We start from the raw sequence: 136,496 nt of genomic DNA, 5'->3' as shown, positions 1-136,496 counted from the left end.
TATATAATATGTTTGTATATATCAATTAATTTACCTAGATTTTGTTGCAGATTTTGGTTCAGATTTCACCCATTGATAAACTATGCAACAAAGAGGGCATACTGTGGAATTGGGCAAACGTGGGAAAGTCAGGATGGCATAAGACAGTACTTGGCCGGTAAATCCCAGTGCCTTTCTAGCACCACCTCTCCGCTGTTCTGTTTACTTGGCCGCAGCAATGTCTTTGTGTTGTAGACATGTCGCCATTGTTGCAGCCAAGTAAAGTTAATAGATTTAGTTTCTGACCATGTTATACATATAAAATGCAAATAATTAATAGTTTATTGCACTGGATGATTACAACGATAATGCAGCTTTGAAAATATGAGCCACCTTTTTATTGCCGCCTGTTGAGTAGCTGTGTTGGATTGCGTGCAGGTTGCTAGAACAAGGCTGTATTTGAACTTTCATGGTTTAATAGCATTCTTTAAGTACATTTCCCTGCTCTTATCATGATACATAATCCGCCACAATTAACTGTTTGCCTATCTCCTCTTATCTCGTTTTAACTTGGGACTTTAAACCGGAGATTATGGTTTAACTAAGGTCCTCCAGCACACATTACACAGTGCATACTGTTTAGAGACTGTTCTTTTGATCTTGGCTTGGGGGCTTTCACCACGTGCGCTGTGTGATCCTTGAGTCCTGGGGATTTTTCTGGCTTATGTGCGAGAGCCGAGTGATGTGATTCTACTATTTAACATTTAGCTTTTCTCTCTGGTCGATTTCTCGCCATAAAACACCATGCTGTTAATAAGTACGCAGTGGCATGAATGTATATTATCATTTTATAATATGTTAGTGCTGCTAGACCTTGGGGTCCACCCTTCAAATTGTCAGGGTGCTTTAATGCACAAATCAAATATCAGGTTCACCTCATATAAGTAATGTATAGCCTGGTCCGTACTGACTTTTGTGGGTGACAATGGTGGATCTAGGACCCAAGTAAGTATAAGAAATACGTCCCAGGACTTCAGCGAATATGCCATATGATTATACCGAGAGTGGTGTGGTCGAAGAAAAACATCCAGCAAAAGGGGACCCTGTGGCCATAAACAACTTGTCACCAAAAGGGGTCCGAGGAGGAAATCAAGACCCGTTCTGATAAACAGGCATACACGATCAAGCAAAGTACAGCCAAGAACAATACCGATGTGCCAACTAACTTGTCAGAATGCATAACTTGGTGATATTAGATGGGGTCTCTTATAAAGTGTCCATTCATTGTATATCAGGTAGCCTCACATTATGTACTGTAAAAACAAAAGAGTAGGTGGAGGGTAATGGAGGAGCTCCGTTCTGCTGCCTGCAACCCTCTACCCATTTTTATTAGGCCATACCCCTTTTGATGATGTGACTTGTGCCATTGCCAAGCCTGTCCCCTTTAGTGATGTGTCCAGCTTTATCAGTGACATCATTAAGGGCAGTGGAAGGCTTGAATGCAGAAAAAGGTCCCAGAATGAGTCAATTGGAGCCGACTGTAAAGGGCCTGTGCAGTGGCCGTTGTACAGGTGAAGGTGGAGAATGATGCCTATGAGGGGGCCGTAGAAGACCACATTGGTCGACCCAGTATGAGGCAGCAGGGACAAGCAAACCCAAGTCCCTGGCTGCAGAAGAACAACCACTGATAACTGTAGGCAGCAAGGACCCTTTTGGCACCTAGCTGTCTACATGCACAGGATCTCCTTTTGATGGATGTCTTTCCTCAATCGCAATATTCTTGGTATACTCCCAACACCGTTGCATAAGAAAACCCATAAGGGTGATAGTTTTTGTAAATACTGGTCCTAGCTAGTCTAGCACTGCTGACTAGGTCTCCTTCAAAGTCGCTCACATTGTTTTATTTTTCCCATTTTCATGTGGATTCACACTGAGGGCACTTTAATGCCCCCTGTCCATGGCAGTGATTTCGCTGACGGTAAATCGCCGGCGAATCACGCCAGCTGAAGCTTTCCATAGTGTTGCTATGGAAAGCGCCTTCCCCGTGTCCACAAGCGGAGCTCGTGGCCGTCAATTTGCAGCATGCTGCAAATTGCCCCGATTCTCTGTCAGATCGGCTGACCTGCGGAGAACTGTCTGCTGGCTCCTGCTCCCGGGCGGCAGCTCCCACGGCTGAGATTCGCCGCGGGATACCGCAACGTCCGTGGACAGGCAGCCTAAGACAGCGTACGGCGCAATATCTCCTGCACTGGAGCACGTAGCATAACACAACGCATGAGGAAAAATCCCCATACACTATCTTAGCTTGTATGCGCATGTAATACGTGCACACTGCGATCTTTTCTGCATGCACATTTTGTGTGCTATGTGAGAGGCACGATTGAAAGTAATGTAAAGAATGGCAGACCCTCTGCACGTAATACGCAGTAAAATACACTGATGTGAGCGAGCCCTGAAACTAATCTATGGAAAACTTGCTTACTCAGTTTTATGCCGCACTCCGGGGTCTCTTATCTAATTTCCATACAGCGAAGGTCCAATCGTGCCTCTAATACAGTGGCCAGTCAGTGTAGCCAAGTGCAGATCAAGAGGAATACATAGTGTTTTTCATAGTATTATATTTTTTGGATTCTTCTGGAACTGGCACGAGACGAAAAGAAATCAGGGAGCGTTATGCTCCCTATAAAGTTTATTTACTGTGACTGAACTCTTCTCTGTTTCTCCCATGTAGACATAAGAACAAACATCCTCCTCAGCACATAGAATGCAATACTTTCCCCATGACTTGTAGGATTATTGCATGCCTCACACATCAAAGGTTTGGCCTCTTTCTTAGTATCAATTTCCCTTTCCCTTTGGTGAGTTGTAAAAAAAAAAAACAACAAAAGACCATAGAGAACAACTAAGTTTGCAATATGATAACATCATTCCCTGTAGCAAGCACAAATGTATTACCCTCATGGCCTCAGTCATTAAAAATGAGCAGGAGAATAATCCTCATTATCATGTGAACTGCAAAGGATATATGGATCATCACTAGAAGAAAACTTCAAAACGGCCCAGGAAAATAAAGAAGAAAGTAATATATTTTAGTTCTCAGTAAATTCTGTACATACAGAATATTAGTTCAGATTCTCTAAACTATAAAGTAATAAAAGGCTTCTTGATAAATCAGTCTGGAGACAAGAATACTTTCATGGAGCCAATCACCAAGAAGGCAGCTATAGTTTGAATATGCTAAGTTTTACTTCCAGGCAACAGTCATTGTTACGTCCGACCCAGATGTATTAGTTGTGTCCTAACAATGCAAATATATTCCCACTCAGTATAAATACAGATAACACAAAAATGGAAAAAGGAAGCACAAAATGGGGAAGACTGGGAATCTAACCCCTTAACAATCTGATACAAAAAGATCCCACCTATAAGCAGAGTGCTCTCCCTGCTAAGGGCGACCCCACGTTAGGAACCTGTGACAACCCTGATTTGCCATATATAGTGATAGGAAATTGTGGCACATGTTAGATGACGCTCAATGTATATTAAACCACTAAAGCACAGGGGAAAATATGTACAAATGCCCCAGATAATAAGTAGATCACCAGCAGACTTATCTTAAAGGGATTTTCCAGGCAGCACTGGGATTCACAGGGGTTGGAGTGTAGTTGGAGATACTTGTAATTGCCGGCACAGTTTCCTTTGATTTTAATGGGATCTGCACCTGCAATGACAAACACTGGCCACTACACAGGGTCAGAGCAGCAGCTTCTGCTCTGACCCATGTGAATCCCAGTGCTGACTGAAAAACCCCTTTAACTAAGACACAGGTAAAACCCAGAAGCCATCAACAAGAGCTGAAACATCTTTTAACAGAGTATTATCAGTACCTTTAAAAGAAACAATACTGGCTGAGCAGCCAATTAGTTCAGCCAGTCAATTAACCACTTAACAGCAAGGAGTAAACTTCCTGCTGAACAGTGCCGACACGAAGTATCAAGTAGGCCGATGCCGTGACACCACCCTGGATTCGCAACTGTCCGCTAGCCACGCCATAATAGTCATATTTTAGGTCTATGATACCTTTCCATGCAAGGTAACTCTTGACTATGTATACCCGTGAATGAAGTAGCTAGGTGATAGGAGCTTTAAAGACAATGTGGTGTAGTGCCAAGAGTAGGTGGCACTATTGTGGGGGGCACATGCTATGGATTTAAACTTAAAGGGGTTGTCCAAGACACAGCTTCTTTATATAAATGGGTCCGCTGTGTGGAAAACATAATAAAGAGCTCATACTCACCTCCCTCTGCTTGTCCCCGCCAATGACTCTAGGTCTCCCTGGTGGCATATTGTTTACAGGCTGCAGTCAGCTTTTGAAGTCCCATAAGCCTGCTTCAACCAATGACAGAGCCCAGTGGTGGGGAGCAGGAAGAGGTGAATTGCAGCTCTTTATTATGTTTTGCACATGGGGGAACACATTTTTATAAAGAAGCTGTATTTCGGACAAGCCCTTTAAAACTGGCATTAACTATCTTTATACAGCCGATTGGACACTGTGATACGGCTGTAAGTACCAGGGTCTAATAAGTGCTTTACCATCTTATAGAGTAATGTTATATCACTAGGATATAGCTTTATTTTATGATCAAAGAAGGTCGAACCCCTGGCATTCCTGTGATCCTGAGAATGAAGGTGGCTGTAACAGTAGTTTAGCGTTGTGCCCCCTTTTAAGTTTCCTCAGCACAGGAGTGCTCCCTGCCACCTGTTTGTGCAGGGAACTGCAGCACAGCTCCATTCATAGTGGGTGACAATGGTGTCGCTGCCATATGGGCTGATCATGACACATTTACCAGACTAGGTTGGTTCCTAAATGATTTTTTGGACAATTACTTGCCCCATTTTCCGTTATTACTGAGCGGTTGAAAAGTTGCCTTAAAAAGTTGTGTTTATACAAGGCCACTTTGATTTAGTAGCCTTTGGAACTTTGGCACTGCCACTGAAGACTTCTCATGTAACACACGTCTTGATATTTATTGTAGATCAAAAGTGGTGAGACCCTTAAAGGGGTTGTCCCGCGAAAGCAAGTGGGGTTATACACTTCTGTATGGCCATATTAATGCACTTTGTAATATACATCGTGCATTAATGTTGAGCCATACAGAAGTTATTCACTTACCTGTTCCGTTGCTAGCGTCCTCGTCTCCATGGAGCCGTCTAATTTCAGCGTCTAATCGCCCAATTAGACACGCTTGCGCAGTCCGGTCTTCTCCCTTCTGAATGGGGCCGCTCGTGCCGGAGAGCTGCTCCTCGTAGCTCCTCCCCGTCACGTGTGCCGATTCCAGCCAATCAGGAGGCTGGAATCGGCAGTGGAACGCACAGAGCCCACGGTGCACCATGGGAGAAGACCTGCGGTCCACCGTGGGTGAAGATCCCGGCGGCCATCTTCGCAAGGTAAGTAAGAAGTCACCGGAGCGCGGGGATTCGGGTAAGTACTATCCGTTTTTTTTTTTAAACCCCTGCATCGGGTTTGTGTCGCGCCAAACGGGGGGGCTATTGAAAAAAAAACAAAAAACGTTTCGGCGCGGGACAACCCCTTTAAGTTCAGCCAATTCATGAGCTTAGTTGATTTCTGCAGGAAGCAGACAACTCCATTCTCACTGCAGTGGCAAGGCTTGGTATTACAGACAAAGTTACCATTCATGCCTGGCCGCATGGAGTGGAGCGGTCTGCGTCCTGCAAAATCAGCTCAGTGCACAAGAACACCTGCCTAGCAAACAGCTGATTAGCGGAGGGGCCAAGTTGCAGGCTTTTGATGATCTATTATTATGGCTTATCTTAAAGATGGGCCATCAATGATTTACATAGTAACATAGTTTGCAAGGCTGAATGAAGACAATGTCCATCTAGTCCAGCCTATTTAGCCTCCTGTGTTGTTGATCCAGAGGAAGGCAAAAAACCCCAAGAGCAGAAGCCAATTAGCCCTTTTGGGGAAAAAATTCCTTCCCGACTCCCTAATGGCAATCAGACTGTTCCCTGGATCAACCCCTAATAGTTCCTACCTGCCTGTATACCCGGATTAACAAATAATCTTAGATTTATAGCTTATAATATCCTTCCTCTCCAGAAAGACATCAAGTCCCCTTTTAAACTCCTCTATGGATTTTGCCATCACCACATCCTCAGGCAGAGAGTTCCACAGTCTCACTGCTCTTACAGTAAAGAACCCTTTTCTATGTTGGTGATGAAACCTGCTTTCCTCTAAACGGAGCGGATGCCCTCTTGTTACAGACACATCCCTGGGTATAAACAGATAATGGGAGAGATCCTTGTATTGTCCCCTCATGTATTTATACATAGTTATTTGGTCGCCCCTTAGCAGGCTTTTTTCTAGAGTAAATAATCCCAATTTTGATAGCCTCTCTTGGTATTCCAGTCCCCTCATTCCATGTATTAGTTTAGTTGCTCTTCTTTGAACCCCCTCCAGCACTGTGACATCTTTCTTGAGCACCGGTGACCAGAACTGTGCGCAGTATTCCATGTGGGGCCTGGAATACTGCACACAGTTCTGGTCACCGGTGCTCAACTAAACAACCCCCTTAAGTTTAATTTTTGCAGGTTTAATACTCTATAAACATCCAAACTTAGGCCTCATGCAGACGGCCTAATCGGATCCCGCTGCGAGAATTCACCTTATACTCACCTGTCCGGTGTCTTCACAGCTGCACATGCACAGTGCAGAGCCGACGCGTTAGCCATGACGTTTCTCTGCGGTCCTCTGCAAGGCTCGCACAGAAATAGGACATGACGCGATTTGTTTACCGCGCAAGTTTTCACACGGTCAAATCGCGGCTATCTACATAGGATTACATTATCTGATGCAATCCTATGGCAGCGTGCTCAGGCAGAAATTCTGTGGGAAATCTCGTCGTGGAATTTCTGCCCCGTGTGCCTTTAGCCTTAATAATTGTGTTATCTTGTGCTCAACAACTATAACAATAGTTAATGTTGCTGTCTAGGGGAAGTATGGTTGGTGGAGAGCAACACACAACTGTGTTTGTTATGATAAATATCTCAACTCATTCTCTTAGGCAAGCCGTTTACTGAGTACTCAGGCAAAGTTCCTTAGAATGATACAGTCCTTCAACTGGATGCAAGTACCCGTAACCGACAATATGTCCAGTGTCCGTAATGTTAACACTCCACTGGCATGCTTGCTATGATTGCCCTTTAAAATGTGCACTTGTGTTGGCTTTTAATGAGGCCAGCCTCACTTACAACCAGATATTGATGAACTCCTAAACATCCTCTTCTGATTCTTGCCTGGTTCTGCAGTGCAATTCTGTTCTCTCTCCATCCTCTCAACAGTTCACTGCTTTGAATCACAGTGGTCTCTCAAATGGTAAAGCCAGCAGTGAAGTCTGGCTCTGCAGTCCTTATGCCTCCTTTAGATTCTTGCTCTCCCGCTCTGCAGATGGTCACGTTTCCCACACCTCACAGGCAACACCTCTGTAGGTAACTCAGTCGTTGCACTTTCCTGATGGTGCAGTAGAAAATTATCCTTTTATACCAAAAGTCTCAGCCCATCAGAACAGTCGTTCAGGTATGCTCAATTCTTTAGCGCATGTCTTCATTGTCATAGCAACCTTTTTAACCCTTCAGGACAGCCCTTTACACTAATGAAAATATAAGAACTTCCCACTGAAAATGTATTGCAATCAAACATTTGACCAATATCTATCTATCTTTATCTGTTAAAGGGGTTGTCCCGCGAAAGCAAGTGGGGTTATACACTTCTGTATGGCCATATTAATGCACTTTGTAATGTACATTGTGCATTAATTATGAGCCATACAGAAGTTATTCACTTACCTGTTCCGTTGCTAGCGTCCTCGTCTCCATGGTGCCGTCTAATTTCAGCGTCTAATCGCCCGATTAGACGCGTTTGCGCAGTCCGGTCTTCTCCCTGGTGAATGGGGCCGCTCGTGCCGGAGAGCTGGTCCTCGTAGCTCCGCCCCGTCACGTGTGCCAATTCCAGCCAATCAGGAGGCTGGAATCGGCAATGGACCGCACAGAGCCCACGGTGCACCATGGGAGAAGACCCGCGGTGCATCGTGGGTGAAGATCCCGGCGGCCATCTTGCTAAGGTAAGGAAGAAGTCGCCGCAGCGCGGGGATTCGGGTAAGTATTAAACGTTTGTTTTTTTTAACACATGCATTGGGTCTGTCTCGCGCCGAACGGGGGGCCTATTGAAAAAAAAAAAACCCGTTTCGGCACGGGACAACCCCTTTAAGTCGGAGGCCAACTCTCTATGACACTATATGGATTAGCCTTCTCTACGCAGTTGTTTTGTGCTGCTTCTTTAAGTTTGATCATATGCATGTTGGTGTCGGCTTTGATAGTAAGAAGTCAGCACGGTTTTTGGCAGCCAGGTCTTCTGTTGTCGTTGACCACTCCAAGCATTATCAATGTTTCTAATGAATTAGCTCACATTATGTGGCTGAGGTATGTGAGTCATTATGTCGTAATTTTGCCCTCCAATGAAAACTTGCGTTTGATGTGGTCTAGGACGGTTTTATTTATAATCTTTAAGGTGCAAGGAATTCATAGGAGTTTGCTCCAGCACCAAAGTTTGAAAAGGCATCAATCTTCCTCCAGTCTGTTTTCTTCAGGCAACCATAAGTTGTGATTGGGAAGATGACTCCGTTGACTATCCAGCATTTCATTGCAATGCTTATGTCTTTCTATTTCCAGATCTTATCCATACTTAACCCTTTCCAATCCACTGTCTGAAGTCTTCCAACATTCTGATTGAAGCCTGTACAACTCCGATGTAGGAAGACGTCCGGCAGGGTATTCTTACTGTATATTACTGGTCGCTCTGTTGTCGGGGGCCTCTCCGGCATATCACATACTACAGTACTGGCTCTAGCCAGCAGATGGCGCCATTGTAAAATGGTAGAAAGAGAAAGCCCCCTAGGAAACCCTGAATCCAAAATTGGATTGCAAAGGGTTAACATTGTGCTGCGACCTAATATATGACCAATATATGGTACCATAATCTGATATGGAGACTTTCTGTTGTACTAAAAAAAAATCGGATATAGGCTTGCAGTAAAGCAAACAAAGGTAGTGGCCTCCGGCTGCAGAGTTGTGGAGGCAGAAAACTGTAGGGAAATGATTTACTGAATAACTTACTTCATCTACCCTTCCTATTGACATTACCCCCTACGCTTCCCCCATTACTATTAAAAATCCAAGAAAACTATCTCATTCTCAAGATTTTAAAGACATGTATTTGTACCGGGGCCTGTAGCAGATATATAAGACTGGAAGTTGAATGTTAATCCCTATAAACTTTGTGTAGTTAGAGGTAATTGGCTTCATTAAAAATTAACAGGATTTCATTTAATTAAGACACTAGTTCCAGTGCAATTCAGTGACCACATGTTCTAGTGGGGGTGAGAGTCTCATGAAAGTTAACTCCGAAAATGAATATGTTTTGTCTATCCCAGTGCAAATTCATATTTTCACCAGCTCCTCGTTTATCTGCATGTGATAAGGGGTGTAGGCCGCCAAAGTAACTCTATCCACCTTTAAAGGTAACAGGTTTTTGGAAACGACTGTCAGAGATGAGATATCTACTAAGGAAATGTGAAATAGTTTCATTAAAAGAAATGATTGTGCCTGAAGCCATGTGCGTAGAAAAGTCCATGTGAGTAGTAATGAGTCACTGCAGAGTATGTATCTGGAAATCTGTATAGACAAGTGATAAGTGAAATCAGTGCATTTCCTGTGTGTCCCCATGAATACTGCTTGTGTGTGCCACAGGCAGAGATACCTAATTGTGAAGGAGATTTTTCAAATATAGCATGCGGTATAAAACAATAATGTGATCTAGCGCCCTCTGCTGGCAATGCTACTTGTATCACCTTGGACTTTTGAAAAGTGCAGGTTCTTCTGTGAATATTTCTATAATCAGAATGCACATAAGAACAAACAGAGCTTCATGATAATGATGGTTACTAAATCCACTGAGGTCTCCAAATACAAGAGAAAATATCATCCTGTACATCATAGATACAGAATACATGTTCTTAATCATAAAGTTTAGAGTTAGTCTGAGCATATAACATAGTGTATTTGTGTGCTGACGATGTCAATCCATGGACAGTACATGCCCCATTATAGCCTTTGAGGCCATAAACATTGATGTATTTTCACGTGGACCAAAAACTAATCAGGTGTCCTATTCCTGTCCATATTATTGACAGGACATGCAGATTGGTGTCTTAGTGCTGTCCAGTGCGATAGTATCCGAGGTCCTTGCATTCACAGGTGATGCCCGCCTGGCCTAAGGCATCATGTCCACGGGGAAAATCAGGCCTGCTATGGATTCTTCATGGGGAATCCGTAGCGGGTCCCTCCTGCCCCTCGGACATGAGGCATTAAAATAAGAATAAACTTACCTGCTGCGGACCGTGCAGGTCTTCCCTTCTTCGCGGCCAGATCTTCTTTCTTCGGCCCGGCAGATGTGCTCGGCATGCCGGCTGCGTGCCGCGCGCATGCGCCGGGCACATCTGACATCCGCTGGGCCGAAGAAAGAAGATCCTGCCGCAAAGGAAGGAAGAAAGATCTGCATCGCCCGGAGCAGGTGAGTTTAATTCAGGCGCCAGTCTCCTGCGGATCCGGACGGCTTCCATAGGCTTCAATAGAAGCCTGCGGGAGCCGTCCCCACGGGAGACCCACACGAAAATGTAGCATGTCCATTTATTTTCATGCTCCAGAAATTTTTTTATTCACTTTTATTGACCATCCGCGGGTATTTATCTACCCGCAAGTGGTCAATGCATCCCTATGGGACGCGGATCCGCTGCGGGTAATGCGCTGCGGATTTTAATTGTTCTTTTCCCCGTGGACATGAGGCCTAAGGGTGCTTTTAGATGAGCCGATTTATTGTTTCAATGAGCAAATGATGTCATCGCTGGCTCATTCGCTCGTGCAGCCTGTTTAGACAGGCAGATACATCGTTGACTCGTTCAAATGAGAAATCGTTCAGAATCGTACAGTCTTTCGCATTCACTGTATAAGTGTATGAGAGCGACGAAACGGGCATTGTTTAAACTGAATGATAAGGGAACGAGAAAAAAATGATGATTTTTATGCCTGCATAAAACAAACTACAAGCGAAAAGTGAACCATTATCATTCGCTGTTTGGTTGTTGGTTCGCATTTATACTGAACGATAAATGTTCCATCTAAAATCACCTTAAGGGCTCTTTCACACGAGCGTATATCGGCCGCCATTTTCACATCCGGCCGATATACGCTAATATTTGAGGCATAAAAACTCGTAAACGGGCGCACAAATCTAATGTTTGTGCACACATTCAGACAGCATGGGCCCCATTGCATATACGCCAAGGCCACCATGCTGTTGCCTCTTCCCCTCACCGGCTCACCTCCTCTCTGGCTGTTTGCAATGGGAGGAGGCAGGGCCGGAGCCAGGCTCTTGTCCGCAGGCAGCAATGGGAGAAGGCAGGACAGGGCGGCCCTTAGCTCCGCCCCTGTCCCTCTCATTGTCCACAGCCAACAATTGGAGGAGGCAGGACTTCAAGGCGCTTAGCTCTGCCCTCGTCCCACCCACTCCCATTGCAATCAGCTGGAGGGGAGGAGAGAAGAGGGAGGGAGTTTAGCAGTCACGCTGCTAAACTCCCTCCCACTTCCCTTCTCTGGCCGCTGTCATTGTCTCCCATAGGAGCCCATGCAGCGGCCAACGTATTCTGGCCCAAGAGATAGTTCCAGGACTATCTTTTGGGCGCAACGTAAAAACACCCAGCACTATATTGGCTGGCCAGGCGCTTTTACATTGCAGGAATACTGCCATGTGATCTGATACATTGAAATTCAATGCATCAGATCGTAGCATATATTGGCCGACCGTGAAAACAGCAGGCCGTTATACGCTCGTGGGAAAGAAACCTAAAGGGGTTTTCCAGGGAGAATACTACTGATAACATATCCTCAGGATTGGTCATCAATAGTTGACCGTCTGGGGTCCATCGCTTGGGGCCCTGACCGATCTGCTAAGCGGACGCATGTTGTTAGCACCGCAAATACACAGAGGTCGGAGCAGAAGCAGCGAAGCCTCCGCGTCAACCTGTGTGTAGTGGCCAGTGCTTGTAACTGCAGGCAGAACTCGCATTGATTACAATGGGAAATCCCTCATCACAGAAGAGTGATGTTTGTCCAACATTTTTTGGACAGTAGTTTAGCAGTGTATGACACAAGTAATATAGTGACAATACACTTATTGAAATTGTACCTATAGCTAAAAATTAAAACTTGTGATCCTCTATTTGACCTCCAAGAGCACTAATGGGTTGATATTTGCATCATAGACTGTGCACAGAAGACATGTAGGCTGTGACTTGTGTGGACTGGACTTCTGGGATCCTCCTGACTTATCCATATGGATACTTGTTCCTTCTTGGGTTTCCTGACTCAGTCACTTCCGAGGCTACATTCACACAGACGAGAATCTCACACCAGTTTTGTGCATTGCAAGACACTCAAAACTTGCACAAATATGAATTCCATTCTTTTAAATTGACTTATTCACATGAGCGATGTTTTTGCTGGCAGCATGTTCTACCCTTTGGTGTTCCCTCGGATGACTGGCCCATTATTTTATTGGGATCTTTAAAGACATCACATGGCACCTGCATGCCGTGAGATGTGCATGCATGTGCGATGTATGTTTCCCATTGAAATCAACGGGAAACACTCTTTGATCATTCATGACTCGTGTTGATTGCAATTTCACTGAAGCGGTGCCTTGAATATGCGTGAAAAACACACATTGGCAAGCATTGATATCGTGCTCGTCTGTGTTGATTCGGTCTAACACCGTACCGCCCTCCAGTCTCCTTACATCACTCCTGGCCTGTTTTTTTGTCTGCAACTGAACTTTTATTACTGGTGATTTCTATTGTGGACAGTAGTTTATCCCTTTTGACTTAATTTGTACAAATTACACTTATTCTGTGTACTCAAAACTACGTGCACCATATGTGCAAGGAAGTGGGGAGGGTTAAAAGGTTAATTCCTTCTTCGAAATTCTGTAATTTGTCATATAATACCAGATATGTCTGTAGGACATGATAAAATCGCTTTACTGTAGCTCATTAGATGATTGAGTGCCTAGTGGAGGAGAGCACTGTGGCTAGCCAAAGAGCATCACAGCTCCCATTATGTGGAGGTGCCTGACTGCAAAGCCTCATAGACAATAGACCCTTTCAAAATAGTTGGGATATAACAACAAAACTCAACATTTATGTCCAGTTTGCTTCCAGTCCTTAGGTCCCTATTGGCTCTTAGTGTAGTCAAAGGCTACATTTTGTAAGCTTGTAAAGTTTTCATGCAAATTAACCACACCAGCACCAAGTCCATCAACCATTGTCCAATCAATGAGGCTCATTGGATAATGAATGCTGTATGTATTTCTCTACCTATGGTTTGACATTTAATGTTGGGGTTGTTTGTGAATGATGATCCCTGAATCCTTGAGTTCCTATGTCAAATGGAAGGGTGTGGAGAGCCATGTTATAAGCATACCTGATAACAAGAGCAACGTATAAAGAGCTTTACTATTATCACTGGATAATAGTGGAAGAAGAGGACATATTATCAGAATCTCTAAGTAGTGCAGCCTCACGTTTTGGGCCTGTAACTTCAATTAATATTTCAGTTCATAAGTTAGATATTTAAACTGGCTTTAACGTTTAGGGCTTCTTCACATCTGCAGAGGCTCCATTTAGGGCCTTCAACAAAGACCTGTCCTAAAATCTTTGATAGAATAGCACAGCATGCTGTGCTATTTCATCTAGGGCAGGACAGAAGCCTCAGGGCGCCCACCCACTGGCGATTTTTTTTCCCTGCGAAATTCGCAGCATTTTTTTCTCTGCAGGGGTCTATGGGACTTGTAATGTTAAAATCGCGATCGCGCAAAATCGCAATTTACCGCGAAATCGCGATTTTGCGCGATCGCGATTTTAACATTACAAGTCCCATAGACCCCTGCAGAGAAAAAAATGCTGCGAATTTCGCAGGGAAAAAAAAATCGCCAGTGGGTGGGCGCCCTCAATGAGATCTATAATGCACCATTCCCCCCACAGAATGGATCCTGCTTTTTGTTTTTCCATTCCCATAATGGAACAGAAGAACGGCAAACTTAATAAGTGTGAACAAGCCCAAAGTTATAAATCTGAGGGTGTGTTCACACGAGCGCATAAACGGCGCATTTTTGTGCCCAATCGTATATACAAGACCATCTGAGGCGTTGGTTTCCAATGTATTCGTTCACACGGGCGATTTTACGGCGGGTAAAAACGGCAACCCGCAGAAAACCGAACATACGCGACCGAAATACATGCCGACGTATATTCGACGGCCGAAAAGATCGTTAGAAAAGTAGGAACAAACGATAATACGCTTTCTAGCTCTGGTCATGATCGCCGAAAAACGTTCTTTCCGGCGATTATACGCTGCGCACGTGCGAAAGTCAATACGCCTACGCTCGTGTGAACGCACCCTTACTGCAAGAATGTTCACAATTAGGAGGGAAAGTGTACATACTTCATACAGTGAAGATTAGGGTCAATGAGATGTTTGGGAATACATGTTGAAAGAGTCCCATAATGATTGTTAAGTTCTTGCGGTGCGCAACTCCGCTAATGTCTCTAACTCATCCAACCATGACCGGATAATTTCCATAATGGACCATCATAAACATATATAACATCACCAGCACAAGGAATATATCAAAAGACAAGAATGGGAATGTTATCCCTAGCCAATATTGGTTTGGAGGATCCTGCCTAATTGTTGACTGATTGCCGCGACAGGGACAGTCCCATGTCTCAAAACTAAGGAACCTAGCCTGTCTCTAAAAAGAGGATATACAGCTGATGAACAAGCCCACAGGGCAGGGAAAAAGAAACATAACAGGGAGGAGTCCACAAACATGCCAGACTAGTTGACTAGTTCAAATGAGGGTAGAAGGAGGACTCTCCTTTGGAAATAGAAGCACAAACAAAATGTGAGTTGTCCACAATAATCAGTGGGAAGGAAAACTTCACCCTACTCTTGTGCTTGGAGACCTAGGTGAGCAGGATACCTTGTAATCAAATAACCATCTTTTCTTTTCAGTTTTAACTATGGAGACCATGTACATTGCCCAAGGAAGAACAGACACCTTTACCACCCCACCCAGAGGCGTAACTTGAAGCTTCTGGGCCCCAATGCAAAACCTGTAACAGGGTCCCCAACTATAATGCTTTATTCATAGTGCTGGGTTCCCTATATGGAGAAGAGAGGCCTTATGGGCCCCCTAAGGCTCCTGAGCCCGGCTGAAACCGCTTCCCCTGCACCCCCTATAGTTACGCCAGTGACCCCACCCCATGTGTGAATAATTCACATGGCTTTCTAAAGCGCATAGCTAGCCCAACCACCTTGTCTTCTAACAATCAACAATCACTTGATGCCAGTATAAATACATGTTATCAGGAAATACGTTTTAAGGCTTGATGAAGCTGCATGGTGTAATGTGGCTGAATAACATGATTATGCTGCTGTTATATTGATTATAACCATGCAGGGTGGGAATAAAGATAGTATAATCATGGTCAGAATACACTGCTCACACAAGTCTAAGATGATAAGACTGAGAGTTAAAGGGAACCTGTCTTTAGCACTATAAACTAACTTAGGCCGGCTGTCCACGGGTAGGCTAATAGATAGGCTGACCGCGGAGAATCGGGGCAATTCGCAGCATGCTGCGAATTGCCCGGCGCGAGCGGAGAATCGCAATGATTCTCTGCTCGTGGACAGGTGCCGGCACTTTCCATAGCAATGCTATGGGAAGCGTCGGCCGGCGTGATTCGCCGGCGGTTTACCGACGGCGAAATCCCTGCCATGGACAGGGGGCCTTATTGTGCTATTAGTGGAGGTGACAGGGAGCCGGGTTAGGTATTTTTTTTCATACTCACCTGGCTCCCGCCACTGAAGTACGAACGCCAGACAAAAATTTGACCTTTTTTCAGAATTCTGTGCACATGCCCTGCAATACAAGTCTATGGGACAACATGCGCACTGGACTCTGAAAAAAGTCAAATTTTCGTCCGCACACATACTTCACAGATGGGCACCAGGTGAGTATGAAAATACCTCACTCGGCTCCCTGTTCCTGCCCTAACAGCACCGTAAGTTAGTTTATGGTGTTTTAGGCAGGTGACAGGTTCCCTTTAATTTAGAAGTTGAGAAGCCTTGGCTTCTGGCAAAATTCTGCCTTTACTAGGTCACTCTGTGCTAGTAGCATTTTTCTGCCACAGACATGGGTGGAACAAGACAATGTTTCATTCTTCCCACCTGCACTTACAAGAAGCAGCGTGACACCAGAGGCTGAGATAACTTCGCACTATTGCCTGCAGACTCAACTTTCATTTCTTTGAAGTTCCTTTATGAGAATGTTATTGACACGGGTATATGCATTTGCTCACATACTTACGTGGCATTGCAACAATGTTTGGTTATATATAGAGGCCCGTGTTTCAACATCAAGGACAGATCCTTCATATATGTTGCACTAAGCAGCATATATTTTGCAGGAGCCATAATCAGTGATTAAATTAGTACATGACAAAGATGATTATAAATGGCAGCAAGAAGAAAACACAAAGTAATTGTTTCATGCCCTGCAGTCTAACACCTAAACCAAGCTTTGACTGTATCAATAAACAGCAGCCGAAAAGCAAAGAAAAGTCATAATAAAATATAAAAATCATTAACACATAAAGGAATATCAATAAGATCGTTTTCACATCTGCATTGGAGCTACCGGACGGAGGTTCACTTGCAGATCTGGCACAAAATACTGGAAGAAAAAGCGCTGCATGCAGTGCTTTGTCTTCCGGCTAAAAGTGAGGCAGCTGAGCGTGGCCAATAGGGTCTGTTCTGCGCTGTTCAGTTTTGTCCTAAGACAGAGCTATTCGGCCACAGGGATTCCCCTTTCCTGCTCCTGAAATGGAGCAGGGAACTGGAAACGTCAACGCAGGTGTGAAACCACCCTGATCTTGCCAAGATCTTGCCATAGCATTGCAACATACCGCAATCTGACAGGCAATCTATCAAGCCACGCCATGGCTTGATAGGCACTCTGCAATGGAAGCCCTGTGGCCTTTCAGAAGGCCCCCTGGCTGCCATGACAACCAAACGGACAACCAAACGGTAATCAGTGATCTCATCGCAGGGGAGTCGTACGGGACCCCCAAACATCGATCGGGGCATTTAATTGCCGCTGTCAGAATTGACAGCGGCATTTAAAGGGTCAACAGCTTAGATGAGCAACGTGGCTTATCAGAGCTGTTGTGGGCAAGTGTCTGCTGTAAGAAACAGCCAGCACCAGTGTTGTATGGAGCATGATCGCCCCGTGATCCTCTTACATACATACCCCAAAGCTGGAGGACGTAACTGTATGTCCTGTAGCATTAAGAGGTTAAAGGTAGTGGCTGCTTATGACAGCACTGTCTTAATTGAAGGGTCTCCTAACAATAAGCTGATACCCTGCTGCTTGGACCCCCAGTGACCAATTATATTCTGCTGGGGAGTACAACAGAAAATGTTCAATTTCCCTGCAGCTGGGAAATAAAGCATTACATGTTGCCTATTCAGATAAACATCAGTACAATGGTTCAGGGTCAGAGATGTTGTAAGCCTCTCTACTTTATGGTTAATTGATTGGGGGATCCCTCTCTATTAAGGCCCCCTGTCCACGGCCGTTGCAGAATATCGCTAGCTATATTCCGCAGCGGGGGATGAGGGGGGCTGCTGTCAGTTCTCTGCAGTGAGCCTATCTGACAGGCTCACCGCGGAGAATCGCAGCATGCCGCGATTAGTATCCCGCGAGCTGAGAATCGCTATGATTCTCCGCTCGTGGACAGAGGGCTGCACTTTCCATAGCAACGCTATGGAAACCGTGTACTGCATTACCCGCGGACGGAATATCGCCGCGGATAACGCAATGCAAGTACGCCCGTGGACAGGCAGCCGAACTGAAAATGTCCCAGTAAGATATTTTAAATAATTTCTTTACTATTGTATACAGGGTGGTCAGGAGTGGGAAACAAGACCATCCTTCTAACAGACACCACATGAATGTAACTATCTTTTATGGACATATTAGATGATCCTGCTCATTGGAAAGGGAGAAACGATAATCTTGTTGACCCACATCTATAGGGCTTTTACTAGTCAAGCCAGAAACCTACTGCACACTGATGAGGGGCAATTACCCCGAAACAGCGCCCTGTGTATGATTATTTTGGCTTACAATTCCCAGTCATTTTTATAACGCTTGTTTAAAAAGTCTGACATTGACTTGCAGGAATGCTGCTTTCCAATAGATGGCACTGCAGAGTATTGTTCCATCTTCCCTATTTGCATATTTCCCTGAGGAGCGTGAACGGTCTTATAAGTCTCCTCACACACCTTCTAAGTGCTCTCCTTAAGGAGAATCGATACCCTTCCTGACCTTGGAGAAGATAATTGAGCCCAAGTGAGCTTAAAGAGAATGGACAGATTTTCCAGAATATCCCTAGGAAACTAAATCACCACATGCAGCAACATACAAGGTGACCGCCCTGAAAAGAGCATCTCCGCAGATACCCTTAAAAAATAGAAAACCCTATTAGAGTATAAAACCAGGGAATTCAAACAGGGAAATCTGCAGTTAATGGCAGAGGGTCCTAATGCATTTCATGTTACCCATGGAGTCATCAGGAGGATTAATAGGGGGGAAAAAAGCACAAAGAAGACAGTTTTTAAATTAAAAACTTTAAAAAATCCCTTTGAAATAACTGCAATATATCATAAATTGCACATAATCACTGCACAGCACATCACATAAAGTGACAATGCAGAAAAATGCAATCATGCAGCATCTGGTAGATACAAACCACAAATCTAATATGCAGCAACCAACACAGCAAAGCTGCATGTATGTTACAGTAGTAAGCACATTTCATATGGCATTAGTGCTACATAGAAAAGACACCATAATGCGGATGGTCAGCAAGCGCTGTATATGGCAGCAAGTAACCATATATAGTAGTAAAAATAGAAAATATCCCCTACATGCGACAAAGGGAGTATAATATTGTCTCTCCACTCCATAGCATGAAACCATTTAAAAAGGCGTGATCGCACGTCAGGCACATCACTTTCTGGTAACCAGGTGACGTAAGAGCTGGGAGAGGTGCATCTGTAGCAAACCGCATCTCCATGCAAAATAACAAGGGAATTATCGAAGTATCACCGAATGCAGCGATCGCATGATGAAACTACATATACACAATCAAGGATATACCTTGACTGGTTTACCCATCCGCTAGTCAGCTCACAGTAACAGCTAAGGTAAAATGAAATGGGGAAACCGCCAAATCTACTATCAGTGATTTTACAAAAAGCAACGCAAGTTCAATCTGTCATTTCACCCCTCAGGTTCCATGGTATGTAAGGTGTAAATCCAAAATGTCTCTGAGCGGTAATAGACAATCCCATTCACTTCCACATGTGCGAGGGGAGATCAAAACCGTGTCCATATATTTTAAGTAATTAGTTGTGCCTGTATGTTTAGCATTATTATGGTGAGCAATTGCAGTATTCCTATTATGTCATATATCATATATTAATATGTTCGCCGATTCTTCTCCAGAACTCCCTCACTATCTTACCCACATACTGCTTACCGCACTGACACAGACAACTAGACCACTTCCTAGACCTACAGTTAATGAAATATTAACATTGTACTGTTGGGCAGAATCCTCACTATGTTCCGTATGTATATATGAACACACCACACAGCCATTACAATGATAAGACTATATAACATATGATTGTAGCCCCGACATACTAGGACAATTAGCCAGAATGTAGCTGTGGACCAGTCTGTCTTGTAATGATCTGCCTCGCCGATACGTTATGGAAGAACAAGTGCCGACAGCTCCCATCGAGTCTGGCTCCATACACAGTATGCCCCAGTGTTGATTGATAACATCTCTTACATGTTGGGTAGCTCCATCAAAAGTAGTAATAAACCTGATGGTTCGTTCAGACTCTTTATTCCGATGAGAATCACAAAAAAGAGTAGTCTTGATGTAGGCTCTGTGATATGCTCTTCACAAAATTTGATCACGATAATCCCGATCGCGAAATCGCCGTCGCATTTCTACTGCCTTTTTAATTATATCCTTCCTGTCTGAGAATAATCTTCTTAATTGGCTGTATTGGCTTTATGGTATCCCTCTTTTCACAGGAGCAGTAAAAGAGGGAGTTAGTGGCTGTAGGTTTACGGTGAATGGTGGTACCAAGTTCACAGTTTGCTGATTTAGATATACAACATCCAAAAAAGGAAGCCTATCAACATAGATCTCACAAGTGAACCTGCGAATTGCATCATTTTGATTAGGTCTGTTGAGTAATTCCAAAGAGACACCCTTGTCCCCATACCAAACGACAAAATTATAGTTTATATAACAAAGCCATAGACTATTAGATTCAGTGCCCTCCATAACTGGATCACCAAAGACCAGTGTCTCCTCCCACCAGACCAGGAGCAAGTTAGGATATGATGGGGCACAAGAACTCCCCATCGCGGTGCCCCTGAGCTAGTGGAAGACACAATCATTAAAAAAAATATATTTCTGTTAAAGACAAATTCAATCAGTTGTAGTACAAACTAATTATAGGCCCAATACTAGCACCCCTTGGCTGTAAAAAAATAAGCCACTGCACATAGTCTAAGTTCATGGAGAAGAGAGGCATAAAGTGCTTCAATGTCAATGGAAGCTAACCAAATATATGAGTCAAAAGAAATGCCCTCAATGCACCTCAATAAATCGCTAGTATCTTTTACAAAAGACGGCAGAGTGGAGACAAATGGGGACAAAATACTATCAATATACATGCCCAAATTCTGACATAAACTCCCAACTTCAGAAACAATTAGATGACCTTTCAAGGGAGTCAACCCTTTGTGAATTTTAGGGAGGCTATAAAAAGTTGCCCAGACCAGAAGCAGGATATAAAAATTCATATTCAGCAGAACTAATTAGGTTATCACTCTTGGCTTGTGCCAATAAACCTCTTTAATTCAAGCTGGTAATGCAGAGTAGGATCTAATGATAAGATTTTATATTCAGTAGAATTACATAACAGATTTTCACACATTTTACAATAATCAGACGTGTCAATCACCATCACATGGCCCGCCTTGTCCGAGAGCTTCATGGTGGTGCACATGCCCTATTCAAAGGATCTGATGGCATTGACCTCTTCACTAGAGCTGTTCATCCAAAATTGCATATCGTCAGTTGCCTCTAAATCACTTATAACACGATTGACAAAGACATCTATAAATGAGACTTCACCCAAAAGGGGCATCTTTGTGCTCTTATTTCTTAATGATGTAAAAGGACTCTTTCCTTCCTCCATATCATTGCTTGCCATGAGATCAAAAAATACAAAGTACATCTGACAGAATATCAGTAGAAATATCTAGTTTGTGACTTCGTTTGTGATCCAAAATACAGTGATACTTTGGCCAAAGTAATTTGTGGGCACAAAAGTTGTATATTATTAATACAGTTGAACACATTCAATTTGGTTGTGGGAACTGCATTACTACAGCATGTGTCCACATGTGTCTGTGGTAAAATGAGAGGTCAGCTGTGACTTATAAAAACTGTCCTTGTTGCTCCTAGCAAGTTACTGTTCAGGAAGTTTGTACATTCGACATTCTAGTTGTAATGGAATAGATCTTGTTTCTATTACAGGTGTTAATATCACCACCGTCTGATGTGTCTCAAGGAAATATTTCTTACGATGCCAGAAGTCGTGGCATATTTGGGATGTTTAAATAGTCAGACCATGGTTGCCAAGTCCTGAGGAAACCCTCCATATGGTCATCCCTCATAGCAGGCAATTTTTCAGTGATTATCATTTTGGAAATTCTAGCTATGATGGGGTTTAGATCAAGGGAGGGCTTCAACCATCGGGATGCTATATAAATCCTGGCCGCCATGCAGATAAATTGGGAGAGTTTGCGTTGCTGTTTGTTAAACCAGGTCGGCTTGTCTGCTAACAGGCAAACCGAGGGGGTGAGAGGGCATGTCTTTCCCAGGACTCTTGACACGAGGCTGACTACTCGTATCCATAGAGCTCTCACCGATGGGCATGTCCACCATGTGTGCAAAACGGAACCCAATGCCTCGCAGCCTCTAAAACAGTTGGGGGAGGTGGTGGGAGAGAACCTGTAAATCATTGTGGGGACGTAGTGAGCCCTGTGCAATGTCTTATAAGATGTTTTAGCCAAAGTCACCTGGTGGCTTCCCTTGGCAATAAATGCACAGCAGTGGTGCCATCTCACAGTTGAAAGTGATATATTCAGGTCTTCCTCCCAGCGCTTCATAGGGAGTTTATCATTGTGTGATGGTTGATTTAGATTATTATAGAGGAGAGAAATCATCCCCAACTGAAGGAGTGACTTTATACACAGTCTCTCAAACTGCTTATTGGATATTTGGGTGTGCGGTTGGGAGATCATGGATTGTGGGAAGCTATGTATCTGGTGATCCTCCAGCCATGGGTGGCCCGGGACTGAGTATTTTTCTGTACTTTGCTGTGTAGTTATAAGTTTATTCAAGGTGGCAAAGTGATGTAGCAAAACCAGTCCCCTACTGCGCCACCATATAAAACTATCTGTTACATTGCAGGGGTCTGATGACATCACAGAGGGAGCACCCTACCTTTGTGAACCCTTTTCATGGCACACAGGGGGTAAACAGTGGGGTGTCGCTGTCCTCATGTTACCCCTGCTGTTGCAGCGGAAGGCCAGCTATCAGTTACTCACTTCTGATCCCACGCCATCCACAGGACAGAAGGTTACATCCAGTCACATTAAGTACCACACTACCATGACATAACCTTACGTCCTATAGCATTAATCAATATCTCTACAAGCAGCAGCAACACCTGTATAGTGATAAGGGCTTATTCACACAAGCGTATATCGTCTGCTGTTTTCACATTCGGCGTGACTGCTAAACTCCCTCCCCCTTCTCTCCTCCCCTCCGGCTCATTGCAATGGGAGGGTGCAAGCAGCCGGAGGGAAGAAGAGTCAGTGAGGGGGAGGCAACGGTATTGCGTCCTCAGCGTATATGCGCCGGACCCATGCCATCTGAACGGGGCGCACAAATGTTGGATTTGTGCGTCCGTTTACACATTTTTACAGTGCCGCTGGGCCCACTTAAAAATGCATACGTTCATGGGAAAGAGCCCTCTACTTTCTCAAAAATCCTAGAGATCCCTTGTGAATTGATAATGCTTCCTCTCTTTTAGGTAGAACTGGAATTTCTCCAGGATATTTTGTAATTGACTTTCTTTACTCAAAAAGTCTATTTCATGGCTAAATTTATGTGTGACTTCAATTTGTTCCTTCAATTTAACATTAAGTGCCTCATGATTTGATTTCTCCCCATCAAGTAACAGCTGTGTAAATGTAAGGGTACTTGCGGTGGCCTCACGTTCTCATTTATTCCGTCTTCACCTAGCTGTATAACAGTAGAGGCTGCTGCATACAGATGTGCCTGATGTACTGACACGGGCTCTCAGTGCAAAATGCTTAGAGTCACTTATTCTGTATATTAAAAAAACATGCATGTATTCTTTAACTGTTTCTTAACCCCTTTTAGAACTAGGCACAGTAAATATATGGCCCCTGGTCCTGGGCTTAAAGCCCCGCCATATGTAAAATTATGACGCGGCTTTAAGTCTCCTGGCTCTGTACTCAATAACCCGGAGGGGGAGGCAGGAGGGGTTTTAAACCCTTTCTTCCTTCTCCTTTCTCTAGTACACAGCGCTCAATGAGCGCTGTGTTCTAAAAGGTGAATGTAAAAGTGTAACTTTCACTATGGGAGCCCGGGGGGGGTCATGTGACCGCTGGGATTCCCTGCATAGCAGAGCTGCAGGGTCGTACTGGACCCTGGCCAGCTCTGCCAGTGACTAATGTCACTGCAGGGGTTGTTTTCCCCTGTAACTGGGACCCCTATGGATGCCCCAGCTACAGTGAAAACGTGAATATCCCCGAGAGGTCGTACATCTTGTCATGGGGGACATAGATAGTAAAAAACATAATTACATAAATAAGTAAAACAAAATTGCAGAATAAAACAACAATATATACATAAGAATGAAAATAACCCCAAATCGATGCCAACCAAAATCACTGTAAGCGCCCTGTAATCCAAAACCATACATATTATATATCACAACATCCGAAACAAAATGAGGAACCCATTCCCATACTTTATTTAGCAAATATATACTAATTTTGTTAAATTACAAAAGGAAATTAAAAAAAATAGGAACATTGCAATTGTCATCTATTTTTCCCATTTTCCCTACAGAAAACTTAAAAGATAAGGAAAATAATATTTGGACAACATATTAATGAACTGAAAAAATGTGTTTTCCTTAAAGTGGGGCATTCAAAAAGGTGAAACTTTGCTTTGGACATTCAGGAGGCGGGAATGAGGCTTTTTTTTCAGTGCTGGTTGTACTGTATCTTTACACCTAGCTTGACTATGCTCTGTGTACTCCATATGCTGCTCATTTGCTCATGGCAAATCTTGTGTCAATATATTTAGGCTAGTTTTCTATCCTTATACTGGGTTATATATAATATGAGTCATTTGTGCCTCCTTAGTCATAGCAGGCATACTGTTGTGGCGGTTTTGGGATTGCTGCTGGGCTGATAGACTGGGGCAGGTTTTACAGGTGGTTCTCCATCGTTTGGCCCTGATGGGTGTGGTATTAGGTGGGACATGCTTAAGCCACACCTGTGGGTAATTGTCACGGCTATTTAGTCTGGCTGATGCTGGACTGAATTGCCGTTGAATCTTCAGTCTAGCTTTGACTGTAGTCTCAGCCAGAGCTCACTTCTGGATCATTCTATTGCCTGCTACATCTAAGCTAGGTTTGTTTTTCTTCTCTATGGTGGTTCTTATGTTTCCCCTGTCTCACATAGGGTTACTAAGGGCCAAGGTACGAGGTCAGGTATGTCCTTGTCAGGGTGAATTGCCTGCGGGCAGGTCCCCATTCCTGAGTTTATTTAAATAGGAAAATGTGCAAGATCTATGGGTTACAGTCTCAGCACATCCTGGGTGGACGTAACACATACAAATGGTATACTAGATAGAACAAGCAACCAGGTTAAAATCACATGATTCAACTTCATGAACAATAAAACAAATATTCAGCAAAATGAACAAAATTAGGAAGGAAAAACTCCTTATACAGGTTACATCCAATAATAATGCAGGATTTAGATCATGACAGTGTTTTAACCCATTAGGTATACTTGTGTCAAGAAAGAAAATCTTGTAACTTTCCCTACTGAGGACTTTATGGTAATAATCCTATAACCCTATTGATAAATGTTTTCCAGTATGTCCGTTTAGCAAGTAACACAAATTCCATCAGAGCTTATTCTGCATAGCAGTTGATTACAATAGTCCAACAATAATCTATTATACCAACTGTATCTACATACAACATACCTTTCCCACAAATGTTTGTTTCTAAAATGTCTGTTTTCTTGATACTAAAAAGAGTTATAAAAAATATTCCCTTTTTATACAATAAGATTTCATATAATCAGTTCTAAACCATACAGCAACCATTTTAGGGCTTAGATTACAGTCCTGGGTGGTCTTCGAGCATTAAATAAACAGGCTCAGTAATGCATTGTCCCTTGAAGTGATTAAAGCATCTGTGATAATCCAGTTATCATATATAAACCTACCTCCCCTATAGAACCTTTATCTTCTTGTGAGACACCCAGTCTACAGTTGTGAGACATGTGTACAAGTTACTTAGGAAGCTCAGTTCAAATCATTACTATAAGCTAAAGTTCCAGAAAAAGTGCTTTTAAGTAAAGTAATGCAATATATCGCCATACAATACCAAATATTCCTCCCTAAACCTTCTATTGACTGAATTAAATATCCAGTGTCAGAATAATGCACATGACTCTATAAGTGCTTTTTAAGAAGGATCACAGACTGTACTGGTTGAACAAATAACTTTTTTTTAATTACAACAGTGGCACAAAAACGTGATGGTTACAAACAATGAGAGTGGTGCAATGACCTTGATAGTTGCTGGTCACACTAGGTGGAATGTTGCAAAACTTAACTTTGAGTCCAATTCTTAGGTTCAGGTGGTGCCAAAAGTGTCAACCAGGTTTCATGCATCCTATCGTGCTATTGTGAGTCACTGGAAAGCTACCCCATCTGGGTTTTTCTCGCGATGTTGCACCAACCTCTTCGTATAGATTTGCTCAATGCTTACGTGTGTTTTCAAGACTGCCAGGCCATTACCTTTCAATGAATCTGCTCCCAACCACCCTCGGTTTCCAATATACACACTGCCTGATTCTCTATACAACATGTTTACTGTCCCATCCACTGCATGGTCACATAGTCTCAGTTCCTGTTGTTAAAAGGGTACTGTTAACTTTTAACTTGTAGTAACAATACAAGGGACTCACACTAAAAGGTTATGGTTGCCATGGAGGTGAACTGGAAAATGCATCAAAAATTATCCTGGAATTTGCAGTGTGTGCCAAAATTTGAACCAAATTGTGGTGCAACAGAACAGAGAATGCTCACAAGGAAATTTCTGGGTGACTGATGGCCTGATATGAAAAAAGCACAAATTCCTACTGAATAATGAGTTGAGTAGGATCTAGACTGAAGCAGGAGAAGCTGCTCTCTGTGAAGGGAAGGCAGGCAGAGAGAACCATAGGAACTGATATGCTGCAGAGCTGAGGTGGTTAGGGGTGGAGTCAACAGGGATAGTGAGGAACAGTCACTCCATGGGCCAGAAGTGAGTGCAGTGCCCAAGCTGTGACCAGTACCAATAAGGAGCCTGCCAGAGGAGTGGAGAGGTGATGTTGCATCCGGGCTAGGGGTAATTCACACCACGCCAAGAATGAAAGCTAATAGAAGGGGAATGTACACAAACGGACACCGAAACAGACTGAACAGTAAATGTGACTTGCGAGTAGACATCCAAAAACGATTGCCAAACACCAAAAAACTTACGAAGAATACCCACAAGCATAAGCAGATGGAATAGCTAAATTACATACAACGTATTGGTTCATATTTTGGCCAAAACACTTAAGCTCATGATCCCACGACAAGGGTCCTCGTTATCTTGTGAGACCCTACCTTAACAAGACAACTCAAACACTAGGGAGTCCTGCCTGCAAGAAGGGACGGCCCCACACTGGAACCTAGAAGTCTGGTTTGTCATAGATGGTAAATGGCATACAAGCTTAACTGGACACTGTTCACACCAACAGATGAAGGAATCCCACCCAGAGCCTCATGCATGCAGCAATACCAAGCAAAACATGCATGACTCCAAACACCAGGGTTCTGAGAGGGAATGGGAAGAAGGATAAATGACTAGCTCCCTCTAGCAGACTGGTGGGGATTGAGTGAGTGGAGCAATACACACCCAGCCGATTCAATCATCCCACACCAGTGGAAGCATGCTCCTGGAAACCAATAGAACTACAGGTCCTAGGAGCAAAACATGACAGGAGAGCTCCTGACCCCCGAGTAACGCTATGGGATTTCTGGGGTCAGTAGAAAGTTGCGGCCCCACACAAAAAACTGTAAATGAGACCGTCCTCATCACAAACTTTAAGTGTGCACACTTATAGGGTCCAAATATATTTATTCAGCATACTTGCTAAAAGAGAAATAGCTTATACAGAGGGCATTGTGCTATTGCCAAGGGTCCAATGCTCTAGCCATAGGTATGGGCTGAGATATTTGCTTTGCAAGAAGGAAAGTAGAATGGCAGTGGGACTTAGAGCCATAAATAAAGAAACATTGCAAGTCTATCCTGTAATCTGCTTTTCCAATAGACTGTATTGACAGCAGTAGAATGTTAACCCTTAAAGAGAGATTTTGTATTATATTGCCTGATTTGCATTTCTCTGAGATGGCACCGAAATTTAACCTAGTGTTACTGATATTGTTTGCAAGTTATTGCTGTTACTACAAATTGCTCACAATACAATAGTGGTGAATTTTCGCCTATAGATTCTGCATTTATTTATAAAAATGTCCTAAAATTTACAGATGTTTTTGAAAAATTAGAAATTTTCAAACTTTGAATTTTCCTGCTTGTAAGACACCACAAAAAATAGCGAATAACATTTACCTTGTATGTGCTGTATGTTGATACCATTTTGAAAGAGTCCTTTTTCCTTATTCTGGATGTTGGAAATCGTGTAATTAAAATATCCAAAATCTATTTTATAAGAGACCAATTCAGTTCTGAAGTGACTTTGAGAGGCCTAGATATTAGAAACCCTCATAAATGATCAAATTTTAAAAGTGCTTCACAGTTATAGACACTTATAATAATCTTTATTGAGCAACTCGTTAAAAGTTAAAGGGCTACCATTGACAGACTAACACAAAACTACAAAGACACACAAAACTCTGACTCCACTGAGCTTTGATTGATTTGAACCACAGTTCAGGAGGAGAGGTGATGGTCTCTGGCTTGCTGAACCACAACTGATTATGAGAGAGCGGAAATTAGTGGGTTGAATTAACCCGCACCAGTCTAAGGCTGGATTCACACGAACGTATATCGGCTCGGTTTTCACGCCGAACCGATATACGGCGTCTCTCTCTGCAGGGGGGGAGGCCGGAAGAGCCAGGAGCAGTGCTCTGAGCTCCCGCCCCCTCTCTGCCTCTTCTCCACCCCTCTGCACTATTTGCAATGGGGAGAGGCGGGACAGGGTGGGGCTAATTATCGAAACTTAGCCCCGCCCCGCCCCACCTCCTTTCATTGCAAATAGTGCAGAGGGGCGGAGAGGGGGTGGAGAGGAGGCAGAGAGAGGCAGGAGCTCAGTTCCTGCTCCTGGCTCTTCCATCCTCCACCCCCCTGCAGATGAGGACAACGTATATCGGCTCGGCGTGAAAACCGAGCCGATATACGTTCGTGTGAATCCAGCCTAAAGCCTGCACAGGAGTAAATATTTGTGATTGGTGAGAATGCAGGAATTAAAGACTAGAGACATATATAAATTAACTCCTTCCGCTGTATGCCGGTATATACCAGCATCAGTTCAGTTTCTCTCAAAAGATCAGATGAAACAAGCCTGGTGCAGTAACTATATACGGTACTTCCTAATCTCAAATGCAAGTTCAAAAGCAAGTAATCTGTGGTTCTTGCTTGAATAAATCAAAAGGTCATACAAGGTTCTGAGATAACTTGTTTATGGGGTGATGTGAGGTTCAACGTGAACACGTTTCCATGTCGGATTATGGACATTTCATCAGGAACCTTTCGCATAGCATCCCTATTAGCAGTGTCACCACTAGATAGGGGATCTTGCATAGGTTAGTAAACTAAACTAGGTAGAAGGTAGCCAATTCTGATGCACAGAGAAGGGGGCCACAGTGTTGGTTGAGCTGGCTCGTTGATATTTATAGCCAATCAGCACCAAAGTTAACACTATGGTCTATAAATTGTATTGCCGGAACAGCAATCATTTCCCCTTAATTTGTTGCTAGTCACACCAGCAGACCTTGCTGCACCTTGGTTTGTTGCACCCAGCAGACCTTGGCTTGTTGCTAGTCGCACCAGCAGAGCTTGCCTGGAGGGCTGGTGCTATAGTGGTCGTGACCAGCGACTACCTAAAGTTCTATACTGTATATATATATTCTTATAGTGGGCACCTAGCTAGCAGTTTCAGATATCAGAGATGAACAGTATAAAACAAAAAAGAAGCAGAGCCTCCGGCCTTGGTGGTAGCCCAGAGGATATTTGGTTGTGTCTAAATGTGCCCATCTTTCACTGTACGGCCAAACAACAGTTTTCAGTTCTGGTTGAAAACCGTTGTTCAGCAGAACAGCTGATAAGCAGGACCCCATGCTGTATTCTGCCCCAGGAGAGCTGATAACAGATGATAACATTGTTAAAGCTGTTCTCATTTCTCAGCCCTACTTGCAGAACAGCTGGTAAGCAGGACCACATAGCATGTCTGCTGTCCATGGTGCTGAATTCTCCACAGGGAGCCGATGGCTGAACAATGGAGCTAATTACAGAGCTCAGACCTCCTTCTGAGTTCTGTAACAGCTCCCGGAAGGTCATTTGCATGCAAATGAAGCTAATAAAGTACTAATAGCAATTAGTGCCTATGAATACTTTATGCAAAACAATTTCTGATCTTTCAATCTTTTGAAAAATATCATGTGTGTAAATGGGCCTTAGGCTGCATTCCCACGAACGTATATCGGCTCGGTTTTCACGCCGAGCCGATATACGTCATCCTCATGTGCAGGGGGGGGGGGAGGATGGAAGAGCCAGGAGCAGGAACTGAGCTCCCACCCCCTCTCTGCCTCCTCTCCGCCCCTCTGCACTATTTGCAATGGGGAGAGGCAGAACAGGGGTGGGGCTAATTCACGGACCTTAGTCCCACCCCCGTCCCGCCTCCTTTCATTGCAAATAGTGCAGAGGGGCGGATAGGAGGCATAGAGGGGGCGGGAGCTCAGTTCCTGCTCCTTGCTCTTCCATACTCCCCCCCTGCACATGAAGACAACGTATATCGGCTCGGCGTGAAAACCGAGCCGATATACGTTCGTCTGAATGCAGCCTTGAGAGTTGAACTTAATTCATTAATTTGCAGATAATAGACTGCATTATATTCTTTGATAAGTTTACGGATTCTTTAAATAGAAAGATAAAGACTGAAACATTACTTAAGTTCATTGATAAAGTAATGTACTATATGTCCAGGGCAATAGCCATCAATGCAGTATTACCCTCCATCCAAGAGGAAAAAGCAAAGTGCATTTCAAATATAATGCAGGGAGTCTTAAATACCTATAAATAGTATAAGGCTCCCCAGAGTTGCCCCATAAAGTGGGGACTAGACCCCTGACGCACTTTTCTCACCAGCCTTCTTCAGATGGGTACTGATGACTATTGCCCTGGACATTATCAGAAAAAATAGAAGAAATGGCAGCATGCAAAAATGTCATAAAAAAGCTTGGATCTTTATTATTCCATGATCTTTCGTAAAAAGGGGTAGGCTATGTTTCGGCCCAAACTAGGCTTCTTTCAAGCTACCGGATACATACACAGACATCACTTAAACAACAAAACATGAGACAGTTTACAAAAATCACACACACAAGTATACACTACATCTGCTACGTCCATCCTGATCCCCAGACATCACACACACAGCTCCACTACATCCATCCTGATCCTCAGACATCACACACACAGTTCCGCTACATCCATCCTGATCCCCAGACATAAACACAGCTCCGCTACATCCATCCTGACCCCCAGACATCACACACACAGCTCTACTACATCCATCCTGATCCCCAGACATCAAACATACAGCTCTCCTACATGCATCCTGATCCCCAGACATCACACACACAGCTCCGCTACATCCTTCCTGATCCCCAGACATCCCACACACAGGTTTGCTACATTTATGCTGATCACCACACATCACACACACAGCTCCGCTATGTCCATCCTGATCCCCAGACATCACACACATAGCTCTGCTACATGTGTCCTGAACCCCCCACACATCACACACACAGCTCTACTACATTCATCCTGATCCCCAGACATCACACACAGCTCTGCTACATCCATCCTGATCTCCACACATCCCCCTTCAAAGCTCTGCTACATCCATCCTGCTCCCTAGACATTACACACACAAATTTATTACATTAATCCTGATCCCCACACATCACACATACAGTTTCGCTGCATCCATCCTGATCCCCACACACACAGCTCACTCCATACATCCTGACCACCACAGCTCACTCCATACATCCTGAGCCCCACAGCTCCACTCCATCCATCCATCCTGACCCCCACAGCTCCAGTCCATCCATCCATACTGACACCCCACAGCTCCACCTCATCCATCCTGACCCACACAGGTCCAACACACACACACACAGAACACAGCAGAGTGCTACATCTACTGATCTCCCCCATGGTCATGTGATCCCCGACACCTCCCACTCAGGGTATCACATGAGGTTGACATCATCACAGGTCCTGGAAGCTGTCTGGCGCTGCAGGTGGACAAGGGGGACAGTGCAAGCTCTGTGAGGGACTTCTGGCAGTCTGGGCTATACGGGGAAGCTCTTCTGCGGCCAGTCAGTCACATGTGGCCCCAGGTAGAGCACAGACAGGGTGTCGGCAGGCGCTGGTTCTTCAGTAGCAGATCCATAGTACGCAGCTCCTCCACCTGCCGCTGCTGCCAAGTTGTTTGTGCCGGGGCCACAGCTTACTGGTTGAGCTGTCACCCCCCTCACTGGTAGCACCCAGGGCCGCCCGCACCTGCTGCACCCACCTTGCTGTGCCACTGCAGTATTCTCCTCCAGCAACTGCTACTCTTGAGAACTCATGCACATGGGCAAGTGCCATGTAAGTCAGTGAAAATCTGATTGTTTTCCATGTGAATTTATGTGCAAGTTTCATGAATGTGTGAGGGGTTTTGCGATAAACACATGTTTTGCATCAGATTCGCATGTGATTTTCATGCACATTTTTCTGACGCATGAAGTTCTCATAATGGTGTGGAAGTTCTTCTGTCCTGGCTGACCCTCACCACACATGTAAGGAGGATCTCATTATTTACCCTTTTGGCGCCCACAAATTGCTTTTATGTTTTAAACACCAGCCGAACGGATGAAGGGGTTATCCCTGAAACACATCCTCATATGCTGAAGACGTATTTTATTAAAAAAAGAAGACGTTTTCCACACGTTTTGCTCGCTTCCTACCACTTCCAGTTTTTAGTCGTATTCTCTTGTTCTATTACATCCACCCAGGTGGTGCATTATCTGGTCAGGCAGCACCTCCACCATTGAAGATATCATTCTACTCTTTTCACCTTATATATAGATCCATCCTTCACAATTAACACGACCATACGGGTTTTGCTCCCCCCCCCCCCCTCTCTCTTTTTTCCTCCTTGTTCACAACTACAGAGACATCATCCTCTAATCTGGTTGTGTTACATTTTTTCTATTTTTTTTTAGTTAGTTAGGGGACCCGTTATCTCGATTGCGAGTTTATGTAAATTAGCTCAAAATATATTTTTTTCTTTTTATATATTTTGAAATTTAGTTTTTTTTTATAGAGGACATTTTCAGTCCATTTTATGTTTTGCCAAGTTTGGACAAAATATAATTAATAATTAATTCATTTATAATTTTAATAACATTAATACTAATGTGTGTATTTTCTGACTCCTGTTACTACTTGTTTGCAACTACAGACAGATGTTGTCCAGAAGTCCTCAGACCATCTCAGAGCCGCAGCTTCAGCAGTGAGCAGGAAAAGTGAGTATCTTTTTTTGTTTTACAGCTAAACCCCTTCACAACCACCCACATGGCTTTTCGTTGCTGACATTAAGTGGATTTGCCTTCTTATGGAAATGCATCCAAAACCTGGCATGGTTCTCCCAAGCCAGGGGGAGTGGGCGCTTGGCTGTCTAATACAGCTGGGCATCTGCTTTATTGGCACAGACTGGAAGAACATTGATGTTAGCCGTTTAAAGGGGTGTTCGCATATCGGCTTTTCATGGCCAAGATGGAAAAACCAAGCACTCTTTTCCAATAAGCTTTCAGAAAAAACCAAGCGCTTTAGGCAAGCGCTATTTATAAAGTTCTCATAAAAGTGAATGTGTTCTACGGTTACTGCGTAGCACTGTGTGCTTTTGGTTTCCAAAACTCCGTGACGCAGAGTAGCACCATTTGCTAGGCTTTTGTGGTAGCTCACATTGACTTCAATGAGAGCAACAGGAACAGAGCTCGGCTAAAGTGCTTGGATCTTTCTGTAGGCTGCCGCTTGGAGGCTGGGAGCCATAGCAAAAGAATGGCTGGAGGATGGCGATGATAGGATAGTAACATAGTATGTTAGGCTGAAGAGAGACAATGTCCATCTAGTTCAGCCTGTTTCCACCCCCCTTGTTGATCCAGAGGAAGGCAAAATAATTTTTTAAAATGGGCATTTAAAGTTTCAAGCAGGTGTTTTAGTAAACTGTAAGTCTTTTAAAATAAAAAAATTAAAGCAAAACACAAGCAATTCAAATGTTTTCTTAATGACATATTCCTGTACCAGGGTGGTGAGTTCTTATCTGTATTCAAAGGACCAGACGCTATGTCCTACAGAGATGCCATATGAGATTTGTGGAGGATAAGCAAGAGGAGTATGAGGATCCTGGCGGTCATAAAATCTTTCATGCTCATGGTAATAGGTACTCTAGCATTTTAGCATTGCTAAAATATGGCCTTGGAGGCGCTGGTTGTTGAGTTCGGGGTGGCTCATACCAGGGTGTTTGCCACATAACTGAAATCTGCCTACTGCTGCATACAGTATCTGGCATCCGGTGGACAGTCTCAAAAACAACAACATCTTTAAATGCTTTTCCATTTTTCATTCTTTAAGTGATTGTTAACAATTATGCTTTGAGAATGTCATTTTGCAATTTTCCCATGCTTCTTGTACATTTCTCTCCTTAGGTACATCCATCCAATCCCCCATGATCACAATGTCATACTGCTTTTAGAACTTGGCTATCTGATGTAGAAAGAGCTTATCCATGCTTGTCCAAGAGGCCTATAGTAAATGCCTACAATGGTGTCCTTTCTCTTGTTCTCTCCTTGTGGTTCTTACCTAAACAGTTTCAACAGAACTCCCATGCTCTGAAGCTTGAATCTCTGTGGAGATGATGCTTTCCTATCATACAACACAACACTTCCTCCCTTTTTATTAGGTCTGTTTCTTATAAATAAGTTGTATCCTTCAAGCCTTGTATTCTAATCATGTGTATCATCCCACAAAGTTTCTGTGATGTCTCTGACATATTTCTCTTCCTGTGTTACGAGCTCCAATTCTCTTTGTTTGTTTCCCATGCTCTGTGCATTAGAGTAGAAATATTTTAGTTTGTGATGGGTGTCTCTTGCTCCACTACTTTCCATCTGAATTTTTCGTCTTTGTTCTTTCTTTTAACTTCTAATAGCAAGGTTCTCAATTGTCTTCATTAGCTGTATATTTTTACCTGGCCTTTCACTTCCCTTATTATTCTAGTTTAAAGCTCTCCTGATGAGTGTAGCAAGGTGTCTGCCAAATATATGCCTACCTGTCTTTGTAAGGTGCAACCTGTCTCACATGATAAATATCACTGGCTACAATTATAAATGAGGTTCTTAGCGCACATTTTGAATAAATTGTGCGAGCCCATCTGCCCCGTCACGGCGACCTCATTCAGATGGGTCCCTACACTAAGACTATATTTGTCGTATTAACCCTACTATCTTCTACTTTATATAAACCACCTATGTAAAGCTAGATAGTTATTGGTGCTGTGAGTGACCATACAGGCAAAGTGCAAAATCATACTGCAAGTAATAAAGGGGTTTTCCAGGAATAGCTAGCTTCTAAATACGTAATCACTAAACTTCCTCTAAGCATCTGATATCCTCATCTATGTCCAAGCATTGTAACTTCTGACCACCAACTGCAGGAGACCCCGAAGTTCAGGGACTGCGGGCGTAATAGTGAGGATATCAGAAGCTTGGAGCTCATCTAGCAATCACTTCTATAACCACTATAAAAATGCTATTTCATTATTCCCAGAGAGTCCCTGTAAAGCCGACCAATTACACTGCAGATCTCCTGTTCTAAGTGTTAGTGTAGGGACCCATCTGAATAAAGATGCCATGGGAGGCCAGATGGGAAGAAGTACTAGAAAATGTGAGCTACCCTTATTTTATTGTGGGATGATCTGGAGTGTAATTGGAGGGCTTTATCCATTGCAGTATGTCCTGTATTCTGCTTCTGTTCTATATGGTCAGTCACATCAGTGTCAGACCTGCTTATTTAAAAATATAAATATTGATCCATTACATAATGAATAAAGAATAAGCATTTAAAATTAGACAATAAATGAAATAAATATATGACAGATACTACATATAAATCTACTACGTATAAGGAAAATATATGCATTAGGGGAAAAGACAAGCAAATACATACATCACATATATGCACAGTACATGCTACCTGCAACTACTTTAAATACTAAAAAATAAATATATCACATATACATACTTAAAATATACTACAGCATAGAAAAATATAACATATGGATATAGACAGTACACACCAATGAATATATTACAATACACAAATATATCATAAATATGGATTATGCATAATCATAAATATAAGTAACATCATAGAAATATATGCTATATATGAACAATACATATCTATAAACATAATCATTAAACATAAATATCTGATATGCGGACAATATGTGCTTATAAATACATTACATCATACAAATAAATTAATCAAATATAAAGAGAATACATACGAACTGTAAATGTATTACACACTACATATATCACATATACAATCATACCTAGAAATATTACACATATAGATATTATGCATTGTTTGCATATTTGATATATTGATTTATAAGTATATTAAAATATTTAAATAAATATACTAAATATAAGGAAAAAAGTATAAGGAAATAATGTATCAATATAGACTACACATAGCTAGAAAAATATAATACGTTATGCAAATAAACATATCACATATAAAATGCCATCTATAAATATATTATCGCATTCAAATAGAAATATCACATATATAGACTGCTCATACCTATAAATATATGACAAACTATAAACTAAAACTACTTAAACAGACAAAAATACCAATTACTATATTAAATTATACAGACAACATAAACTGCTCATAAATATATGATATTATCCCAATAATGTATCGCATATAAAGAAAATATATACCTAAAATATATGACGTTATTTAAAAAAAAAACCATCACATATAAAGACAATAGATGTTACCTATAAATACATTACATTATACAAATACATATACCACATATACAGACAATACATCAACTAAGAAAAGGAAAAAGATATCTGCTCTCCGCCAGTTGATTGTAGCTATCGGCCTGCAACGAATCCACGCAATTCACGATGAAGAGACCTGGACTTCTTTTCTTCAAGCTCTCAAACACAAATGACACAAGATGGCACGAGTTTACAGCTTTAGACATTCTATAGCAATTATGATGTCATGCCATGTCTGTGATGTCATATGCTCTGTGATGTCATCATAGCTGCCATTGTTGTTCTATGCTGCTTAGATCTTATAATGTAACATACAATTAGATTAGGATTAAATACTGGAATTCCTAAAAATAGGAACAAAAAAGCTGACAGCAGAGAATTGTAGCGTATAGATTCATGTCACAAAATGCTTTGCTTCATCCACATTATGGGCAAAACTATCTAATGGAGTTGCCCAAACTTGGCCACCCCTATATATACTGTACACTCTAGTAGAGTATATGGATGCAATAGAGGGGTCCCCACCTAGGACTTCCCTCTATACGCCACAGCAGAGACCTACTGCAGAGAAGCTTATGCTCTGGAAGGATCAGAATGATTATATATTATGTAGCTGAATAAACAAACAATAAGGCGCTCCATAGTGTAATACTGCACAGTGGGAGAATGGTACCTGGAGCATATATTAATGGAAATGTAGCAGAGTCCTCTCAGCAGCAACCTCTCCGGTGACCGGACAAACTCTGGTGTAGGCAATACAGAAGAAGATACATCGCAGGTCGATGTGCGCTCAGACAAAGGAAGGAGACTGGGAGAGTCAGTAGTGTCAGCGACAACACGTTTCACCACCGTAACCTGGATGGGCCAGATGATGGCGGCGGTATGGCGCTGGAACACGTTGCCGCTCACAGTGCTAACTCTTCCTGTCTCCGTCCTTTCTCTGAGCGCACCATCTACCCATGATTGTTCTTCTACTATAGTCACCCATCCATTTGGGAAGGGGTCATGTAATACCAGTGATCACAGCAGACTGCTGGGCGTTTGTGCTGGCAGACCAGAGACCATCAGCTAATCGCTGGCAAGTCCTCACCCATAGAAGAGGTTGTCCAGATGAGACTCGTCACAGTTTGTACTTTTTAGATGGGCAAAAATATAGGGGGAGATTTATAAAACTGTCTACAAGATAAACTGCCTCAGTTGCCCCTAGCAACCAATCACAGCGCAGCTTGTATTTTGTATTCTGTTCTGGTAAAATGAAAGCTGAGCTCTGATTGGTTGCTAGGGGCAACTAAGGCAGGTTATCTTTAAGACGGTTTCATAAATCTGCCCCGCAGCGCAGTGGCGTAGCAAGGTGAGGTGATATCCAATGCGGAAAATTTTTTTTTGTCAGACCTGAGCCCCTTCATTTTTAAAATTCATTAAAAAAAAGAAAATCAAGATACTTACAGTTACAAGCGTAATTTTCTGGTTTATTTACGTAACATTGTGAGCAGAAACACTAAAGGACTTTGTCTCCTAACTTTGTTCTCTGCAAATTTTAAATAGCTTCATCAAGATCAGTAGCGCTGCCTGTTTGGGTATAAATTAGCTCAAACACGCAGGCACCGCCGCAACATTCAGCAGAGATGCCAGCGTTTGCATTCGCGTCGGGTCACATGACCGATCTTGTGGGCTGTGACTGATAACCCAGGCAGTCATCAGTGACGCGCATAAGCAGCCACTGACCAGGTATATATGCCTTTTGATTGGTGGTGGGCGTGCGAGCTCATAATTTGCGCTGGCTCGCCCACTCAGAAGACCACACATCATGATCTATCTGTTTCCTCACCGTGATTACACAATGCTGTGAATGAGCCCATTGAAAGCAATTGGTTCTTTTGAATGTGTTTGGCACTCGGGGATTTTCCTAGGGCAAAACAGAGAAATCACACCTGTGTAAAAGAGACGGCTTCTCTCACATGGACGGTTTTTAGCTGCATTTTCTGCACATTTTAATCGTGCGCTGAAAACGCAATATTAGTTGGGCTATAAAAATTGAAATTTACAGGAGTCACTTTTTCCCGTGAATTTAATGGGCAGCCCTCTAGTAGTATATGTGATTTTTCTTTATTCAGTCGTTCATGGATATCTATTGCTCTTATTAAAAATTATATAAAACCTGCGTTTTACTATTTTTTATGCACCTCCATTGATTTCCATGGGCGATTTTAGCGCCAAAAACACAAGAAATGAGAAATAGAGCGTTCGATTTTTAACACATATAAAACGGACTGAAAAAATGCTGGTGTGAGAGGCCACATTGAAATACATGGGGGCTTTAGGCCAACTTTTATATGACCGTGTGCTGACAGCGTATCATCGGTGGGTAGATCCCGCGGGTGATAGCACTGTCACTAGCTCCCATAGCAATGCATTGCAGCACCCATATGAGCACTGCTGCATTGCATGCCTCAGAGCCACGAAATTCAGCACAGCATGTTGTATCACCGGCGCTGAATCTGCCAATCTGGATGAGATTTACTGTTGTTTTAATCTGTATGGGTGAAGCCTGACAATCCCAACACCGTATGTGGGGTGACAGATGGATTCTTTGGTTTTGAACATGCATGGCCCATTATTCTGCATGGAAATAAGTGTTTTTTATTCCATTCCTCCCACAGAGAAACACGTACATGGTCAGCTGACCAAGGTTTCTGGGAAGGTTGTGGTGCCAGCCATCCGCCATATGAGCCTTCATTGACACTGCCACAACACAGCTCAGCACCACTACAAGCACCAGGAATGAGGGTAGGTGGGCATAGCAGCCAGGCACTAGAACATTGACTTGATTTACTTGACTTGATTTACTCCATATGTAAGAAGTTATACCATCTGCTGCCAGGTTGTATAACCTTCACAGACATCAGTGCAGTAACCCTGAGGCTGATGCCACTCATCATGTGGGCATGCAGAGATGAATGATGTGAGACAGTGACTGACAAAGTGCTGGAGGGCGGATACGTGCCACCGAGCCGCCTGGGCTCGGTGGAGGAAGCCAGCATTTGTGTGTCAGTAACACTAAGTTACTGACACGGTGTAGTGTAATGCAGTGGCTCCAAGCCGCATAGTCCGGCTTTTCCTGGAGTGGTCAAAGCGAAGGGTGGGATGACCACTCCCACATACCAGGTGAGGCTGGTACCGGGCCTTATAAAAACCTGGGACTGCAGGTCTTGAGGGGGGTGGCTGAGAAGGCCAGAGGTTTACAGGGAGACGCCCCTAACCTCCACACCAAGGAGAGTGTGCTGAGACCTCTGCAGGTCTGAGGACCAGACTGGCTGTGCACAGCAAGCAGTGTTTTTTAAGTGAGTAGTCAGGGCCGGTCTATGTATAGTGAGTGCTCAGACGAGCAGGTGTTAATTTATGTTGGCCTGGAGTTAAGGCCTGTTTTGCTTTATTTGTGCTGAAATAAACCCAGGCGGAGCCTGGACTACGAACTTTATTCCGTGTGTCACTGTCTCTGGCTGTGGATGCCCAGGTTGCTACCTATCCTAACGCTAATCCCTCACAATGAGCTCTGTAAGAATGTCTATATGTAAAGTGATTGGTGCCCGCTGGCTGGCAGCATCCTCTTATCTCTATGACCAGCTTCTGCCTCATGACCAGCGCGGCGCACAGGTACCCGCTACTGCCCATAAACAGCTTGTCCGAGCCATATGAGTTTTCAGTGACACTACCACAATACAGCTCAGCACCACTACAAGCACCAGGAATAAGGGTAGGTGGGCACAGCAGCCGGGCACTAGAACATCTTCCTGATTTACTTTATATGTAAGACACAGAGGTTGTTGCGGCACACTAAAAATAGGAGTTATACTCACTAGAGCTCATCCAGGGCTGTGATGCCAAAGCTAGTTGTAGATGTGGACCCGTCATCGAAGGAAAATTGCCAACATAGATATCAATATACTAGCAGTATCAGGGGTGTGCATCAAGTAGAGGATTACAGCTTATTTGTTAAAACTCCAACTTTATTCCATCATGCATATAAAAAGCGACGTTTCGACCGGGAAATTCCAGTCTTTCTCAAGCCAATGAATAAAATGCTAAACACAAGTGTGTCCCTAATATATCAAAAATCAGCTCATCAGCACACCAATGACTAGTGATCTAAAATAAATATTTTAGATCACTAGTCATTGGTGTGCTGATGGGCTGATTTTTGATATATTAGGGACACACTTGTGTTTAGCATTTTATTCATTGGCTTGAGAAAGACTGGAATTTCCCGGTCGAAACGTCGCTTTTTATATGCATGATGGAATAAAGTTGGAGTTTTAACCAAGAAGCTGTAATCCTGGACTTAATGCACACCCCTGATGCTGCTAGTATATTGATATCTAGATGTAAGACAGTTACGGTGGGCACTGAACAGCAGACACTGGGAGACATAGTACAGCATGTATGACATCCCAGTCAACCGTCCTGTTCTCCCGTGTCGGCTCTGGCAGCCCCCTAGGATGTGCTCCACCATACTGAGGACCAACGGAGCCCCCGACTCCCTGGGCAGAGTTCTGGGGAGTAAAAGGCGTAGTTTTGAATTGTACAAGTGAAGAACTACAATCTTGGACTTGACTTGCTCAAAGGACCCAGGATGGCTCAGGTTTTGAACTTTGGATATTCCATATTAATTGTGATGTCATGTGTTGAGTCCATGGCGTCATATGCCCTGTGGCTTTTTGGGTGAAATTCTTCCATGAAGACCCCTTCTGGGCAGACTTCTCTGAGCAGTAGATGGTGTACCGGGGACCCTCTGGTTTCTGTCAGTTCTGAGATGATGTCACTGCTGGACATCTTATGATTTTGAAAGGCACTTAGAATGATCTCTTTCATCTGTTGCAATACGTTTCCTTGGGGCACCGGGGGTCAACTTATTTTAAGTAGGAAGGAACTGTAGTGGCCCAAAACACCTATTTCTGGCCCCTCCATAATTGTCATATATGTCATGTCTTCAATGTGGATGCACTGTGCCTAGTCTGCTGTTAATGTGTATTGCACAGCTGCAACATGTAAGAGGTTAATGTTTGAAAGTGGCTGGGATACGTCTGGAAAAGTATTAATATCGGTCTAGTCACGTGATGACCGCATGTCTAGCTGGCCATTGGTACGTTGTATATCTGTCACCGAATCTTTGATGGTTATAGGCACTCTCAGAGGCTTGCTGAAATATGACCTTGGAGGTGCTGATGGTTGGGTTGGTGGTGGCCTATACCTAGGTATTTGCCCCATAACTGAAGTATGCCTACTGCTGTATATGTGGCATCTGGTGGACAGCTTCAAAATCAACAATGGTGTCATTTAGTGGGGTGCAGAATTCAAATAAAGCCATTATTGTTATCTGGAGGGTGCTGTCACCACAGCTCGCTTTAGCTACTCTGTGAGCCCAATGAAAATGAGTGGTGTCTCAATGACGACCAGCATGAGTGATGTCATGATGTGAGGCTGAATTTGGTAGAGATCTCTTTATGCGTTGGCTTTCGTGCCCTTCCTATAATCTGTCTTTGTCCTGCTCCCCCTATATCTTACATCTCTGACTAAAACAAATTTCATCACATTAGTTTGTACTTCTAAATATAAAAGTTCTTCATGTCAAAGATATCTAATATTTAATTTGTGTCTTCTCCCTTTCAGTTTCATCCCATTGCTTCTATACTTTCCTTGTACAAATGAGAATAGGGCTGATCCCTCTGCACTGTGACTGCCCTTCAGACACTTGTAGACAGCTATTAAGTCTCCTCTCAACCTGCTCTTCTGCAAGATAAACATTCCCAGATCCTTTAACCGTTCTTCATTGGACACGATTTGCAGACCGCTCACCATCTTGGTAACTCTTCTCTGAACTTGCTCCAGTTTGTCAATGTCTTTTTCAAAATGGGGTGCCCAGAACTGGACACAGTATTCCAGATGAGGTTTGGCTAAGGAAGAGTAGAGGGGGATAATTACCTCACATGATCTAGACTCTATGCTTCTCTTAATACATCCCAGAATCGTGTTTGCCTTTTTGGCTGCTGCATCACATTGTTCACTCATGTTCATTTTATGATCTATTAGTATACCCAAGTCTTTTTCACATCTGCTGCTTAGCCCAATTCCTCCCATTCTGTATGTGCTTTCTTCATTTTTCTTGCCCAGATGTAGGGCTTTGCATTTCTCCTTGTTAAATACCATTCTGTTAGTCGATGCCCACTGTTCAAGCTTTTCTAGATCATTTTAAATACTCTCTCTCTCTCTTCCCTAGTGTTAACTATCCCTCCCAGGTTTGTGTCATCTGCAAATTTGATCAGTTTCCAACAATTCCCTCCTCCAGATCATTTATAAAAATGTTGAACAACACTGGGCCTAGGGCAGAGCCTTGTGGTACCCCCTGTGATACATTCTTCCACTTGGATGTGCAGCCAAATTTTGGGCACACAATCTGCACAGAATAGAACCCACTGATTTCATGGGTGCTCTAACGTTACGTATTTTTGTGCACGTTAAAAAAATGCTACATGCTATATATTTGTGCCTATTTGCGCACTAAAGGCCCCATAGGAGTGTATTGGGGGTTCGCAAGTGTGCACCCGATACCTACGTAATCGCGCATTACACTGTGCTATTTAATAGAGAAAGCAACACACCGGGATCTAATTAGGCTGCACAGCCTTTTTAATTACGGTATGAGTATGTCTCGCGCTGATGTGAAAGCTCTCCATCAGTGCGAAGAGTACAGTAAAACGTGTTAAACCCCACGCAAAAAACCCTCCTAAAGGAAGGTTTGAGTTAGGGCTCATGCCCATGGCTGTCGTGGCATATGCCCACGGTTTTACACCGCGGGAGTACTGGGATTGTAAACAAACCGCGCCCGCTGCTGATTGCACAATATAGCGTGTTTTTCTGCAGTCGTCATCAAGGCTATATTGATGGAGACCTCCCGCGAAATAAATCTGCAGGAAATAGAACACGCTGCTTTTTTTACTGCTCGCGTAAATCCATGGTAAAATAACGCATGTCAGCATTGGCTGGCAGAAAAGCTATTAAGTTCAATAGAACCTAATAGCTGCGTTATTCCACCAAGGATTTACGCCGGAGAACCGCGGTACAAATCCTTTGTGAGCATTAGCCCTTAAAGAGGCGCTTAATCTAGTTTAGTTAGCGGAGTGGAGGGCACTGACTGGGTGGTGGATTGAGATGAGGGAAGCAATGTAGGGTGGTGCTATGGAGAGCTTGATGGATGAAGATAGTGAGATTGAATTAGATTCTATATTTGACGGGCAGCCAGTGCAGTGACTGGCCTTTTTCAAGCTACCCAATATATACACAGACATCACTTAAATAACAAAACATGAGACAGTTTACACAAATCGCACACAAGTATACACCCACATTAACCAATACATAAAAGCAAACAGGTGCACACAAATAGCACATACCAAATATGGACAGGCAGTGCATCCGGAGCGGAACATGGAGCTTCCTCTGCTATGTCATGCGTCATTGCGTTCATAACGATTCACTGCACATGCGCGAGAAAAGGCCGGTATTGCGGCACTATCCTGCATTGGATAGGGGTATCAACTGCGCATGTATCATAACCATGGTAACAGCAACGCTGAGTGGACGTCAAAACAAACCCGTAGGTAGAGATGAGCGAGCATACTCGTTAAGGGCAGATACTCGAGCGAGTATTGTCCTTTTCGAGTACCTGCCTGTTCGTCAGAAAAGATTTGAGTGCCGGTGGGGGTGAGCGGTGGGTTGCGGGAGTGAGCAGGGGGGGAGCGGGGAGGGAGAGAGGAAAAGATCTCACCCCCCCCCCCTGGTTCCCCACCGCTCTCCCCTGATGGCACCCGAATCTTTTCTGACGAGCAGGCAGGTACTCGAAAAGGACGCTGCTCGCTTGAGTATCTGCCCTTAATGAGTATGCTCGGTCATCTCTACTCGTAGGTAATCACGTGGCAGAGCCATGTGATCCAAATGATCACATGACACGCAACACGGAAGAAACAAAATAGGGCATATATAATCAGGTAGTAAATATAAAACCCATCTTACCCTCAACAAGGCAATATACTCAATGACAAAAAAGTTCTAAAGGAATGTGGAAAAGCCCACAACTAAGCAATCCCCCCAAAAAAAACTAAAAAAGGGGAAGGGGGGAATATAATAAAGCATAATCAATGTATCAAAATTAAACCCAACCAAAGAAAAATAACAAAATAATATAAACAAAGTATAAAAAGAATAATATAGCAATATTTAAAAAAAAATAAAATCCTTTATTCCGCCAAAAAAGTCAATTTTTTGGTTCTTTTTTTCATGTCATATCATCATGTGGGGTTTTTTTTGCAATCCTACTAGAGTGATTGATCGAGGCTCTGCTGTGACAAGAATTCGCAGTGGCAAGCGGGCTCGGATTAGTTGTTCCTTAAAAAATCGGGTCCCCTCAGCTCTCCTCTACTCCCATCCGTTACAGTATAGGTTATATGAAATAGATATTATCTACCCCTGATATATGACTTATAATGCCCTGCGGCTTCTGGTAAATGGCCTATAGCAAATGCCTACAATGGTGTCTTTTGTGTTGTTCTCTCCTTGTATTCTTATGCAAACAGTTTCTACAGAACTCCCATGCACTGAAGTTTGAATCTCTGTGGAGATAAATGTTTTCCTAACATACAGCGCAACACCTCCTCCTCTTTTATTAGTTTCTTATAAATAAGTTGTATCCTTCAAGCCTTGTATTCTTATCATGTGTATCATCCCTCCATGTTTTGGTGATGCCTATGACATCATATTTCTCTTCCGGTGTTAGTAGCTCCAATTCTCCTTGTTTGTTTCCCATGCTCGGTGCCTTTGTGTAAAAACATTTTAGTTTGTAATCGGTGTCTCTTGCTCCTCTACTTTCCATCAGAATTTTTCATCTTTGGTCTTTCCATCCACTTCTAACAGCAAGGTTCTCAAATGTATTCATTAGATGTATATTTTTACCTGGCCTTTCACTTCCCTTCCCATATTATTCCAGTTTAAAGCTCTCCTGATAAGTGTGGCAAAGTGCCCACATAATATATGCCTACCTGTCTTTGTAAGGTGCAACCCATCTCACATGATAAATATTACTGGCTACAATTATGAGGTTCTTAGCGCACATTTTGAATAAAATGTGCGAGCCCATCTGCCCCGTCACGGCGACCTCATTCAGATGGGTCCCTACACTAAGACTATATTTGTTGTATTAACCCAACTATACTCTACTTTATATAAACCACCTATGTAAAGATAGATAGTTATTGGTGCTGTGAGTGACCATACAAGCAAAGTGCAAAATCATACTGCAAGTAATTAAGGGGTTTTCCTGGAATAACTAGCTTATATATTAGTAATCACTAAACTTCCTCTAAGCATCTGATATCCTCATCTATGTCCAAGCATTGTAACTTCTGACCTCCAACTGCAGGAAACCCCGAAGTTCAGGGACTGCGGGCGTAATAGTGAGGATATCAGAAGCTTGGAGCTCATCTAGCGATCACTTCTATAACCGCTATAAAAATGCTATTTCATTATTCCCAGAGAGTCCCTGTAAAGCCGACCAATTACACTGCAGATCTCCTGTTCTAAGTGTTAGTGTAGGGACCCATCTGAATAAAGATGCCATGGGAGGCCAGATGGGAAGAAGTACTAGAAAATGTGAGCTGCCCTTATTTTATTGTGGGATGATCTGGAGTGTAATTGGAGGGCTTTATCCATTGCAGTATGTCCTGTATTCTGCTTCTGTTCTATATGGTCAGTCACATCAGTGTCAGACCTGCTTATTTTTAAAATATATATTGATCCATTACATAATGAATAAAGAATAAGCATTTAAAATTAGACAATAAATGAAATAAATATATGACAGATACTACATATAAATCTACTACGTATAAGGAAAATATATGCATTAGGGGAAAAGACAAGCAAATACATACATCACATATATGCACAGTACATGCTACCTGCAACTACTTTAAATACTAAAAAATAAATATATCACATATACATACTTAAAATATACTAGAGCATAGAAAAAATATAACATGGATATAGACTGTACACACCAATGAATATATTACAATACACAAATATATCATAAATATGGATTATGCATAACCATAAATATAAGTAACATAGAAATATATGCTATATATGAACAATACATATCTATAAACATAATCATTAAACATAAATATCTGATATGCGGACAATATGTGCTTATAAATACATTGCATCATACAAATAAATTAATCAAATATAAAGAGAATACATACGAACTGTAAATGTATTACACACTACATATATCACATATACAATCATACCTAGAAATATTACACATATAGATATTATGCATTGTTTGCATATTTGATATATTGATTTATAAGTATATTAAAATATTTAAATAAATATACCAAATATAAGGAAAAAAGTATAAGGAAATAATGTATCAATATAGACTACATATAGCTAGAAATATAATACGTTATGCAAATAAACATATCACATATAAAATGCCATCTTTAAATATATTATCGCATTCAAATAGAAATATCACATATATACACTGCTCATACCTATAAATATATGACAAACTATAAACTAAAACTACATACACAGACACACATACTAAGTAATATATTATATTATACAGACAACATAAACTGCTCCTAAATATATGATATTATCCCAATAATGTATCGCATATAAAGAAAATATATACCTAAAATATATGACGTTATTTAAAAAACAAACCATCACATATAAAGACAATAGATGTTACCTATAAATACATTACATTATACAAATACATATACCACATATACAGACAATACATCAACTAAGAAAAGGAAAAAGATATCTGCTCTCCGCCTGTTGATTGTAGCAATCGGCCTGCAACGAATCCACGCAATTCACGATGAAGAGACCTGGACTTCTTTTCTTCAAGCTCTCAAACACAAATGACACAAGATGGCACGAGTTTACAGCTTTAGACATTCTATAGCAATTATGATGTCATGCCATGTCTGTGATGTCATATGCTCTGTGATGTCATCATAGCTGCCATTGTTGTTCTATGCTGCTCAGATCTTACAATGTAACATACAATTAGATTAGGATTACTTACTGGGATTCCTAAAAACAGGAACAAAAAAAGCTGACAGCAGAGAATTGAAGCATATAGATTTATGTCACAAAATGCTTTGCTTCATCCACATTATGGGCAAAACTACCTAATGGAGTTGTTCCAACTTGACCACCCCTATATATACTGTACACCCTAGTAGAGCATATGGAAACAATAGAGAGGTCCCCACCTAGGACTCCCCTCTATACACCAAGAAGCTTATGCTCTGGAAGGATCAGAATGATTATATATTATGTAGCTGAAGAAACAAATAATAAGGCGCTCCATAGTGTAATACTGCACAGTGGGAGAATGGTACCTGGAGCATATATTAATGGCAATGTAGCAGAGTCCTCTCAGCAACAACCACTCCGGTGACCGGACAAACTCTGGTGTAGACAATACAGAAGAAGATACATTGCAGGTCAATGTGCGCTCAGACAAAGGAAGGAGACTGGGAGAGTCAGTAGTGTCAGCAACAACACGTTTCACCACCGTAACCTGGATGGGTCAGATGATGGCGGTGGTATGGAGCTGGACACATTGCCGCTCACAGTGCTAACTCTTCCTGTCTCCTTCCTTTGTCTGAGCGCACCATCTACCCATGATTGTTCTTCCTCTATACATGTATTATATAGTCACCCATCCATTTGGGAAGGGGCCATGTAATACCAGTGATCACAGCAGACTGCTGGGCGTTTGTGCTGGCAGACCAGAGACCATCAGCTAATCGCTGGCAAGTCCTCATCCATAGAAGAGGTTGTCCAGATGAGACTCGGCATAGTTTGTACTTTTTAGATGGGCAAAAATATAGTGGGAGGTTTATAAAACTGTCTAAAAGATAAACTGCCTCAGTTGCCCCTAGCAACCAATCACAGCGCAGCTTGTATTTTGTATTCTGTTTTGGTAAAATGAAAGGTGAGCTCTGATTGGTTGCTAGGGGCAACTAAGGCAGGTTATCTTTAAGACGGTTTCATAAATCTGCTCCGCAGCGCAGTGGTCTAGCAAGGTCAGGTGATATCCAATGCGGAATTTTTTCTTGTCAGACCCCACCCCCTTCAATTTTAAAATTCATTAAAAAAAAGAAAATGAAGATACATGGACGGTTTTTAGCTGAATTTCTGCACATTTTAATCATGCGCTGAAAACGCAATATTAGTTGGGCTATAAAAATTGAAACTTACAGGAGTCACCTTTTCCCGTGAATTTAATGGGCAGCCCGCTAGCAGTATATATGATTTTTCTTTATTCAGTTGTTCATGGATATCTATTGCTTTTATTAAAAATTATATAAAACCTGTGTTTTACTTTTTTTTTTATGCTCCTCCATTGATTTCTATGGGCGATTTCAGCGCTAAAAACGCAAGAAATAAGACATACAGCATTTGATTTTCAGCACATAGAAAACGGACTGAAAAAATGCTGGTGTGAGAGGCCACATTGAAATACATGGGGGCTTTAGGCCAACTTTTACATGACCGTGTGCTGACAGCGTATCATGGGCGGGTAGATCCTGCGGGTGATAACACTGTCACTAGCTCCCATAGCAATGCAATGCAGCACCCATATGAGCTCTGTTGCATTGCATACCTCACCGCTACGAAGTTCGGTGCAGCATGTTCTATCACCGGCGCCGAATCTTTTAATCTAGATGAGATTAACTGTCGATTTAATGTGTATGGGTGAAGCCTGACAATCCCAACACCGTATGTGGGGTGACAGATGGATTCTTTGGTTTTGAACATGCACATGGGCAGGAGAAATGGATGTCAACAATATACACTAAGTGGGGTACTGCTAGGGAAAAGTTATATGGAAAAAGACCTGGGGATACTAGTGGATTGTAGACTTAACTGGAGCAACCAATGCCAGTCAGCTGCTGCAAAAGCTAATAAAGTCTTCGGGTGCATTAAAAGAGATATAGGGGTGAGGAATCGAGAACATTATTCTATCACTATATAAGGCACTTGTCAGGCCTCACATGGAATACTGCGTACAGTTCTGGACACTGGTGCTCAGGAAAGATGCTGCAGTGCTGGAGGGGGTTCAAAGAAGAGCAACTAAACTGATACATGGAATGAAAGGACTGGAATACCCAGAGAGGCTATCAATATTAGGATTATTTACCCTGGAAAAAAGACGGCTAAGAGGTGATCAAATAACTATGTATAAATACATGAGGGGACAATACAAGGATCTCTCCCGTGATCTGTTTATACCCAGGACTGTGACTGTAACAATAGGGCATCCGCTACGTCTAGAAGAAAGCAGGTCTCATCGCCAACACAGAAGGGGGTTCTTTACTGTAAGAGCAGTGAGACTGTGGAACTCTCTGCCTGAGGATGTGGTGATGGCAAAATCCATAGGGGAGTTTAAGGGGGGACTAGATGTCTTTCTAGAGGGGAAGAATATTACAGGATATAAATCTTTGGTTAATTGGTATACAGGCATGTAGGAACTATTAGGGGTTGATCCAGGGATTAGTCTGATTACCATTAGGGAGTTGGGAAGGAATTTTCCCCCAAAAGGGCTAATTGGCTCCTGCCTCTTGGTTTTTTTGCCTTCTTCTGGATCAACAGCATAGGAGGATAAACAGGCTGAACTAGATGGACATTGTCTTCATTCGGCCTTACATACTATGTTACTATGCATTGTCCATTATTCTTCACAGAGATAAGTTGCTGCCAGAGAAATAGTTTTTATTCCACTTCTCCCACAGAGATACACGTACATGGTTAGCCGACCAAGGTTTATGGAAAGGTCGCGGAGCCAGCCATCCGCCATATGAGCCTTCATTGACACTGCCACAACACAGCTCAGCACCACTACAAGCACCAGGAATGAGGGTAGGTGGGCATAGCAGCCAGGCACTAGAACATCGTCTTGATTTACTCTATATGTCGGACGTTATACCATCTGGTGCCAGGTTGTGTGACCTTCACAGACATCAGTGCCGTAACCCTGAGGCTGATGCCACTCATCATGTGGGCACGCAAAGATGAATGAGCTCTGGGGGCTGGGGAGAGATTTGGGTAGTAAATGGCGCAGTTTTGAATTGTGCGAATGAAGAACTCAGGTTTTGAACTTTGGATATTCCATATTAATTGGGATGTCATGTGTTGGGTCCATGACGTCATATGCCCTGTGGCTTTTTGGGTGAAATTCTTCCATGAAGACCACTTCTAGTCAGACTTCTCCGAGCAGTAGATGGTGTACCGGGGTCCCCCTGGTTTCTGCCAGTTCTGAGATGATGTCACTGCTGGACATCTTATGATTTTGAAAGGCACTTAGAATGATTTCTTTCATCTGTTGCAATAAGTATCCTTGGGGCACCGGGGTCAGCTTATTTTAGGTAGGGGGAACTGTAGTGGCCCAAAAAACCTATTTCTGGCCTCTCCATAATTGTCATATACGTCATGTCTTCAATGTGAACACACTGTGCCTAGTCTGCTGTTATGTGTATTGCACAGCTGCAACATGTAAGAGGTTAATGTTTGAAAGTGGCTGAGATACGTCTGGAAAAGTATCAATATCGGTCTATAGTGATGGCCGGATGTCGAGGTGGCCATTGGAACGTTGTACATCTGTCCCCGAATCTTTGATGCTCATGGTTATAGGCACTCTCAGAGGCTTGCTGAAACATGACCTTGGAGGTGTTGATTGTTGGGTTGGTGGTGGCCCATACCTGGGTGTTTGCCCCATAACTAAAGTATGCCTACTGCTGTATATGTGGCATCTGGTGGACAGCTTAAAAAAAACCCAATGGTGTCATTTAGTGGGGGTGCAGAATTCAAATAAAGCCATTATTGTTATCTGGAGGGTGCTGTCACCACAGCTCGCTTTAGCTACTCTGTGAGCCCAATAAAAATGAGTGGTGTGGGGCGTGGCTTGTACATGGCCGGGTGAGCAGCTTCCTTCAGTAGCTCCCCGCCACTACCAACAAAAATAAAGAAATTAGGCGCTCACCGGCAGCCGAAATAACCCTCAGCCAGCCATGACAGGGAGGAGAAAGCAGCAGGAGGGTCCAGGAGCAGCGGAGGGGAAAAAGACCGGGCAGATCGGCCACTTCTTCAGAGCTCCAGACGCCGCGCGGCAGGCACCTAAGATGGCGGCGACACGTGGGAGCTCCACACCTCGGCAGCCCACACAGGGAGATGAGCCCAGCGGAGCCGACAGTAACACAGCGGACGACATAGGAGAGCGCTGGGAGCGGGGTAGGATACCATCAGCCAGTGATAGCAGCAGGCAGTCCTCCCCCTGCAGCGCGGCAGAGACATATGGGGCTTGCACAACCCCACAGGGTGAAGCACAAGCAATGCTCTCAGCACATAATGAGAGGGGGAGGTCTTCCCCCTCCAGCCCCACAAACCCCAGCAACACAGAAGCCCTATATGTGGCAAATCACCCTCATTGATCCCTGCCCCTAGGACAAGGGAAAAAGCCTCCACATCCAGAGCTGCAGATCCCGCTGAGGCACAGAACTCCTCACAAAAGCTACCACCTGCAGCCATAGCAGCCCACAGGGCTAGAGATAAAGCCCCCTCCCCCAGTGCTGCAAATAAATATGGGACTTGTAGTACTGCACAGAACACAGCGCCGACAGTGCCCCCAACCCACAGTAGTGGGGGAGGGCTGCACACACCTAAGGCAGCAGGCACTTCTGGGACTTGCGGTCCTACACAGGAGGGAATATGTCCCAAACAAAGCATCCCCCCAGCACTGGGCGCAGAGTCAAGCGGGAAGGACACCACAGAACAGGAAGCGGACTGGGATTGGAAAAAGCACCTAAAAACCCTCCCTACCACAACTGGCAGCATACAGCTATTTCAGCAGTTCGAAGAGAAACAACTGCAAGCTATATCATCCCTCCAAACTGAGGTCCATCAACTAGGGCACAGAGTTAACGAGCTGGAGGAAACGCAAGAAGAAACTCACTCCACCCTGACCACACACGACCAAGCGATTAAAGCCCAAGCTGCACAAATCACAGACATCATATTACACCTAGAAGATCTGGAAAACAGACATCGTAGGAACAACCTGCGCATAAGGGGTCTACCCGAAGATATAGGGAACGACCAACTGGAAGCATGGGCGCAAAACTTTTTCTCCTCACTGCTACAAAGACCAGCAGACCAACAACTTGAAATTGACCGTATACACAGGGCCCTGGGTCCAAGATCAACAGATCCCAAAAGACCACGTGATATAATCTGCAGAATCCATTTCTTCAAAGAAAAAGAGGCAATCATCAGACAAGCATGCCTTTGCAAAGACCTAGCTCACGAAGGCTCCACGATCCTGATATTACCAGATTTAGCAAGACGCACGCTCCAACAACGCAAAGCTCTAAAGCCGGTGGTAGACGCTCTACGAGAACAAAATATCCCCTACCGCTGGGGATTCCCTTTTCAACTCACGGCCACAAGAGAGGGGAGATCAGCCTCGTTCAGAACCTTGAACGATCTGCCGAAATTTCTGGAAACCCTAAATCTGCCACCAACTACTCTGCTGGACTGGCTGGCACTGCTGTCGCTCCCCACCAGAACACCAAGAGAACAGTGGGAAAAGGCCCATCCAAGACCTCAAAGGAAAACAAGAGGCCGTAGAGACAACCAAAACTAGGATAAAGTCGACAGAAAGCCCAACAAGGTGATGCCTCAACGCAGGCCAACGGAGAAATTTGCTTACTCTTAAAACACCATACGAAACTACAAAATAAAGAACTGGACAATACAAGAGACTCCGCGGTTCCTCAGACAAAGTACCAACGCTACAGGGAGGAGTGAGACAACCTACCTCATGCATCATGTGGGAGGGGTATGGGCGGAGGGAGCGGGAGGGGAGTAGAGGGAAAATCAGGGAGAATTGGTTCCAATACGTTGTGCTTTGTTCTGCTCTGCCTTCTATCCGTCCTTTCCCCGGTCCGTACTCCCCAGTGTACACAACCCAACGGGAAAGCGTAGGACAGATAAAAGTAGGCCCGGACACACCACATTTTCATCCAGGAAAGTCCAGACCTAGCGCAAGTGGGCAACACACAAGATAGGTCACAGTAGTTAAAGTGAGACGGGACGGTTGCCTAGTTAATCTCAATGTTTGCCTATTGTTTAACAGGGTCCGGTTAGGACCCCAATCGCCAAGTCGGAGTGAGTGGGGAAACACCCCCGCCATGCACCTCTTCGCCCCCCAAGGGAAGGACGGCTATCCTCGTCGTCCCCGCACTAGTCACCGACTAGTAGCAACCCAAACAACTCTGGACTGGTTTCTGGAGAATCCTTTTCTTCCTAGACCCCTCTCTGGGGGTAGTAGTGTTCAACTTTCTCTTATCTCTCTTTTCTCTTTCTATATCTCCTTGCGCTTGGTGGGTGGGGACTCCTTCGCTACACCAATTACATGATGGAGTTGACATTTTGCACCTTCAACGTCAGGGGCCTTAACAAACCCGCCAAGAGAGGACAAATCCTCTCCCACCTGCACAGAAAGAGCATAATGATAGCGCTTCTACAAGAGACACATTTTGCAGTAGCCAGCACACCGAGATGCACTATACGCCACTACACCACATGGCACCATAGTGTCCATGGGGATAAAAAAACTGGAGGGGTCTCAATAGCAATTCACAAGCAGCTCCCTCATCGCGTGCTGGGATCCATGTCAGACCCCGAAAGGTCGATACTTATTCATCAAAATTTCAATTGGGCATCAAGTGTTAACAATCGCTAACGTGTACTTTCCCAACCAGGGGCAGGTCCATTTCGGCTTAAAGACTCTGGAAGTGCTGGCGCAGTTCGCAACGGGATCCAAAAGTAGTTCTGGGTGGAGACCTCAATGTGTGTTTGGACCCCCCATTAGATTCATTCACGGGTAAGTCTGGCGTTTCCTTTGCAGCACTGTGCAGATTGAAGAGGGCACTGACTTCCATGAAGTTAGTAGATCTCTGGAGAACCTTACACCCAGGATCCAGGGACTACAGTCACTACTCAGTAGCACATAATAGCTACGGTAGAATAGACTACCTGTTGGTATCACACACACTCCTAGACTCGTTCCCTACAAGTTCTATAGGTAACATGGTATGGTCTGACCACGCTCCGGTCTACGGATCACTGAGGGTGCTTGCGGGGGAGCGAGGGGGGAAAAATACATGGCGGTTAAATGACAATATTTTAAACGATGTAATATGCCTGAAAGAAATCCTGTCCACGATAGAAAACTTCAAGGAAGACCACAAACTAGACAGCACGGCAGCCCCGATAAAGCGGGAAGCCCGAAAATGTGTAGTTCGGGGAGTGTGCATATCACACGGAACAAGGCTTAAAAAGGAGCGCTCCCAGAACTAAAAAAAAAAAACTAGAGGAGTTGGGAGCCTTAGAAACTTCAAACAAAAAAACACCCTCAGACAAATTACGGGCAGACATATAAATCTGCGGGGTCAGGTCATGGACATTTTGGACCAGGCAACCCTTTGCCACAGGGACAAAATTAAGGGGGGCTATTATGAATATGGTGATAAATGTGGCAAATGGCTAGCAAGGGCTGTAAATCCCAAGACCGCTCAGTCCCATATATTTGCCATTAATTCCCCCAACAACAGACTGTTACACTCCACAGGAGAAATCCTTGATAGATTCCAGTCATACTACCAAGGACTGTATAATATTCAAAGCGACACGAACGCTAGCCAATCTAGAGGCGATACAATACTGCAAGCCTACTTAAACAAAAATGCCCCTCCCCCTATCCCGACAGAAGTAGCCCAGGAGTTAAAGACGGCTGTTACAGGACAGGAAGTGGCAGCGGTAATCAAGGACCTGAAAGTAGATAAGAGCCCGGGACCTGACGGGTTCACTCCACGATTTTATAAACTATGCAGGGACTTGCTGGGCCCTATCTTGGTAAAATCGTTCAATGCTCTATCAAATAATTATCCCTTCCCATCACAAGCCTTACAGGCAATCATCACGGTTCTGCCTAAGCCGGGGAAGGATCCGCTAGAGTGCAGTAATTACCGCCCCATCTCACTTCTCAACATAGATACAAAAATCTTTTCCAAAATAATAGCCACCCGACTGCAACCCCTAGTACCAACATTAATCCATAAAGAACAGGTTGGGTTCGTACTGAGCCGCGAAGCTAGGGATAATACCCTCAGAACCCTCTCCATCATCCTAATGGCACAGAAATCCAGGAACCCCCTTAGCCTATTGACAGTCGATGCTGAAAAAGCTTCTGACAGGGTCCACTGGGGCTTCCTGGAAGCAACGTTACAAAAGATATGCCTAGGAACAAGGGCTACAGAATGGATTATAGCCCTATACAAAAACCCATCGGCAAAAATAAGGGTCAATGGGGCCCTTTCACAGCCCTTGAAAATAGGAAACAGGACCAGAGAGGGATGCCCATTATCATCCACATTATACATACTTGTCATGGAATCCCTAGCAAATACTATAAGAAACAACCCCAACATTAAGGGCTACAGGACGGAGGCCTTGGCACAGAAATTGGCTCTGTTCGCTGACGATCTGCTAATCTTTATGACCAACCCCACAATCGCCCTCCCTAGTATCCTTAAAGAATTCGAACAATTCGGAAGATTGAGTAACTTCAAAGTGAATACACACAAATCTGAAATCCTTAAAGGGGTTGTCCCGCGGCAGCAAGTGGGATTTTACACTTCTGTATGGCCATATTAATGCACTTTGTAATATACATCGTGCATTAAATATGAGCCATACAGAAGTTATATACTCACCTTCCCTGCGCTGGCGTCCCCGTCTCCATGGTGCCGTCTAATTTCAGCGTCTAATCGCTCGATTAGACGCACTTGCGCAGAAGGGTCTTCTCCCTTTTGGTCGGTCCGGGCACGAGCGGCGTTCTGGCTCCGCCCCCTCCGCCCCATCACATGTGCCGATTCCAGCCTCCTGATTGGCTGAAATCGGCACACGTGATGGGGCGGAGCTACGCGATGACGCGTAGAAGGGGGTGGAGCCAGAACCCATCTTGTGTTTTTAACACAATTTGTGACCCTCTGGGGGACTTACAACACTGCCCTGATGATCGCTGTGATAAGGCATGGCAGGGCAACAGCGATCTCAGTAATTAGCAAAAAAGAACCACGGCACTCACTCGACCCCACCAGAAAAGAAAACTTGGGGGTGGGAGGGGACAGAGAGAAATTCAAAAGGTTTCCTTCTCTGTAGCGAAAATATTCATGCAAAGCCAGCAACGGGGCTATGGACCTAAGCCCCTTCCACGATTCCAATACAGCGATCTCAGGCACTAGCAACACAGGACGCCAGTCTCTGGTGTCCTGTTGCCATGGCATCAGGCCGGGCTCGCTGCGATTATATCACGAGAGCTCAGCAACTTCACAGAGGGAGCGCGCTCCCTTTGTGAACCCTTCCCATGAGGCGATCATAGATACATAGATCGCGGCAGGGAAGGGGTTAACAGTGGGAGGCGCTGCAGGTACTTGAAAAGGACGATACTCGCTCGAGTATCTGCCCTTAACAATTATGCTCGCACATCTCTACCCGAAGGTAATCACGTGGCAGAGCCATGTGATCCAAATGATCACATGACACGCAACACGGAAGAAACAAAATAGGGCATATATGATCAGGTACAAAATATAAAACCCATCTTACCCTCAACAAGGCAATATACTCAATGACAAACAAGTTCTAAAGGAATGTGGAAAAGCCCACAACTAAATAATCCCCCCCAAAAAACTAAAAAAGGGGAAGGGGAGAATATAATAAAGCATAATCAATGTATCAAAATAAAACCCAACCAAGGAAAAAAAGAACAAAATAATATAAACAAAGTATAAAAAGAATAATATAGCAATATTTTTAAAAAATCCTTTATTCAGCCATAAAAGGCAATTTTTTTGTTCTTTTTTCATTAGAGTGATTGATCGAGGCTCTGCTGTGACAAGCATTCGCAGTGGCAAGCGGGCTCGGATTAGTTGTTGCGTAAAAAATCGGTAAGAGAGGCAGGATCAATCAGACTCCCCTCAGCTCTCCTCTACTCCCATCCGTTATAGTATGGGTTATATGAAATAGATATTATCTCCCCCGGATATATGATTTATAATGCCTTGCGGCTTCTGGTAAATGACCTACAATAGTGTCTTTTGTGTTGTTCTCTCCTTGTATTCTTATGCAAACAGTTTCTACAGAACTCCCATGCTCTGAAGCTTGGATCTCTTTTCCTAACATACAACGCAACACCTCCTCCTCTTTTATTAGGTCTGTTTCTTATAAATAATTTGTATCCTTCAAGCCTTGTATTCCAATCATGTGTATCATCCCACCAAGTTTCTGTGATGTCTCTAACATCATACTTCTCTTCCGGTGTTAGGAGCTCCAATTCTCCTTGTTTGTTTCCCATGCTCGGTGCCTTTGTGTAAAAACATTTTAGTTTGTGATCGGTGTCTCTTGCTCCTCTACTTTCCATCTGAATTTTTCGTCTTCGGTCTTTCCATCCACTTCTAACAGCAAGGTTCTCAAATGTATTCATTAGATGTATATTTTTACCTGGCCTTTCACTTCCCTTCCCATATTATTCCAGTTTAAAGCTCTCCTGATAAGTGTGGCAAAGTGCCCACATAATATATGCCTACCTGTCTTTGTAAGGTGCAACCCATCTCACATGATAAATATTACTGGCTACAATTAGGAGGTTCTTAGCGCACATTTTGAATAAAATGTGCGAGCCCATCTGCCCCGTCACGGCGACCTCATTCAGATGGGTCCCTACACTAAGACTATATTTGTTGTATTAACCCAACTATATTCTACTTTATATAAACCCCCTATGTAAAGATAGATAGTTATTGGTGCTGTGAGTGACCATACAAGCAAAGTGCAAAATCATACTGCAAGTAATTAAGGGGTTTTCCTGGAATAACTAGCTTATATATTAGTAATCACTAAACTTCCTCTAACCATCTGATATCCTCATCTATGTCCAAGCATTGTAACTTCTGACCTCCAACTGCAGGAAACCCCGAAGTTCAGGGACTGCGGGCGTAATAGTGAGGATATCAGAAGCTTGGAGCTCATCTAGCGATCACTTCTATGACCATTATAAAAATGCTATTTCATTATTCCCAGAGAGTCCCTGTAAAGCCGACCAATTACACTGCAGATCTCCTGTTCTAAGTGTTAGTGTAGGGACCCATCTGAATAAAGATGCCATGGGAGGCCAGATGGGAAGAAGTACTAGAAAATGTGAGCTACCCTTATTTTATTGTGGGATGATCTGGAGTGTAATTGGAGGGCTTTATCCATCGCAGTATGTCCTGTATTCTGCTTCTGTTCTATATGGTCAGTCACATCAGTGTCAGACCGGCTTATTTTTAAAGTATATTGATCCATTACATAATGAATAAAGAATAAACATTTAAAATTAGACAATAAATGAAATAAATATATGACAGATACTACATATAAATCTACTACGTATAAGGAAAATATATGCATTAGGGGAAAAGACAAGCAAATACATACATCACATATATGCACAGTACATGCTACCTGCAACTACTTTAAATACTAAAAAATAAATATATCACATATACATACTTAAAATATACTAGAGCATAGAAAAAATATAACATGGATATAGACAGTACACACCAATGAATATATTACAATACACAAATATATCATAAATATGGATTATGCATAACCATAAATATAAGTAACATCATAGAAATATATACTATATATGAACAATACATATCTATAAACATAATCATTAAACATAAATATCTGATATGCGGACAATATATGCTTATAAATACATTACATCATACAAATAAATTAATCAAATATAAAGAGAATACATACGAACTGTAAATGTATTACACACTACATATATCACATATACAATCATACCTAGAAATATTACACATATAGATATTATGCATTGTTTGCATATTTGATATATTGATTTATAAGTATATTAAAATATTTAAATAAATATACCAAATATAAGGAAAAAAGTATAAGGAAATAATGTATCAATATAGACTACATATAGCTAGAAAAATATAATACATTATGCAAATAAACATATCACATATAAAATACCATCTTTAAATATATTATCGCATTCAAATAGAAATATCAGATATATAGACTGCTCATACCTATAAATATATGACAAACTATAAACTAAAACTACTTAAACAGACAAAAATACCAATTACTATATTATATTATACAGACAACATAAACTGCTCATAAATATATGATATTATCCCAATAATGTATCGCATATAAAGAAAATATATACCTAAAATATATGACGTTATTTAAAAAAAAAACCATCACATATAAAGACAATAGATGTTACCTATAAATACATTACATTACACAAATACATATACCACATATACAGACAATACATCAACTAAGAAAAGGAAAAAGATATCAGCTCTCCGCCTGTTGATTGTAGCAATCGGCCTGCAACGAATCCACGCAATTCACGATGAAGAGACCTGGGCTTCTTTTCTTCAAGCTCTCAAACACAAATGACACAAGATGGCTCGGGTTTACAGCTTTAGACATTCTATAGCAATTATGATGTCATGCCATGTCTGTGATGTCATATGCTCTGTGATGTCATCATAGCTGCCATTGTTGTTCTATGCTGCTCAGATCTTACAATGTAACATACAATTAGATTAGGATTACTTACTGGGATTCCTAAAAACAGGAACAAAAAAAGCTGACAGCAGAGAATTGAAGCATATAGATTTATGTCACAAAATGCTTTGCTTCATCCACATTATGGGCAAAACTACCTAATGGAGTTGTTCCAACTTGACCACCCCTATATATACTGTACACCCTAGTAGAGCATATGGAAACAATAGAGAGGTCCCCACCTAGGACTCCCCTCTATACACCAAGAAGCTTATGCTCTGGAAGGATCAGAATGATTATATATTATGTAGCTGAAGAAACAAATAATAAGGCGCTCCATAGTGTAATACTGCACAGTGGGAGAATGGTACGTGGAGCATATATTAATGGAAATGTAGCAGAGTCCTCTCAGCAACAACCACTGCGGTGACCGGACAAACTCTGGTGTAGACAATACAGAAGAAGATACATTGCAGGTCGATGTGCGCTCAGACAAAGGAAGGAGACTGGGAGAGTCAGTAGTGTCAGCAACAACACGTTTCACCACCGTAACCTGGATGGGTCAGATGATGGCGGCGGTATGGCGCTGGAACACGTTGCCGCTCACAGTGCTAACTCTTCCTGTCTCCTTCCTTTGTCCGAGCGCACCATCTACCCATGATTGTTCTTCCTCTATACATGTATTATATAGTCACCCATCCATTTGGGAAGGGGCCATGTAATACCAGTGATTACAGCAGACTGCTGGGCGTTTGTGCTGGCAGACCAGAGACCATCAGCTAATCGCTGGCAAGTCCTCCTCCATAGAAGAGGTTGTCCAGATGAGACTCGGCATAGTTTGTACTTTTTAGATGGGCAAAAATATAGAGGGAGATTTATAAAACTGTCTGAAAGATAAACTGCCTCAGTTGCCCCTAGCAACCAATCACAGCGCAGCTTGTATTTTGTATTCTGCTCTGGTAAAATGAAAGCTGAGCTCTGATTAGTTGCTAGGGGCAACTAAAGCAGGTTATCTTTAAGATGGTTTCATAAATCTGCCCCGCAGTGCAGTGGTGTAGCAAGGTCAGGTGGTACCCGATGCGGAAATTTTATTTGTCACACCCCACCCCTTTCAATTTTAAAATTCATTTAAAAAAATCAGTAGCGCGGCCTGTTTGTGTATAAATTAGCTCAGACACGCAGGCACCACCGCAACATTCAGCAGAGGTGCCTGCGTTTGCATTCACGTCGGGTCGGGTCACATGACCGATCTTGTGGGCTGTGACTAATGACCTGGGCAGTCCTGGGATCGCCGATGTCATCAGTGACGCGCACAAGCCACCAATGAACAGATATATACACCTTTTAATTGGTGGTGGTCGTGCTTGCGCATAATTTGCACTGGCTCGCCCATTCAGAAGACCATACATCACGGCGTACTTGCAAAAAATCACATCATGATCTATCTGTTGGCGCGCTGGGATTTCCTCACCATGATTACACCATGCTGTGAATGAGCCCATTGAATGAATTGGTTCTCTTGAATGTGTTTGGCACTCAGGGATTTTCCTAGGGCAAAACAGAGAAATCACGGCCGTGTAAGACAGCCATCTTCTCTCACATGGACGGTTTTTAGCTGCATTTTCTGTGCATTTTAAACCTGCGCTGAAAATGCAATATTAGTTGGGCTATAAAAATTGAAACTTACAGGAGTCACTTTTCCCCGTAAATTTAATGGGCAGCCCGCTAGCAGTATATATGATTTTTATTTATTCAGTCGTTCATGGATATCTATTGCTTTTATTAAAAATTATATAAAACCTGCGTTTTATTGTGTTTTTTATGCACCTCTATTGATTCCTATGGGCAATTTCAGCGCTAAAAACGCAAGAAAGAAGACATACAGCGTTCGATTTTCAGCAAAAAATAAATAAATAAATAAAAAACTGACTGAAAAAAACGGTGGTGTGAGAGACCACATTGAAATACGGGTGGGCTTTAGGCGTCTTTTACATGACCGAGTTCATTAAGTTCACTAGCTTCCATAGCAATGCATTGCAGCCACGAAGTTCGGCGCAGCATGTTCTACTACCGACGCTGAATCTGCCAATCTGGATGAGATTTACTGTCGATTTAATGTGTATGGGTGAAGCCTGACAAGCCCTGACACCGTATGTGGGGTGACAGATGGATTCTTTGCTTTTGAACATGCATGGTCCATTATTCTGCACGGAGATAAGTTGCTGCCAGAGAAGTGTTTTTTATTCCACTCCTCCCACAGAGATACACGTACATGGTCAGCCGAACTAGGTTTATGGAAAGGTTGCGGAGCCAGCCATCCGCCATATGAGCCTTCATTGACACTGCCACAACACAGCTCAGCACCACTACAAGCACCAGGAATGAGAGTAGGTGGGCACAGCAGCCAGGCACTAGAACATCGACTTGATTTACTCCATATGTAAGACGTTATACCATTTGCTGCCAGGTTGTGTAACCTTCACAGACATCAGTGCAGTAACCCTGAGGCTGATGCCACTCATTATGTGGGCATGCAGAGATGAATGAGCTCTGTAAGAATGTCTATATGTAAAGTGATTAGTACCCGCTGGCTTGCAGCATCCTCTTACCTCTATGACCAGCTTCTGCCTCATGACCAGCGCGGCGCACAGGTACCCGCTACTGCCCATAAACAGCTTGTCCAAGCCACACTCCAGGAAGTCGAGCGAGACGCAGATATCACCCAGCATCTGGAACTAGGTCAGCACCAGGTTCCGGGCGTTGTATATGAGAGCGGCCACAACGTAGACCCCGGCCATCCCCCCAGCAAGAAGGAGGCACTGATCTCCCGGTCCTGTTCCTGATCGTAGTGTAATATACAGACTGTGTCCCAGCCTTATGGCAATAGGAGTGCTGCTTCTGTGCATATACTTGTCCTAATATACAGCCCAATGATGTGCCAAGTTCCATTTGTTTAAACTGTGTTAAAGTTTAGTGTATATGTGTTTCTGTGATTCTGGTCCTTTAAGACAGCAGCCCCTGCAATGGGAATGTGATGCTGGAGGGACACACCCCTATGAGGTCAGCCTGCCTGTCTGCAGACAGAGTGTGAGAAGGAAGCAGGATGTGACGACACACAGAGAGCAGCAGCCATCTTTGCAGAGAGAGAACCAAGTGTCTGTGCTGCATTGAGAGTGTGTGGAGATCTTATAGGACTTTCCTGTGCAGCTAACCTGTGTGTAATTCAGTCCAGAGGCAGACAGAGTGTAAAGAGACAGTATGTTCAGTGGAGCCATGCTGAAAGGACTGTGCCCAGTGGCTAACCAGTAATACTGACATTGTGGCTGTGGACATTGCCACCAAAGTTATAGACTGGCAGTGCTGTTGAGTACCGGACGGTAACTGCACAACCCCTGGCTTATATCACACCGCGGTGTATGGATTCTGCAGGACTGTTAGTGTGCTGAGCTACTTGCTGTTGGATTTCATTGCCTCCATTTTGTTTTCCTGCCTGCTGAGAAGAATCTTATTGCCTCGGATGTTGTGATAACCGTGAGGAGAGGACGCTTCGCTATACAAGGAAAGAACGACATTGGGCCCCAACGCGCGCTTCTACACACTGTAAGCAGTCCACCCAGACCACTGGTAAGAGAGGTGCGCACCCAAATGTGAAGTTACCGGCCTTCTGTAACCCTGATCGGACTCTCCGTGACCAGTTTGTTCTGGGGATCCGCGACGGCAGTTTGACTGTTGCTATGCAGGACTTTATACGACGAGAGACTAATGCTAAATTTCATGACGTGCAGGTAGAGGCCATTTCACGTGCCAATAGTATTGTCCCAAAGCCCAGACTGCAGTTGGAGTCACTTTGTCGCAGGGGGCTAGCTCCAGCCTAGAAACAGTAGAAAGAGTGCCAGCTAAAGAAATTCTAACAGTAATGCAGAAATTGCAAGAGCAAATGGAACGCTTGCAAACCTGTTGTGATGAAAACTCTATGAGAATTGCAGACTTCCAGAGAACTAGAGATGAAGGAGTGGGCCGTCCACACCAAGAAGGTCAGAACCACCCACAACCCCGCTGCAGGGATGAGAACAGGACCTACCGAAGGGGTCCCAATAATTTAGTACAGCACTCAGGAGAAACCGAAGGGGCTTACCGAAGGGGCCCAAATCGATGTCCAGAACGACAGGAAATATGTTGCTGGGAGTGTGGATGGATGGGCCACGTTGCTGCCAGATGTCCAGACCAGCGACAAGCTTATGAGAGACTACCGTTAAACTAAGGTCCCCTGCTGCTGTAGGGCACGGAGTAGGGGAGACTGAGAAGGAGATTATGTGGGGAAAATGCCCTGATGATGACCTAATTGCTGCAAGTCCTGTCATCCAAATGGAATTAGAAGGTATTCCGGTTATCGGGATGATTGACACGGGTTCTCAAGTAACGACTCTGAGTAGAGATTGTTATGAACAGTACTTCCGACAACATGTGAAATATGATCCCCATACATTCGTACGAGTGGTCGCAGCCAACCAGTTACCAGTCCCGTAGTGGGAGTGACCTGGATGAATGTCCGGTTATGTGGTCAAGATCTAGGTAAGAAAGGCATTGTGGTGGTACAGGAGCCACATGAAGTAAAGGCCCCTGTCATTTTGGGGATGAATGTGCTAAAAGAATTGGATCAGATCCTCTTTGAAAAGAAAGGTCATGGTTATTGGAAACAAACTACCACCCATCGGCCTACTCGAGCAGCGTTCCAGCGGCTGATCCGGATATGTGGCTTACAGGAAAGCTCGGATGCACAGCGTCCTCTGGCACGAATTTCTGTCCCTATGCATACAAAAGTTATACTGCCACCCCGTCGGGAGATGATCGTGTCCATGCCTGTAGGCACCTGTCGGAAATTAGAAGGCATAGCTGTCTTGGTAGAACCACTGCCGGCAGCCGAAGGAGGTGTTGATCCGCTAGTAGCCCGTTTCTTGGCAATAGTTCGCAATGGGAGAGTACCACTCCGATGTGTAAACACCCAGGACCAGAGTGTAGATCTGACACCAGGAAGGATGCTGGCTAACATCTATGTAACTCCGGAAGAAGTAAAGAACGTAACACCGATGCATCTGAAGCCGGCTGAAAGAGATGAGTGGACCATAACCGTGTCTATGGGAGAAGATGAGGGTCCCTCCTCTGAATGGAATGGCTGTGCAATTCGAGAACAGATGAAGATGGAGACTTATTCGTGTTCTCCAAAACAGGTCCAGAAGATAGATGAGCTGTTGTGGGAAAACAGAGCCACTTTCACGCGTTACGCTGAAGATTTTGGATGTACAACTGGGGTCTGCCATGAGATTCCCACAGGAGACACCCCTCCAATTAGAGAGCGCTACCGACAAATTCCTCCACGGTTGTATCAGGAAGTGAAAGAACTGTTGACTAAGATGCTGCAAGGTGGGATCATCCGAGAAAGCCAAAGTCCCTGGGCAGCTCCAGTGGTGTTAGTAAAAAAAAAGGATGGGTCTCTTCGGTTTTGTGTAGACTATCGGAAGTTAAATGCCTGCACCGTGAGAGATTCCTACCCCTTACCCCGGATTGAGGAGTCCCTCTCGGCGCTAGGGAGAGCTTGGTACTTCTCCTCACTAGATCTAGCTAGTGGGTATTGGCAGGTGCCGATGGCTGAGAAAGACAAGGAGGAAGACAGCTTTCATCTTGCCCATGGGACTATATGAATTTAACCGGATGCCCTTCGGGCTGACAAATGCACCCGGAACGTTCCAGAGATTGATGGAGAAATGTCTCGGTGACTTCAACTTTGAGTTCACTCTCATCTACTTGGATGACATTATTGTGTATTCTGCAACCTTTGAAGACCATCTCTACCAACTGCGTCAAGTATTTCGATGATTGCGGGAACACGGGCTAAAATTAAAACGCAGCAAATGTCGGTTGTTCCAATCTGAAATTGATTACCTGGGTCATCGCGTATCAGAAGAAGGGGTGAGACCATCGAGGGACAAGATAGCGGCTATTCAGGATTGGCCGACACCAACTACCCTGCGAGAAGTGAGGGCGTTTCTTGGAGTAGCCGGTTACTATCGACGGTTTATTAAGAATTTTGCCAGGGTAGCAGCACCACTAAATGCCCTCCTATGGGGCACATCCGGTGGTCCGAAGAACCGGCCTGTGAAATGGGGAACTGAACAGGAAAAAGCCTTCCGGGAATTGAAGGATGCTCTGACAACGACCCCAATCTTGGCGTACGCTGATTACCACTTACCGTTCCAGCTATATATTGATGCGAGCCTGTATGGTCTCGGAGCAGTGCTTTCCCAGGTTCAGGATGGCCAGGAGCGGGTTATAGCATACGCCAGCCGGTCTTTGCGGGATTCTGAAAGAAATCCTGAGAATTATAGTTCATTTAAAGGGGTTGTCTCGCGGTGAAAGCGTTTTTGTTTTTTTTTAAATCGCCCCCTGCATTATGCCCTGTGAAAAAGAAAGCATGTGTTAGTTTTTAACAAGCACATTGCACTTACCTGTATCAGCGTTCTGCAGCTTCTTCATTTCTTCTTTTAAAGATGGCGCCGCTGGTCTTCTCCCATGGTGCACCGCGGGTCTTCCCATGGTGCACCGTGGAGTTTCTTCTTCTGTCTTCTGCGTTCCACTGCCGATACAGCCACCTCATTGGCTGATCGGCACCACGTGACGGAGGCGGAGCTACGATGACGACGCGGTGACCAGCTCTCCGGCACGAGCGGCCCCATACACCAGGCAGAAGACCGCACAGCGCAAGCGCGTCTAAAAAAGCAAGAAGCCAACGAAATTAGACGGAGCCATGGAGACGTGGACGCTAGCAACGGAGCAGGTAAGTGAATAACTTCTGTATGGCTCATATTTAATGCACGATGTACATTACAAAGTGCATTAATATGGCCATAAAGAAGTGTATGACCCCACTTGCTTTCGCGAGACAACCCCTTTAAGTTGGAGCTGTTGGCACTAGTATGAACCATGACTGAGAAATTCTCTGAATACTTGACTGGGGCTGAAGTTTTAGTACTGACTGACAACAACCCATTAGCTTATCTGGAAAATGCCAAGCTTGGGGCTTTAGAGCAGAGGTGGATAGCCCGAATGTCTAAGTTCAATTATCACATTAAGTATTGGTCCAAGACAGAGAACCAGAATGCTGATGGACTTTCTAGGGTAACTACCCAGACCCCCACAGGAGATGTGGATCACGAGTTAGAGGATGTGGAGGTGCCTGACTTCAGCAGATTTTCACAGGCCCTGGCCACCGCTAATCAGTGTGAAATGGAAGGGACTGAAGTGGCTCCTTTCTGTGGTCCCTCAAGACAGGAATGGGCACAGATGCAGCAGGCCCATGAGGGGCTGGCACAGATGATCAAGTTTGTTGAGGAAGGCAAGAAGCCCTGTAGAGAGGAAAGAGAACGACTGACACGGGAGATATTATCGGTTCTGAATCAGTGGGAGAAGTTGGAGATGAAAAATGGAGTTCTATGCCGAAAGGTTTATCTACCTTCTGAAATCGATGTTCGATACCAAATTGTGGTGCCTAGTGAACTGGCTTGCTCATTGGCGATGGAGGCTGATAACAAGAATGGTCACTTTGGTCACGAGAAGACCTTTCGTTGGTTACAGCGTCTGATTTACTGCCATGGTCTCCGTCAAATGGTTGAAGAAGTATGCCGCAGCTGTCGAACTTGTGAGATCCATAAGGCAATAGAAGAGAGGGCTCCCCTGCAAACCATAGTGACCCAAGAACCTTTGGAAATCGTCATGATAGACTATCTAATGGTGGGCCCATCCAACAGCGGGCATCAGTATTGCCTCGTAATGGTGGACTACTTCACCAAATTTGCAGTGGTAACTGCCACCAAGGACCAGACAGCTGAGTCAGCAGCTCGGGCTCTGTGTCAAGATTTCATTCGAGTGTATGGGTGTCCTCAACGCATCCACTCCGATCAGGGAGCCTGCTTTGAGGGCCATGTAATGAAGGAAGTTCAACGTATCTATGGAATAAAGAAGTCGCACACAACTCCATACCATCCGCAAGGGAACGGGGCCTGTGAAAGATTCAACAGAACTCTGCTACAGATGCTGCGGACGCTGGAGGAAGATAAGAAGTTACAATGGCCTCAGTTCTTGTCTGAGATGGTCTGGGCCTATAATAATCAGGTCCATTCTACAACAGGGTACTCCCCTTATACTCTCTTCTTTGGGCGTTCTGGGCGAAGTATGGGAGAATTACAGCTGACTGATGTGGATGGGTTCCCTCCAAGGGATCCAAACTCCTGGGTACGAGCACATCGGCAGAGACTTGAGACGATCCATCGATTGGTGCAGCAGCATCTACGAGAACATTCTCATTCTGATAAGACCCCAGTACAAGAAGCACCATTGCAGCCAGGCGACCTGGTTCTGGTGCGTGTCAAGAAGCCCCAAGGGAAGCTGGAAAGCAGATGGGAGGCTGTGCCATATCGTGTTGTTTGCCGCAAGTATGCCAATGGGCCAGTGTACCAAGTCCAGAAGGAAGGAGCTGATTGTGTTCGAGTACTTCACAGAAATATGCTGCGCCTATGTCATTCTGAAGAGACAAATTGTACCAGAACTGCCAACATCAATGAGCTCCCACAGTCAGAGACTGGTGGTGTGGAATGGGCCTATGACGATGAGGATGATTGCTGGCCGATCCTTGCTCCTGAGGATGTTCCACCGATGACTACTGAGCCTCCAGCCTGTGCCCCCACTGGTGCGGAGTCTGCTAGTACTTCTCAGCCCATGGCTGAAGTGCCCCAGAATATTTCACAGTTTCTCAGACGGACCACTAGGACAAATGCTGGCACCCCCCCCCCCCTGTTCGGTATTTGCAGGATGAGTTTGTTTGGCCTGCCATACAACGGTACACTACCACTTTGCGCATAAAAGTACAACCCTCTGGATATTCAGTCGTTGGCAGGGACTGCCAATCTTAAAGTGGGGGGGAGTATGTAATATACAGACTATGTCCGAGCCTTATGGCAATAGGAGTGCTGCTTCTGTGCATATACTTGTCCTAATATACAGCCCAATGATGTGCCAAGTTCCATTTGTTTAAACTGTGTTAAAGTTGAGTGTATATGTGTTTCTGTGATTCTGGTCAGCAGCCCCTGCAATGGGAATGTGATGCTGGAGGGACACATCCCTATGAGGTCAGCCTGCCTGTCTGCAGACCCAGTATGAGAAGGAAGCAGAATGTGACGACACACAGAGAGCAGCAGCCATCTTTGCAGAGAAAGAACCAAGTGTCTGTGCTGCATTGAGAGTGTGTGGAGATCTTAGAGGACTTTCCTGTGCAGCTAACCTGTGTGTAATTCAGTCCAGAGGCAGACAGAGTGTAAAGAGACAGTATGTTCAGTGGAGCCATGCTGAAAGGACTGTGCCCAGTGGCTAACCAGTAATACTGACATTGTGGCTGTGGATATTGCCACCAAAGTTAAAGACTGGCAGTGCTGTTGAGTACCGGACGGTAACTGCACAACCCTGGCTTATACCACACTGCGGTGTATGGATTCTGCAGGACTGTCAGTGTGCTGAGCTACTTGCTGTTGGATCCCATTTCATCCATTTTGCTTTCCTGCCTGCTGAGAAGAATCTTATTGCCTCGGATGTTGTGATAACCGTGAGGAGAGGACGCTTCGCTATACAAGAAAGGGGCAACATTGGGCCCCAACGAGCGCTTCTACACACTGTAAGCAGTCCACCCGGACCACTGGTAAGAGGGGTGCGCACCCAAATGTGAAGTTAGGGTCAGTTAGGGATAGTTTTGGGACTATTGTTCTTTCAGTGTCCGTGCTGTGGAGGTGGACATAGTAAACGTGGAATATATTGTGAAATCCTACTTGAATTGTTCCAACTATACTGTGTATTGTGCTTGTCCTTATTCCTGTTCTTTTACCATTAACTTGCCTTTATTAACCTGTAGTAAATACATTTTTCTTAACTTGACCCCCCTGTGTGCGTCCTTTCTGGTTGCGGAGACCAAACCACCTGCCTTGCTCTCAGTTCACAGTAGTACAGCACAATAGACTCTATGATTGAGGCGGTGCAGGTAGCAGTTACGGTGGGCGCTGAACAACAGACACTGGGAGACATGGTACAGCATGTATGACATCCCGGCCAGACCTCCTGTTCTCCCGTGCAGGCACTGGCAGACCCCCTAGGATGTGCTCCACCGTACTGAAGACCAGCGGAGCTCTCGCCTCCCTGCCCTGGCTGGCCACCAGGCTGCCCTTGTAGTTGGAGAAGCGGTTGGTGAAGCCACGCTTGTTATCCATCCCGTGGCTGGTGCTAGTCCCAGGGCTCAGGCGGCGAGGTGGTGGCTACAGCGGCTGGTGGCAGAGCTGTCAGTGAGAATGTATATGCTGCAAGCGGTCAGAAATACATGGGGCAGGAGCGGTGGAGAGTGAGAGGACTGGACGGCAGGCAGGTCCACAGCTGAGCTGTCACGCCCCTCAGTGATATCACCTGGAGTGCGGCCTGCACCTACCGCACTTCCCTTCTTATGCCACTGCCGCAGCACCTAGATGTGCATAATTTCCATAAAATCAGGATGAGCAATATTTTATTTTAAAAGTGTTCCTGATATTCTCAGCAAGGAACACATCATACAGGGAGGGGGGGGGGGGGCTGGGGAGAGTTTTGGGGAGTAAATGGTGCAGTTTTGAATTGTACAAGTGAAGATGTACATTCTTGGACTTGACTTACTCAAAGGACCCAGGATGGCTCAGGTTTGGATATTCCATATTGATTGAGATGTCATACGTGGGGTTCATGACGTCATATGCCCTGTGGATTTTTGGGTGAAATTCTTCCATGAAGACCTCTTCTGGTCAGACTTCTCCGAGCAGAAGATGGTGTAGCGGGGCCCCTCTGGTTTCTGCCAGTTCTGAGATTATGTCACTGCTGGACATCTTATGATTTTAAAAGGCACTTAGAATGATGTCTTTCATATGTTGCAATAAGTTTCCTTGGGGCACCGGAGATCAGCTTATTTTAAGTAGGGGGGAACTGTAGTGGCCCAAAACACCTATTTCTGGCCCCTCCATATTTGTCATATATGTCATGTCTTCAATGCTACAGCATATGAGAGGTTAATGTCTGAAAGTGGCTGGGATATGTCTGGAAAAGTATCAATATCAGTCTAGTCACGTGATGACCGCATGTCTAGGTGGCCGTTGGGATGTTGTACATGTGTCACCGAATCTTTGATGCTCATGGTTATAGGCACTCTCAGAGGCTTGCTGAAATATGACCTTGGAGGCGCTGATGGTTGGGTTGGTGGTGGCCCATACTTGGGTGTTTGCCCCATGACTGAAGTATGCCTACTGTTGTATATGTGGCATCTGGTGGACAGCTTCAAAAACAGCAATGGTGACATTTAGTGGGGTGCAATATTCAAATAAAGCCATTATTGTTATCTGGAGGGTGCTGTCACCACAGCTCGCTTTAGCTACTCTGTGAGCCCAATGAAAATGAGTGGTGTCTCAATGATGACCAGCATGAGTGATGTCATGATGTGAGGCTGAATTTGGTAGAGGTCTCTTAATGTGTAGGCTTTCGGTGCCCTCCCTATAATCTGTCCTCGATCTGCTTCCCCTATAGCTTACATCTCTGACTAAAACTAATTTCATCACATGACATTGTACTTCTAAATGTGAAAGTTCTTCATGTTAAAGAATCATAGATTTGGAAGGGACCTCCGGGGTTATCGGGTCCAACCTGCTGCTCAATGCACGAATTGCTAAATCCTCCCAGATAGATGTCTATCCAGCCTCTGTTTGAAGACTTCCATTGAAGGAGAACTCATCACCTCCCGTGGCAACTTGTTCCACTCATTGATCACCATTACTGTCTAATATCTAATTTGTGTTTCCTCCCATTCGGTTTCATCCCATTGCTTCTATTCTTTCTTTGTACAAATGAGAATAGGGCTGATCCCTCTGTACTGTGACAGCCCTTTAGATATTTGTAGACATCTATTAAGTCTCCTCTTGACCTTCTTTTTAGCAATCTAAAGATTTCCATATCTTTAAATCTCTGCGCTCATAAGGATTCTGATATGAAGGTAAATGACTTACATGGAGAGGAAGGGGTTAACCAAACAGACAAACCCCTACCTAAAGTCCCAAAACATCCAGATAGAAACAATGCCCAGAAAGTCTCCTCTCAGCCTTCTTTTTTAGGTCTGACCAAGGAAAGAGTAGAGGGGGATAATTACTTCATGTGATCTAGGCTCTATGCCTCTCTTAATACATGCTAGAACTGTGTTTGACTTTATGCTGCTGCATTAAACTTTTCTTTGCTTTTTTTACAATGTATTTTTTATTTGATTTTCAAAAGCATACAAATATAATGCAAAATAGGTGACCCTCAATACAATTGCCATAACATTGTGTTTCTCTTATAGTTTCCACTTAAACAGATATGGAAACATAAAAACAAGCATTGAGATGAAACATATGTCATGTTACTTCTGTGTTCTGTAACTTGTTATCAGTCATGTTCTGCTTGTTCCCACTCTGATCTGTGTTTGCAAGTAGGTCTGTGTCTCTCTGCTTCCCCAAGACAGTTTGGACACCTGTAGTCCTTCTCTGTGTTATACGCAGCTCCCCTTTACAGGTGCGGCCTTCCAAATGTCTTATGTCTCGCTCTGTGTGTCAGTTGGTGGATCCCTGACACAGTTCCCTATGCCAGCCTAGTTGGCTGGCTGTCTATTCCCCTGTATGAGGACACTTGAGTTTGCTGTGTGGCTTTTTGAGAGCTTGGCCATCTGATGTAGAAAGAGTTCATCCATATCTTCTGCTTGTGTATGATTTGTGTAAACTCTCTCATGTTTTGTTACTTAAGTGATGTCCATGTATGTATTGGGTAGCTTAAAAAAGGCCTCATTTGGGCCAAAACGTAGCCTACCCCTTTTAATGAAAGATCATGGAATAATAAAGATCAAAGCTTTTGTTGCAGCAGTGCTGAGATCGCTGCCGGATTAACGAAGACCGGTGCGGGTTTTAGATTTGGTTATACACCTTCTAGCTCAGTAGCTGTAATGTAATGTAGGCACATCTGTGGGTAATTAGCTGGGCTGATAATGAGCTAAGGTGCTATGTATTGTCATTTGCTATCTGTCTGAGCTGGCAGTCAGTAGCTCCCGTGGTCAGCGTGTTGGCCACTGTTCCTTACTCCGGACGGCTCTGTGTGCAGCGGCTTATCCTACTAAAGCTAAGTACTGTGTTTTATTTTGTTTTATCCCTTATCAGTTTGGCCAAGTAGGGTTACTTAGGCCCCAGGAATGAGTGCAGGCCCGCACCTATTGACGCGATCAGTCTGCTGTGGTAGGCAGGGCCTTCTCCCTCGCTCATTACGTAGTTAGGGAAAGACTTCCCGTTTCTTTATTTTTCAGTTTGTTTTGGCCGCTGCACTGTGAGCATTTATTGTGCACGTCTGCAAGTGCTTGTCCAGTACGTCCTGTGCAGACATAACACCTTTCTTATGAAATTTTTGCATGCTGCCACTTCTGTTTTCTCTGGTATTGTTCATTAAGTCTGGAGGCTCAGTCTCTAATCTAGTGGCTTCTATTTTTCCACCTCACCCTGTTGGGGTTTATATTGAGTGCTGCTGGATACTTCTTTTCTTGCTCTGGACATATCTAGTGATATACATCTATATGGATTTGTGTTATGCTCTCAGGGACTCCTATCATTATGTGGGGATTTCCTTGCAATCCTGGTAGAGTGATCAATCGACGCTTTGCCGTGACAAGCGTTCGCAGTGGTGAGCGGGCTCTTATTAGTTGATCTGTATCGAATCGGTAAGAGTGGCGGGATGAATCAGGGTCCGCTTAACTCTCTTCTACTCCCATCCGTGACAGTATGGGTTATATGAAATAGATATTATCTACTCCTGATATATAATTTATAATGCCCTGCGGCTTTTGGTAAGTAGCCTATAGTAAATGCCTACAATGGTGTCATTTCTGTTATTCTCTCCTTGTATTCTTACCCAAACAGTTTCTACAGAACTACTATGTTTTTGAAGCTTGAATCTCTGTGGACATGTATGCATTCAAGAGATCAGCGAGTATACTCGCTAAGGCACTACTCGCTCGAGTAATGTGCCTTAGCTGAGTATCTCCCCGCTCGTCCCTAAAGATTCGGGGGCCGCCGCAGCTGACAGGTGAGTTGCAGCGGAGAGCAGGGGAGAGCAGGCGGGAGAGAGGGAGAGAGAGATCTCCCCTCCGTTCCTACCCGCTCTCCCCCGCTGCTCCCCGCCCCCTGCCGGCCCCCGAATCTTTAGGGACGAGCGGGGAGATACTCGGCTAAGGTACATTACTCGAGCGAGTAGTGCCTTAGCGAGTATACTCGCTCATCCCTAATGCTCTCCTAACATACAATGCAATACCTCATCCTCTTTTATTAGTTCTGTTTCTTACAAATATATTGTATCCTTCAAGCCTTGTGCAGCATCCCATTAAGGAGACCCCGGACACCTGACATACGTGAGGAAGCTGGGAGGGTATAGTGCTGATGTGGCATGTACCAGACTCCTTCCCGGAGGGACACATGCAGCTAAGGCCAGAGTATCACTGCAGGCCACCTGGGACACCCTTAGGATAGGGAGATGCCCACCAAACAGGATAACAGGGGTTGTAGTTGTCATGCGTGACGCCACTGTTTCTGCACACACCGGTATGACTCTCGGCGGAGAATAAATTCAGCCACAGACAGTTCTGAGTACCATGGGTCTCTAGGAATGGTTAGAGCCCAGCATAAACTTTACTTGAAAAACTTGCAAACAGATAACACAAGGCAGTTAAATTAAAGACTTTACAGTGCAGGCAAATTACTTCAGAATGGAGTACTTCCACATGGCTCTCATAAGCTCCAAGACGCACATTTGTGAACAAAGCTTTGTATCTTGCAGTACCTCCACCCTGACTTGAAGATGCGTGGGTGAGGCAATTAAGGGTGTACCTCTACGTGGTGATCCAGACTTCAGACTACCACATAGGAAATGTAGATGATTAAATAGTACCTCTGCACTGGCCATGAGAAGAAGTAGTTACTCACAAATGCTCTCTCACTATTGGGGGCTCACTCCGCTTACATCCAACTCCCAAGCAATACGGGAAATCTCTCCTCCTCTTCCATCTTCACCAAAGGGAGGCGGAAGGTGCCTCCATGTGGCTCTGTGTTAGGTCACAGACCAGATGGAAGGCCACTACCTCTGCAGAACTCTGGACTCCTTTTCCACTCTCAATCACTCACTTTTATAACCTACTCTGATACCACATGACATGACATACTTGATACATTTACATGCAGGGTTTGTATTTTATTAAACATTTAACCCTTCTAGCTCTGCAGCTGTGCAACACACATACTGGAAATAACAAGAGAGCTTTGCACAGTGCATCAACATAAGACACACATGTATCACATTTAAGGAGGGGACCAGGTGTACTGGGCCACTAAACTAGTATTCTAATCATGTGTATCATCCCTCCATGTTTTGGTGATGCCTATGACATCATATTTCTCTTCCTGTGTTAGTAGCTCCAATTCTCCTTGTTTGTTTCCCATGCTCTGCATTTGTGTAGAAACATTTGAGTTTGTGATCCGTGTCTCTTGCTCCTCTACTTTCCATCTAAATTTTTCATCTTCGTTCTTTCCATACACTTCTAACAAGCAATGTTCTCAAATGAATTCATTAGATGTATATTTTAACCTGGCCTTTCACTTCCGTTCCCATATTATCCTAGTTTAAAGCTCCCCTGATAAGTGTGGCAAAGTGCCCACATAATATATGCCTACCTGTCTTTGTAAGGTGCAACCTGTCTCACATGATAGATATTACTGGCTACAATTATGAGGTTCTTAGCGCACATTTTGAAAAAAATGTGCGAGCCCATCTGCCCCGTCACGGCGACCTCATTCAGATGGGTCCCTACACTAAGATTATATTTGTTGTATTAACCCTACTATATTCTACTTTATATAAACCCCCTATGTAAAGATAGATAGGTAATGGTGCTGTGAGTGACCATACAAGCAAAGTGCAAAGCCGAACTGCAAGTAATAAAGGGGTTTTCAAGAAATAACTAGCTTCTGAATTAGTAATCACTAAACTTCCTCTAACCATCTGATATCCTCATCTATGTCCAAGCATTGTAACGTCTGACCTCCAACTGCAGGAGACCCCGTAGTTCAGGGACTGCAGGCGTAATAGTGAGGATATCAGAAGGTTGGAGCTCATCTAGCGATCACTTCTATAACCACTATAAAAATGCTATTTCATTATTCCCAGAGAGTCCCTGTAAAGCCGACCAATTAGACTGCAGATCTCCTGTTCTAAGTGTTAGTGTAGGGACCCATCCGAATAAAGATGCCATGGGAGGCCAGATGGGAAGAAATACTAGAAAATGTGAGCTACCCTTATTTTATTGTGGGATGATATGGAGTGTAATTGGAGGGCTTTATCCATTGCAGTATGTCCTGTATTCTGCTTCAGTTCTATATGGTCAGTCACATCAGTGTCAGACCTGCTTATTTTTAAAGTATATTGATCCATTACACAATGAATAAAGAATAAACATTTAAAATTAGACAATAAATGAAATAAATATATGACAGATACTACATATAAATCTACTACGTATAAGGAAAATATATGCATTAGGGGAAAAGACAAGCAAATACATACATCACATATATGGACAGTACATGATACATATAACTACTTTAAATACTAAAAAATAAATATATCACATATACATACTTAAAAATATACTAGAGCATAGAAAAAATATAACATGGATATAGACAGTACACACCAATGAATATATTACAATACACAAATATATCATAAATATGGATTATGCATAATCATAAATATAAGTAATATCATAGAAATATATACTATATATGAACAATACATATCTATAAACATAATCATTAAACATAAATATCTGATATGCGGACAATATGTGCTTATAAATACATTGCATCATACAAATAAATTAATCAAATATAAAGAGAATACATACGACCTGTAAATATATTGTATTACACACTACATATATCACATATACAATCATACCCAGAAATATTACACATATTATGAATTGTTTGCATATTTGATATATTGATTTATATCTAAGTATATTAAAATTATTAAATAAATATACCAAATATAAGGAAATAATATAAGGAAAGACTATACATAGCTAGAAATATAATACATTATGCAAATAAATACCACATATAAAATGCCATCTATAAATATATTTCTCTATAATATTATTACATTCTACAGAAAACATAAATTGCTCCTAAATATATGATATTATCCCAATAATGTATCGCATATAAAGAAAATATATTCCTAAAATATATGACATTATTTAAAAAAAACAAACCATCACATATAAAGACAATAGATGTTACCTATAAATACATTACATTATACAAATACATATACCACATATACAGACAATGCATCAACTAAGAAAAGGAAAAAGATATCAGCTCTCCGCCTGTTGATTGTAGCAATCAGCCTGCAACGAATCCACGCAATTCACGATGAAGAGACCTGGGCTTCTTTTCTTCATGCTTCCAAACTCAAATGACACAAGATGTCTCGGGTTTACAGCTTTAGACATTCTATAGCAATTATGATGTCATGCCATGTCTGTGATGTCATATGCTCTGTGATGTCATCATAGCTGCCATTGTTGTTCTATGCCACTTGGATCTTACAATGTAACATACAATTAGATTAGGATTACATACTGGGATTCCTGAAAACAGAAACAAAAAAAGCTGACAGCAGAGAATTGTAGCATATAGATTTATGTCACAAAATGCTTTGCTTCATCCACATTATGGGCAAAACTACCTAATGGAGTTGTTCCAACTTGGCCACCCCTATATACACTGTACACTCTAGAAGAGCATATGGATGCAATAGAGGGGTCCCCACCTAGGACTTCCCTCTATACGCCACAGCAGAGACCTACTGCAGAGAAGCTTATGCTCTGGAAGGATCAGAATGATTATGTATTATGTAGCTGAAGAAACAAATAATAAGGCGCTCCATAGTGTAATACTGCACAGTGGGAGAATGGTACCTGGAGCATATATAAATGGCAATGTAGCAGAGTCCTCTCAGCAACAACCTCCCCGGTGACCGGACAAACTCTGGTGTAGGCAATACAGAAGAAGATAAATCGCAGGTAGATGTGCGCTCGAACAAAGGAAGGGGACTGGGAGAGTCAGTAGTGTCAGCGGCAACACGTTTCACCACCGTAACCTGGAAAGGCCAGATGATGGCGCCGGTATGGAGCTGGAACACGTTGCCGCTCACAGTGCTAACCCTTCCTGTCTCCTTCCTTTGTCCGAGCGCACCATCTACCCATGATTGTTCTTCTTCTATACATGTATTATATAGTCACCCATCCATTTGGGAAGGGGCCATGTAATACCAGTGATCACAGCAGACTGCTGGGCGTTTGTGCTGGCAGTCCAGAGACCATCAGCTAATCACTGGCAAGTCCTCATCCATAGAAGAGGTTGTTCAGATGAGACTCGGCATAGTTTGTACTTTTTAGATGGGCAGAAATATAGAGGGAGATTTATAAAACTGTCTAAAAGATAAACTGCCTCAGTTGCCCCTAGCAACCAATCACAGTGCAGCTTGTATTTTGTATTCTGTTCTGGTAAAATGAAAGCTGAGCTCTGATTGGTTGCTAGGGGCAACTAAGGCAGGTTATTTTTAAGATGGTTTCATAAATCTGCCCCGCAGTGCAGTGGTGTAGCAAGGTCAGGTGGTACCCGATGCGGAAATTTTATTTGTCACACCCCACCCCCTTCAATTTTAAAATTCATTAAAAAATCTGTAGCACTGCCTGTTTGTGTATAAATGAGCTCAAACACGCAGGCACCTCTGCAGGTGCCTGCATTTGCATTCGCGTCAGGTCGGGTCACATGACCGATCTTGTGGCCTGTGACTAATGACCTGGGCAGTCCTGGGATCGCCGATGTCATCAGTGACGCGCACAAGCCACCAATGAACAGATATATACACCTTTTAATTGGTGGTGGGCGTGCTTGCGCATAATTTGCGCTGGCTCGCCCATTCAGAAGACCATACATCACGGCGTACTTGCAAAAAATCACATCATGATCTATCTGTTGGCGCGCTGGGATTTCCTCATCGTGATTACACCATGCTGTGAATGAGCCCATTGAAAGCATTTGGTTCTCTTGAATGTGTTTGGCACTCGGGGATTTTCCTAGGGCAAAACAGAGAAATCTCGGCCGTGTAAGACAGCCGGCTTCTCTCACATGGACGGTTTTTAGCTGCATTTTCTGTGCATTTTAAACCTGTGCTGAAAACGCAATAATTGTTGGGCCATAAAAATTGAAACTTACAGGAGTCACTTTTTCCCGTAAGTTGAATGGGCAACCCTCTAGTAGTATATATGATTTTTCTTTATTCAGTCGTTCATGGATATCTATTGCTTTTATTAAAAATTATATAAAACCTGCATTTTACTGTGTTTTTTATGCACCTCTATTGATTCCTATGGGCGATTTCAGCGCTAAAACCGCAAGAAATAAGACATACAGTGTTCAATTTTCAGCACATAAAAAACTGACTGAAAAAAACCCTGGTGTGAGAGGCCACATTGAAATACATGGGGGCTTTAGGCGTCTTTTACATGACCGTGTGTTGACAGCATATCACGGGCAGGTAGATCCCACGGGTCACTAGCTTCCATAGCAATGCATTGCAGCCACGAAGTTCGGCGCAGCATGTTCTACTACCGACGCTGAATCTGCCAATCTGTTTGAGATTTACTGTCGATTTAATGTGTATGGGTGAAGCCTGACAATCCCCGACACCGTATGTGGGGTGACAGATGGATTCTTTGGTTTTGAACATGCATGGTCCATTATTCTGCACGGAGATAAGTTGCTGTCAGAGAAGTGTTTTTTATTCCACTCCTCCCACAGAGATACACGTACATGGTCAGCCGAACTAGGTTTATGGAAAGGTTGCGGAGCCAGCCATCCGCCATATGAGCCTTCATTGACACTGCCACAACACAGCTCAGCACCACTACAAGCACCAGGAATGAGAGTAGGTGGGCACAGCAGCCAGGCACTAGAACATCGTCTTGATTTACTCCATATGTAAGACGTTATACCATTTGCTGCCAGGTTGTGTAACCTTCACAGACATCAGTGCAGTAACCCTGAGGCTGATGCCACTCATTATGTGGGCATGCAGAGATGAATGAGCTCTGTAAGAATGTCTATATGTAAAGTGATTAGTACCCGCTGGCTTGCAGCATCTTCTTACCTCTATGACCAGCTTCTGCCTCATGACCAGCGCAGCGCACAGGTACCCGCTACTGCCCATAAACAGCTTGTCCAAGCCACACTCCAGGAAGTCGAGCGAGACGCAGATATCACCCAGAATCTGGAACTAGGTCAGCACCAGGTTCCGGGCGTTGTATATGAGAGCGGCCACAACGTAGACCCCGGCCATCCCCCCAGCAAGAAGGAGGCACTGATCTCCCGGTCCTGTTCCTGATCGTAGTGTAATATACAGACTGTGTCCCAGCCTTATGGCAATAGGAGTGCTGCTTCTGTGCATATACTTGTCCTAATATACAGCCCAATGATGTGCCAAGTTCCATTTGTTTAAACTGTGTTAAAGTTGAGTGTATATGTGTTTCTGTGATTCTGGTCCTTTAAGACAGCAGCCCCTGCAATGGGAATGTGATGCTGGAGGGACACACCCCTATGAGGTCAGCCTGCCTGTCTGCAGACCCAGTGTGAGAAGGAAGCAGGATGTGACGACACACAGAGAGCAGCAGCCATCTTTGCAGAGAGAGAACCAAGTGTCTGTGCTGCATTGAGAGTGTGTGGAGATCTTATAGGACTTTCCTGTGCAGCTAACCTGTGTGTAATTCAGTCCAGAGGCAGACAGAGTGTAAAGAGACAGTATGTTCAGTGAAGCCATGCTGAAAGGACTGTGCCCAGTGGCTAACCAGTAATACTGACATTGTGGCTGTGGACATTGCCACCAAAGTTATAGACTGGCAGTGCTGTTGAGTACCGGACGGTAACTGCACAACCCCTGGCTTATATCACACCGCGGTGTATGGATTCTGCAGGACTGTTAGTGTGCTGAGCTACTTGCTGTTGGATTTCATTGCCTCCATTTTGTTTTCCTGCCTGCTGAGAAGAATCTTATTGCCTCGGATGTTGTGATAACCGTGAGGAGAGGACGCTTCGCTATACAAGGAAAGAACGACATTGGGCCCCAACGCGCGCTTCTACACACTGTAAGCAGTCCACCCGGACCACTGGTAAGAGAGGTGCGCACCCAAATGTGAAGTTACCGGCCTTCTGTAACCCTGATCGGACTCTCCGTGACCAGTTAGTTCTGGGGATCCGCGACGGCAGTTTGACTGTTGCTATGCAGGACTTTATACGACGAGAGACTAATGCTAAATTTCATGACGTGCAGGTAGAGGCCATTTCACGTGCCAATAGTATTGTCCCAAAGCCCAGACTGCAGTTGGAGTCACTTTGTCGCAGGGGGCTAGCTCCAGCCTAGAAACAGTAGAAAGAGTGCCAGCTAAAGAAATTCTAACAGTAATGCAGAAATTGCAAGAGCAAATGGAACGCTTGCAAACCTGTTGTGATGAAAACTCTATGAGAATTGCAGACTTCCAGAGAACTAGAGATGAAGGAGTGGGCCGTCCACACCAAGAAGGTCAGAACCACCCACAACCCCGCTGCAGGGATGAGAACAGGACCTACCGAAGGGGTCCCAATAATTTAGTACAGCACTCAGGAGAAACCGAAGGGGCTTACCGAAGGGGCCCAAATCGATGTCCAGAACGACAGGAAATACGTTGCTGGGAGTGTGGATGGATGGGCCACGTTGCTGCCAGATGTCCAGACCAGCGACAAGCTTATGAGAGACTGCCGTTAAACTAAGGTCCCCTGCTGCTGTAGGGCACGGAGTAGGGGAGACTGAGAAGGAGATTATGTGGGGAAAATGCCCTGATGATGACCTAATTGCTGCAAGTCCTGTCATCCAAATGGAATTAGAAGGTATTCCGGTTATCGGGATGATTGACACGGGTTCTCAAGTAACGACTCTGAGTAGAGATTGTTATGAACAGTACTTCCGACAACATGTGAAATATGATCCCCATACATTCGTACGAGTGGTCGCAGCCAACCAGTTACCAGTCCCGTAGTGGGAGTGACCTGGATGAATGTCCGGTTATGTGGTCAAGATCTAGGTAAGAAAGGCATTGTGGTGGTACAGGAGCCACATGAAGTAAAGGCCCCTGTCATTTTGGGGATGAATGTGCTAAAAGAATTGGATCAGATCCTCTTTGAAAAGAAAGGTCATGGTTATTGGAAACAAACTACCACCCATCGGCCTACTCGAGCAGCGTTCCAGCGGCTGATCCGGATATGTGGCTTACAGGAAAGCTCGGATGCACAGCGTCCTCTGGCACGAATTTCTGTCCCTATGCATACAAAAGTTACACTGCCACCCCGTCGGGAGATGATCGTGTCCATGCCTGTAGGCACCTGTCGGAAATTAGAAGGCATAGCTGTCTTGGTAGAACCACTGCCGGCAGCCGAAGGAGGTGTTGATCCACTAGTAGCCCGTTTCTTGGCAATAGTTCGCAATGGGAGAGTACCACTCCGATGTGTAAACACCCAGGACCAGAGTGTAGATCTGACACCAGGAAGGATGCTGGCTAACATCTATGTAACTCCGGAAGAAGTAAAGAACGTAACAACGATGCATCTGAAGCCGGCTGAAAGAGATGAGTGGACCATAACCGTGTCTATGGGAGAAGATGAGGGTCCCTCCTCTGAATGGAATGGCTGTGCAATTCGAGAACAGATGAAGATGGAGACTTATTCGTGTTCTCCAAAACAGGTCCAGAAGATAGATGAGCTGTTGTGGGAAAACAGAGCCACTTTCACGCGTTACGCTGAAGATTTTGGATGTACAACTGGGGTCTGCCATGAGATTCCCACAGGAGACACCCCTCCAATTAGAGAGCGCTACCGACAAATTCCTCCACGGTTGTATCAGGAAGTGAAAGAACTGTTGACTAAGATGCTGCAAGGTGGGATCATCCGAGAAAGCCAAAGTCCCTGGGCAGCTCCAGTGGTGTTAGTAAAAAAAAAGGATGGGTCTCTTCGGTTTTGTGTAGACTATCGGAAGTTAAATGCCTGCACCGTGAGAGATTCCTACCCCTTACCCCGGATTGAGGAGTCCCTCTCGGCGCTAGGGAGAGCTTGGTACTTCTCCTCACTAGATCTGGCTAGTGGGTATTGGCAGGTGCCGATGGCTGAGAAAGACAAGGAGAAGACAGCTTTCATCTTGCCCATGGGACTATATGAATTTAACCGGATGCCCTTCGGGCTGACAAATGCACCCGGAACGTTCCAGAGATTGATGGAGAAATGTCTCGGTGACTTCAACTTTGAGTTCACTCTCATCTACTTGGATGACATTATTGTGTATTCTGCAACCTTTGAAGACCATCTCTACCAACTGCGTCAAGTATTTCGATGATTGCGGGAACACGGGCTAAAATTAAAACGCAGCAAATGTCGGTTGTTCCAATCTGAAATTGATTACCTGGGTCATCGCGTATCAGGAGAAGGGGTGAGACCATCGAGGGACAAGATAGCGGCTATTCAGGATTGGCCGACACCAACTACCCTGCGAGAAGTGAGGGCGTTTCTTGGAGTAGCCGGTTACTATCGACGGTTTATTAAGAATTTTGCCAGGGTAGCAGCACCACTAAATGCCCTCCTACGGGGCACATCCGGTGGTCCGAAGAACCGGCCTGTGAAATGGGGAACTGAACAGGAAAAAGCCTTCCGGGAATTGAAGGATGCTCTGACAACGACCCCAATCTTGGCGTACGCTGATTACCACTTACCGTTCCAGCTATATATTGATGCGAGCCTGTATGGTCTCGGAGCAGTGCTTTCCCAGGTTCAGGATGGCCAGGAGCGGGTTATAGCATACGCCAGCCGGTCTTTGCGGGATTCTGAAAGAAATCCTGAGAATTACAGGATTTAAAGGGGTTGTCTCGCGGTGAAAGCGTTTTGTTTTTTTTTTAAATCGACCCCTGCATTATGCCCTGTGAAAAAGAAAGCATGTGTTAGTTTTTAACAAGCACATTGCACTTACCTGCATCAGCGTTCTGCAGCTTCTTCATTTCTTCTTTTAAAGATGGCGCCGCTGGTCTTCTCCCATGGTGCACCGCGGGTCTTCCCATGGTGCACCGTGGAGTTTCTTCTTCTGTCTTCTGCGTTCCACTGCCGATACAGCCACCTCATTGGCTGATCGGCACCACGTGACGGAGGCGGAGCTACGATGACGACGCGGTGACCAGCTCTCCGGCACGAGCGGCCCCATACACCAGGCAGAAGACCGCACAGCGCAAGCGCGTCTAAAAAAGCAAGAAGCCAACGAAATTAGATGGAGCCATGGAGACGTGGACGCTAGCAACGGAGCAGGTAAGTGAATAACTTCTGTATGGCTCATATTTAATGCACGATGTACATTACAAAGTGCATTAATATGGCCATAAAGAAGTGTATGACCCCACTTGCTTTCGCGAGACAACCCCTTTAAGTTGGAGCTGTTGGCACTAGTATGAACCATGACTGAGAAATTCTCTGAATACTTGACTGGGGCTGAAGTTTTAATACTGACTGACAACAACCCATTAGCTCATCTGGAAAATGCCAAGCTTGGGGCTTTAGAGCAGAGGTGGATAGCCCGAATGTCTAAGTTCAATTATCACATTAAGTATTGGTCCAAGACAGAGAACCAGAATGCTGATGGACTTTCTAGGGTAACTACCCAGACCCCCACAGGAGATGTGGATCACGGGTTAGAGGATGTGGAGGTGCCTGACTTCAGCAGATTTTCACAGGCCCTGGCCACCGCTAATCAGTGTGAAATGGAAGGGACTGAAGTGGCTCCTTTCTGTGGTCCCTCAAGACAGGAATGGGCACAGATGCAGCAGGCCCATGAGGGGCTGGCACGGATGATCAAGTTTGTTGAGGAAGGCAAGAAGCCCTGTAGAGAGGAAAGAGAACGACTGACACGGGAGATATTATCGGTTCTGAATCAGTGGGAGAAGTTGGAGATGAAAAATGGAGTTCTATGCCGAAAGGTTTATCTACCTTCTGAAATCGATGTTCGATACCAAATTGTGGTGCCTAGTGAACTGGCTTGCTCATTGGCGATGGAGGCTGATAACAAGAATGGTCACTATGGTCACGAGAAGACCTTTCGTTGGTTACAGCGTCTGATTTACTGCCATGGTCTCCGTCAAATGGTTGAAGAAGTATGCCGCAGCTGTCGAACTTGTGAGATCCATAAGGCAATAGAAGAGAGGGCTCCCCTGCAAACCATAGTGACCCAAGAACCTTTGGAAATCGTCATGATAGACTATCTAATGGTGGGCCCATCCAACAGCGGGCATCAGTATTGCCTCGTAATGGTGGACTACTTCACCAAATTTGCAGTGGTAACTGCCACCAAGGACCAGACAGCTGAGTCAGCAGCTCGGGCTCTGTGTCAAGATTTCATTCGAGTGTATGGGTGTCCTCAACGCATCCACTCCGATCAGGGAGCCTGCTTTGAGGGCCATGTAATGAAGGAAGTTCAACGTATCTATGGAATAAAGAAGTCGCACACAACTCCATACCATCCGCAAGGGAACGGGGCCTGTGAAAGATTCAACAGAACTCTGCTACAGATGCTGCGGACGCTTGAGTAAGATAAGAAGTTACAATGGCCTCAGTTCTTGTCTGAGATGGTCTGGGCCTATAATAATCAGGTCCATTCTACAACAGGGTACTCCCCTTATACTCTCTTCTTTGGGCGTTCTGGGCGAAGTATGGGAGAATTACAGCTGACTGATGTGGATGGGTTCCCTCCAAGGGATCCAAACTCCTGGGTACGAGCACATCGGCAGAGACTTGAGACGATCCATCGATTGGTGCAGCAGCATCTACGAGAACATTCTCATTCTGATAAGACCCCAGTACAAGAAGCACCATTGCAGCCAGGCGACCTGGTTCTGGTGCGTGTCAAGAAGCCCCAAGGGAAGCTGGAAAGCAGATGGGAGGCTGTGCCATATCGTGTTGTTTGCCGCAAGTATGCCAATGGGCCAGTGTACCAAGTCCAGAAGGAAGGAGCTGATTGTGTTCGAGTACTTCACAGAAATATGCTGCGCCTATGTCATTCTGAAGAGACAAATTGTACCAGAACTGCCAACATCAACGAGCTCCCACAGTCAGAGACTGGTGGTGTGGAATGGGCCTATGACGATGAGGATGATTGCTGGCCGATCCTTGCTCCTGAGGATGTTCCACCGGTGACTACTGAGCCTCCAGCCTGTGCCCCCACTGGTGCGGAGTCTGCTAGTACTTCTCAGCCCATGGCTGAAGTGCCCCAGAGTATTTCACAGGTCCTCAGACGGACCACTAGGACAAATGCTGGCACCCCCCCTGTTCGGTATTTGCAGGATGTTTGTTTGGCCTGCCATACAACGGTACACTACCACTTTGCGCATAAAAGTACAACCCTCTGGATATTCAGTCGTTGGCAGGGACTGCCAATCTTAAAGTGGGGGGGAATATGTAATATACAGACTGTGTCCGAGCCTTATGGCAATAGGAGTGCTGCTTCTGTGCATATACTTGTCCTAATATACAGCCCAATGATGTGCCAAGTTCCATTTGTTTAAACTGTGTTAAAGTTGAGTGTATATGTGTTTCTGTGATTCTGGTCCTTTAAGACAGCAGCCCCTGCAATGGGAATGTGATGCTGGAGGGACACACCCCTATGAGGTCAGCCCGCCTGTCTGCAGACCCAGTATGAGAAGGAAGCAGAATGTGACGACACACAGAGAGCAGCAGCCATCTTTGCAGAGAAAGAACCAAGTGTCTGTGCTGCATTGAGAGTGTGTGGAGATCTTAGAGGACTTTCCTGTGCAGCTAACCTGTGTGTAATTCAGTCCAGAGGCAGACAGAGTGTAAAGAGACAGTATGTTCAGTGAAGCCATGCTGAAAGGACTGTGCCCAGTGGCTAACCAGTAATACTGACATTGTGGCTGTGGACATTGCCACCAAAGTTATAGACTGGCAGTGCTGTTGAGTACCGGACGGTAACTGCACAACCCCTGGCTTATATCACACCGCGGTGTATGGATTCTGCAGGACTGTTAGTGTGCTGAGCTACTTGCTGTTGGATTTCATTGCCTCCATTTTGCTTTCCTGCCTGCTGAGAAGAATCTTATTGCCTCGGATGTTGTGATAACCGTGAGGAGAGGACGCTTCGCTATACAAGGAAAGAACGACATTGGGCCCCAACGCGCGCTTCTACACACTGTAAGCAGTCCAACCGGACCACTGGTAAGAGGGGTGCGCACCCAAATGTGAAGTTAGGGTCAGTTAGGGATAGTTTTGGGACTATTGTTCTTTCAGTGTCCGTGCTGTGGAGGTGGACATAGTAAACGTGGAATATATTGTGAAATCTAACTTGAATTGTTCCAACTATACTGTGTATTGTGCTTGTCCTTATTCCTGTTCTTTTACCATTAACTTGCCTTTATTAACCTGTAGTAAATACATTTTTCTTAACTTGACCCCCCTGTGTGCGTCCTTTCTGGTTGCGGAGACCAAACCACCTGCCTTGCTCTCGGTTCACAGTAGTACAGCACAATAGACTCTATGATTGAGGCAGTGCAGGTAGCAGTTACGGTGGGCGCTGAACAACAGACACTGGGAGACATGGTACAGCATGTATGACATCCCGGCCAGACCTCCTGTTCTCCTGTGCAGGCACTGGCAGACCCCCTAGGATGTGCTCCACCGTACTGAAGACCAGCGGAGCTCTCGCCTCCCTGCCCTGGCTGGCCACCAGGCTGCCCTTGTAGTTGGAGAAGCGGTTGGTGAAGCCGCGCTTGTTATCCATCCCGTGGCTGGTGCTAGTCCCAGGGCTCAGGCGGCGAGGTGGTGGCTACAGCGGCTGGTGGCAGAGCTGTCAGTGAGAATGTACATGCTGCAGCGGTCAGAAATACATGGGGCAGGAGCGGTGGAGAGTGAGAGGACTGGACGGCAGGCAGGTCCACAGCTGAGCTGTCACGCCCCTCAGTGATATCACCTGGAGTGCGGCCTGCATCTGCCGCACTTCCCTTCTTATGCCACTGCCGCAGCGCCTAGATGTGCATAATTTCCATAGAATCAGGATGAGCAATATTTAATTTTAAAAGTGTTCCTGATATTCTCAGCAAGGAACACATCATACAGGGAGGGGGGGGGGGGGCTGGGGAGAGTTTTGGGGAGTAAATGGTGCAGTTTTGAATTGTACAAGTGAAGATGTACATTCTTGGACTTGACTTACTCAAAGGACCCAGGATGGCTCAGGTTTGGATATTCCATATTGATTGAGATGTCATACGTGGGGTTCATGACGTCATATGCCCTGTGGATTTTTGGGTGAAATTCTTCCATGAAGACCTCTTCTGGTCAGACTTCTCCGAGCAGAAGATGGTGTACCGGGGCCCCTCTGGTTTCTGCCAGTTCTGAGATTATGTCACTGCTGGACATCTTATGATTTTAAAAGGCACTTAGAATGATGTCTTTCATATGTTGCAATAAGTTTCCTTGGGGCACCGGAGATCAGCTTATTTTAAGTAGGGGGGAACTGTAGTGGCCCAAAACACCTATTTCTGGCCCCTCCATATTTGTCATATATGTCATGTCTTCAATGCTACAGCATATGAGAGGTTAATGTCTGAAAGTGGCTGGAATATGTCTGGAAAAGTATCAATATCAGTCTAGTCACGTGATGACCGCATGTCTAGGTGGCCGTTGGGATGTTGTATATGTGTCACCGAATCTTTGATGCTCATGGTTATAGGCACTCTCAGAGGCTTGCTGAAATATGACCTTGGAGGCGCTGATGGTTGGGTTGGTGGTGGCCCCATAACTGAAGTATGCCTACTGTTGTATATGTGGCATCTGGTGGACAGCTTCAAAAACAGCAATGGTGACATTTAGTGGGGTGCAATATTCAAATAAAGCCATTATTGTTATCTGGAGGGTGCTGTCACCACAGCTCGCTTTAGCTACTCTGTGAGCCCAATGAAAATGAGTGGTGTCTCAATGATGACCAGCATGAGTGATGTCATGATGTGAGGCTGAATTTGGTAGAGGTCTCTTAATGTGTAGGCTTTCGGTGCCCTCCCTATAATCTGTCCTCGATCTGCTTCCCCTATAGCTTACATATCTGACTAAAACTAATTTCATCACATGTCATTGTACTTCTAAATGTGAAAGTTCTTCATGTTAAAGAATCATAGATTTGGAAGGGACCTCCGGGGTTATCGGGTCCAACCTGCTGCTCAATGCACGAATTGCTAAATCCTCCCAGATAGATGTCTATCCAGCCTCTGTTTGAAGACTTCCATTGAAGGAGAACTCATCACCTCCCGTGGCAACTTGTTCCACTCATTGATCACCATTACTGTCTAATATCTAATTTGTGTTTCCTCCCATTCGGTTTCATCCCATTGCTTCTATTCTTTCTTTGTACAAATGAGAATAGGGCTGATCCCTCTGTACTGTGACAGCCCTTTAGATATTTGTAGACATCTATTAAGTCTCCTCTTGGCCTTCTTTTTAGCAATCTAAAGATTTCCATATCTTTAAATCTCTGCGCTCATAAGGATTCTGATATGAAGGTAAATGACTTACATGGAGAGGAAGGGGTTAACCAAACAACAAACCCCTGCCTAAAGTCCCAAAACATCCAGATAGAAACAATGCCCAGAAAGTCTCCTCTCAGCCTTCTTTTTTAGGTCTGACCAAGGAAAGAGTAGAGGGGGATAATTACTTCATGTGATCTAGGCTCTATGCCTCTCTTAATACATGCTAGAACTGTGTTTGACTTTATGCTGCTGCATTAAACTTTTCTTTGCTTTTTTTACAATGTATTTTTTATTTGATTTTCAAAAGCATACAAATATAATGCAAAATAGGTGACCCTCAATACAATTGCCATAACATTGTGTTTCTCTTATAGTTTCCACTTAAACAGATATGGAAACATAAAAACAAGCATTGAGATGAAACATATGTCATGTTACTTCTGTGTTCTGTAACTTGTTATCAGTCATGTTCTGCTTGTTCCCACTCTGATCTGTGTTTGCAAGTAGGTCTGTGTCTCTCTGCTTCCCCAAGACGGTTTGGACACCTGTAGTCCTTCTCTGTGTTATATGCAGCTCCCCTTTACAGGTGCGGCCTTCCAAATGTCTTATGTCTCGCTCTGTGTGTCAGTTGGTGGATCCCTGACACAGTTCCCTATGCCAGCCTAGTTGGCTGGCTGTCTATTCCCCTGTATGAGGACACTTGAGTTTGCTGTGTGGCTGTGTGCCTTGTGTTTTTTGGTCCTGTTGCAAGCTTGCTGTGTGATTTGTGACCTGTGCTCTGTTCTGTCCTGTTGCAAGCTTGTTGTGTGATCTGTGACCTGTGCTCTGTTCTGTCCTGTTGCAAGCTTGCTGTGTGATTTGTGTCTTGCTGGTTCATGTCCGTTTGTTCGTTTATTTTCTGTCAGTTTGTGTCAGCTTGCTGTATGACCTGCAATCTGTGTCCTGTCCTGTTGCAGCGTTCTGTGTGAACTCTGTCCAGCTCTCCTAGACTTCTGGTTAGTGTAGGGACTAGCGGTATAACTAGGAGCTATGAAGTTGGCCCGCTAGCTTCCATGTTTTGTACAAAATGTCAACTAATACCTGGTATTTACATTCAGCTTATCACCTGTTAATAGTGGTTGCATTCTGGCTGCTGTATGCTGTGTTCTCTGCTCTGTGTGTCCTGCTGTTCTGTCCCCGTCGAGTGGCATGTGTATGTCTGTTGTTCTGTGGCGTGGTTCCTAGGATCAGCTAGGGCCCAGTTCCGAAGACTGCTGGGCTGCCCTGTATTGGGGCGATGTCCCTGCTTAGGTAGGACAGTGTCATCATCTCTTGTAGCACAGGGTCAGTTGCCTGAAATCCATGTGAATCTCCGGTGTTTCCCGTGTGCATGCATACTACACTACTACTACCATTTGGGTACGATCGTGTGGGCCCCTGTGCTTCGGTTGCCCACACGATCGTAACACATAGTGGTTCCAGGCCTGTAACGTGGCACGCATAGGCGGGGACCCCTCCTCCACACCCACCAAAGGTGGACAATTCGGATATAAGGTTCGGATCAAGCATGCACCCAAAATGGAACCCAGTGGTCTGTTTTTGTTTAATTGCTTTTCCAAAAGACTCCATGACGGTACCTCCGAATCCTTCAGCCAGGCCCCAGTCTGACTAAGAATAGTTGCTCAATAGTATGAGTGCAAATTTGGGACACCCAATCCCCCCTGTCTACAGTGTTGGTATAGGATCTGTGCTGCCACTCTGTGTCTTAATATTCAAAATATAGTTCAGTAGTTGTTTTTGAAATCCTTCTATTGTCTCTTGTGGAATTGGGTAAGAAAGGGTACGGAAGAAGCATAGAATTTTTGGCAATATAACATCTTGTAGAGCATTATCTTCCCCATCCAGGAGTGTTCCATTTTCCCCAATCTTTGCATCTCTTTTTGAATAGCGGAAAATAAAGGGCCCAGATTAATTGAGACAATCATGGACAATGGGTAACATAGTTTTATGCCCAAATATGGGATTTCAGATTGCCATTGAAAGGGAAACTCACTCTGTATGTCTAGCTTTAATTGTTCGTCTATGTTGATAGCTAGTATTTGCGATTTATCTACATTTAGTTTATAATAAGAAGCTTTGCTGAACATCTCTATATTTACTGCTTATTTTTTCAGAGAGTTTAAGGGATCAATCAAAGACAGGAAAACATCATCCGCGAAAAGTCCAATTTTGTGTTGTCGGAACCCCAAAGGAACTCCCCGTATCTCAGAAGTGATTCTTATTAATTCCGCTAAGAGTTCCATTAGCATAATGAACAACAGGGGAGAAAGAGGGCATCCCTGCCGTGTCCCGTTCGTAATTATAAATGACGAAGATAGGGTGCCCTCTACTAATACCCTAGCAAACGGTGAAGAATACAGGGCGGGGACAGCTTGTAAAAACCTTGATCCCGTTCCAAATTTTTTAAGCGTTGCAAATGCAAATTCCCAGTGTAGTCTATGGAACGCCTTCTCCGCATCCAGGGCAAGGAGAAGAGAAGGCGCCTGACTCGACCCCAGCATTTCCATCAGGTTTAGCGTCCTCCTCGTGCCATCTGCTGCTTGCCTCCCCTTAGTGCAACCTACTTGATCCTTATGAATCACCTCTGGCAAGACTTTTAAGAGTCTTTCAGCAAGAATTTTGGAGTAGATTTTGGTGTCTGAATTGAGGAGAGATATTGGTCTAAAGTTAGATGGTGTGGTAGGGGGTTTACCCGGTTTAGGAATTGTGGCAACTTTTCTTTGCTTTTTACATACCCCCCAAATCCTTTTTTTTTAATAGCTTTTGGCTTTTCTTGTAAGCTTCAATTCATAATTAGCTTTAGCTTTTCTGACACTTGCCCTACAGTTTCTGCAGACCACATTATATTATACTCTTTTTTATTTCTCCAAAACATAAATATTTATTATTCAGGTGGTATAAATGTGGCAATAGCCGGTAAGACTGCTTCAAAAGGTAAATATTAAAAAAGTGGTGACCAATAACCCACAAGTAATAATAATAATAATCTTTATTTATATAGTGCCAACATATTCCGCAGCGCTTACGAAAAGGGGAGAATAGATATAAGAAACAAAGATACAAAAACCACTGTTACATGAAGTAATCAATTGAAGGAAACAGTAGGGGTGAGGGTCCTGCTCCAACAAGCTTTCATACAACAGATAATTGGTGATACAGAGGGTAAAGGGCTGGAGATGTGCACAGTATGGCAGGTGGAAAGTGTGGGATGCTATACTCATAGACAATGGTCAGACTTAAGCCGTATAGTGGCTGAATCGGTATGACTGCAGGGGGTGGTTGATTATGGCTAGCAGGGACTGCAGTCAGTAGGTCAGGGAGCATGTTTTCAGGCAGTGTAAATAGGGGTTTGGTTTAGGGCATATGGTATGCCTCACTGAAGAAGAGCATTTTTAGAGCATGCCTGAAGTTTTGTGTGTCAGGGATTGCCTGGATAGTTTTAAGTAGCGCATTCAAGAGGATCAATGCTGCTCTGGAGAAGTCTTGGACGCGGGAATGAAAGGTTCGTGTTGGGGCTCATGCCCACTGCCGTTGCGAAATACACCGTGGTTTTACGCCACAGGAGTACCAGCATTGTAAACAAACCGTGGCAGCTGCTGATCGCGCAATATCGCACGTTTTTCCTAAATTGATGGAGACCACCCACGGCATAAATCTGTGGGAAATATAACATGCCATATTCCACTGTGGATTTATGCCACAAGAGCCGTTGTACAAATTCATTTGTGGGTATTAGCCCTTAAAGGGGTTGTCCCGCGCCGAAACGTTTTTGGTTTTTTTTCAACCCCCCCCCCCCCCCCCCGTTCGGCGCGAGACAACCCCGATGCAGGGGTTAAAAAAGATCACCGGACAGCGCTTACCTGAATCCCCGCGCTCCGGTGACTTCTTACTTACCCGGTGAAGATGGCCGCCGGCATCTTCTCCCTCCGTGGACCGCAGGGCTTCTGTGCGGTCCATTGCCGATTCCAGCCTCCTGATTGGCTGGAATCGGCACGTGACGGGGCGGAGCTACACGGAGCCCCATTGAGAAGATAAGAAGACCCGGACTGCGCAAGCGCGTCTAATTTGGCCATTAGACGGCGAAAATTAGACGGCAACCATGGAGACGAGGACGCCAGCAACGGAGCAGGTAAGTGAAAAACTTTTTATAACTTCTGTATGCCTCATAATTAATGCACAATGTACATTACAAAGTGCATTAATATGGCCATACAGAAGTGTATAGACCCACTTGCTGCCGCGGGACAACCCCTTTAAAGAAGTGCTTAATCTGATTTCTGTAGTGGAGTGGAGGGCGCTGACTGGGTGGTGGATTGAGATGAGGGAAGCAATGTAGGGTGGTGCTATGGAGAGCTTTATGGATGAAGGTAGTGAGTTTTAATGAGATTTTATATTTGATGGGCAGCGGCTGGCACAGGGCAGATGCATCCAAGTAGCGGCTGGACAGCAAGATGAGCCTGGCTGCCGCATTCAGGATGGATCGGAGAGGGGAGAGTCTGGTGCGGGGAAGGCCAATCAGTAGCGAGTTGCAATAAACGAGCTGAGAGTGGATGAGAGCAACAGTGAGCGTTTTAAGTGTGTCCAATCCATGGTGCTGCTTTGAGAATCTCAAATTGCAATAATTTCCAACATTCTTGGACATTTTCACGGTTAAATACATCCATCCAATCTCCCATGATCCCCATGTCATACTGTTTTTGAGAGCTTGGCCATCTGATGTAGAAAGAGTTCATCCATATCTTCTGCTTGTCCAGGTGGCCTATAGTAAATATCAAACAGAAGAAAAGTGCAGGACTTATTCTTTGGTTGGGTTCTATTTTGATACATTGATTATGCTTTATTATATTCCCCCTCCCCCTCTTTTTTTTGGGGGGGGGGGGATTGTTTAGTTGTAGGCTTTTCCACATTCTTTGTCATTGAGTATATTGCCTTGTTGAGGGTAAGATGGGTTTTATATTTAGTACCTGACTCTATATGCCCTATTTTGTTACTTCCGTGTTGCGTGTCATGTGATCATTTTGATCACATGGCTCTGCTATGTGATTACCTACGGATTCCTTTTGGCGTCCACTTGGCGTTGCTCTTACCATTGCTAAGTTACATACACAGTTTATGCCGCTATTCACTGCGGGATAGTGCCGCGATACCAGCCTTTTCTTGAGCATGCGTGGTGAATCGTTATGGACACGATGACGCATGACATAGCGGAGGAGGCTCCATGTTCCACTCCGGTTGCACTGCCTGTCCATATTTGGTATGTGCTATTTGTGTGCACCTGTTTTCTTTTATGTATTGATTAATGTGGGTGTATACTTGTGTATGATTTGTGTAAACTCTCTCATGTTTTGTTACTTAAGTGATGTCCATGTATGTATTGGGTAGCTTAAAAAAGGCCTCATTTGGGCCAAAACGTAGCCTACCCCTTTTAATGAAAGATCATGGAATAATAAAGATCAAAGCTTTTGTTGCAGCAGTGCTGAGATCGCTGCCGGATTAACGAAGACCGGTGCGGGTTTTAGATTTGGTTCTACACCTTCTAGCTCAGTAGCTGTGACGTAATGTAGGCACATCTGTTGGTAATTAGCTGGGTATTTACCTGGGCTGATACTGAGCTAAGGTGCTATGTATTGTCATTTGCTATCTGTCTGAGCTGGCAGTCAGTAGCTCCCGTGGTCAGCGTGTTGACCACTGTTCCTTACTCCGGACGGCTCTGTGTGCAGCGGCTTATCCTACTAAAGCTAAGTACTGTGTTTTATTTTGTTTTATCCCTTATCAGTTTCGCCAAGTAGGGTTACTTAGGCCCCAGGAATGAGTGCAGGCCCGCACCTATTGACGCGATCAGTCTGCTGTGGTAGGCAGGGCCTTCTCCCTCGCTCATTACGTAGTTAGGGAAAGACTTCCCGTTTTTTTATTTTTCAGTTTGTTTTGGCCGCTGCACTGTGAGCATTTATTGTGCACGTCTGCAAGTGCTTGTCCAGTACGTCCTGTGCAGACATAACACCTTTCTTATGAAATTTTTGCATGCTGCCACTTCTATTTTCTCTGGTATTGTTCATTAAGTCTGGAGGCTCAGTCTCTAATCTAGTGACTTCCATTTTTCCACCTCACCCTGTTGGGGTTTAAATTGAGTGCTGCTGGATACTTCTTTTCTTGCTCTGGACATATCTAGTGATATACATCTATATGGATTTGTGTTAGGCTCTCAGGGACTCCTATCATTATGTGGAGATTTCCTTGCAATCCTGGTAGAGTGATCAATCGACGCTTTGCCGTGACAAGCGTTCGCAGTGGTGAGCGGGCTCTTATTAGTTGATCTGTATCGAATCGGTAAGAGTGGCGGGATCAATCAGGGTCCGCTTAACTCTCCTATACTCCCATCCGTGACAGTATGGGTTATATGAAATAGATATTATCTACTCCTGATATATAATTTATAATGCCCTGCGGCTTTTGGTAAGTAGCCTATAGTAAATGCCTACAATGGTGTCATTTCTGTTATTCTCTCCTTGTATTCTTACCCAAACAGTTTCTACAGAACTACTATGTTTTTGAAGCTTGAATCTCTGTGGACATGTATGTATTCTAGAGATGAGCGAGTACACTCGCTAAGGCACTACTCGCTCGAGTAATGTGCCTTAGCCGAGTATCTCCCCGCTCGTCCCTAAAGATTCGGGGGCCGCCGCAGCTGACAGGTGAGTTGCGGTGGGGAGCAGGGGAGAGCGGGCGGGAGAGAGGGAGAGAGAGATCTCCCCTCTATTCCTACCCGCTCTCCCCCGCTGCTCCCCGCCCCCCGCCGGCCCCCGAATCTTTAGGGACGAGCGGGGAGATACTCGGCTAAGGTACATTACTCGAGCGAGTAGTGCCTTAGCGAGTATACTCGCTCATCCCTAATGCTCTCCTAACATACAATGCAATACCTCATCCTCTTTTATTAGTTCTGTTTCTTACAAATATATTGTATCCTTCAAGCCTTGTGCAGCATCCCATTAAGGAGACCCCGGACACCTGACATACGTGAGGAAGCTGGGAGGGTATAGTGCTGATGTGGCATGTACCAGACTCCTTCCCAGAGGGACACATGCAGCTAAGGCAAGAGTATCACTGCAGGCCACCTGGGACACCCTTAGGATAGGGAGATGCCCACCAAACAGGATAACAGGGGTTGTAGTTGTCATGCGTGACGCCACTGTTTCTGCACACACCGGTATGACCCTCGGCGGAGAATAAATTCAGCCACAGACAGTTCTGAGTACCATGGGTCTCTAGGAATGGTTAGAGCCCAGCATAAACTTTACTTGAAAAACTTGCAAACAGATAACACAAGGCAGTTCAATTAAAGACTTTACAGTGCAGGCAAATTACTTCAGAATGGAGTACTTCCACATGGCTCTCATAAGCTCCAAGACGCACATTTGTGAACAAAGCTTTGTATCTTGCAGTATCTCCACCCTGACTTGAAGATGCGTGGGTGAGGCAATTAAGGGTGTACCTCTACGTGGTGATCCAGACTTCAGACTACCACATAGGAAATGTAGACGATTAAATAGTAGCTCTGCACTGGCCATGAGAAGAAGTAGTTACTGACAAATGCTCTCTCACTATTGGGGGCTCACTCCGCTTACATCCAACTCCCAAGCAACACGGGAAATCTCTCCTCCTCTTCCATCTTCACCAAAGGGAGGCGGAAGGTGCCTCCATGTGGCTCTGTGTTAGGTCACAGACCAGATGGAAGGCCACTACCTCTGCAGAACTCTGAACTCCTTTTCCGCTCTCAATCACTCACTTTTATAACCTACTCTGATACCACATGACATGACATACTTGATACATTTACATGCAGGGTTTGTATTTTATTAAACATTTAACCCTTCTAGTACTGCAGCTGTGCAACACACATACTGGAAATAACAAGAGAGCTTTGCACAGTGCATCAACATAAGACACACATGTATCACATTTAAGGAGGGGACCAGGTGTACTGGGCCACTACACTAGTATTCTAATCATGTGTATCATCCCTCCATGTTTTGGTGATGCCTATGACATCATATTTCTCTTCCTGTGTTAGGAGCTCCAATTCTCCTTGTTTGTTTCCCATGCTCTGCATTTGTGTAGAAACATTTTAGTTTGTGATCCGTGTCTCTTGCTCCTCTACTTTCCATCTAAATTTTTCATCTTCGTTCTTTCCATACACTTCTAACAGCAAGGTTCTCAAATGAATTCATTAGATGTATATTTTTACCTGGCCTTTCACTTCCCTTCCCATATTATCCTAGTTTAAAGCTCCCCTGATAAGTGTGACAAAGTGCCCACATAATATATGCCTACCTGTCTTTGTAAGGTGCAACCTGTCTCACATGATAGATATTATTGGCTACAATTATGAGGTTCTTAGCGCACATTTTGAAAAAAATGTGCGAGCCCATCTGCCCCGTCACGGCGACCTCATTCAGATGGGTCCCTACACTAAGACTATATTTGTTGTATTAACCCTACTATATTCTACTTTATATAAACCCCCTATGTAAAGATAGATAGGTAATGGTGCTGTGAGTGATCATACAAGCAAAGTGCAAAATCATACTGCAAGTAATAAAGGGGTTATCCAGGAATAACTAGCTTCTGAATTAGTAATCACTAAACTTCCTCTAACCATCTGATATCCTCATCTATGTCCAAGCATTGTAACTTCTGACCTCCAACTGCAGGTGACCCCGAAGTTCCGGGACTGCGGGCATAATAGTGAGGATATCAGAAGCTTGGAGCTCATCTAGCAATCACTTCTATAACCACTATAAAAATGCTATTTCATTATTCCCAGAGAGTCCCTGTAAAGCCGACCAATTACACTGCAGATCTCCTGTTCTAAGTGTTAGTGTAGGGACCCATCTGAATAAAGATGCCATGGGAGGCCAGATGGGAAGAAATACTAGAAAATGTGAGCTACCCTTATTTTATTGTGGGATGATCTGGAGTGTAATTGGAGGGCTTTATCCATTGCAGTATGTCCTGTATTCTGCTTCTGTTCTATATGGTCAGTCACATCAGTGTCAGACCGGCTTATTTTTAAAATATATATTGATCCATTACATAATGAATAAAGAATAAGCATTTAAAATTAGACAATAAATGAAATAAATATATGACAGATACTACATATAAATCTACTACGTATAAGGAAAATATATGCATTAGGGGAAAAGACAAGCAAATACATACATCACATATATGGACAGTACATGATACGTGTAACTACTTTAAATAGTAAAAAAAAAAGTCACATATACATACTTAAAAATATACTAGCGCATAGAAAAAATATAACATGGATATAGACTGTACACACCAATGAATATATTACAATACACAAATATATCATAAATATGGATTGCATAACCATAAATATAAGTAACATCATAGAAATATATACTATATATGAACAATACATATCTATAAACATAATCATTAAACATAAATATCTGATATGTGGACAATATGTGCTTATAAATACATTGCATCATACAAATAAATTAATCAAATATAAAGAGAATGCATACGACCTGTAAATATATTGTATTACACACTACATATATCACATATACAGTCATACCCAGAAATATTACACATATTATGAATTGTTTGCATATTTGATATATTGATTTATATCTAAGTATATTAAAATTATTAAATAAATATACCAAATATAAGGAAATAATATAAGGAAATAATGTATCAAAATAGACTACACATAGCTAGAAATATAATACATTATGCAAATAAATACCACATATAAAATGCCATCTATAAATATATTACTCTAAAATATTATTACATTCTACAGAAAACATAACCTGCTCCTAAATATATGATATTATCCCAATAATGTATCGCATATAAAGAAAATATATACCTAAAATATATGTTACCTATAAATACATTACATTATACAAATACATATACCACATATATAGACAATACATCAACTAAGAAAAGGAAAAAGATATCAGCTCTCCGCCTGTTGATTGTAGCAATCGGCCTGCAACGAATCCACGCAATTCACGATGAAGAGACCTGGACTTCTTTTCTTCAAGCTTTCAAACACAAATGACACAAGATGGCACGAGTTTACAGCTTTAGACATTCTATAGCAATTATGATGTCATACCATGTCTGTGATGTCATATGCTCTGTGATGTCATCATAGCTGCCATTGTTGTTCTATGCTGCTTAGATCTTACAATGTAACATACAATTAGATTAGGATTACATACTGGGATTCCTAAAAACAGTAACAAAAAAGCTGACAGCAGAGAATTGTAGCATATAGATTTATGTCACAAAATGCTTTGCGTCATCCACATTATGGGCAAAACTATCTAATGAAATTGTCCCAACTTGACCACCCCTATATATACTGTACACCCTAGTAGAGCATATGGATGCAATAGAGGGGTCCCCACCTAGGACTCCTCTCTATATGCCACAGCAGAGACCTACTGCCAGAGACGCTTATAAACCATAGAAGAGGTTGTCCAGATGAGACTCGGCATAGTTTGTACTTTTTAGATGGGCAAACATATAGGGGGAGATTTATAAAACTGTCTAAAAGATAAACTGCCTCAGTTGCCCCTAGCAACCAATCACAGCGCAGCTTTTATTTTGTATTCTGTTCTGGTAAAATGTAAGCTGAGCTCTGATTGGTTGCTAGGGGCAACTAAGGCAGGTTATCTTTAAGACGGTTTCATAAATCTGCGCTGCAATGCAGTGGTGTAGCAAGGTCAGGTGGTACCCGATGCTGATTTTTTTTTTGTCAGACCCCATCCCCTTTCAATTTTAAAATTCATTAAAAAAAGAAAATCAAGATACTTACAGTTACAAGCGTAATTTTCTGGTTTATTTACGTAACATTGTGAGCAGAAACACTAAAGGACTTTGTCTCCCAACTGTGTTCTCTGCACATTTTAAATAGCATCATCAAGATCAGTAGCGCTGCCTGTTTGGGTATAAATTAGCTCAAACACGCAGTTACCGCCGCAACATTCAGCAGAGGTGCCCGTGTTTGCATTGGCGGCAGGTTTGGTCACATGACCGATCTTGTGGGCTGTGACTGATGACCCGGGCAGTCCTGGGACCGCCGACGTCATCAGTGACCCGCATAAGCAGCCAATGAACAGGTATATATGCCTTTTAATTGGTGGTGGGCGTGCCAGCGCATAATTTGCGCTGGCTCGCCCATTCAGAAGACCACACATCACGGCGTAGTTGCCAAAAAGATAGACTATGATCTATCTTTTTGCGTGCTGGGATTTTCTCAACGTGATTACACCATGCTGTGAATGAGCCCATTGAAAGCCATTGGTTCTCTTGAATGTGTTTGGCACTCAGGGATTTTCCTAGGGCAAAACCGAGAAATCACAGCCGTGTAAGACAGCCGGCTTCTCTCACATGGATGGTTTTAGCTGCATTTTCATCGTATTTTAACCCCTGAATGACCAGCCCATCGTGTTTTTACATCCTAGTAAAGTGGGCTTTAATCCCTGAGGACGTACAAACATGCTTCCTGCAGGGATTAAAACCACGTGGGCTATGGACGTGACAGGAGGTAGCTGACAACATGGAGCCCCTACCCCCCACCCCGGAAATGCGATCGGCGCTATCCAATGAATAGCGCCGTTTGCATTTAAAGTGCAAAAAAATTTTTAAAAAGTTAAAGATTGAGCTGCCCTCATGGATCGTCATTATGTCAGCGCATGTGCAGAAGACTGGAATCTGTTGGGGGGAGTAGATGAAATGCTTGAAGGTCAACTAGACTGCCCTGGAAGGGTCAAAGCTCTGGCTGTTTGGTTCCATAGGCGCATAGTCTGCAAATAATGGTACCAGGACGACCACCTTTTTTTTACAACCCTTCCCAATCCATAAGAATAGCTGCCAGCTTCTCATTGACCATGATCCAAGATAGTTAGTATTGACTTTGTGAAAACTAAATTGAGATTTTCCTCCAGGAGTGGGCGATTGGGATCCATGCAACTAGGAAACAATAGGTTATCCATTTCTGGGTGTGTTTGGGGATGTTAGGGATTCGTTTAGCCAGTAGAGCTTCCCAGGGCGTTTTTTTTTTTCTTCTAGTGACAGGTTTGTAATGGAAAATATTAAAGTATATACCTGGATCCAGAACCTACGAAGCCTAGGGCAATTCCACTAAATGTGTAGGAAGGAACCCTCACCTCCACATCCTCTGAAGCATAAGCCTGACATCCCAGGGAACATACTGGCCAGTCGTCTCGGAACCATATACCATCGCATTAAAATGTTGTAGCCCGCCTCCATTATTGCTACATTAATAGAAAGCTTTGCTGTTGAAATGGCTATTTTATGCCAGTCTGAAATGGGCAATTCCTCGCCCAGCTCTTTCTCCCATCTCCTCATATATTGGAGTTTATCAGTGGGTGTTGTAAAGTGGGACTACAATTTGGCGGTTTCTTTTTTTTTTTACCAGGACCCCTGGCGTTTGAGTTGCACAGGCTCTCAAAACTAGTTCGTTCTAGGTCCCGTCTATTCTCCGTGAGTGCTAAAACATAGTGCTTAATTTGTTGAAGACGAAACATCTCCGAGCCTGGGATAAATTGAACAGCCTGGAAAAACTCAAGCTGTCTGAAGCCAAGTCTATCCACAAAATCAACTATTCTGGTGAGGTTCCTCTCTATCCACCATTCAAACTCCTTTTTGTTCATACCTGGGGGAAAGGTGGGATTACCAAAGATACTGGATATCTGGAGGTGCTTATATGTTTAAGAGAGTCTATCCCAGAGAGCCAGGGAGGAAGAAAGGGTGGGATTCATGATTGCTTTTTTTATGTTCCATCCGTTATCATACGTGATCTACCTCATCACCTGCCCATGTGGCATGGGATATGTTGGTGAAACCACTATGGAGGTGAGATCACGTATGGTGAAGCACAAGAGCACTATTAGGACGAAAAATTTACAACTACCTATATCCCGACACTTTGTAGAGGCAAGACATAGCATTAGCCAATTTAAGTATAGAGTTATTGACCACGTTCCCATGCTCCCTAGGGGTGGGGACAGAGAGTCATTACTTAAAAAGCGTGAGCTCAAATGGATCTATGAACTTGATACTATGTCCCCGAAAGGACTTAACCAAGAATATGTCTTCCAGCCATTTCTTTAAAAATCTTGTAAACACACATCAGGATATGTATATGTGCATACATCTCCAAGGATATGTATATGATGATTTTATCGTTTGTCCATGTACTGATATTCACTTTTGTTTGTCTCTTTTTCGCAGGACCCTCCTGTCGTTGGTTTCCTCGCCTCACGTCCTTGGCACTTGTCACTTCAAGTATTTTGTCGTGTATATATTTACATCTACTCTCAATAAATTTCTAAATTTGCATTTCAGAGATTTCCCTTTTTCTCTTCTTTTCCCCAAAAAATTCTTTGACAGACTAGTTACCAGAACATGAGCTCTGGACGGATATGCGTGCAATGAGTGAACATAGTAAACCATACATATCACGTGTTTTGAATAACTATCCATACACTATATAGTGGGATACTATAAAGACATGACTGATTTTCGGTTGTCTTCGTCATGATAGTATGGTGAAATATAATAAGTCATTGGGATTCAAAAATACCCCTGCGAATTTGATAGCTGATGCATATTCAAATATTCCGTCTTGAGGGATATAGTAATATATGTCATTACATTTCAACTATGTCTGGTCCAGTCTGATCAAAATCTTAATTAATAGTTGCTATGAATCGAATAGACAGAGCAAATACGTTTATTCTTCATCCTTTATATATAATACACAAACTCAATTCATTTGAGAAATCAATTTTATTCATGGAATACAACATATGATATATATGACAACATCCAGGTTGACCTGATATGCTGTTTGCTTTGTCTTGATATAGATATATATTATGCAATATAGCGGCTTTCTATGCCGCCGGTCTATGAGGAGTTAAAAGTACTTTCTTGTGAGAAGGATAATCCCACACATGCGCTGTGACATTTTTCTTGTTTTTCCACGGTCCACTTGGTTAGGAGGACAGTCATCGCGATGATTGAGATCCCGCGCATGTGCAATGCACTTGCAGGACCGTGGAATGGCAATCTCTGGTTCTTCCGCGTTCCATCTTGGCTGGAGACCTGTTCTTGCGATAAACGAGATCTCGCACATGCGCAGTCGCACGCACAGGGTGCGATGTCGGCGATTAGATGCTGTCATCAATTATGCGCCCAGCACCGGCCAGGACGAGGTGAACGAGGCAATCAGCGACAGATGAGGTATACCTGTGCACTGTATGTTGCTATTGGTTGTGTCATATCACATTTTACCTATATATATTGTGCACTTGTACTGTTATGTATTAGCTTGAGGAAGGTCTACCTGACCGAAACGTTGCTACCTTATTTGTAATGGGGTAATAAAGCGTTTTGCATTTTTTCTACATCCCTGTATGCTGCCAGTTACTGCTGTTTTATCTGGAAAAACTCAAGCTGTCTGAAGCCAAGTCTATCCACAAAATCAACTATTCTGGTGAGGTTCCTCTCTATCCACCATTCAAACTCCTTTTTGTTCATACCTGGGGGAAAGGTGGGATTACCAAAGATACTGGATATGTGGAGGTGCTTATATGTTTAAAGAGAGTCTATCCCAGAGAGCCAGAGAGGAAGAAAGGGTGGGATTCATGATTGCTTTTTTTATGTTCCATCCTGTGCCAAAAGATTTCTTCTAGTAGTAGGGGCAAGACTACCTGTGCCTCAATTAATCCCCAAAGTGGTTTATCATGATGGGAGAAGATGGAGACAATTGGGCTGCATGATAATATTTTATGATATTGGGGACCCCCAAGCCTCCCACGCTCCGATTCGCGTATAGGGTAGACTGCTGAATACGTCTAGATTTGTTAGACCAAATGAAAGCCAGAAGTTTGGACTATAAGCTTTTCAAATCTACAGCCGGGATAGGAATGGGAAAAGCACGGAAGAGATATAGAATTTTTGGAAGCATGACATTTTAATAGAATGGATTCTACCTAGCCAGGATAAGTTGTATGATGCCCAAGTATTTAGGTCTTGCTCTAAATTCTTAATTAAGGGGGAATAGTTGGCTTGGTATAGGGTCTCAAAAGGGTTTGTAAGATATATACCTAAATAAGGAAGGCTCTTTGTGACCCATTGAAAATTAAAATTAAGTTTCAGGAGTTTAAGCATTGGGGGAAGTAAATTTAAATTCAGAGCCAACGATTTAGTATCATTGACTCTGAGGCCTGAGATCGTTCCAAATTTATACAGAATCTGATATATGTTAGGGAGAGAAGTGAGGGGAGAAGAAACAAATAACACATCATCTGCATAAAGAGCACATTTATGTTCCTGTTCCCCAATGTGGATACCCCTGACATTCACATTTGCTCTGAGCATAGATGCCAATTGCCAATGCAAAAAGAAGGGGCGATTTCAAATGCTATTGTGTCGGACTCAAAGCCTCAGATCCAGAGGCGTAACTTGAAGCTCCTGGGTCCCAATGCAAACTCTGTAGGAGGGACCCCAGCTATAATGCTTTATTCATAGTACTGGGCTCCCTACATGGAAAAGAAAGGCCTTATGGGCCCCCTAAGGCTCCTGGGCTCGGGTGCAACCGCATCCCCTGCACCCCCTATAGTTACGTCAGTGCTCAGATCCGAAATGATGCAGAGGTGAAGGTATACAGAGCATGAATCAATGTTCTAAACATTGTTACAAATCCCATTCCCTTAAGAATAAAGAATAAATATTGCCAGTAGACAGAGTCATGTATTTATGTACTTGATTCTGGTGCTGCACTATACTGTACTTGATTCTGGTGCTGTTTATGCTATAAGTTTGGTTGTGGTGTAGTATTTATCATATACGTTTGCCAGAGGTACCATATTTATGTACTGAGCTTGGTTCAGGTGTTAATTTTATGTTATGAGTTTGGTCCTGGTGCCGTAAATCAATACACCTAAAGGTGAAAGCCCTAACTGACTGACTCGTCACTAATTTGTCGTACAAACATGAGCTTTGGCACAACCATTCTTTAGGTCCTAAATAAGAAAAGTAAAGGGGTTACAACTCGATTATTCAATACTACGGTAAGTGCAAAAGTATTGGCACCTCTGTGTAATGTACCTAATCTAATTTTCTAACTTCCTGGTGTTGCACAAACATAAAATTTGGTAAAATCATTTTTTAGGTCCTAAATAGATAACATAAAGAGGTTACAACTTGATTATTCAATGCTAAGTGCAAAAGTATTGGCACCCCTATGTAATGTAACTTCCCAGTGTCGTACAAACATAAATTTTGGCACGACCTTTCTTTAGGTCTTAAATAGGAAAAGTAAAGTGGTCACAACTTGAAAATGCAATGCTAATTTCAAAAGTACTGGCACCCCTATGTAATGTACCTAATCTAATTCTCTAACTTCCAAATGTCGTACAAACATGAAATTTGGCACAACCATTCCTTAGGTCCGAAATAGGAAAAGTAAAGGGGTCACAACTCGATTATTCAATGCTACGGTAAGTGCAAAAGTATTGGCACCCCTGTGTAATGTACCTAATCTAATTCTCTAACTTCCTGGTGTTGCACAAACATAACATTTGGCAAAATCATTATTAGGTGCTAAATAGATAACATAAAGGGGTTACAACTTGATTATTCAATGCTAAGTGCAAAAGTGCATCCCTATGTAATGTAACTTCCCGGTGTCGTACAAGCATGAAATTTGGCACGAGCATCCTTTAGGTCCTAAATGAGGAAAAAGGGGAGGGGTGGCACATTCTGACTGAGTGACTCGACACGATTTCTCTAACTTTACATTGCACTTTATACATATTTTACTGTTTACAGGTGGGTGAACATCAGGTCACAGTATGCTGCAGTACCGCAACGAAAGCATGTGTGACTTTGGCCTAGCTAAGAGCAAGAAAGCTTGATACTAGCTGGCAAACCAAGTGTGCTGGCATTGTCCTATTGTCTGAGCCAGTGTAAGTAAGGGATGTGGCAATGTAAGGTGGGTGACAGATACCCTGCACCCCCTTACAGAATCCGGTGGCTATGACAGGTGTGATTTTAAGTTCCACTTCCCTGTAAATACACCTGTTGGTGAAAAACTTGAGCAGCGCTTGCTAGCTCCAGTCAATGCAGCACGGTGTTAGGCCTCATGTCCATGGGCACGCATGGTTTCCAAGTATAGAATCCCGCAGCGGTTTCCACCCGTGCCCGCAGCCATGAGGCCAAAAATGACACTTTACTCACCTGCCCGAACGCTGCAGGGCTCTCCTCCGTCGCAGCCGGCTCTTCTTTTTTCTTCTGCCCGGCAGATGCGCTTGGCATGCCGCGCGCATGTGCTGTGCTTTCTTTTTTTTTTTAATCTCCTGCTCTCCCGCGGATTCACGGCACAGCCACAATGACAGCTGTGCCTGTGCCACGATATGACGGCGTCCATTGACTTCAATGGAAGCCATCCCTTGCGGCATCTGCTGAAAAATGGAGCATGCTTTGTTTTCTTCCAGCACGTAATCCGCATGCCGGGGGGAAAAAAATCACATCCGCATGCATTAAATTACCCTGTGGATACTAATGCATCCCTATGGGCTTCTAGATCTGCGGATCTCCCGAGTGGAAGACACTCGTGGATTTTATAATTAAAATCCGCCCATGGACATTGGGCCTAAGAGTCCCCCTCCATTGGCCAGTGCAACGGTGCAGAGGTGGAAACCCAATCTCTGCTAGAGAATGGCATCAGGAAGCAAGGGATGAGGAGAGCACTGTGGAGTGCCATGTACATGGGCTTCACCCCTAAATGATGTAGGCGGTGACATAGCTAGCTCATTACCGCCAAAATGAACAGTCCCATGCTAAGGAAGTGAATACGGGGCTAAGCCTTGCCCGAGCCTCGAATGCTCAGGACTTTGCTCAGCGTCCTGCAGGTGTGTATATATAAAGAAATAAACTGCATTACAGGGAAGCCAGATGCAGCAAGGAGTGAGAGCAGCAGCCTACAATGTGAACAGCAGTGGCAGAACTGGGTAAGTGGCAGAGGCCGTCCATGAGGAGCTGCCAAGGCCAGAGAGAGACCACCAAATGGCCCTGATGACTGGGAGCTGAAGTGGAATACCTGAGAAGGCAAAAGAGGATGGAAACAAGCTGTATGGAAGGAGATGGAGACTCGCTTCTGCATGGTACTTGGTTCTAGGAGAGACCATCAGCACCATGGATCCAGATACACAGCTGCAGGTCACTTCAAACCAGCCTAACAAGACTATGATAGATAAATCCGGATGAGTGCAGACTGAGAGAGTATCTCCCCAAAGGGGACTGTGATACAGGAAATATGGTGCAGAGTGGGAATTTTCTTGAAGCAGCGTGATGGTTATTTTTCCTACATGTTGTTATGTGTTCATGACAGGGGTGAGGTACTTCATAGTAATGGGTGTTCTGCACTAATTTAAGTGTACGTGAGATAGAAATGTGCTGGAGATGCATGGAGTCTGCCGTGACGCAGAGCTCTTAAATTAGTGATGTAGTTTTGTACCTCTGGTTCGTGAGGTCGTGATGTTGCTGACCTTCGAGAATATAGTAACGAGTATGACGATGAGGATGGAGTCTTACAAGGATAATGATTATTCTTAAGAAAAATTCGAAGTGCCTTGTATCACTGAGGTGTTCCCTTTATGGGGACATGATATATGTGAACTTTTGGTTAAAAATACGTAATGTTCAAGTATGAAATACCCTCCTATGGAATGATATGAAGCCACAAGATAGTTTTTTTCCAGTAAAAGTTATTTTTATGAAAATGCCTCCGCCGCGGTCTCTCCCCACCGCGCCATAAGACCATCTCCCTGCTTCAGCAAATAGGGGTAATAATTCAGCAGCCCCTGACAAGCAGGAGACCTGGTATGTGCTTGTGTCCGGTATCAGGATTTGCCTGTTGCATGTGTTGAGAGGAGCATATGTGAGACAGGACCCTTGAGATGTAGGGAGCTGATGGGAGGAGACAAGGCCCGTGAAAGAAGGGCGAGAATTGTGAAAAGATCAACATTAGACATGAGACGTTACAAATGCATCTTCCAGCAATCACAATGTACATGATATAGCTGTTTCCTTCCACCATAATTACTGCATATATTTGTACAGCAGGAGGATATTATAAGGGGAAGACACAAACAATTTAAGATCTATATAATATTTAGGCAGATCTCAGAGACTCGCTGTATACAATTTTGTGGTTACGTGCAAAGAACTAAATCAGCAAAGGGCAAGAGGTGACCTCAAATGGCAGATGCACAGTGGGAGAAGCTGTTATCATGTGGGTTGGGGCTTTTTGCCCACTATTGTTATGGACAGTTGACACATAGCAATTTTCAGTGGAGTTGCAGAGCGCAGCATTCGTTGTGGTAGCTGGCATATTCAGCTCTTGGGTGTACATTTCTTTATATAAGATAAAAGTCTGGATTAGAATTTCTTGCAATGAGAAAACTGAAGTAAGAACTGCTTGATGAAACAAAGGTCACTAATACATGGTGAGATGTTCTTGATGACCAGGCCATCATATGAACATTCCTTAGTTCCTCACTGCTTCAGTGCTGAACTTTAAACCATGCGGATATACTCCTGTAAATGGTGAAAAATGCCCCTGTATATCTTGTAGGAGTACATTTCTATGTGTTGGACCGGTCTCACACGGACGGGTGGGGTTCTGCATATGGGAGCCAGCAGTGGAATCCGGCCATGTCCCGGGCCAGTGACCACGTGTAACTTTCAATATCTGTATTGCAGATGACGGCGGCGGTTCGCCATTGGACATGCACAGTACAGATTTTTTTTTACAATCTTTATTTCCCTCGCGCCGTTGCTAAGCGATAACGCGGGTACCTGCAACCTATCCACAAAGTCAATTGCAGATGGGCCGCAGGTCGGACAGCTTGCATTGACTTCGATGGAAGCCGTCTGTGTGGAATCTGCACTAAAATAGAACATGCTGCGATTTTATTTTGCAAGTGGAAATCACAATCGCTGTCCGCTCACGTGAGCAGACATGCGAATGTTTTATTGTTTAAATGTGTGCAGAATACCGCGGATTGTCTGTGCGGGTGACGATTGTGAATTCCACAATTCAAGCTTAGTCGCGTGAGGGTAGCGTTAAGATTAGAGATGAGCGAGCATACTCGTCCGAGCTTGATACTCGTTCGAGTATTAGGGTGTTCGAGATGCTCGTTACTCGTAACGAGCACCACGCGGTGTTCGAGTCACTTTCATTTTCTTCCCTGAGAAATTTGCGCGCTTTTCTGGCCAATAGAAAGACAGGGAAGGCATTACAACTTCCCCCTGCATTGTTCAAGCCCTATACCACCCCCCTGCAGTGAGTGGCTGGCGAGATTAGGTGTCACCCGAGTATTAAAATCTGCCCCTCCCGCGGCTCGCCACAGATGCATTCTGACAGAGATCAGGGAAAGTGGTATCTTGGTGGAGCTGCTATAGGGAGAGTGTTAGGAGTATTTTAGGTTTCAAGAACCCCAACGGTCCTTCTTAAGGCCATAGAAATTGCAGATCGCACCTATGTGCGATCTGCGATTTCTGTTCTCTTCTCTATATGCGCTCAATTGAGAACATATAGAAGACAAATCATTCTTCTCTGCCACAGCTGTAACAGCTGTGGCAGAGAAGAATGATGTTTGCCCATTGAATTCAATGGAGCCAGCAATACAGCAGGTTCCACTGAAAGCAATGGGCTGCCGGCGATTGCGGGATGAATTGTCGGGAAGGGCTTAAATATATAAGCCCTTCCCTGCAATTCATCCAGAAATGTGTTACAATAAAAATATATACCGGCGTATAAGGCGACGGGGCGTATAAGACGACCCCCCAACTGTCACCTTATACGCCGGCAATACAGTGGAGCAAAGAATAAAAATCATTACTCACTTCTTCTGACGTTCTGCGGTGCTGCTGCAGGCTGTCGCTCCCTCCTGGTCCCCGGCAGAGCATTGATTTCTCTACGAAGGGCTTTAAATCCCCGCCTCCAGAAACACACATGCCTTCAGCCAATCACAGCCAATGACAATGATGTCATTGAATGGCTGTGATTGGCTGTGTTTCTGGAGGCGGGGATTTCAAGCCCTGCATCCAGAAAGCAATGCTCTGCCGTGGACCAGGAGGGAGCGACAGCCTGCAGGAGCGGCGCAGAACGTCAGAAGAAGTGAGTAATGATTTTTATTCTTTGCTCCGCTGTATTGCCGGCGTATAAGGTGACAGTTGGGGGGTCGTCTTATACGCCCCGTCGTCTTATACGCCGGTATATATTTTTATTGTAACACATTTCTGGATGAATTGCAGGGAAGGGCTTATATATTTAAGCCCTTCCCGACAATTCATACTGCGATCGCCGGCAGCCCATTGCTTTCAGTGGAACCTGCTGTATTGCTGGCTCCATTGAATTCAATGGGCAAACATCGTTCTTCTCTGCCACAGCTGTTACAGCTATGGCAGAGGAGAACGATCTTTACGCTGACAGTGCGTGGGGAGGGGGTGCCCACTCTTGCCGCTATTGTGGCTTAATAGTGGGACCTGTGAACTTGAGATGCAGCCCAACATGTAGCCCCTCGCCTGCCCTATCCGTTGCTGTGTCGTTCCCATCACTTTCTTGAATTGCCCAGATTTTCACAAATGAAAACCTTAGCGAGCATCGGCGATATACAAAAATGCTCGGGTCGCCCATTGACTTCAATGGGGTTCGTTACTCGAAACGAACCCTCGAGCATTGCGAAAATTTCGTCCCGAGTAACGAGCACCCGAGCATTTTGGTGCTCGCTCATCTCTAGTTAAGATGCATCCAGAGGTGCAAAATGAGTAAAGCAACATTGGAAGGCGGCGGTACGTGTAGTTGGGGTGGAGTATGGCTAGAATTTACTGTAGATTGCCATAGTACCAGGAGCAATGACACGGTCACACTGCCCATGAGTTCCACACGGTATATACACAAGCTTGGTGTGACACAGTTGGTAAGGTGCAGCAGTTCATAGCAGTAGGTTTATCTGTGTCAGACCTAGAGGTGAGAGCAATGTCAGAGTCTGACCAGAGTAAAGCTTGGAGAACTAGAAAAAAAACCCACACAGTGCCAGAGTAGTAAACTGAAGAGCAAGCTAGCACATGTGCAATTAGCGCTGTATTACCATCCCGGTGGATTGCTACCTAATGGCTGTGGAAGCTCAGCAAAACTGAGTACACACCAAGAGGGCAATGTGACTGCTAATGTTTTACTTCATAATATCACTATGTATGTGAAGTTGTAATGAACTTCCCATACTGTCACATAGGTGGAATGTTGTCTTCCATAAATCTTGACATAATTATATGTCAAATGTTTATGGAGGGTTAGCCCAGTATCTCCCCCTCCTGCAAGACTACATGCACACAGACTTATAAAACGGTGTGCCCGAGAAACTCTGGTGCAAGTTTTCATCAGTCCGTGTGTATTTATTGGACAGCACTTGGACATCTTGTCCACATTGACATGCTATTTTTGTCAAAGAATCGGACCACAATAGGACATGTTGTAATCTTGTTCACTTGTTCCAATAAAAAAGCCCGTGCAAATACACCCACTCGAATGGATGGGTGCTATTTGTATCCAAGCTTTGGATTGATATATCAGTCTGAAAATCAGACGGAAACACGTCCATGTGCATGTAGCCTTTGGCCACATTGTACATTATTTTAATTATTGAACTTTTTTTTGCACCATGGTTATGAGTGTTGAACAATAGTAGGATATTTGTGTTTATAGATTCTCTGCTTCTCTTGTTGTGGTTATTGGATCTCTACCCCCCTTAGTGGGTTTTCAGCAACAATCCCTTCTTGTGAAGCTTGCACATTATGATATATATATATATATATATATATATATATATATATTGTGAGACACTGAAGGGGTTAACCATGGACGGTCGCTATATTCCACCTGGGTTCAGGTATTACGCCCGATGAGAATAAAGGAAGTCCGTATCTCACTGCGTGGGACACAGGGGAAAAAAACAGTGAGGTGATGTGATCTCCAGCATATAGTTTCTGGAGATGTTTTTTTTATAAAATGTGTTGGGCCTGGTTTTTTTTGGAATGGATGGCGGGCTTGGTAGTGGGGCTGTCCATTCCACCCCAGGTCTTATTAGGGGGAGGCAAGCTCCCCAGGTGTAGAGGCTGGGTAGTTAACCCAGTCCATAAAATCTGCAGCTATGCAGACAGGGAGGAGGCTGGGGGCAGCTAAGCTTGCTGGAAGCTGCTGGTCTCAAGGGACGCCTTACCCCTGACCAAGGGACAAACGGGACTTTTGGGCAATGCATTATGTTTGTGCGGCTGCAGCTAGCCGTGAGGTACAGGTAGGAAACAACTCTGTTTAGTTAGTGCTGGAGAAGCAGGATTTTGTTTTATGCCTGAAGCTATGGGTGCATTCACACGACCGTATATCGGCTGGGTTTTCACGCCCAGCCGATATACGGCGTCTCTCTCTGCAGGGGGAGGGTGCTCTGAGCTCCCGCCCTCTCTCTGCCTCGTCTCCCCCCCTGCACTATTTTCAATTAGGAGAGGTGGGACGGGGCGGAGCTAATTCCAGACACTTAGCCCCGCCCTGTTCCGCCTCCTCTCATTGCAAATAGTGCAGAGGTGTGGAGAGGAGGCAGAGAGGGGGCGGGAGCTCAGAGCACTGCTCCCGGCTCTTCCAGACTCCTCCCTCTGCAGAGAGAGATGCCGTATATCGGCCGGCGTGAAAACCCAGCCGATATACAGTTGGTGGATGCACCCTAAGGCTGTATTTTGTTTGTTTTGTGCTTTTCAATAAACGCAAGCCAAGCCTGTATGGACTATAACTGCCTGTCTTGGTCTCTGACTGACGTTCACACTGCAACCCCCCACTCTACCTGAGCTGACTCTCCCACAATATATATATATATTTTCAAACTCACGCGCAGAGTTTTAACAGTCAAAGATAAAAAAACTGGTTCATGTGCTAAAATGCTCTGTAGCGGCGAGCGTATTAGTGCACGCGCCCATCTGTTTAAGCCCTCATACTGTGGATTTTCAGATACACCGCATGCTTTATTTGTTGTGGAATGTCACAGATTTTCACCGCTGAATTAATTCATTACGATGCAGTTAGTAAATTCTGCTGTGAAAACTGCATCAAAATCCGCACGTGGATTTTGGCATGTTTTTACTCTGCGATGTGTGAACATATCGAAAGGCACTCCTTCTCTATTTTTCATGGACTGCTGCACCCAAAGAGTTTACACGTATGGTTCATTCACACCAACATATGCAATTTCAGTCTTTGAAAAATGCACTATTTTAAGGGCTAAAACAGACGGGTGCATGCGCAAATACGCTCGCCGCTATGGAGAGCATTTGCACATGAAGCAGTCAGAATTCTTTTTTTTTTTTTTTAAATGTTCAAATTTCGAGCAGCCTGTGTTCGGGTTAAAAAGAAAGAAAAAGAAGATAGATCCTGTTCTATCTTTTCTCGCATGTAGTATTAACATGCGAGAATCTCGCTAGTCAAAACGAAACCATTGAAGTGAATGGTTCGTTTCATCCTGTTTTGTGTCCGTAAAATGGGATATAATTGCGGTCGTCTATAGAAGCCTTGATATGGACATCCAGGTTGGAAGTTAAAACACTTCTCACTTACAGGCAAGCAGGTTTCATCTAAAGTCTGCCTAGTGATTAGAGAATCTAGAGATTACAATGTTGTCCTAACATTGTTGATGACTGTCTGGTGCTTCAGCTGTATGTATATAGCAACCAAGCTGCAGTTTTACGGCTCGCGCTCTTTTTGCATTTTGCACTGTTACTTGAAGCTTCAGAACTGCGCTGCCCCTTCTGACATATCTCATTATGTTGGATGTGGGCCACCAGAAGCTCAAAATGCAGAATTGATAAGTCTTTTTGCGTTGATTCTTCTCTCCCCTAATTCCTGACCCCTCTGGCAGTGAAGAGGTTACTGCCACCCTTCTTAATAGTCCTGATCAAACTGCAGAGGATAAGAAGGTGAATGGGCGTGGCACAGCATCTGCCAATCCTATTGGTGGCACATCATCTGTCAATCCTATTGGTGGATGAGGCAGCTGCCCTTTACTTTGTAAAGTGCACACATTGTTCTGACTCTCTCTCCTTGGGCAGATAAGTTACATAGCAACTGTTATCATTTCAACTTCCACGTGCCTCTTAGTATTCATCAACTTCTTTTTTTCCCCAGTGCCTTGCGGTTATGTTTTTTCCAAGTTCAATAAGTTCCCTTAAGAACTTTTTTTGTGTTTGTGTCAGATTGCTGCACCATTCTGTTCTTGCTGCCCCTCAAATTCTTTGGAAAGGAAACAATATACTTTAACCCCACCAAAAAATAACAGCATTAGGCCGCCTGCACACGGGTGGGTCGGATTCCGCATGCGGAATCCCGAAGCAGAATCCGACTCTGTGCGCAGCCTTTCTGTGCCTGCATACCTGCCTTTCTTTTATTGTCTCTGTAATGCGGATGGTCCGCACAGTGAGCCGTCCGACATGCGTAGTACAGATTTTTAATTTTTTTTAAAAGGGAAGGGCCGCAGATCGGACGGCTTCTATTTAATTCAATGGAAGCCATCCGTGCAAAACTTGCACAAAAATAGAACATGCTGCGATATTTTTCTCCACCGCAAATGGTAAATCGGAGTTGATTTCGGTTCACGTAAAGGAAAAAACGATTTTCAATAGCATGTTATGGACAGTATTTGCTGCGGAATCCGGGGGTGGACACTCATTCTGGATTCCACAATGCAAATCTGCCTGTGTGCAGGCAGTCTTAAATTTAGGCTGAGTGCACTCTTGCATTAAAAAATATATCCGTACATCCGTAGAAAATGAACGCTTTTCCATGTGTGTAGCTCTGTGGCCTCCATATTCAGTTCATATTCAATCCATGTGTAATTTTTCTCTCTGTATTCCATGCATTTCACACCACAAAATAAAACTGAAACAAAACTTCTGCATCTTTAAAAAAAATAAAATTAAAAGCACGTGGATGGCATCCATGGGCTCCTCATTTTTTTCTCTGCATTGACTTGCATGGGTGAGTTTCGTCCATAAAATGGGTCAGAATAGTTCATGCAATGCCTTTGTTTCATGCAGTCCATGAGTATATGGAAAAATTTGGTAGCGTGTGTTGCGCCACAGAATAATATGGGTCCGTGTGCTGTCCATGTGTAGTCTGTTTTTTTTTTTAATGGACTACACATAGATGAAAAAAAACGCTAGTGTGTCGGGATACAATGCTGTAGGTCTCTACAGAGCTAAGGTAGATAATATAACAGTTAGAAATACTGCATTATTGATACCACTGCCTACTGTCCTCTAATGTTCAGAAAACAGTCACGCCAAATGTATTCCTCAAATGCTGGGCAAACCTATTGATTTAAAATCTGGACAAAAAAATAGTGTTTCCAATTGGATGCCATAAGAAAAGGCAGTATGTCCCGCAAAAAGAATAAAATGAGAGAAATACAATGTTCATTATTAGAATTATTCTTAATAAAAATGGCCCTTGGTCCTGAGGGGGTTAAACTAGCCTATACATGTGCAGATGTCTTACCAGCACCGGCTACCCATCCTCAAATGCCTTGCACTGGGATCTTCCAGTATCTTTTCTACAACAACCAGTGACTGACCATTTTAGCCTCTAAGTGACCACCAATATGCCTTTTCACAGTGGTCACTAAGGGTCCTTAGGATAGGCTGTCACCTCTATACAGCAGACAATTCTAAGGCCGATGCAGGTTTCCCATGTCGGACACAGTGAGTGTTTGACTCACTACTTGGATCCAGGCTCCTGCTCTAAAGAACCCTTCAATCCTGGCCTTTAGATGCCATGGTCAATAGCAGTTTCAAAGACAGAAGGCTCCATGATGGATCACAATGTGCCAATGAGCTGCCATTGTAGCAGGAGGCTTAACAGAGACCTAAAATATCATAAGGCAGGGGCTAATGGAAGTCCTGTCAATGCAGTGACACACATACTACACTACATAACATAAGTAGTGCAGTGTATTATAAATAGTATTAAGCAAACTGGACCAGTAGAACCCTGTTTTAGGTTGAACTTTGTTTAAAGTTCAGTTCAGCATGAGCTTGAACCAAGCTTTTAGCAAAGTTCTACCAGAAACACTGTTTTACTGGTTTAGTTCGCTGAATACTGGTGTGTAACACTGCCTAAGGGTTCATTCAGATGACCGTATATCGGCTGGGTTTTCACGCCCAGCCGATATACGGCATCTCTCTCTGCAGGGGGAGGAGGCTGGAAGAGCCGGAAGCAGTGCTCTGAGCTCCTGCCCCCTCTCCACCCCCCGCACTATTTTCAATGACGAGAGGCGGAACAGGGGTGGAGCTAATTCCTGGAACTTAGCCCCACCCCTGTTCCGCCTCCTCTCATTGCAAATAGTGCAGAGGGGCGGAGAGGAGGCAGAGAGGGGACGGGAGCTCAGAGCACTGCTCCCGGCTCTTCCAGCTTCCTCCCCCTGCAGAGAGAGACACTGTATATCTGCCGGGTGTGAAAACCCAGCCGATATACGATCGTCTGAATGCACCCTAAGAGCCATAAAATCCCTGTATAACACTCTAAGTGTTAGGGCTCCCATCCACTTGCGAGGGCGATAGTGCATTTTTAAAATCGCTGCGATATCGCAGTTGCCAACATGCGATTTTTGTGCGATTGCGCTGCGATTTCCCCCCCACACACACACACTAAACTCGCATCGCTAAGCTCTATGTATTGTGGCTGTCCTGCGTTTTTTAATCGCAGCTCTTTTGACACTTTAAACTAATTAGAGAGCAAAGCATCGCAACACAGTCGCGCATGCGATTTTTCGCTAACCATTGACTTGCATGGGTGAGAGAAAAATAGGACATCGCACTAATATAGGGCAGTCGCAAGCGATAAAAAAAACGCTCCCGCGCTGCGAGAAAGAAAACGCAAGTGCAGAGAGCCACATTACAACTCATTTGTTTCAAAGTAGAAAGTTTTAGCGCTCTATCGCAGCGCTAAAAAACGCAAATCGCTAACGCAAGTGGGTGGGAGCCCTTACACAAGGCTTTTCTGGCTCCTAGTTGGTGTTATATACGAGTTTTAGAGGGGTTGGTGGACTTCTGGTTTGGTTTGAACTAATTTGCACCAAAAATTTTTTGGCAGGTTTTTGGCGAACCTGCTGAACTAAAATTTTCAAAAGTTTGATTATCGCTAATTATGAAGCGATCAAACAATAACATCTTTAAGTCTCTTTGAAGGACTAAAACTGTTACTAAAAATACCTTCCAATAAGGTATAATTTAAAATATGCCAAGTTGTTGTGTTGGCCTATGCTAATTAAAGCATGAAATTCAGGTTTTTCTTTATCATTCTGCACTCAATACCCCATAGTGACAAAGTGAAAACAGAATGTTAGAAATCTTTGCAATTTTTTTTTGTGAAAAACTAACATTTTGCATTGACATAAGTATTCAGACCCTTTGGTATGACACTTAAAATTTAGCTCTGGGGCCTTCCATTTCTCTTGATCATCTTTGAGATGTTTCTACACCTTGATAGGAGTCCACCTGTAGTAAATTCAGTGGATTGGACATAATTTTAAAAGACACACTCCTGTCTATATAAGGTCGCACAGCTCACAATGCATATCAGAGCCAAAACCAAGCCATGAGGAGGAAAGAACTACATGTAGAGCTGAAAGACAGGATTGTGTGGAGGCGCAGATCTGGAGAAGCTACAAAAAATGTTGCTGCACTGAAAATTACTAAGAGCACAGTGGCCAACATAATTCTTAAATGGAAGAAGTTTGGAACAACCAGGACTCTTCCTAGAGTTGGTCCACCCACTAAATTAAGTAATAGCCTTGGTAAAAGATATGACCAAGAACCCAATGGTCACTCTGGCTTAACTCCAAAGATTCTGTGTGCAGATGGAAGAAACTTTTAGAAGGTTAACCATCATTGCAGCACTCCACTAATCTGGGCTTTATGCCCAGAAAGAAGCTTCTTCTCAAAGACACAGGAAATCCCACCTGGAGTTTGCCAAAAAACACTTACACAATTCTCAGACTGTGAGAAACAATATTCTATGCTCTAATGAAACCAAGATTTAACTTATCTACCCAATAACATCCCTAAAATGAAGAACGGTGGTAGAAGTATCATGCTGTGGGGTTTTTTTCAGCAAGTGGAGGAAGACTGGTAAGGGTTGATGGAAAGCTGAATGGAGCGAAGTAAAGAGATATTGTTAATGAAAACCTGATCCAGAGTACAAGGGACCTCAGACTGGGCAGAAGGTTCACCTTCCAACAAGACAATGACCCTAACCACACAGCCAAGACAACACAGGGGTGGCTTTTGTACAACTCTGTGCATGTCCTTGAGCAGCACAGCCAGAGTCCTGACTTAAAGGGGTTGTCCCGAGGCAGCAAGTGGGTCTATACACTTCTGTATGGCCATAATAATGCACTTTGTAATGTACATTGTGCATTAATTATGAGCCATACAGAAGTTATAAAAAGTTTTTTACTTACCTGCTCCGTTGCTAGCGTCCTCGTTCCCATGGAGCCGACTAATTTTTGGCCTCCGATGGCCAAATTAGCCGCGCTTGCGCAGTCCGGGTCTTCAGCAGTCTTCTATGGAGCCGCTCGTGCCAGAGAGCGGCTCCGTGTAGCTCCGCCCCGTCACGTGCCGATTCCAGCCAATCAGGAGGCTGGAATCGGCAGTGGACCGCACAGAAGAGCTGCGGTCCACGAAGACGGAGGATCCCGGCGGCCATCTTCAGCGGTAAGTATTGAAGTCACCGGACCGCCGGGATTCAGGTAAGCGCTGTGCGGGTGGTTTTTTTAACCCCTGCATCGGGGTTGTCTCGCGCCGAACGGGGGGGGGGTTTAAAAAAAAAAAAAACCCGTTTCGGCGCGGGACATCTCCTTTAAAGTCAATCAAACATCTCTGGAGAGAACTGAAAATGGTTGTCCTCAGACAGTCACCGTCCAACCTGACAGAACTTGAGAGGATCTGCAGAGAAGAATGGCAGAAAATCCTAAAACAACCATACCCAAGAAGACTGGAGGCTGTAATCACTGCCAAAGGTGCTTCAACTACGTACTGAGTACAGGGTGTGAATACTTATGTCAATCAAAAATGTTTAAAAAAAAAATACAAAAATTTCTTACATTGTGTTTTCAGTTTTGTCATTATGGGATATTGAGTGCAGATTAATGGGGGAAAACTTGATTTTTTTAAATTCTTACAAGGCCACAACATAACAAAATCTAAAAAAGAAAAGTTAAAGGGTCTGAGGACTTTTAGGAGCCACTGTAACCAAAATGGTACCAATAAGGCAACTCTCACAAGAGCTTTTGTAAGTGTTGAAAACAGCGTTTTACAGAGTTCTTGTGATTGTTTTCAAAATACCACATATTTTGTACAGTAACAACACAGGCAAAGCAAGCTAATGACGTCACCATTTTTTTGCCCCCTCCCAGTAGCATAGCAAGCAGCGCTAAAACCGCTGTTGAACACTGTAGACAGCATTTTACAGCATTTTTGATGCCGTTTGTTATCGCACCCCATTCATTTCAATGAGCGATGCAGGGCGTCAAAAATGCTCTGCAATGCGGAAAATAGAGCATAGAGCGTTCATTTAGCGTGCATTATAAAAACTGGCCTAAAATGTTCATCTGAGAAGCGCCATTGAAATAAATGGACTTAGTGCAGTTGCAGCATCCCATAGGGTGACCCCAGGCACATGGCATACGCTGAGGAGCAGGAAGGGCAGGATGCTGGGTTGTCACGGTGACACTTACCATGCTCCCTCCCGGAGGTATGCACGTAGCCAAGGCCAGGGCAGCGCTGGGCCTCTTCTGGACACCCCCGGCATGGGCATGCCAAATATACATTAGGATAGGTGAAGGGGTTGTCATGGGTGACACCACCATTCCGGTACCCCGCAGCATGAACATCGGTGGGGAAATAAACGAGCCATAGACAGGGATATAGGTCCCCGGAAACGGTCAGGGCCTGGAATAACTTTACTTTACATGAAACTTCAGCAATACACAAGGCACAAATTACAAATTGAAAAAGTACAGGCAATAGATAAGCTAGAGTACCTCCACACAGCAGGCCCAGACTTCGGGATGCCTGCATGTGATGAATTAAAGATGCGTACCTTCACTCAGCAGGAGCCAGACTTCAGGACACTTGAGGGTGAACAATGAGAATAGAGTTCCTCCACCCGGCAGTCCCAGACTACAGGAAGCTCGGGTGTGAAAACAATTATAGAGGAGTACCTCTGCACTAGGCCCTGGAATGATGCACTCACTTACTGCTCACTCTCTCTCTTTAGGAGCTCACTCTCTCTTCATTCCAGGAACACACACTAGATGGAATCTCTCCTCTTCTTCCATCTTCAACACATGAGGGCTGAAGGTACCCTCATGTGCCTCTGTGCTTTACTCTCTCAGCTAGAACTGAAGATGGGACACACAATTGAAGCCATTTCCCGCTCTCAAGTACTCACATTTATAGCCTCACTCATATACGTGATAGAATTGATACATTTACAGACAGTCAGCTCTCACTTTGCAGACATTAACCCACCATTTTCTTCACAAAAAAGTCCTCACTCAGTTTTGTTGATTCAAAAATAAAACAAAAGGTTAAGAGTCTTCGAATGCATCAACTCAAAAGCAAGTTACTATTATAAAAACAAAGTTTCTATTGTGTAAAAGTAGTAACACTTGTAAAAATTAAATTTGGTATCACTGTAATCTTGCCAACCCATAGAATAAACTTATCATGTTACAAGGGTGAATCAAAAAGTAATGCCTCCATGCCTAACTTTTTATCTATTCAAGTGACTGTGAATGGCTATGAACAATGTTGTACATGTGTCCTTACTCTACTTATTTATGCTCAGACTGAGTTTGCAAAAGTACTAAAACCTCAAGTAGCAAAAACCTACAGGCATTCATTGAATTTCTGATGAAAGAGGACTATGCACCTAAGGAAATTCATAATCGGCTGGAAAATGTTTATGGAGACGCTGTAATAGACATTAGCAATGTGTGATGTTGGGTGAAGAAGATTCAAGCAGGAGAAACTGAAATCGCAGATAAGCCAAGGAGTGGCCGTCCATCAACATCAGTCACCAGTGAGAACTAACAACGTGCTGATGAGTTGATTTGAGGCGACACACAGCACCATTTAGAATGTTGCTGATGCATTGTACGTGTCAGTGATAATTACTGGCTTAAGATATCACAAAGTTTGTACTCAGTGGGTTCCTAAACAGTTGACAGTTGACAATTGGAGAAGGCACGTGGAGGTCTGTCAAGAGCTTCAGGATGCCTTTGAAGCTGAGGAACAAGACTTCTTCAAAAATGTGGTCACTGGGGAGACAAGGGAATACCTGTATGATCTGGACAGTAAGATTCAATCCAAGGAATGGCTCCAAAGTGGTTCTCCACATCCTAAACAATTCAAGTCTGCCAGATCAACACAGAAGGTGATGACAACACTGTTTTGCATCACACAGGGCGTTATTCTCATTGATTTTTCTGATAGACGTCACATTTATCAACTGCGAAATCTGCATTACGAACACTTAAGAAACTGAAAGAGGCCATCACAAAGAAAAGATCTCATGAAGATACAGCTACATCACAATAATGCAAGACCTTACATGTCATTCTTCACAACCCAGGTGACTGCCAAAATACAATAGTCCGTCATGTCTCATGCACTTTACAGCCCTGATTTAGCCCTTCTGATTTCTACCTGTGAAGGATAGCCTAAATGGTATGAAATTCAAAAACTTGGATGAAGTTAAATCAGCTGAAAAGTTATGGGTTAGAAAACAAACTCCTCAGTAACATATTAGTAAATATATTGCATGTAATAGTGAACATACTATATGCTTATTTGGTCCATGGTAGAGGGAGCCTATACTTATTGGAGCCTATTCATTTACACTTATGTGAAATGAATGGCACTAGAGATGAGCGAACCTACTCGGCCACGCCCCTTTTTCGCCCGAGCACCGCGATTTTCGAGTAATTCCGTACTCGGGCGAAAAGATTCGGGGGGCGCCGTGGGTGAGTGGGGGGTTGCAGCGGGGAGTGGGGGGGAGAGGGAGAGAGAGAGCCCCCCCCTGTTCCCCGCTGCTACCCCCCGCTCCGCCACTCCTCCCCCCGCCCCCCGAATCTTTTCACCCGAGTACGGAAGTACTCGAAAATCGCGGTGCTCGATCGAGTAATTACTTGAAACGAGTATATTCGCTCATCTCTAAATGGCACCATGTTGGAATTCAGTTTTGCCCATCCATACCTATTAAATTGAGCCCTTTATTTTTACGTGTTGTGTGAAAGAGACATTTTCCATACATATCTAAAAAGTTACATAGTAATATAATATGTAAGGCAAAAAAAAAGACATGTCCATTTAACTCAGCTTCTTACTCCCAATGTTGATCCAGAGGAAGACAAAAGACCCCAGTGAGGAAGAAGCCAATTTTCCTCCTTTTAGCAAAAAAAAATTCCCAACAACCCCCTGAAGTAATCAGTAAGGCGCTTGCACCACATTGAGCTACAAGCCAGATATTCCATTGACCTCACACCACTGCTCTCAAAGGCAATCATAGTGCAGAGCAAGACAGCAATGGAGGCTGGAATGGAAGTCTATCCTCTTCAGTCCCGCATTTGCCTTGGATGCAATGATAGCTAGAGATTGGTCTAGAGACCATGTGGGCAACGCCATGAAGAGGTCTTCAATGAGGGAACGTCACACTAATTCCATGCGCAGGATTATGGTGTGGGGGTGGCATAATGTATGGTAGCCAGAACCCTCTAGTCTTCATTCGAGGAACACTAAGAGCTCAGCGTTATATTGATTTGGTAGTGGGACCAGTGGTACAGCCATTTCTCTAAAGCGTCCCAGGAGCTGTTTATGAATGTGATGATGCCAGGCCGCATGTTGCTCGTGCAACTGTGAGCAGGCTGCGTGGCCTAAACATGCTACCATGGCCTGCAGCATCTCTGCACTTATTTTCCATCGAGTACATCTGGGACATCATTGGTTGGCAATTCCAAAGGAGCTGCCAGCAGCACAATTTGATGATTTGTATGCCCAGGTGCATCAAACATGGCAGTAATTCCTCAGACAACAAATAACCTCACTGATAACATGCCAAGGCATGTAAGTGCGTGTATTTCTGTGTGTGGTGCTCATACTTGCTACAGAATCAATTAAAATGTTTTGGATATTTTGTTTTCATTTTTGCCATTTGCATATCATTAACATGTCTATCGATCCTGTGATTTCCATAATTCCACGACTTTTCCTTCTTGGTATTGCAATTTCAATGTTAAGAAGTGTAAAAGGGTTTTTACAGCTTGTGGAAATTTACTGTGTTTCCCCGAAAATAAGACCTACCCCAAAAATAAGCCCTAGCCTGATTTTTCAGGATTTTTGGGGAGGCTTGCAATATAAGCTCTACCCTGAAAATAAGCCCTAGTTATATTTCATTAAAAAAGTCAATAGGAATACATTACCCAACAGGCTTGGTCCAAGTTCCTCCTGCTGCTCTGCAGAGTCCTGGCGCTGTTCCCACAGTCCTTAGCCGCCCATACAGGATTACTTCCTGGTTACGAGATACATAAATCCCGGCTCCATAAAGCGGTGGCTGTGATTGGTTCTTTGAGTGCCACCGCTCAGCCAATCAATGCAGTGCTCCAATAACCAATAACAGCCATCGTTTTGTGGAGGGGTGATTTATGAATCCCCCAACCAGGAAATGATCCTGTGTGGGCGGCCAAGGGCTGCGGGAACCGCATCGAGGCTCTGGAGAGCAGCGAGAAGAACCTGGACTGAGTCTTGGGTTAGCTTTTTTCCACTCTTTGAAATGACTTCGGGCCGAGGCCTTTAAAAATCAAATACTGATAAAATGACTTCTAGATAGAGATGAGCGTACGTGTTCGGCCCCGCCCCTTTTCGCCCGAACACCGAACTTTGCGAGGACTTCCGTGCTCGGGCGAAAAAAGTTCGGGGGTCGCCGTGGCAGCGCGGGGGGGTGCGGCGGGGAGTGGGGGGGAGAGGGAGAGAGAGAGGGCTCCCCCCTGTTCCCCGCTGCTGCCGCCCGCGCCGCCGCGCCTCTCCCCGCCCCCCGGCGCCTCCCGAATCTTTACGCGCGAACACTGAAGTCCTCGGAAAAGCCGGTGTCCGGGTGCATAAGTCCTCGTTAAGAACACGTTCGCTCATCTCTACTTCTAGACAATCGTGACTAAGATACGTACTGAAGGATTATCCCTTCCATCCTCTGTACAGGATGTCTTGTTGTATCAGAACACGTATTTTATAGGAATACATTAGGTTGTTTTCTTCCTTTTAGCACTTCTGGTAAGTAAAATAAGACATTCCCTAAAAATACTCCTTAGGGCGTCCTTTCGGGCACAATAAATATAAAACCCTGTCTTATTTTCAGGGAAACATGGTATGTTGGAATATTCTGTATTAGGGGTTCCTATGTGCAAAATGAAGTTGTCCATATGTTTGACTGTACCGGATAGACTAGAAAGGGAGATAAAATTGTAACAGGGGGCTGTATTTTAGCTGGAAGTTAGGTGTAAATGTTACTGGGTGAGGGAATCAGGGTGGAGTAGTGTGGGTGCTGATTGCTGCAAGACGCAGACAGCTCCGTTCGCAATGCAGTAGCCCAGCATCGTATTGCAGTCCGAGTTCCCACTACATTTCAATTTCATCAGGGCTAGAGATAAGCGAGCACCAAAATGCTCGGGTGCTCGTTGCTCGAGTCGAACTTTTCGTAATGCTCAAGAGCTCGTTTTGAGTAACGAACCCAATTCAAGTCAATGGGGGACTCGAGCATTTTTGTATGGGACCGATGCTCCACATAGCTGATGGCTTGTCAAACACCAGAAAACATCAGAAAGTCATGGAAACACCACAGAAACGGATAGGGACGGGCAGGGGCAGCATGCATGGCTGCATCTGAGGCTCACAGGTCTCACTATTAAGCCAAAATGGGGGCAAGAGCCTGGCGGTCACCCCCCCTAACAATTTACATGGGACAAACCCTCATTAGCAAGGCACATGCGCTGGCACATCTTAGCTAAGCAACCAAGGACAATCACCGCCTGCAGGTGACACTGCTGACTCTTCTCCTGGGTTACATGCTGGCATTGCTGCCCAACCCCCCTGCACGACCCTTTGTCCACAGCGCACACAAAATTTCCCCCGCGCAGCGTTCAGCTGCCCTCATGCCACATGCTTGCTTCATAGCCACACCACCCTCATGTCTATTTATAAGTGCGTACTGGATGAGGAGGAACCGGAGGCACACACTGCAGAGGGTTGGCTGGGCCAGGCAGCAACCCTCTTTGAAAGTGTGGGCAATAGCCCACAATGCTGTTGAGAATGGATGATAAATTGACGTATGATCATCATTCCAATCCCGTGGCACCTCCGTCACAAAATTGTCATGAGCCGCAAACGTGGGCATAAAAGGGGGCTCAGGTACCAGCACTTCTACACATCGCCACAATGCAGCAATACTCTGTGTGGGAAGCACATGAGCGGGCCCAGGGTCAGGCTCAGTCCCAGCCTCCACCTTGTGTGACCCAAGGTGCCGCGAGTTACATAGCAATGGGAAATCGATGTGTCCCCACACAATTCATTCTGTGTAGGTGTCAGATAGTTCAATACCGCAATCGGAAGTCTTTGAGTTCCTTGGGCTCGCCTATGGCAGTGTTTCACCTCGCCAAGGACCTCGGCCCACATTTCTACCCTAGTCAGTCAGTGTATTTGTGCCAGACAGGTAAAACACTGTGATGGGAAGTCTTTATGCACCCACAGCATAGGCAGACCGCAGTAACATTTCTGTAGCAAGAGAATAGGCAGACCTCTGTAACATTTCTGTAGCAAAAGTATAGGAAGACGCCAGTAACATTTCTGTTGCAAAAGTATAGGCAGATCCCTGTAACATTTTTTATAGCAAGAGTATAGGCGGACCCCAGTAACATTTCTGCAGCAAAAGTATAGGCGAACCCCTCAAACCATTCAGTAGAAACTGCATAGGCGGACCCCAGTAATATTTCTGTAGCAAAAGTATAGGCGGACCCCAGTAACATTTCTGTAGCAAGAGTATAGGCGAACCTCTCAAACCATTCAGTAGAAAAGGTATAGGCAGACCCCAGTAACATTTCTGTAGCAAAAGCATAGGTGAACTCCTCAAACCATTCAGTTGAAACTGCATAGGCGGACCCCAGTAACATTTCTGTAGCAAAAGTATAGGCAGACCCCAGTAACATTTCTGTAGCAAAAGTATAGGTGGACCCCAGTAACATTTCAGTAGCAAGAGTGTAGGCGAACTCCTGAAACATTAGTGTACCAAGAGTATAGGCGGACCCCAGTAACATTTCTGTAGCAAAAGTATAGGTGAACCCCTCAAACCATTCAGTAGAAACTGCATAGGCGGACCCCAGTAACATTTCTGTAGCAAAAGTATGGGCAGACCCCTGTAACATTTCTGTAGCAAGAGTGTAGACAAACCCCTGAAACACTGGTGTACCAAGAGTATAGGCGAACCCCTGAAAAAATTTGGTTACCAAAAGTGTAGACTAAGGCCGGAAAAATTAGTTAGATAACAGTTCAGGCGAGGGCCAGAAAAATTGGTGTTCCCAGAGTACAAGTGCACCCCTGAAAAATTGCTCAACCGCGAGGGCAGGTGAAACCCATAAACATTTTTTAAAGATACAGCTCACTGTTGCTTAGTTTGTAACAGAGCCTGGAGGCAGCCCTGTGAAAAAAATTGGTGTCTGTTAAAGTATCAATACTTTTGAAACGTTGAAAAATTGTAAAAAACTTTTAAACAGAGCCTTTTGGGCCACAGAAAAATTGGCAGTTCAGCGTGATGACATGCTGTTTTAGGAGGAGTAGAAGGAGGAGGAGTAATAATATTCGAGAGTGATAGACAAAGCTAATTCCCCCTTTTTTTGTGGTGATAGAGGATGCATTTTTCTCCTGTTGCAGCGAAAAGAATCATTAGGTTCCGCTGCTTTCCGCCGGTGGAGAATAGAAGTCTGGGGAAATCCAGCCTTTATTCATCTTTATGAGTGTAAGCATGTTGGCACTGGCAGTTGACAGGCGAGTACGCTTATCCGTGATGATTCCCCCAGCTGCACTAAATACCCTCTCTGACAACATGCTAGCGGCAGGGCAGGCCAACACCTCCAGGGCGTACAGCGCAAGTTCGTGCTACGTGTCCAGCTTTGACACCCAATAGTTGTAAGGAGCAGAGGCATCATGGAGGACGGTGGTATGATCGGCTTCGTACTCCCTCACCATCTTTTTACAGTGCTCCCTCCGACTCAGCCTTGACTGGGGAGTGGTGACACAGTCTTGCTGGGGAGCCATAAAACTGGCAAAAGCCTTGGAGAGTGTTCCCCTGCCTGCGCTGGACATGCTGCCTGATCCCCGCTCCTTCCCTGCTACTTGGCCCTCTGAAATGCGTCTTCTGCCACTAGCGCTATCAGATGGGAGCTCTAGCATCACTTTTTCCACCAGGACCCTGTGGTATTGCATCACTCTCGTACCCCTTTCCTGTTTAGGAATGAGAGTAGAAAGGTTCTCCTTATACCGTGGGTTGAGAAGGGTGTACACCCAGTAATCTGTGTTCGTCAGAATGCGTCTAACGCGAGGATCACGGGAAAGGCAGCCTAACATGAAGTCAGCCATGTGTGCCAGGGTACCAGTATGCAACACATCGCTGCCCTCACCAGGAAGATGACTTTCAGCATCCTCCTCCTCCTTTTCAGCCCATACACGCTGAACAGATGAGAGGCAAGTAGCATGGGTACCCTCTGCAGTGTGGCCAGCTGTCTCTTCCCCCTCCTCCTCCTGCTCCTCCCCCTCCTCTTCCTCCTCCAAAACGCGCTGAGATATAGACATGAGGGTGGTCTGGCTATCAAGCGACATACTGTCACCCCCATCTCCTGTTCCAACTGCAAAGCGCTGGCCTTTATGCTTAGCAGCGAACTTCTCAGCAGGCAAAGCAGTGGGATGGTAAAGCTTATGATTGCCGCATCGCAGCTCACCATCTGGGTAGACTCCTCAAGGTTTCCGAGGACCTGGCAGATATTTGCCATCCATGCCCATTCCTTAGTAAAGAATTGCGGAGGCTGACTACCACTTCGCCGCCCATGTTGCAGCTGGTATTCCACTATTGCTCTATGCTGCTCGTACAGCCTGGCCAACATGTGCAGCGTAGAATTCCAGCGTGTGGGCACGTCGCACAGCAGTCGGTGCTCTGGCAGCTGAAACCGCCGTTGCAGGGTCCTCAGGGTCGCAGCGCCCGTGGTGGACTTGCGGAAATGTGAACAGATGCGGCACACCTTGCCAAGCAGGTCAGACAAGTTGGGGTAGTTTTTCAGAAACCACTGAACCACCAGATTGAAGACGTGGGCCAGGCATGGCACGTGTGTGAGGCTGCCAAGCTGCAGAGCCGCCAGCAGGTTACGGCCGTTGTCACACACGACCATGCCCGGTTGGAGGCTTAGCAGTGAAAGCCAGATGTCGGTCTGCTCTGTCAGACCCTGCAGCAGCTCAGGGGCCATGTGCCTCTTGTCACCTAAGCTGATTAGTTTCAGCACGGCTTGTGACGCTTGCCCACTGCCATGCTGGCGACGTGCTCACACTTCTTAATTGAGAGGTAGAGGAGGAGGAGGGGGAAGGTTTGGAGGAGGTGGCAAAAACCCCGCAGATACCAGCACCGAGGTAGGACTCGCTATTCTGGGTGTGGGTAGGACGTGAGCGGTCCCAGGCTCTGACTCTGTCCCAGCCTCCACCAAGCTCACCCAATGTGCCATCAGGGAGATATAGTGGCCCTGCCCACCAGTATTTGTCCACGTGTCTGTGGTTAAGTGGACCTTCCCAGTAACCGCGTTGGTGAGGGCACGATTTATGTTGCGGGAGATGTGCTGGTGTAGGGCTGGGACGGCACACCGGGAAAAATAGTGGCGACTGGGGGCCGAGTAGCGCCGGACTGCTGCCGCCATCATGTTTTTTAAAAGCCTCCATTTCCACAAGCCTGTACAGCAGCATCTCCAAGCTGATTAATTTGGCAATGTGCACATTTAAAGCTTGTGGGTGCGGGTGGGTGGCGGCGTATTTGCGCTCTCGCTCGAACGCTTGTGTTAGCGACAGCTGAACGCTGCACTGAGAAACATTGCTGGATGGAGTGGAGGACGGTGGAGGTGAAGGTGTGGGTGCAGGCCGGGAGGCGCTCGTGCCTGTGTCCTGGGAGGGGGATTGGATCTGTGTGGCAGGTTGGGGCACAGAGGAAGAGGCAGTGGTGTGACCGGGAGGCGGTGAATGGCCTTCGTCCCACCTTGTGGGGTGCTTGGCCATCGTATGCCTGCACATTCTGGTGATGGTGAGGCTGGTAGTGGTGGCTCCCCAGCTGATCTTGGTGCGACACAGGTTGCACACCACTGTTTGTCGGTCGTCCGCTCTCTCACTGAAAAACATCCACACCTTTGAACACCTAGCCCTCTGCATGGAGGCTTGCCGAGAGGGGTGCTTTGGGAAACAGTTGGGGGTGTTATCGGACCACACGGGTACCGATCTGATGACCTCGTTGCCAGGTGCCAAATTGGTAGATATGGAAGCCCGTGATGAGGAGATTTTGCTAGCATTATCTATCAATAGTATGAAATCACTCCATGTTATGTCAAGACACCTCCAGTGAGAATCAATGAATTCAACTTTATTATCAACATTGCCAACTCTTATACAGAAAGACGAGGGCGTATCAAAATGTTGCTTCGTACAAAGATTAGTGTTACGTAGCTTACTGTTACAAAGGTGAAAATACTTATTGATCACAAGACTTATTGACATCTACCAAATAGTCTCAAATCTCTTAAGGCTCGTCTCAGACATAGAAATTACCTAAGTCAGGATATTGCTGTTGCATTAGACAATAGTTCTGCTATAGTTGTGTGTCTTCTCTGTTAACATAGCTCAGCCTTATTTGTCTGTTGACTTCTTATCTTAAAATCCTAGTTCCTGACACTACAAAGCATAGGTTTTAGTCTTCTATTTAAGGGTCAATAGTCCAATACAAGGTAAGAAACATACACTTATTGCATTCGGAAACTTAACACTTTATATGCCATGACGGGATTCTTCACTCTGGCCCTGCTTCTACCCCTGGCCACTCCACTGCCTCTTCCAACCTGTCCTGCTGCTGGACTTGCCTCCCCCTCTGAAGCCCTGTCCTCAGTAGGGTTAGCAAACCAGGTGGGGTCAGTCACCTAATCGTCCAGCTGCTCTTCCTCCAAATCCTCTGTGCGCTCCTCCCTCGGACTTACTGCCCTTACTACTACCTCACTGACAGACAACTGTGTCTCATCATCATCCTTACCAACAAAAAGCTCTTGAGACAGTTGCCGGAAGTCCCCAACCTCATCCCCCGGACCCCAGGAACTTTCCAAAGGTTGGGCATCGGTTACGACAAACTGCTCAGGTGAGAGAGGAACCATTTTTTCCCACTCATGGCAGGGACCCGAGAACAGTTCCTGTGAGTCTGCCTGCTCAGAATATGTCATTTTCATGGAGTGAGGAGGCTGGGAGGAAGCAGGAGCAGTAGCCATAGGATTCAGAGTTGCAGTCCCCAGGCCAGGAGTAGTGGACTGCGTAGAAGACTGGGTGGCCGATATATCACCGGAGGCGTTTTCTGCCATCCACAACAGGACCTGCTCGCACTGCTCTGTTTGTAATAAAGGTCTACCACGCGGACCCATAAATTGTGATATGAAGCTGGGGAGCCCAGAAACTTGCCTCTCTCCAAATCCCACAGCAGCCGGCTGTGATTCACCACGCCCAGGAACTCAGCCTGTGCCCACACCCTCACTTGGACGTCCGCGTCCTCGACCCTTACCCCTACTCCTCATCATGGCGGATTAAGAATAGAGCAGGGCACAAATAAATTACCCCACTGTACAGCACTAACAACTGTGGCTTAATTCACCGCACACAGAGACTTGTAGATAGCGGAGGCTCTATGCTGTGACTTGAAAAAATTAACCCGCTGTCTTGCGCTGATACCTAGGGGTAATTTACCGCTTGCAGAGACTTGTAGATAAGAGAGGTTGTATGGAGTGGGAGAAGACTCTAAAGCCAGTTGATAGTGCTGGTAACTGTGGCTATCTCAACCCCACCAAGGAAAGGGTATTGTGAGACGCTCTGCACAGCGGCAGAGCCGAAATCCTTTGCAGTGGCCCAGGAAATATTACAGTACTGTTTAGTGGTGAGACCTCTGTCTAATGCACTGCAGACACAGAACGGTATAACTGAAGTCGTTTGCAGTAGGCTAGGAAATATTAGAGAGCAATTTCACGGTGAGGGCCAGTTGTACACACAGCAGGCTGAGAACGCTATTACTGAAATGCTGTGAACAGGCCTAGATGCGTAATACAAAAATTGATGCACTACTACTCCCAGCCAGCCACAACCATAAATCAAGCGTTCAGATGTTGCCCTAAGAAGGAGCGTTAAGGTTCTTGAAGACCGGATCCAACTCTAACACTTTCCCTATATAAGCAGCTCTTTCCCTTAACTCTGCCTACGGCACTGCAGACACAGAGCGGTATAGCTGAAATGGCCTCCACAGCCCGAGATGCTTAAAAAATAAATTGGTGCACTACTGCTCCCAGCCAGCCACAACAGTAATGCACACTTTGAAGAGTAGCCCTAAGAAGGACCATTGGGGTTCTTGAAGACAGGATCCTACTCTAACACTGTCCCTTTATCAGCAGTAGCACTTTCCCTAACCTCTGCCAGCATGCGTCTGAGGCGATCCGCAGGCGGGACCAGTTTAAGTACTCGGCGGTCACCTGATCTCGCCAGCCACTAACTACTGTGTCTGGCACGTCACAGCAGGAAGTGGTAATGCCTTCCCTGCATGTCTATTGGCTAGAAAATGTCGCTAAACATGCGGGGAAGGAAATGCAATTGACTCGAGTACCGCGTGGTGTTCGTCTCCAGTAACGAGCATCTCGATTACCCTAATCCTCGAACGAGCATCAAGCTCGGACAAGTGTGCTCACTCATCTCTAATCAAGGATCAATAGGCTCAAAGAGCCACTACACTTTTCACAAAGCTGATGTTTCAGAGAGACATCGCTGCCAGCGGTCATATTTACCCATGTTTACCAGTATACTAATACAAAGATATACAAGGGCAGGTACAAACACCACTTCCCAGTAGTATGTAGACAGGTAGATTGCTATGTGGATGAGCATTGCAGAAGTGCAAGAAACTGATGAACAACCACTCACACACTTACCATATATTGGGGGGTTGGGGAGCTGCTTAGTATTATACTTGCACATAGGTAAAGCATACAATGGATGCCAAGTCTCATTGATATGTATGGTGCCCTATGCAGGCTTACAACTTATAAACGATGCCACATATAATTCAGCCTGGGGGGTTGCCCTGCGCGTCAAACTGAACCACACTCGACAGACATACCGGGTCCCGTCAGCATCTAAAGCCAGCCTGCTTACTACAAAAAATGATTGTCGTGGGCTTGTGAGCTTACGTATTTTGGCCAAAATATTAACCAATACCTTGTATTTATCAGTATTTATTATAGCAATCTGTCTGCCCTTGTGTATTTTTGTATTAGTATATAGGTAAATATGGCCGCTAGCAGTGATAATTGAGTTGAGTTTTACCTTTGCAGTGATATGTTTGTAAATGTCAGACATGTCAAAAGTTAGGATCAGTGGGGGGTCCCACAGCTGGGCCCCCCTCTGAATCCTAGAACAAGGAGGCTACAGTGCTCACCTGAATGCTGTGCCCCTTTGGCTGTCTTTGCTACAGTTGAAGAAAACGCCAGTAGACTTTTATGCAGCTGTCTTAAGCTGCGGCAGGAGCCAAAAAGCAGCAAGGGGAGCCAAAGGGGCACAGCGCTCTGGTGAGTGCTGCAGACCCCTCATTCTAGCGATCAGTGGGGGTCTCAGCAACTGTAATGCTACTCATCAAAATTTTAAGTGCAGCTATTCTCCAAGTACATGGCAGCCCTGGGAACCAATGCTAGGCCCAAGGATACCATGGCAACCATGGGTAGCCATTGCATTGCAGGGGGAGGCTGGAGAACTGTAGTGGACTATGTAGTGAGTGTCAGCTGTTCCAAACAACCGACAGCCTCCAGGTATACAGCAACCCAAATATGCTTCATTTCCAACCTGCACCTCTGTGATGTACATGAACATCACAGCGGAAGAATCGGGTAATTATGCACTTAGTTGATTATTTTGCCTTTACAGACCATGGCAGGAATTTATGCTTAGTGAGTTACATCAGTTTTCTGGCGTAAAAAAGTTGCACATTTTTTTCCCCTTTTTGCACCCAGCTCGCCACTTTTCTGAAAGAGATTTTAAAAGACACTCCATAAGTTACCAAACAAATTTTCTGTACTTTACCCTGTTAAGAGCAGATCAAATGTTTCATATTTTTTTTTACTAATTCTTTTATTCCATGCAGAAAAGCAAAAACTTAAAAATATGCAGTGTTGACCCCTCAAAAAGAATCTAAACCAAAAACAAGCAAAATGCTACCAATCTCAAATCACCCTGCTGTCTATCACGTTTTTTTAAATTAAATTAGTTATTTAGATAAAAGATGAAAATCTACTTTAATACGGTCAAATAGTAGTTTAGAGATATGCTTTACAGCAGCATCATGGACATGGCAAACTGGTGTCAGGAGATGACTCACGGACTGGGCTCCTTCACACGGAGATTGTGCTCAATAGGGCTATGTCCACACCTACAGTAAATGCTACAGCTTCTCAAGAAATGTCATGCAAACACTGTGTGATCCACACCAAGATCTTCATGTAACATTTGCGTATTTTGATGCGGATCTGCACAGAAACCTTTTGCAGATTTCCAGGTGTAGAAATGATGCCCCATAAAGCGCAGTCTGAGGCTAGAAGAAAAGGTCTGATTTTTCCTTCAGAAGTGCCACTTGCTTATGCATTGGATGTAAGTAATTACACAAACATGCCTGTCTCCCTAAACATTGGTAAGACATTTACACACGTCTGTAAAGCCCATGTCATTGCCATGTAGTTAACGGGGTTGTTCGGTTACTAGACAACATTGCTCCTCTCGCTCTAACTGTCTTAAAATAACAAAAAAGAGCAGTACTTACTAGAGATGAGCGAACCTACTCATTTCGAGTAATCACTCGATCGAGTACCGCGATTTTCGAGTACTTCAGTACTCGGGTGAAAAGATTCGGGGGCGCCGGGGGGTGGGGGAGGCGTGGCAGCCCTCTCTCTCCCCCCCCCCCCCCACTCCCCGCTGCAACCCCCCACTCACCCACGGCGCCCCCCGAATCTTTTCGCCCCAGGTACGGAAGTACTCGAAAATCGCGGTACTCCGGCTAAAAAGGGGCGTGGCCGAGTAGGTTTGCTCATCTCTAGTACTTACCCTTCTTCTGCCACGGGGACCCAGCACTGCAGCCTCATCATCCTCCCGATGATTGTTGTTGCTGGTGATGTTTATCATAAGCC

At 44.4% G+C, this 136,496-nt stretch overlaps 1 long non-coding RNA gene across 1 annotated transcript; it reads left to right on the top strand.

The window, feature by feature from the left end:
- The first annotated feature begins 33,456 nt into the window (after window positions 1–33,456).
- Window positions 33,457–104,192, top strand: LOC136624672 (uncharacterized). Its single transcript, XR_010792376.1, has 4 exons — window positions 33,457–33,521; window positions 54,995–55,116; window positions 103,271–103,461; window positions 104,086–104,192. It is a non-coding gene; the product is annotated as an uncharacterized lncRNA (long non-coding RNA).
- The last annotated feature ends 32,304 nt before the right edge of the window (window positions 104,193–136,496 follow it).

This window comes from Eleutherodactylus coqui, chromosome 4, assembly GCF_035609145.1.
Source record: "Eleutherodactylus coqui strain aEleCoq1 chromosome 4, aEleCoq1.hap1, whole genome shotgun sequence".
Taxonomy (NCBI): Eukaryota; Metazoa; Chordata; class Amphibia; order Anura; family Eleutherodactylidae; genus Eleutherodactylus; species Eleutherodactylus coqui.
Note: the sequence above shows the minus strand (reverse complement) of the source record. Positions and strands in the feature narration are given on the sequence as shown.